The sequence below is a fragment of the Sinohyriopsis cumingii genome, unplaced genomic scaffold, assembly GCF_028554795.1.
Source record: "Sinohyriopsis cumingii isolate HCF-2022 unplaced genomic scaffold, ASM2855479v2 utg001994l, whole genome shotgun sequence".
In the NCBI taxonomy this organism is placed as follows: Eukaryota; Metazoa; Mollusca; class Bivalvia; order Unionida; family Unionidae; genus Sinohyriopsis; species Sinohyriopsis cumingii.
In genome coordinates this window covers 54,274-198,452 of record NW_028316099.1, presented here as the reverse complement: position 1 = coordinate 198,452, position 144,179 = coordinate 54,274, and the positions used below count along the sequence as shown (strand labels likewise).

General features: G+C 36.9%; 1 protein-coding gene across 1 annotated transcript; it reads left to right on the top strand.

Annotated features, from left to right (window-relative positions):
• The first annotated feature begins 38,453 nt into the window (after window positions 1–38,453).
• Window positions 38,454–86,934, top strand: LOC149771286 (limbic system-associated membrane protein-like). Its single transcript, XM_089948666.1, has 8 exons — window positions 38,454–38,584; window positions 43,672–43,748; window positions 45,887–45,987; window positions 71,457–71,661; window positions 77,011–77,154; window positions 82,413–82,538; window positions 83,123–83,437; window positions 86,664–86,934. The coding sequence occupies exons 2-8, from the start codon at window positions 43,706–43,708 to the stop codon at window positions 86,708–86,710; spliced, it is 981 nt and encodes a 326-aa protein (XP_089804792.1). The 5' UTR covers window positions 38,454–38,584; window positions 43,672–43,705; the 3' UTR covers window positions 86,711–86,934.
• The last annotated feature ends 57,245 nt before the right edge of the window (window positions 86,935–144,179 follow it).

Genomic DNA, 144,179 nt, shown 5'->3' with positions numbered 1-144,179 from the left:
CTTTCTACCGCATACAGAACATTTTCCACCATACGCTATTTTTTTATTTTTTTTTGTAACCGTAGCTAAATCCGTAGTTGGAGTTTTAACTCTACAGCGTAAACAATATAAATTCATGTTATAAAATACATGGATATAATTGATTTCTCAGCAACTCGGCGACGAGAGCCAGTTAAACACCACCCTGCGTTATCAAATTCCATCAGAATGAGTATTATAGGATCATCTGGATCGGGTAAGACGCAATTATTACTTAATTTGATAATGAGATGGTTGAAATGGGATGAATTATATTTGGTAGCACCATCCGTTGATGATCAGAGGTGTTATGATGTGCTTAAAGATTTCAATGAAAACGCAAGATTACTGGACGAAGATAATGATGTTATAGAGTTTATAACCGATATTGATGAAGCGCCGAGCGTTGATGTTTTAGACGGATTTATTAATAATTTAGTTGTGTATGATGATGTGATGCTAGATAAACAAACAAATCCAGCCAGGATATTTTCTCGCGGCAGACATAAAAATACAGATGTGATCTATGTTACTCAACGGTATACACAAATACCAAAAGTGATCAGAGACAATTGCAATATTTTAGTTGTTTTTAATGGCGTAGATACACACACGATGAGAAATATTCATCAAACCTGGTGCAGCGGTAACATGGATATAATTAAATTTAAAACTTCTTTTCACGAGCGCAAGTTACTCCGCATGTATTTATAACAATAAATTTACATGATCCAAGAACAAGATATCGTGTAGGTCTTGATAAAATCTTTTAACGTTTCTGATTTTTAAAAAAAAATAAAATTAATAGCAGCAGAGAGGGCGCCGACCAATGTTGGTCGTCAAACAAAATAAACAAAAAATAAATAAACGCGTAGAGTACTTTATTTTTCAGCTACCATTTGGAACTAAGGTTTTATTAATATAATCGGCCATTACAGAAATAAAACATCTCAAGGAAGCGTTTATTTGTAAAAATCTGGACCTTTCTGCGGATTAGATTTCCATGAAGGTTTTATTTTTTTGTCGGAATTCTTTGGTCTGTTCACCCTCTCTGCTGCTATATATGTACGTATGCTGTACTGTATGTATATATGTACGTATGCTATACTGTATGTATGTATGTACGTATGGTATACTGTATGTATGTATGTATGTATGTATGCATGTATGTATGTATGCTGTAATGATATTAGAAAGAAGTACTTAATTCCAGAGTATAATTATAATCTATTGAACACATGAATAATAGTTATGACATTGAAATAAAATGTATTGCACTGACCGAAATAACAATATCAGACGTGTTTGTACATTTGAATAAATGTAAAGAATAACTGAATACAGAAAAACTGAATGATATGATACGATTAAAATGTATTTAACACATTATTAATATTTCCGTTGAGATGACTGGACCTTAGGGGAACCAAGTACGGATGATAGCTTTGGGGTAGATATCTCTGGATGTCACTCTATGCGAAGACGATCCCTGCATTAGTGTCTTATGCTGCGCCATTCTGGAAAATATATGATGCAATTAAAATCTATTTAACACAGTATTAATATGAATAATGCACTGACCCCGAATAATACAAAATATCGAACAGATATACAATGGTATAGATGAAGATATGACACAATTAAAATGTATTCAAAAATGTTACAATTAAAATGTATTGAACACAGTATTAATATATATAAGATTTACAAATGAATATTGCACTAACCCCGAATAATACAACATATCGAACATATATACAATGTTATAGATGAAGATTTGATACAATTAAAATGTATTTAAAGATATGATACAAGTAAAATGTATTTAACACATTGATATGTATACGATTTTCAAGATCTAACAGTTACGAAACTAATTAACATCAACCAAAGACAGTAGGCTCTTTATAAAGCAAGGATAGCTTGCCTTGGAATAGTTAGATTAGAACATGTAAAACAATGCCTCGCTTGCATGCAGTCGTGTTTCTCGTAAGATTCGAGCACTGGGAGATAGGGTTTTGAGATAATGAGAGTGATATATGGAGTTTTATTGATTTACACGATTTAAATGGAGGATACATTTAAAGGGCCAACATGAACCGACATGTTGAAGGGCTTCCCCGATCGCTAGGTTCGGATAACAGTATGCATATACTGGCTAACTGCCTCAACTTTATAAGATAAATACAGCACACCGAGGGGATGGGAGACTGTCGGCCGATCTGAATTAAACTTCTAAAAGCTGCCCGGTTCACGCTACGAAGATTCGAGCACTGGGAATGCCATTCGATTACAGTTAATTAAAGCACCTAGCAAACGTAAAGCTGAAGACAGTAACTCCATAGCGAACCACCTAAGTTTTACATTTTACGTGTTTCTCGTAAGATTTGACAACTGGGAGATAGGGTTTTCAGATACTGATAGTGATATATGGAGCTTTATTGATTTACAAGATTGAAATATAGGATAAATGGATTTTCAATGGATGTGCCTTGTTAAATTCTGGACATTTCAAGAGGCAAGGCTATTTGCTTGTTCCTGAGAGACAGGAACATGCAATGTTTACAAATGCGAGTCCTTGATTTAGTGTTAATACAATAATATATTCCATAAATAGAAAACAAGGGCCCTTTTAAGGGCCTACATGAACCTACATGTTGAGGGGCGTCCCCGGTCTCTAGGTTTGGATAACAGTACGCATATACTGGCTAACTGCCTCAACTTTATAAGATAAATACAGAACACCGAGGGGATGGGAGACTGTCAGCCGTTCTGAATTAAACTTCTGAACTTTGCTCGGTTCACGCTACGAGGAAGCCGTCTCCATAGTGAACCACCTATCTAAGTTTAACATTTTCATTTTGGTCCTATCTAAGTGAAAGATGGATATATTTGATCTGATTAATCAGGCCACAAGGACGTATCAAAGATATCCATGTAAACAAACTTTTTTACTTAGCTTCCCTTAGTTTGGTCCTTCGAGAAGTTATGGCACGTACAGTTTTTATTGCAGTCTTTGTAATATTTTGCGCCGTTAAACTCAAAGAACATCATGAAGTGGTTTATATCGTTTGGAAACAAGCTTTACCGCTTCAGTCCTTACGAATGCGATATCACATCGCCGTAGTAATGGCACACTACCTCTCCTTTCTTGATCGCCTCCTTGACAAAAACTCCTTTTCTGATTTGTGGGTAATCTGCACATCGAACGATTCCCTTTTTTCATTTTTGTTGTTTGATGCATTTTATTCAATCCTTCTCCAAGTCGACCTGGCCTTGGTTTGTCGTACCTCGGCGATCTGAAGGAGTCCACTGTCTGAGAATGTCAGACAGTGTGCGTTTCAGGTACCAACCGTTACTTTCAGGAAATCAGTCAGCTGCTGTTCGGTAGGAGACACACGAGGGAAGAAGGCAATGCCCTCAGCAACTCGTAACACATTACGATGGTATTTAAACCGGTCGCCTAATTCTTTATGGTTGGCTTGTCCAATGCTATACCAGGATTGTTTGTCGTTGTAAAACGTCGAATTTGAGCGAATGTGGGTAAGTCGTCGTCATGTGAGATATTAAATTTATCAACAATCGAATTATAAAACGCATCTAAACAGATACGGGAAGATGATTCCTGTACATTAAGTTTTTTCTTCTTTTGAGTTTTAGCGAGTTGGCCTGTAATGGAGTTACTGTCTTCAGCTTTACGTTTGCTAGGTGCTTTAATTAACTGTAATCGAATGGATGCCAGGGTATCGCGGATACCAATCAAATCTGAAAGGATGGACGCTTTAACGAAATGTCAGGTGTCTGTTCACAAAATTTTAAAAACCTTTGTATGGTTTTTACATAATTCAATTTGCTGCTGGACGTCATTTCCATTGGTAGCTGTGCGAAAAACATGGACAGTTTGTTAGTGTCGCAAATAGATTCCACTTTTTCGCAGGTGGGATGGAGAAAGTAAAGGACTTTATTTACATTCGATACTAGAGTTTTAATATAGAACCTCTGTTCAGGTCTTAATAGTTCTGACACGTGTTGTTTAAATCTCATCAGACTGACACAATATTCTAGCTTAAATTTATAATAAAGGCCAGTTTCGTTCATTTGTTTTCTGATTGAGTTGTTAAAATGTTTCAAATGAACTGAATCCATAGTTTTCTTCAAACTTGCTAGCGGCATATCGTCGGACGGCGACGAATTATTAGGCTGCACTAGCGGCGTTGATATATCGTCATCCCATGACTGGTTTCCGTCGCCTTCTAAGTCCAAACTGTATTGCAAGGGTAGTGACGATGGTAAAGGATCAGCTGGAATTGGAGAAGTTTGCGTGGAGCGTTCATGTTGCGAAGGTGGCGCTAGTGTTAAGATAGAGGGAGTGGCTACATCGCAATTAACTAACACACCGCACTTATCTAATAATTTAATCAAATATTTAATATATTCAGTACCTTTGTATACCTGATATGACTTATATAATTCAGATTCTCTGACTACTGCTACTTTATGTGCATGACGTCTTCGGGCGAGGTCATTCAGTATTGCCTTACGCTCGTCCGATGTATAGCCCTTGGCATAGGACATGCAATGGCGTTGCAAATGCAGAGTGAGGCGAGACACGGGTTCGAAACATATCAGACACGCTCTTAAATACTTCCGTGACTCCAATGTGAAATCTATATTATTAACTGCAGAAGATTCCTCATCTTCAGATGCATCGCTCTTCGCTTTCGGAATGCTAGCTAATACGTGTGAGTGGTCTGGTTCAGATTCAACAGGGATAATATACTTATCCAACCAATCATTGATTAATGTCAAATTCAAAGGTGGAGTTGTTGAAGGGTCAACAGGCTCTGGTATTTTTTCAAGGCGCTGGGCCAAAGAGTCCATCGAGCCCTTGTCAGACGGGGGCGATTTATATTGATTTTCAACAGAAGGCTCTAGTAGCCAGCTAATAATTTCATCAATATGTCTGGTTGATAAACTGTTTTCTGCTGGAATGGGATTATTGGAGCTTGAAGGCATGTTAGACATGACAAGTTTGGTGGGCGAACAAATGGCAGGTACCTTGATAGGAGATGGACCAGAACTAGACGAGCTCGAAATGGAAATAACGGTGGTGCGAGAGCGGATTGAAGAACTGGAGGAAGAAGATAATCGTTTATTTTTTTTTGGTTGGAAGATGTTTCTGTGGCTGGTACTTTAATGCTGTTAATTGGTTTTTCAGCATTTCTATTGCTTAGATTATGGCTGATATATTTGCTTGTCTTACGGCCTTCTATATAACTGGTCTTAACTTTACCCCTGGAATGATTATTTTTAACAACGGAGTGCCGATCACTTGTGATAGATCTGGTTCTTTTCAAGTCGGAAACGACGGGAAGAGAGAATAGTTGAGCAGATATTGCATCAACTTCTGCATCCATCCTCGGCGTTTCGGGTAACTTCGTTGGCGAAACCTGCAACAACCACAACAGGTATTTTAAGGTATAACGCCACATATTATATCGAAGTGAACATACTACATAGGAACTCTTATTCAGCGTATGATGATTTATAATATAGAATATGTATCAACTAATCAGAAACTAGTATATGTATAACATAGTTATTAAATATGGCGTGAACTAATATCAAAGTTAAGTAATATTATTAACATTAGTCCAATAAATTAATAGAGAAAAGGATTACATAAGCAATACAGTGAATGAAAAGGATATACCTCTTCACTAGATGTTCATGAATCATCCTTCCTGGTTAAAGGTACATCAGATGAAACTTGCTTACAACGGAGAGTGACATTTCTTCTGGCACGTGGCCCTTTCCTTCCGGTGGAGGTTTTGGCAACACGTTTTTCCATCTTCGTGGTTTCACTGTTTCTACATTGGTCATAAATGTATTTACACCATTTTAAAACTAAGCTAATATTGTGTAAACATTACATATAAATAAATATTAATAAATAGCGATGCATGCATATACTTTGTGGACATAAACTAACTGATATTTAGCCACCCCAATTAGACAGGTAATGTCGGAGAAACATCAGTTGCCAGGACTTATGGAGACTCAGTATAAAATGTAAACTTTAACAATTGACATTTTAATTAAAAATTGATATACGCAGATTTAATTGGAAGTATCAAAAACATCTGTTCACTTATGCATAAAAATCGGTTGATTTTTTAAAAAGAAATATGCGATTTACTGATTTAGATTGGAAAGGTATTAAAATAAAATCGGTAACTTCGCAAAATTAGTATCAGAATGCATAGGTCGGACGGACAGACAAATGATGATGTATTTAATAACATACCTAGACATATTAGATAATATTATGTAGCATGAATTCTATAAATAAATGCGACACATTCAACAAGACGGTCAGTACTATACACATAATACATCCGTGAATTTTAGAAAACGAGAAATTGAATTTTAATAAAACACATTCTTAAATACAATCTTAAGCAAGAAAAGGAAGGAACAGAAAAATGCACTTGAGAAAAATAGATAAACATTATTCCATATTTACTATATATTATAATTCCTTAATAATGAGAGTATAGATTTGAATAGCAGAGAACTCGCCCCGTGGAGAACTCGCCCTGGGAGAACTCGACCCATGTGTCAGAAGTCGCCCCATGGTGGTCGGAGAAGTCGCCCCACTTCGTCTAGAGAAGTCGCCCCACTTCGCCTGGAGAAGTCACCCCAAGAATAATATATAGTAATTCTGATATGTCGCCACATGGCTTTATTTATTGTTGTTTTTCTTCAACTTAACAACTTATTAAATCTATAAAATGTGAACATTTTCCATTTGATCAACTCCGCTTCTGTACTTAACGAAAAATAAGTGTTATCTGTCCCTTTTGCTCTGCTCTTCAAATCATTAGATGCATTTTATTTGGAAAAATAGAGAGGGTGTAAGCATGATGTGATGCCTGAAGTTTTCTATATAAAATGGTTCCAACCTAATAACCTAAGTCATCCTGAGATGACTCTATGGCATTGACTTCTATAACCCGAAATCGACTGAATTGGCGCTGACCGTCAGTAAGCCAAAGAGTTATGTTATTATCTCTCTAAATGAACAATGTAATCTGATTTTTCATCGAGATTTGATAACCATTGACAAATGATGCTTGAACTCAATTAAAAGCATAATGTATGCATACTCAAGAAATGCAGTCGCTAATGAGTTCATCATCATGGGTAATGCGCATAATTCGGACGGTTTTTGAAAGATCACTTGTACTACATCATTTAGTTCGTAATTATATTATTTCTCAATAATAACAAACTATTTCAAGTTGAACGAGAAGTTTAAAAAATATTTCACTACTAAATTACCGATGCAAAATAAACAAGATACGTTATTTTGTAATATATAATAACACCATGACCACGCGTACTAGACCCAAATTCACCAATGAGGCACAAATCAATGTCGCTGACAAGTTAACTCATTATATATGTTTCTTTCCTTAATACATAAATTTTTGCTATATCAATAGACGTCTATCATTCCAAAACATTCAATGTAAACAATAAATAAAACTTGGATTTGAAAATATTGCAACCTAAATGGTGTATGTCATACTTTCGTTACTGTCGCCAGTGTAATTACGAGCTGGTTCTGTCAGATAAAGATGAAAACTAAAACTGAATATTGAATTAAAAAGTCTCTAAATTAATCGTGTATAATCCTTGAGAAATCTAAAAGCAAATTTTAAATAATTATATCCTGAACATTCATTCACGAGGCTTCATAATATAGGTCGCTAAGGTCATGATACATACGTAACACTTTTTATGCACGGCGTTTTTCGGTGTGTAAAACAAGGGTTTTGGGGAGTATAAAAGGCGTTCAAAATTTACTTGTACGTTTTATTATTTAAAAAAACCCAACCAAATAAATGGTCATTGTTGATGCATATCATTTTTTAAAGTGCCATATGTTGTGATGTTCATGGGTTATAATGCAAAATGGGAAGGAAGAGTTTATTATACAACGAGTGGAAAACAGTCTTGTACGTAAGTTTAGAACAAAAACGCATATTCATCCGAAAGGTGCATAAAAAAATTGATGTTGGAAACACTGAATGCAAAAAGCGTAAACAGGTCTTTAATGGTATTTCATTTGGAATTATTTGATTATAATTAAAAGATGGAGATACAAAAAAGTGCCCAAGAATTGAGGATTGTTCCAGTACCCATATTAATATAATTTTACATTTTGCTATGATGACATTCTTACCATTACGTTTGCATGACAAACATTATAAAATATCATTAGCATATAGGTACAGCATATAATCCGGCACATTTATTAAACAATGCATTGACACTTAGTTCATCATTTTGGAACATATCCCACAAATGAAAGATTCTTCCTTGTTTTACTTTAGTGCACCTCTTTGATGTAGTATATTGTAATTGTGATCTTTCCTCCGTGAACAATATATAAACCATTATATTATGTCTGTAATGTAGTTCAACGGGTGCAGTTCTTAACAAACGTTAATTAGGGCTTTCTCAAATGTTTAAAGCCTGAATAATTCGGCGGGGTGCTGATGTACGTGAACAGACTGACTAAATCCATCAGATAATCAAGACGTATTTTAGTGAAACCATTTCAGTATTTTTAACTCCGGTTTGTTTCTATTAAAATAGATATAATTTAGATATTGCTAAAATAAGAGGCCAAAATTAAATTCCATTGAAAATATTGAAACCAACGGTTACAATGAACGGTCTGTTCTTTGATTGATGGAGATAAAACCTATGAGGGAAAATGGAGAACGACGTGTGTGGGATGGGAAATTTTGTGCAAATAATTTCGCATTTAATTTGTGCTTCTTCAGGCACGTAATGTTTTAAAAGAAACGGATAACATCTTTTATTTTAAGGCAACAATTACATCATTACGAAACAATAAAATAATAAAATAAAAGACACAGTCATACAGATAATTATACTGTTATAAAGAATATTCAATTTATAAATTAAAAAACAAAATTATACAATTTTATATAGTGCATTGGTATTAAGGCCATTAGGATACACAGTATCTAACTTATAAATCCATAAAGTTTAATTTTTGAGTCTATTCATGTCACGATGCACAATATCTATTGGCATGAAAGACAATTCGCTTAGAGAGTGATTATTGGTTTAAACTGTTGAAATATTATCTCTATAATTTTATATATGAAAGCGATGATTATTCATATGAGTAGTTTCTCTTATGTTTGCACATCGAAAGCACCGGTGTATGTTACATTTAGATGACGAAAATGTTTTTCTTTTTCTTTTTCTTTTTTGTCTGTTTAGTACTAATTTAAAAAATCTTGCAAATTCTTGGGTCTTCTTTAAGTGATGATTGATTTATTTTTGTAAAGTGCTTTTACGCTGGTTTTATTTAATAAGAGACTATAAAATTTATTAATTATACGACGTAGATTAGATAATGGATGATTCGATTGTATTGTAAAAGGAATTCCATCTCTCTCTATTTTACATTCTGCTGTGTTTAAAACCCCTTGTTGAGTAATATTACGGGCTTTGTTCAGCGCAGAATCAATTTATATGTGTAGGATAATTTCTATTTTGTAAATATGTTTGTAATTTATTCAACGAATTTTGTCATTGACAATCATCTGAAATAATGCATCTGTATCATTTCGACTAGCTATATGATATACCGTTTTTACATGACATGGGATTACATGAATAATATTCCACTTATTTGTGGATATTAATTTCCTTGATATGAATATTTTTAGAGATAGTGTAATAAATATTTTATATCATATTTACAACTAAAAATGAAACATGCGCACTAGATGCAGTATAAGTAAATTTAATTGTCGGATGAAAGTGATTTAGGCGATCAATACATTTTTTTTCAGTTCTTCGATTGACTGCTTCCAGGTATAAATATGTCATCGAAAAATCTGAACCAAACAGATGGATTAAACTTTTCGTTTTGAAGAAAATCCTTTTCTAATTAACCAATGAAAAGGGAAGCATATGAAGGAGCCATATTCATACCCATCATTTGTGTGTAATTTGTATTATTAAATTGAAAATAATTATTTTCCAAGATAAGTTTTTATTATTTTACAAATATCTTCACTAGATAGTGTGCTATTATTAGGATTGTTATCAAGAAAATATTTACAAGCTTCAATGCCATCTGCATGCTGAATGTTGGTATATAGTGATGTTACATCTAATAATACCAGGATTGAAATTAACAGATAGCTGTGGAATAGACTTAAACTTTTTAATGAAAGTTGTTGTATCTTTAATGTATGATTTCATTATGAGTTTAGGGTAATATGTAGAATTAAGGTGTATGCATGTTAAGAGGGAAAGTATCAAATTCCTCATATACGGAATTTTTTTGTTTTAGCCATCTCATTAATGCAATATTGATTTTTTTAAAAATTTCTTTTGACGGATCTTCGACAATATGTTTGTAGTAGTTTTCATCATTTAATTGACGTTCAGCTTCTTGAACATAATCTTCTTGATTCATAATAATACTAGTGTTTGACTAATGATCCTTTTTAATCACTATACTGTCGTCATTCATAAGATTATATATAAACTTAATTCCGTCTTAGAAATATTACTATGACATTGCTTTTCATGATTACCAGTTAATATATCTTTCGTGATCGTGTATAAATAAAAATCTAAATATGAATCACGTAAAAGATGCTTTAATTTTGTTATAAAAAAGTTATCTGGGTTTTGGGGCGACTTCTCCAGACGAAGTGGGGCGACTTCTCCAACCACTCTGGGCCGACTTCTCCAGATACGTTGGGGCGAGTTCTCCCAGGGCGAGTTCTCCATTCGGCGATTTCTCCCAGCGCGAGTTCTCCATGGGGCGAGTTCTCTGCATATCTTTTTGCCTATTTTTTTACTGGATCTAGCCAGCAGGGATCATTATTACTGTTATTATTAATAGTAGTAGTAGTAGAAGTGATATTAGTGGTGGTAGTAGTAGTATCAGTAGAGCAAACTAAAATGATTGAACATGTTAAAAAGGCAATAGCAAATATGAATATATGCAACCAATAAATCAATAAAATAATTCTTATTAGTAGCAACATTTACAAGAATATTACAAAGTAGATAATTCTGACTTACCGATCTGATGCTAGAAAATTGCTTGTTCGGAGAATTGACTCGAAAGCTGGGTGAAATTCGTCTTTTGGAAAATACTTTTACAGATTCCGGAATGACAATAGGTAGCAATGAAATATAATGTTACTAGGACACGCTTTGGATGATATATAGCAATGTAGTTTTCCAAAGAAAATACGATTGAAGAATTGGAAAGAGCAACATGTTACGTGGGGTTTTATATTCATCAAGCGCGTGATTAAAATATTACATTGCAATAGGATTTCTCAGCAACTAACCAATGGCAGGAATATTAAATGTAGTTAACACCCATAGTCATATAATTATACTCGGGTAGGAAACCATGCATAAGGCGTGTTTGTTTTACAATCAGGCTGAACAGTAAACATATGACCATATCCGGTGTGACAACTCTTTACCTAATCCTCACGTATCAGGTTAATTGTGGCATGTATGTATGTATGTATGTATGTATGTATGTATGTATGTAAGCTCTAAATAAAATTTCCCAGTAACTAATTTAAATATTATAAGGTTAACACCCATAGTCATATATTAAACTCGGATAGGAAACCATGCGTGTTTGTTTTACAATCTTTCTTTTTTCCCTTCTTTTTTAGGGAGCCACCAGACAGATGCCCCCCCCCCCCCCCCCGCCAAACTTAAAAGTGTTTCTGTGTTTTTGTAACCCAAAGGTGTGTTGTTTGTTTTAATTTTAGAAAAGGGTTTTGAGATTTTTGATTTATTTAGAAATATTATAGATTGGGTATTTCTAAAGTCCCTAGTGTTTCTATGGGGTTGTTCATCTAAGCTAGGTTTCTCTCGCCTACCTAGAATCCCATCCCCAAGGATTGTGACCTTTGCTAGAAGTCGCCTACGTCCCAAGCAGCAGAGAGGGCGAACAGACCACTTTGTAGGAGCGTCCAAAACCGAAAATAAACCCTTTTATCTTTTATATTATATCTTAAGCAAATATATTTGAAACAAATATATTAACCAACTCGAGGAAGCCTCGAATTGGTTAAATAAATTGTTTTTATAATTTTATCCGATGATATCATTTGTTGATAGCGATCATATTACAAAAAATCGACTCAACTTGAGGTCGCGCCCTCTCTGCTGCTATTAATTTATCCAAATATTTTATCAAGACCCACACGATATCGGGATCTAGAATCGTGTAAATTTATTGTCATAAATCCGTGCGGAGTAGCTTGCGCTCGTGAAAAGAAATTTCTAAATTTATTTATATCCATATCTCCGCTACACCAAGTTTAATGAATATTTCGCAACTTATGTGTGTCTACGCCATTAAACACAACTAAAATATTACAGCTGTCTCTAATTACTTTTGGTATTTGTGTGAACCGTTGAGTAACATATATCACATCAGTGTTTTTATGTCTACCTCGAGAAAATATTCTAGCTGGATTTGATTGTTTGTCCAGCATCACATCATCGTACACAACTAAATTATTAATAAATCCGTCTATGGAATCTACGGACGGTGCTTCATCAATATCGGTTATAAATTTAATGATATCGTTATCTTCGTCCAGTAATCGCGCGTTTTCATTAAAATCTTTAAGCACATCGTAGCATCGTTGATCATCAACTGATGGCGCTACCAAATACAACTTATCCCATTTCAACCATCTCATTATCAGATTAAGTAACAATTGCGTCTTACCCGATCCAGATGGTCCTATTATTATCATTCTGATCGAATTTGGCAACGCAGGATGGTATTTAACTGGCTCTTGTTTTCGAGTCGCTGAGAAATCAATTATATCCATATTATATAAATACATGAATCTATATTCTTTACGCTGTAGAACTAAAACCCCAACTAATGATCTATCCACGGTTACAACAAAAAATGCGAGAATAGCATATGGTGGAAGATGTGCAGTATGTAACAGAAAAAAGTTTTCTTTTTTACCTATAAAAGATGGTGGTGATATTGCTAGATTAATGTCAAAGTTCCAAGGAACTCCCTGGGCTAAATACCCTGGAAAAAAACATCTACCAGGATATAATTATTGTGGTCCTGGTACTCGACTTGATATCAGGCTTGACAATCAGGATCAACCAAAACCAGGTGAGTATCCAATAAACGCTATTGATAAAGCGTGTCATGTTCATGATGTAGCGTATAAAAGTGAAAATCTACAAGACAGACATATTGCAGATGTGAAATTAATTCATGCGTTAAATTCTATAAAAAATAAAAATATAAGAGAATCATTAGCTAATTGGTTAGTAAGATCCGCGATGAAAGGTAAATTAGCGCTAGGTGCTGGTAATTAATTATAAATGGAATCGATTTATTATTCCCCAAAAGGATACTGGAAAGGTAACGCAGCGATTAGTAAACTCGCCCAGGCAACAAAAGTTACACGTGTTACTGCTAAAAAATGGTTATCCAAACAGGCAATATGGCAAATTTACCTACCACCACCGAAACAAATTCAGTACGCGTATTTCGATGTTAGTGTTCCTAATGAAGTTCATCTAGCAGATATCTTATTTTTACTACATGATACTGTACGTAGAAAAACGTACAAATAATCGCTAACTGTCGTTGATGTTGCAGGTAGATATAAAGAAGCAGAACCAGTATTGACAAAGACAGCTGCTGAAGTAGCTTCTGCGTTTAAACGAATTTATCAACGAGGACCCTTGCAATGGCCACAGCTGCTACAGTTTGATCCTGGCAAAGAATTTCTGGGTCCAGTATCATCGTTGATGAAGCAACATAATGTCACCATCAGACAAGGACATACCGCAATTCATCGTGATCAGGCAATTGTTGAACGATTTAATCGAACACTCGCTGAGCGGTTATTTGGATATCAATACGCGAAGGAATTTATTCAGGATAAAAGATCTCGCGAATGGGTTGCAAGATTACCAAGTGTGATAACTGCGTTAAATAATGAGATTACTCGAACGACCAACATGAAACCTATTAATGCAATTACTTAAAAAATATACCAATACAACGACGTGATTTTTCAACGCAACCAGTATTAGGTAATGTTACTGTAAGGTATTTATATGAACCCGATAAACTCGAAGGTGGTGAAAAAAAGAGCGACTGATCCTATTTGGAGTGTTACCACACATAAGATATCTAACATAACAAGATCCTCAGGTAGACCCGCAATCTAAAGATTAGATTCAGCTGCTCCTCAACGTGGATTTACACGTGAACAATTACAAGTAATTCCTGAGGATACGCAATTACCACCGCGATCACTTAACTAGCACCTCTACGTCGATTACACTCAAGACAGGTCAACATGGTTTTTTCTCGTGTATGACCGCGACTGTTATCTTTTCTATCCAAGGTAAATTGTCTTGGATTATTATTTGAATATCTCCATAACATCACACAATTACAACTTGTACAATGATTATTCTGTTGTTGCTTCAACGTACTGATAAATTCAACCTCGACATCAAAATCGCGTTTATTTTTTTATCAGATTGTTTATAACCAGCTAATTTTTTTCTTATTATATCATTGTCAATATCATCACTAGTCACTGACTCGTCCAAGACAATTCTCCGCAACTGAGATATTCTTATGACTCGAGACACTGCGAGATGAACTAGGTTTGACCACTCGATACGAACATCTATAATCCAAACAACTGTATCAGAAATAGTTAATCCCTGAGGTGAGTGAATCGTCATTGCATATCCTAGTGTCCACGGAGATTTGTTCAACGATAATGCATCTTCAACAGTGTTGATATCAACTGTGATAATATCATTTAATACTAAATTCTGTTTCTCGGTCTGTCCGGTATATCAACGTCAATATTTTGCCGCCGTGTATCAGCTGGTCGATAACATAACGGAACTGGCAATGTTGTAAATTTTTCTTTATGTAACTGAAACAATTCCCGTTGAAGTCTATCACGAACTATTTTTCTACTTGCCACTATCAAATCATTTAGTCGCCATGTTTGTAGAAAGTCGTTCATTGAAGTTTCTGAAATTATTCCACGCATTACTTCATATTGAATTTTATTCGGCTGTAGTCTGATTAATTTTTTAAACTGTTTTAATTCTGCATCAAGTGCTCTATGATCATCATTTATTTCTTCGTAATAATCAACGAAATTTTTTAACCAATTATGTGGAGATAGTCCAACAAACTGTGGTGGTTGACCATGATTGCCGAACATTATCACAGCAGTATTTCTTGTGAACAACCAATCAAGAAATGTTTTTAATGTTTATAACGGTACTGTACATATTTCATCCCAAATGATGATCCTTGGAATGTATTTCTCGCCCATCCTTAAAGATGTCCATATATCACCTTTCCATCGGAAGAAGCTGTGATAGGTACATGATTGTACTTCTCGTTGTTTCATCTCTCGCGCGAGTCTGTGTGTGGGTGTCAGCTTGATCATATCTCATTTCTGAAACAGTTCGATCGCTCGAGTGGTTTTAGCAGAACCTCCAGGTCCGTTTAGATAAACTGTTTTATTTCTAGTTAATGGATCATATACCGATGGTGCAGATGATATATTTGATCGTTGATTTTTACATTAATCATCCTTGATCGTAACATCTGCTGATTCAGAATAATCAAGTATATTTTCGTTCTTTATTCTCCATGAACCCCACCGTGCTTCATCGTCCGTAAAATCATCCAACAACGTTGCATATTTCTTATCGATGTAGAACGAATCCGTTGCAACCCTAACTGCGGTATCAGGAAATTTATTTATCATAGATAGTAAATTTATGCTCACGTAGGCCAACAATGATGATCTTAAATGCGTATACTGAGGCGATTCTCCATCCATATACTTACAATCGTACCTAATCGTGTTCCATTTGATAAATAAACATCTTCGCGGTTTATAAATATATTTCTCGCTGCTGCATCAGCAACTATAAAATCGTATTCGGTATCATCCAGTATTAATCGTGCATGACGTTGTTTATGATCATATGCTCCACCTTGAGTAAGTTTTCCTATTATTTGTCTTCCAAGATCCTTTGCTGTTTTTCGTTATTATTGAGTTTAATCTCGAGGATTCTAGGAGCTTCTTTGATGATATCATCCTTGAAAGCATCAGGACATTTTTCTCTAAATTCTTTAATGACCTCATCGAGACTGATATTTTCCCTCGGTGGTAACCAAACCTCGGTTTGTTTCTTATATGATATACTTGCCTCACTAACCACCAACGATACCAATATCGCACAATTGAGCACATATCGTAATAAAACTATTGGTGCCCAGCGTTTTTCTGAGAAATGTCTACCAAACCAAACATAACATATCGTATGAAGATCCATAGAAAACTCGAATGATTCAACACAAGCAGATCCAGTTAGTCAAAATCCGGCAATGGTCCATTTATCGATACTCGCGTCATTTCATGTGTTGGATGACCGAACCTTGCAAAATACTTAGAACAATCTCCGTATCCGAGAAAACTTCCTGGATAACATGCAACCATATCAACATATATCATATCGTTGTAATTATATTTGGTATTCCACAATCCGCCGTGGCCATGATCGACACAACTTGATTGTATATCCGAAAGAAATTCATTTCGGGTTGGTTTCCACGAATTTTTTTTTCTAGCAACATGAGATGCAACAGATGGAACAGTAAAACAGTTGCTGAGCTACTCATCAATATTTTCTGAATATTTTTGAGCAAGATTTTTCATTTCTTCATGAAGGGATTCCTTACGATATATTTGACCGTTAGGTCGCACAAATTAATCATATTTTTCATCATCTGAGCTCTTAAATAACCACAGTGACACAGGATCGTTTTTAATTATTTTGTTAATAAAATCAAACATGTTATCATCATAAAATTTAACAGTTCGATTTCGTGGAAATATTGTTACTGCGCTAGTCCACGCGTGCGCGTTATGATCAATAATTTCGATCGTAGCTACTTTTGATTTATATTTTGATTCATATAATATTTCTCCTGTTATTGTTCTTACGGTTATTGGGAATTTTAATTTTTTTCCTAACACAGTGACATCTTTGATAGACGCCCCGGTATCTTTAACCATCTCGCCCCACTCGTTTATTAATTTACGTCTTTTATCTGTTAAACCGTTTCCACGGGCCGCGTTTGTAAAATGTTCTATTACTCGTTCAGCCACAAAGTTCATTTTTGAAAATTTCATCGGTTTCAGATTATCAACGCTAGGTTTCTCATTTATCGAATAGATTCCATAAATAACTGCTGTTACAGGAGACGCTCGCTCATAATACGGTTTGTCAATACCGATGAATAGACCTGGTTTGGAATTTCTACTCAGTATGACAGTTTCTTTTATTATTATTGTGGACAGGATCATATTTGTCACGGATAATCCAATTATCTGTTTCTTTTAATACGACAAATTTTATTCTGAAAAGATAAATTCTATCATCAAGCTGTTTAATAATAGCTGCTGCTTTTTCGTCATTCATCGTAGCGTCGATGATATCTTTGTCGCGTATAATTTTGAACGTTGACCATACATGAGATGCACCATCTGCGTGAAATTCTTTCTTGGCGTCGTGAATTTTATTGATCAAACTTTTATTTTTCGGATCAACCAGATCTCGTATTGGTAAATCAGAAGATATCCTGTCGAGGTTAATTTATTTGTTTTCCAAGGCTTGATTCTGGATAATCTCTCAAACTCATCCATATTATATTTCAGACACGTATTTAAATTGAAATATTATATATACAATGTCTCAACAGAACAAGTGCAAATGGTTGATGATCGGATCATTAACTCCCTGCAATAAACCCTGCAGGAAGGAATTCTGCGGGATTCACTTGCAGTCCGTTCGCAGCGGAAGTCTAGGACCGATACCGTTCCAGCGATATGGTGTTGGAGTACGAGATAAAACAGGATTATGTGCAAATAGCGGTGGTAAAAAATATCGCGAACTTAAAAGATATTATTGATAAAAAATATAATGTCAGTGACGGAGCTATAAAATCCGTGGAGGACTATTTAACTAAGTTTTCAGACAAATTATGATTTAAACAAATGATATTATTGTATAATGGATCAAAATGAATTTGTCACAAATCCTATAATAACAAACTACGAATCAAATCTTGATGGTGTGATGAGAAATTGTCAGAAGAAAGTACCAGTTGTTTATATTAATAATGCTGGTTATCTAATGTTTGGTACTGGGAAGAAAAAGTATTACTGTCATCGATTTGTGTATGAATGTCACAAGGGGTTGATCAAAGACGGTCTTGTGATCGATCATATTGACGGGAATCCTCAAAATAATAATGTATCCAACCTTCAAGCTATTACACAGAGCGAGAACTCTGCACGTGGTAAGACTGGTGAACATGAAAAAATTGCAAGATCAATTAAATCTACAAACATAGAAACTGGCGAAGAAATTATATTTCAATCAATAAATTCTGCTGCGAGATATTTTGATATTCACCCATATTCAGTACAAAATGTCGCAGAAAATATAATTAAATCTACTTTTTCCAAGAAATATAAACAGAAAATCATGTTCCAATATCAATAATGGAGATAAACTATCATCACTATCAAGTAATTACGTAGAATTAAATTTATTAACCATTTATTTAATTTTCATTTTGGGTCCCAACATTCTCCACTCGTATACTACTTATTTTTTCGACTTGAGCGAAAGGGAGATAATTCTGTAAATATATATTCCTCCGTAGATTTCTGATTTTTATGGTCGTAATTAGTCAATTAACCATCTACGTCGTAATTAGTACCAGTAATTATACTCGTATTAAGATATTTATGGTTTTTAGCTCACAAAATAGAAGAATGAACGTATTTTACATCGTACAATGTAGCGAGTTATTTTTAAATGTTACGAGAAATCGAGGCAGAACACGCTGTTAGTGCAGATATTTACACTCTGTTCAGAAACCGCTGTTATAATGCAGGAATATTTAAACCGATATGTAGGTAATAAAACGTTTGAAGGTGCAGTGGTAGGAGATGTACATATATTTTATCAAGGCAGAACACGCTGTTTGAGTGCAGATATTTACGATCTGTTACGAGAAATCGAGACTGAACACGCTGTTACATTTATATATTTACAATCTATTCAGAAACCGCTGTTTTAATGCAGAAATACGTATAACTTACAATCTATTCAGAAACCGTAGCTATATAATAATTTCTGAAACGTATAATTGTTAGATGATTCGATAGCTCAGTTGATAACGTATCGGACCGTGATACTCGAGGCCCGGCGATCGAGTCCCATGACTGACAACTGTCGGTGGTTACGCTTATTAGCGATTTTTATAATTAATTGGGGCCCCGCCAGCCCTCAAAACTCAACAGAAAAAAACACCCTCCCACCACGTCACCGGTGGTGGATAGATGTTTTGTATCACCCACGGGCTGATTATGTGGGGTGGGTGTCAAAATCTGTTGAGCGTAGAGAATGGCCCCATATATGTTTGTGCCGTCCTTAATTAAGATTTATGTTTGTACTGTTATTCATTCATTGTATATATTTCATATATGTTTGTACTGTCATTCATTCATTGTATATATTTCATATACCCCCTGAACTTGCTAAAACACTCGAATAGAGGTTCATGTGGGGATTGTCATTCATTGTATATATTTGTGCCGTCCTTAATTAAGATTTATGTTTGTACTGTCATTCATTCATTGTATATATTCCATATACCCCCTGAACTTGCTAAAACACTCGATTAGAGGTTCATGTGGGGATTGTCATTCATTGTATATATTCCATATACCCCTGAACTCGCTAGAACACTCGATTAGGGGTTCATGTGGGGATTATCATTCATTGCATATGTTGTGCTGTCCTTGAAACATCGTCCCTAACACTCGATTAGGGGTTCACATGGAGATATATTTGTTTGATATATATATTTTGAAATTTTACAAGAACGTAAGAACCAAGGAACACACACACTATCATCTGAATACAGGTTCATAAAACGAATTCAGGCGGCGATGTTTCAGTCGCTAGCTACTATAGAAGATGATCAAGTGAAGGAATTCGTTCCCCTCTCTGCTGCAGTAGAAAAAATTCGATCGGAATTATGCCGCGAGTACGAAGCAAAGAAAATAATTAGTACTCGTATAAGACAATTAAGAAAAATTATGTCAGATCATGAAACGACCGAACACTTGTAATATTTTATTTTATCAGAAATATTTTATTTTATTTTTTCTGAAATATTTTTATTTTTCTGAAATATTTTTATTTTTTCTTTTCTGAAATATTTTTATTTTTTCTTTTATTTTTTCTGAAATATTTATTTTTTCTGAAATATTTTTTTCCAACTATTTTAGTCGATTTTGTCAATGAAAATTCATCAAATTACAACTTTTCGTCAGGTCAAACCTCAAGCGGTTCTCTAATTGATTTATCGATAAATCGTTAAAAATCCTCATTTTTTTCGAAAATCACCAGAAAAATGAACAAAAATCACATGAAAATACTCATTTTTTGACCTAATTTTACTGAATTTTGGCGATTTATCGATAAATCAATTAGAGAACCGCTTGAGGTTTGACCTGACGAAAAATTGTAATTTGATGAATTTTCCTTGACAAAATAATCTAAAATAGCTGAACAAAATAACAAATTTGACTAAAAATGACGGAATATTTCTGAAAAAATAAAATAAAATATTTCAGAAAAAATAAAATATTTCAGAAAAAATAAAATAAAATATTAAGATCAAAGATCTATGATCAAAAATCATTACGATACAAATCTTTAAGACAGAAATCTTAAGATAAAGATCTACGATCTTACATGTAGATTTACAATTAATTCCTCCCCACGCAGGTCAATTAATCGCCCTATGTGGTCGGTGAGTTTGAAATTGATTCGTGACAAATACTGATTATATGTACGTAGATAAATAGGATTGGTTGGCTCTTGTACGATCAAACTCCCAGGAGATACTTGTGGAGTGAATGTGTATAAAATATATCCTTGTTGAGCCTGATTTGACTTTCCAAGATCTATTTAATAGCTGCCATCGATTACGTCACAAACAAGATTGACTGCAATCGTTGATGTTATATTAACGATTCCCGGTGAAATATGTCTACCACCTCCGTACGGGTCGTTATTATGTTTGAGGATAGGCTCGGGTGGAGCTATTTTTCTCCACGCATCGAGTATTTTAGGAAAGTTTTCGTTGATAATATCGTTGAGTGTTCTTATTAATTCGCCAGTTTCAAATCCTGGTAGCATAAAATTTAATAAATCTGCTTCAGTTATTTTATAATGATTGATGTATATCTGTTTGATGGTTGTTATTTTATCTTTTTTACTTCCTATATCATAAGTACTAGCATTTATTACCTCAACAATAGTCTGATTAGCGTATTTAAGGTCTGAAATAATTTGATTTAAGTGTGGTATCGTTGCAATGATGTTTTAGATCGATATTGGGATACTCCAGGATATAATTTTTAAATAAACGTACTAATGTCGTTAATGTAGTTGTGCACTCAGTTTTAATTTCGTTAGCCCTTGATCTGAAACTTCTTTCATAAATAATTTCAGTTGAAGTTTTTTTATCAACATCAATCAAGGGAAACGGCACCACGGGATATCTTTTACCATCTTCCGAAATATAATAATTATACTTGTTAGTCCATGGATACAAATTTCGATATTCTGGAATTGTTATAAATTGGGCTTCGTCCGTGATAAATTCAATTAACTTTGGTTCTGGTGGTTCACGATGCTCTGGAGGGATTTCAGGAAAACCCAGTACGGATCTTATCGATGACTGATAAATATCAACGGCGTAATCAGGTGAATGTATTTCAATCGTTACTGATAAAGTTGGCTCATGAACGTTAATTGATATTTTTTATTCTTTTCCGGTTATTGATTTTATTCTATGTTGAAATTCTTCATTGATTTCCTCGACCTCATAACTGCCAGTTGGTATTCCAACAACGACCCAATCACGTGTTCCATCTGGTTTGTTCTTGCTAGCAAATACAAGCGAATTTTTTGCTGGTGTTCCATTAAATGATTTTGATCTGATATTTAGCCAACTATAATATACTCGTATTTGTGCTAACGCGATTTCATTTGCACTAATCGCAGTTCGAAAATTAACACTAATTCAGGATTAGTCGAGCTTACCGAGATGATTGTTGCTTTTGGTGGAGCTGTGTTTGTCACGATCTGCTGGAGTAGCTCTGCTGATGTCTTTATTAATACTCGTACCTTTAACAGCACTGTTATATATTTTAATCATTTCTGAAAACTCAGAATCAGAAATTATTCCATCGCTGAGGCTTGCTGATAACAGCGAAGATAACTTCGTGTATGCGACCGTCGCTGTGTGTAATTTTATTATGTAATCAGATAATGTTTCCTTCATGCAGGTGCATATTTTCTTTGCTATGATATTAAAAACATCTGCAATAGTTGTTGTTGCTGAAATACAGATTGTTACGGCTACTGGTGCCATCATTGTCATTGTTGACAATATAACACCTGTTCCAGCAACAACAGCGGATACTGAAACTGAATAAACAATCACGTCGACGATAACCAGTCATCGTCGATATTTTTTTATTTTCACCGTATATTATTCGATGATATCTTTTAATTTTACTTGCCATTCACGCGCTTGATTGTACCTATTATGAGATGCATCGTCGATTGAGGTACTCGTTATATTTTATGCAGTAACCAATTGAGGTGTTTCAGCTACAAATTATCTACATCACCAGTAAGATGTTGCGGTTAATTTCTTATCAGCTGCTTCCAGAATAAATGTTTCTTCGGTTCCCTTGTTTAATATGATAGTTACAACTCCAGAAAACTTATCAGTTGAATGACGCCATGGATACGTTGTAAATATCTCAAATTTTTCAGCACTGAACACAGATAACCTATACACGCCAGTGACTGTTGCGGTATATTTAATAGTTTTATTCTGCGTTGACTGTGTTGCAAATCCGGATGATACTGTGTATGCAATGTTGGTAATATGCCCGGGAGTTATTCCAGGTGGAATTTTAATCAAACTAATTTTGTTAACAATCTCAGGAATCCCCGCTACGATGTCTTCGAGTGTTCGTTTGATCGCGTCGATGTTAGTTTTGATATCAGATAGTTTTGCGTCAACGGTCTACGGAGATTTGTGAACGCGTTTACGTGAACATCATACTCGGCCCGCAACGTGGATAATTTACCATCTATGGTGTTATAGTTGGTGTCGACGTATTTTTTTTGTTGTTGCGTCTTCGTCGGATGTTGGATGTCTCAAAACTACTATCTTATTCCCGTTCATGCTGAGTTCTTCCGTCATTGTGTCACCGGTATTTTTCACGCGATTAGCAACGCTTCTTGCAATTTCATCTCTGATGGTTGTAAACGACATACTTGAGTCTCTGATTTTTCCGCTGTCAGTAAACACAGGGATGTTATCCGTGACCGCACCGAGTACTCGTCGAACTATGTCATTCCATTTGATGTTACTCGTTTTTAAAACACCATATCGGTCCTGTAAAACAACAACTTCATCTCGGTCAACTCCAGCAAGATTCATAATATCGGCAAGTTCATGTTTAGTCGCGTATTTTGACAAATCGATGTCATCGGATTTTTTCTTACTTTTTTTACTTGTAGAGAAAGATCTTTCGTAAATATCAACCATGATATAAGATCCTTGATCTGTTTAAAACACCTTGCGCGCAACGAAGCGGTTACTTGTATAATCATGCACAACTTTATGTGGCGGTTTGGATGATTTTGATATGGCGTTAAGTACATTAATTGCTTCACGGCCGCATATTGGCGGATCTGTCATTGTTTGTGTTGGTAGCGTTGAATACCAAACTTTTTTATGAAGTGGCTCGACATGCTTGATAAATTCAACGGATGGAGCTATCCCGTACGAATCGAAATAAACAATTCCACGTGGATCAACCGCATATGATACCCAATGAGTACCGGGTCCTGAATTCGAGTCGAGATTAATAATACCCGTTTCAACGCTGTTTGGTCGTTGTGGTAATTGATCTCGCATGAAAACACCTCTAAAGACAGATATTTTTAGTTGTTTAGTAGCATTAAGTAAATCAAAATTTGATGCTGGAACGTCTAACGTGTTCCTGGAAGCCTCAGACCTCTTCCCCAACGAGATAACGGCAGTCTTAGGCCGCGCCCTTTTTTGTATCCCTTTCCTTTTGTTTTCTTTAGAGCCATTCCAGCAGCTGTTCCAACAGCACCTAATGCGGCTGCTTTTGCTACGGCTGGAGCAGCAGCAGCAGCTATTAATGCCGGAATGGCCACGAGAAGTGGAATAATACCACCTGTTTTAAACATGTCCTTGATGGCGCTCGGAGAAAGATGAAAATGAACTCCGGTTTTTTATTATAGCGCTTTATTGAGATGTTTAATCTGGCTATTTGTCAACGATAATTTGTTTGGACCGCCACTAGAAATCTGATCTCGCTTTAGTGATATTTTTGTTCCGCATTTGTTGGCGTTTTTTGATTGAAGTTTCTTCACCTGACCGGGAGTCAGAGCGACATTAACATGACTGTACGACATTTTATGATAAATACTTACCACGCTCCAAATAATGATTAAAGATTTTCCACTGATGCATCAATGGCTCTCATTCGACCGCTACCACCTTCAAGTAACATGGCTTTATCGCTGAGTATGACCGCGATTGCTCTATAATCAACACCACCACCTGTATTTAATGTTGCTTTAAGATGTATATCAACGACAGATTGTTTTGATAGATCAAGATGCTCCAGCGAAAAATAATAGATAGGATATAAAGTTCTAAAATCATGTTGTGATATTTGCAAACCGGTATCCACATTTTGATCACGTCCCTTGAATGACATTAAACGATGATATACACGTCCCATATGATTTTGTTCATAATTAAGTTGTATATTCTCTGTTGGTGCTTGTTGTCCGTTTATCCGTAAAGAAATATCTGGGATACCTAGTTTGTCAAATATCATATGAATATGTTCTTGATTATTTAAACGATCATAGTTCTGAAACGCAATAAAAATATGCCGCAGTGCAGAAACACCTTGTTGTGATGCTATATGCCATGTAAACTGACCGTTAGTGTTACTTTGTATACTATCCGTGCTTGTTGTTAACCATGACAACAGGGATTTGCCACCTGTATCCATGAAAGAAAGCAATTTTTGGTCTTCTGCGATCGTTGGAGTCATTACCGGCATCCACAAGGAAAATTTTGTTAATACTACTTTACCAGCATCACCAGCAGGTCTCCACAGAGCATCGTTATCATCACCGTTTCTTACAAAAACAACCGTGTGTCTAGCTCCAAAAATAACTTTTCTAACATTCCTACAAAATCTAAAAATATGCGATAGTGGAATTGTACATGAAAAACTTCTATTGGCTCCTAGCAACATATTTTTACGTGTTGCAAATCCCAAGTTGAAATTTGGGTTAGCACCATGAACTACTGGCGTCACATCAGCATCAGCGTTTCCGTCAAAATTTCTTGGTCGTCTTATATTATACGGATCGCTTTCAGGGTGACCCGTATTATCCTTTACAAACATCATCGTGGGATCTGCTGATCTTGTATAATCATCAGAATATCTTGCTAATCCTATTATTGTTGTTGTAGCAACGTCGACATCTTTCTGAATCGATTCAATATTTTTTCCATCAATCATATATGTGGCGCTATCAAACAGTGCCATAATACCATTGTTGACAAAATCAACTTTTACTGCATCTCCGTAATTAGTATCATCCGTTTTTACAATTGTACCCTCTACCTCAATAAAAGCCTCAGCGGGTAAAAAGTATCTACTTGTATCATGAACTTGTAGTTCAATTCTTCCACGTTGATCTGGTAATCGTGCGTCATAAGAATAAAACTGATAATCGCGTACAGATTCATCTTTAAGGACAGGTGCTTCCATGTCAAACGCTGTGTCCGACATGCGCTTGAACATTTTATTGTAATTATTTTCGTCTAACACGTTGATTACCGCATTCGGGAAATTCCACTTCCTGATATTAAACTTGAAATATTATTCCCTGGTTCACCTAATCCCTGATCTGCTAGTTCTGCTAGTTTTTTATTTGCAGCTTGATTTATTATTTTACTGACATCTGCGGGCATCACTTCAGTACTTGGTAATTCTACTGGTTGTCGTTTTCGTCGTATTAATCGTGCTAGTCTATCTTTGATCGCCGAGAACGCCTCACCAGCAACATTGATAATTGCACCAGGAGCTTTTTCACGAACAACATCGATAGCTTTCATCGATAATTGTTTTGCAACAGGTGCTACTTTTGGGGCTAATCTTCTAAATAATCCCTGAATAACATCACCAAGTCCATCTCCGTAAATTGCTCCGTAGACTGGTAGTCGTGAGTTCACTACTCTGACCGGTACAGGTCTACGATAATTATTGTGTATGATCATCTTATCTTATTTATCATTTATCTAATCGCGGTGACTAATCATCAACAAGTTCATCGATAAGTTCCCGGTAAACACCGCTATCCATAATGCCGCCGTGAAATAATCGCTGACAAATATCAGCTGCTTCATTAATTATTTCTGGTGAATTATTTTCGGCACGTTTTCCTCCTATGAGAACTTCTAACCGTGACACGTCATCGAGGATATTGTCAGGACAAACAAAATTGTTTCCTCCTGATGTAGTCAGGAGACCACTCCCTACGGCGCCGGGAGGATCATCATCATCATTTCCTGCCAACATCTGTTCCCTTTCTCTTTTAAACTCCTCAATTGGCTTCCTCAATGTAGTAAGTCGTCGGGTTTTTGCTCGTTGCAGGGATGAAGGTTTTTGCTGCGGTGGAGGAAGTTGTTCTATTTGTTGTCTTTCTATTTGTTGTAAAGGTGGAGGAAATCGATATTGTTGTTCTATTTGTTCTAGTCCCCCTCCATCAAGTCTTTTTATTCCTTTAACAAGTGCATCGTATTTATAATCATAACGTTTTACTTGATTTTTGTTGTAATATATACGATATACCCACTTAATACAATTTTCATTGCTTGTTTTTTCATAGCCGGGTTTTAATTTTTTAGATTTATTATATATACCAAATAATATTTTTTCGGGTAAATCATTTTCTTCAGTATTTCTAATATCTTCGATAAACTCCTCTCTAAATTTTTTAATCAGTTCAACATTTCCTCTTTCTGTTTTAGATTTAGGTGCAAGTTTTTTTTTCCACATCGGCGACCTGAGTACGAATTTTACCAATACCTTCAAATATTTCTTCATCGACGGGTGGAGGTTGAGCCGCAGCTATATCAACTGGAAGATCTCGTAAAATCTTTTTTGTTTGTTTAGTTCTTCTTGCTATTTTTTCAGTTTGTTCTGCAGTTTGTTTTGATACCGGAAGAAGATCTTCTTTGATGACAGTTGTAACTTTCTCAGTAGCTGCAGTGACGGGTTTAAATAACTTTTTAGTGTCTTCCTCGTACTCAACTTGTGCTTCCTGCTGCGCTCGTAAGTTTTCTCTAAATGAGTCTCTAACAGGAAGAAATTTCTTAATTGCTTCTAATCGTTCTCGGGCTATTCTTGCAGTATAAGATTCCGGATGTACCATTTTATTATATCAATAATTGTTTTAATTAATAGCAGCAGAGAGGGCGCGACCTCAAGTTGAGTCGATTTTGTGTAATATGATCGCTATCAACAATGATACCATCGGATAAAATTATAAAAACAATTTATTTAACCAATTCGAGGCTTCCTCGATTTGGTTAATATTTTTGTTTCAAATATATTTGCTTACGATATAATATAAAAGATAAAAGGGTTTATTTTCGGTTTTGGACGCTCCTACAAAGTGGTCTGTTCGCCCTCTCTGCTGCATCCCGAGTGTGCTATATGCATATGCTATATTTCTGTTTGCTATATATGTCTTCATGTAGGGACATCATTTAGATATCAATTCTTCAACCCAGTTGTCTTGTCATTATTTCATTGGTTATAATCCCATTGATTTATATTTTATTATAGTTTTTGAATTTGGGCGAGAGAAGCGGTGTACTAATTGCTACTAAAACAAGAACCTTAGTGGATTATGTGTGTATTAAAAGTGTGTCGCTTCCTCGCATTATTTGTCTATGAGATAGACTGTGCTCCAGGTGGGGTTCGTACTTTCTTTATTTGCAGGTACTTTTCCCATCTCGAGCAGGTATTCTCTTATTTGTTAAAGCCAAATTGCCAAAATCAAAATAAAAAAGTATGTATATAATGTTCGGGGAGATGTATATGAAAAAGGAGTAGAGTGTTAGAAATGTAAGTGATTAAAGACTTTGTGTTTATGTGTGTATGTTAAGTGTTTTCCATTCTCTTCCATGGGCCCGTCAGTCGCGAATAATAGTAATTACTTGTCCACAGTCTTTCATGGTCTCTACTATAAAGTTCGTTATTTGGTACAGGATTTCCCCCCCCCCCTCCATAGTTGCCGTCTAAATATAATATTGCTTGCGTTTTATAAATTTCCTTCTTCTTTATTTCCGTTATTATCTGTGATCTTTGGGTTTTTCGATTTTTCACAGTGTGTCATGGTATGTGCTTTAGTAAAAGTCGTCTTTTTGCACTATGGGCATAGAGGCGGTACGCCGACCATATTCCGCCTTACTGTTACCTTTCCAGTCAACCATGCATCGTGCATGTATCTGAAGCAGAGGCTTTGTATTTTGAGTGATCTTAGCTCAATCCAGTTTCCCCACGCTCTTTTCCAATTTATATGTGTATTTTCCTTTTCCATAACTCTTTTTTATCTCTATATTTAACTAATACGTCCTTAATACTCCGAAACTGCCTGTGTGTTTCTAGTAATTTAGTTAAGTTGTTTTTGTGATATATTTCTTTTTTGTGCTTCATTGAAAACCCGAACCAATAAATATAAAGTTCCTCCAACTGTATTTTTCGCTCGGCATTTAATTGTTTAAACCTGTCAATTATATTAGTACATTTAATCACTATTGGACTAGGTATAGCTACCCCTTCCCATGGCTCTATATGTTGTGTTTCGGAAGGCAAGACGTTTTATGACCAAGTGTTGCATTTTAATGTTATGCCTGTAAATTCACAAGTAAGTAAATCCGTGATAGATTCAACAACAACGAAATATTTCTTGACCTGAATGGACACATTAGGAGGTTACGTCAGTCAGTCGAGGAGTGCGGGCGTGCTTTTTGTGCGCTCTCAAGAAGGCAAGATTTCTACTGTTCCTAACTAGGTATGCTTGAATATGAGAATTTCAAGTCCATCGGTGGAAAAGCACCTAGGAAGCAATTGGCAACCAAGGCAGCTCGTAAGAGCTAAATTCACGTCGCTCTTATGAGTAGCCGATAAATAATTTGGACCACAGCCATGATCCATTATACCAATTAATCCTTTTGCAATTTTCTTTTAATTGTGTAGTATAGAGAATTGTGCCTTTTCTACTACAGTGTGTTAGATTTGAAAACATTTTGGGAATTATTTCTCCAGATAGAATTATGGCCCAGGGACATAAAACTATGTATAAAGGGGCAAGACTTGATCAGTACTTTGCAGTTAAAATAGAGAATGGAGATGGGAGAGATATTTTAATAGCCTCTCATCCCCAAAGGATGCCAACTGCTAGATTTCAGGGACGTTGCAGATTGCCCCCGACAATCAGACATAATGACCGCTTTCAAATTGAAAGTATTACTCATAGATGAGATTGAGGGAATACAAAATGGAGGGGAAAATAGATTTATTATCTACCCCAAAGACTACGACACCCCCTTATTAGACATGGGGCAAATAGACATTAAGGGAATGACAGCAAATGTGTCAGAAGCCCTCCAAATCACCAGAGGGTTAGAGCCCAGAACAAGAGACGTAATGGTCTCGGGGCTCCCCTTGGAAGTTGATAACGAAGCTCTGATAGACAAAATAAAAAGAAATTCCATATCAACTTTAAAAATGAAAAAATGGCAAGTGTGTGGGGGTACCAGAAAATAAAAACCGGGATAAGAAACATTACAGTTGCCAAAGAGGACGCAGCCAAGCTCCCAACATTTTTCTATGTTTTGGGTTTCCTGCTAAAAACGTGGTGCAAGGGATGCTAGTACGAGCGTCCCTGTACACGATGCAGGAAAATTGGGCATGCGCCCAGAGACTGTACAAATCCGTTAGCCCCAAGCACATACGCAAGTGCGGCGGCTACAAATACAACAAAAACTGTTGATATGGAAATAAATGGCCAAAATTGATTGATTTCGCAAATACGGATATAATTAATCAGACAACCTCATACCTAGATGACACAACAACCACACCTTATGGAAACACTCAGACACCCACAATAAATACGACCAGCAAAGATCTAGAGTGGGAAGACTTTGTCACCCCCCAAAAAGACATGCCGTCCAGGAACCCCCAAATACGAGGATGAAATATTGGGGAAAACCCCGTATTTTCTAAAACAACTTGAGGATGAGATTATCCAAGAGAGTGAGGGGAAACCAGAAGAGCTACCTGTAGACATATTGGGAACCAAACCCATGACATCAACATCAACACCAGCGCAGAAGCGCAAACACGCCACGTCGTCGCATGGCTCCTCTCCTGAAGGGGAGTTGAGTTATGTGTACCAAATACTAAAGAAAACCAAACAAACAGTAATCCCACCCGTAAGGGCTAAAATCTTGAGAAAAAAAAGAAAGACAAGGACCTTGAAACCACGACAGAACAAACAAAAAAACGACAATGAAACTGACACGGAAAACGAAAGCGAATACGAATCAGACATGGAAACCATAAACGACTCACAGCTTACAGAAAACAGCAACCAATCAAACGAGGCTCTGGGACAAATCCAGAGCCCCACAGGAATACAAACATAATATAAATAACAAAACAAAAATGAATATAAAAACTTTAACTAAATACATACAATTAAATTCGATATAAAAGTAATGCGGCACCTGGAAGTGAAGCAAAAATGGAAGAAACAAACTTCCGAATCGCTACTATCAACAGTAATGGGATAGACAAAGCGAAAGCAGACAAATTAGCCAAAGAAACAAACTTTGATGTAATAATGATACAAGAAATACACAAGGGAATTTACGTCAGAATTCAAATTTTTATTAGAAGACAAACTTAACGCAATAGTGATATGCAACAATTTTACAAATAATGATATTAGATGTGTGGGGGTTAGCAGCAATAATAACTTTTAAAAAAAACAGGGAGTAAGCTGGGAAAGGTTTGAGGAGGGGGAAATTTTTAAGGGACGATTGCTACATGTTAAAATCTTAAATTGGCATATAATAAATGTGTACATGCCAGCTAATAGAAATAAGAAACTAAATTTTATAGAAAACTTATCTAACTACCTACAACAATATTCGATGGAAAATCTAATCATGGGGGCGATTTCAATTCGGTAGGGGACGAAATTGACAGAACGACTGACCTAACAACGAGTGACAAAAAATACCGAACCGAAATGATAAATTTATCAAAATAAACACAATTTACATGACATTTCTAGAAAACTGAACATATTAAGAAGAGAATTTACCTTTAACTATAAACAAAAACAGTCTAGCAGGATTGATAAATTTTACGGGAATTTTTTTATGATCCATTAATATATATATTAATACTACAATAACCAGCCAAAACTATCAGATCATTTTATGGTCACTATGGACCTAAAAATGAAAAAAAAAAGAGACAAAGGTGGCCAGGACTATGGAAACTATATAATAAGATTTTAAATGACAAAGAATATATAGAAGTAATATTTAAAAAAAGAAATTGAAACCTTCAAAAATGAAGAAAATATTAATATAATAAATGATTGGGATGTTTTAAAAAAACATAATAAGAAGAATATATATTCGGTACTTAAATAGAAGGGCGGAAAAACATAAAGAAAAGACAAACACGAACTCAAATTAGAACTAAGCAAAACAACAACCGATGATGAAAAGAAACGACTGACAGACAAAATTAAAATCATTGAAGAAGACGAAAATCAGGGGAATAAAATAAGGACGGGAAAATTTACAGAGATCTACAACAAGGCAAAAAACTTATATAACCGAGAAGAATTTAGAAAAGGGGGTGATACAATTTTAAATAAAATCAAAATAAACAATGTAACCCATACTGTAAAAGAAGATATCCTAAATAATATTTCCCAATATTATAAGGAACTATACACCACACAGAACATAGACTTCAGCACAATCGACAGCTACTTAAAAAATGTCGACTGTGAGATGACATCAACAGTACATAGAGACCAATGTGATGACGTCATCTCAGATGAAGAAATCACAAAGAGTATAACTACACTCACTAAAAGAAATCACCAGGGAAAGATGGACTCACCGTGGAATTCTACCAAAAGTTCCACGGTGAACTAACGCCGATCTTAAACGCTTTGTATAATAATATATTTTTAAGTATAAATAAAATGACTAAATCTATGCGGGAGGGGGTTATCACAATTATATACAAAGGGAAATTGGATAGAGACGAGATTAAAAACTGGAGGCCCATATCACTTTTAAACACGGACTATACGATTTTAAGTAGGGTTTTAACAAATAGAGTAAAGGGTTGGATAAACAAAATAATTAATGTAAATCAAACCTGTGGGGGAAAAGGGAGGGATATACAAAACAATATTTTAAACATTAAAACTATAATTGACTACATAAATGAAACTGGTACAAAGGGTGCTATGGTACTCTTCAACCAAGAGAAAGCTTTCAACCGATTAGAACGAAACTATTTACAGAATGTATTATAAAAAAATTTAGTTTCGGACCCAACTTCCGGAAATGGACCGAAATCCTATACACTGGGATAACTTCATGTGTACAGGTAAACGGGAAATGCACGAAATAATTTGAAATACAACGATCAGTGAGACAAGGATGTCCACTATCAATGCTATTATACGTCCTTTGTCATTTTGGTGTCGTCTGTCGCGCTTTTGTATTCCGTTCCAGTTTCGAACCCATCATTGTCATTATCGCTGTCATCATCATTTTCATCATTCCCATCACTTTCATCCGTTTCGTTCCTTCATTTTGTTCGATCTTCTTTATTTTCATCTGTATTTTCCTTTCTTTTCTTTTGGAGGGTGGTTTCTCCGGTTGATCTTTACAGACCAGTTGGAGAGGCCCTCCTGCCCTACTTGTAAGTGTTTGCTATAGTGTAATGTTTATACAATGGTAGTGGTTTGCTGTATTTATTGGTTTATTATATATTTAATATAGTTTATTAAACTTGCAAGTGTTTGTTCCCTTTGTGTGGTTTTTTGTGTTTTAAACAAAATGTCAATGTTTGTTTTTTGGTGGTTTTTTCTAATCTAAAAGTTCATCTAATGCTAAGAAATATTTTTCTGTTTTATGGTGGATTTTTTTCTAATCTAAAAATTCATCTAATGCTAAGAAATATTTTTCTGTTTTTTGGTGGATTTTTTTCTAATCTAAAAATTCATCTAATGCTAAGAAATATTTTTCTGTTTTTTGGTGGGGTTTTTTCTAATCTAAAAATTCATCTAATGCTAAGAAATATTTTTCTGCCTCTTCTTGATCCCTTTCTTGTCTTCTCAATTCTTTTCTTCTTTTTCTATCTCTTTCCTTTCTTTGTACTGGAGTTTCTGCAGCTGGTATTGACATTGGAGGCTTGGGTAACTGATTTCCTTGTGGCGTCGAGATTACTGGTGTTTGGATTGTAAAGTTTTTCCTCGTTGTTCCAGTTGGTACTGGTGACATTGTTGCTTGGTTTCCTGTTGACTTTGTTGCTGTTGTTGTTGTTGTACTATTTGTCTTAGATTTGTACCTAATTTGTCTTGTTGATCATCTTGTTGTTGGTTTTGTTGCTGTTGTTTCTGTTTTGTATTAATTGCTATGTCTTTGTCCTCTTTAAGTTCCAAACTCCTCAATTGATGATGACTTCCCCATTCTCAAAGAAGAGGTGGAGTCAGCAATAAGAGCACTGAAGAATGGGAAGGCAGCTGGAGTAGACAACATCCCAGCTAAACTTATCAAGAATGGGGGAGAATCAGTGAAAGAGCTACTAACAAAAATCTGCAACAAGATCTGGCAGACAGGTTAATGGCCAACACAATGGACACAGTCAATGATTATAACACTTCCCACAAAAGGCAATCTCCAGCTGTGCCAAAATTACAGAACTATCAGTTTGATCAGCCATGCTAGTAAGGTAATGCTGAAGATCATCTTGAACAGACTGAAACCCCAAGCAGAAGAAATAATCGCTGAAGAACAGGCCGGGTTCATGAGTGGAAGAAGCACAACAGAACAAATATTCAGTCTCAGAGTTCTGTGCGAAAAATACTCGCAACACCAACAAGACATCTATCATGTGTTCATAGATTTCAAAAAGGCCTTTGACAGAGTGTGGCATGAGGCATTGTGGGCCACATTGAAGATGTATAACATGGGTCAAAAGTTAACCAATACTATCAAGCAGCTGTACGCCAAGGCTACCAGTGCAGTAATTGCCCAAGGTGCTGTGGGGGACTGGTTCCAGACAAAAGTGGGAGAGCGTCAAGGCTGTCTCCAGTTACCCACGCTTTTCAACATCTACTTAGAGCGCATCATGAACGAAGCCCTGGAAAACCACTGTGGGACAGTCAGCATTGGAGGGCGTAACATCAACAACCTCCGCTTTGCAGACGACATTGATGGGCTGGCAGGCAGTGAAGACGAGCTAGCCACCTTAGTAAAGAACCTGGATGAAACATCTTCCAGATTTGACATGGAGATAAGCGCTGAGAAGACAAAACTGATGACAAATAGTTGCAAACAAATCTCAGCCAAGATTAAAGTCAGAGGACATGAACTGGAAACAGTGAGCGAGTTCAAATATCTTGGTTCCATAATCACTGAAGAGGGATCAAGAGCAGAAATTTTGTCAAGAGCAGCACAAACAATGGCAGCTATGTCAAAGCTAAGACCCATCTGGAGAGACAATAATATCTGTCTGAAAACTAAAATCAGACTATTGCGAGCTCTAGTCATCTCAGTCTTTTTGTACTCATGTGAGGCATGGACCCTGACAGCAGAATTACAACGAAGAATCCAGTCACTTGAAATGAGATGCTACAGAACCATCCTTGGCATCTCTTACATGGACCACATCACAAATGAAGAAGTGCGTAACACCATCAGGCGCGAAGTAGGCCAATATGAGGACCTCCTCACCACCGTCAAAAAGAGAAAGCTGAAATGGTATGGCCATGTCACTAGAGCCAACAATCTATCCACAACAGTCCTGCAGGGCAGCGTCCAGGGTGGCAGAAGGAGAGGTAGACAGAGAAAAAAGTGGACTGACAACATCACAGAATGGACCAGGAAAAGTTTTGCGGAGACACAGGCATTGGCACATGATCGAGACAAGTGGAGGAAACTGGTCAGATGTTCAGCAGCACAGTGCCTCAACGACCACACTAGGTCATGAGACTGATGATGATGATGATGATTCTCTTATCATGGACTAATACTTCATTACACTATCAACTTACTCTTATCATGGACTAGTTGTCTTCACTTCATTACACTATCAACTTACTCTTATCATGGACTAGTGGTCTTCACTTCATTACACTATCAACTTACTCTTATCATGGACTGGTAGACCACTTCATTACACCATCAACTTACTCTTATCATGGACTGGTAGACCACTTCATTACACCATCAACTTACTCTTATCATGGACTGGTAGACCACTTCATTACACTATCAACTTACTCTTATCATGGACTGGTAGACCACTTCATTACACCATCAACTTACTCTTATCATGGACTGGTAGTCTTCACTTCATTACACCATCAACGTACTCTTATCATGGACTGGTAGACTACTTCATCACACTATCAACTTACTCTTATCATGGACTGGTAGTATCACTTCATTATCACTTCATTACACTATCAACTTGCACTTATAATGGACTAGTAGTATTCAGTTCATTACATTATCAAAATACTCTTATCATGGGCTGGTAGTCTTCGTTACACTATCAACTTACTCTTATCATGGACTAGTAGTTTTCACTTCATTACACTATCAACTTACTCTTATCATGGACTGGTACTCTTCACTTCATTACACTATCAACTTACTCTTATCATGGACCAGCAGTATTCACTTCATTACACTATCAACTTACTCTTATCATGGACTAGCAGTATTCACTTCATTACACTATCAACTTACTCATAGCATGGACTGGTTGTCTTCACTTCATTACACTATCAACTTACTCTTATCATGGACTGGTAGTCTTCACTTCATTACACTATCAACTTACTCTTATCATGGACTGGTAGACCACTTCATTACACTATCAATTTACTCTTATCATGGACTGGTAGACCACTTCATTACACCACCAACTTACTCTTATCATGAACTGGTAGTCTTCACGTCATTACACTTTCAACTTGCTCTTATAATGGACTAGTAGTATTCACTTCATTGCATTATCAACCTACTCTTATCATGGACTAGTTGTCTTCCCTTCAGTACCCAGTACTCTACATATTCTCGGCTGTTTATAAATATCGAACCCAAAGAAAATGTACCCAGTAATCTACACATTATTGGCTGTTGATAAATATCGACGCAAGGAAAAAGTACCTCGTACTCTACACATTGTTGGCTGTTGGTAAATATCGACCCAAGGAAAATGTACCCAGTACTCTACACTTCATTGGCTGTTGATAAATACTGACCCAAGGAAAATGTACTCAGTACTCTATACATCTTTTGCTGGTGATACATATCGACCCAAGGAAAATGTACCCAGTACTCTACACATTTTTGGCTGCTGATAAATATCGAACGTAAGGAAAATGTACCCAGTACTCTACACATTATTGGCTGTTGATAAAAATTGAACGAGGGGAGAAGTACCTTGTACTCTATACATTTTTGGATGTTGATTAATATCGACCCAAGTAAAATGTACCCAGTACTCTACACATTTTTGGCTGTTGATACATATCGAACCCAAAGAAAATGTACCCAGTACTCTACACATTATTGGCTGTTGATAAATATCGACCCAAGGAAAAAGTACCTTGTACTCAACACATTTTTGGCTGGTGATACATATCGACCCAAGGAAAATGTACCCAGTACTCTACACATTTTTGGCTGTTGATAAATATCGAACGAAGGGAGAAGTACCTTGTACTCTACACATTTTTGGATGTTGATTAATATCGACCCAAGTAAAATGTACCCAGTACTCTACACATTTTTGGCTGTTGATAAATATCGAACCCAAAGAAAATGTACCCAGTACTCTACACATTTTTGGCTGGTGATACATATCGACCCCAGAGGAAATGTACCCAATACTCTTCACGTTCTTAAATACAAGTAAATCTTGTATAAAATATTATTGGCAGTCAAATTGTAAAATACATTTTGGTTCACATACTTTGTGTTCTGTACAACTGAACGTATAAATGTATTCCAATAAGATGAATGTAAGCAATAACGCATGTATGTGACGAGAGGGAGGAGACTAGTCTAGTGTACACATACACACACACACACACATATGTGTGTGTGTGTGTGTGTGATTTAGATTTTTAACGAAATTTAAACAATTTTCCAGTCATATCGCTACGATGTCTGCATTGTTGCAGTTTATAGATATGTCTAGCACCCAGTCACATTATCCTGACACCAGGTCAACCAGACCTAACACTAACCTCTTAATGCTTAGCGCCTAGCGAGGCCGCTGTTAGCGTCATTTATAGAAGTGACTCGGCTGGGGTTCGAACCTACGACCTCCAGGGCTGACACTGTAACCACTAGGCCACCGGAGCGGTGTATGTATGTACCACGACCTCCGGGGCGGACACCCTTTCTGTATGTAATTAATATATTTCACATGTGAGTATAAAGACATTGCAAGCTGTAGAACGATGTATGGAAAGGATATGTGAAAACTGACAGGCATTTACCAACTTTAATATTTGCCTAAAATTGGTTTTCTTCAATGCGGTTGAAAGTAAGAATTGTTTGCATAATCTTGTTGTCACCGTGAATTTAGTTACTAGAATTACTTAAAAAGAATTCCTATATTATTTATCGAGGTTTTATGAAACTGGACATTGTAAATTCAGAATGTTTACTGCTGAAAGTCCTGTTCCTATGGTGCGAGTTTTAAAACAAGTACTACACTTTAAGGATTAACCAGCTAGGTCAATGAGAAACTTCCTTCCATTGTTTATCACATTGTGTACACATTCCTGTTTTGTTTCTGAAAAAGAACAACGAACGCCATATGTTAAAGCGGTAAGTCTGGACCAATGTTTTATGTATCGTAAACTATTTTAATATTGATGTCTGAAATGAGGTTGTTAGATATATGCTTGCAGACTTAGGCTGAGTGTAAATTTCGACGAGAAAATTTGTAAATACCCTATTCCATACAAATTTGTAAATACCATATTCCACCGAAGGACATCTTGAAAATCAATGTTGTAAAAAGAGTCCGGCGGAGTTTTTGTTTAGCTTGGCATGTTTTCCAGCCATGTCATAATCTAGAAACTTGTGGGTATGTATGTATTGACATTGTAATGGGTGTCAATACAAGCATGTGTGTGTGTGTCCTCGTTACAGAAGTCTGTGTATCTTCTTTTATGGAACAATTAATATATTTTCTTTCTTGTGTTTGCGTGTACCATCGAATTGGGTGCTATTACAAATGTCGTTGTAACCGTTTTATGTCCCTGTCTGTCAAATAACGAATTTATATTTGTTTTTAGCATCCTCGTTCTATATTGCTTATATGCTCACTGTTGACACCTCTGACACCGTTTTCACGTTTTTCATCTCATCAACTTTATTGTCTATTTTGTAACTGTCAGTATATGGTTTCTCTCTATTTCCCAAGAGCAATTTGCAATTACTGAAGTAGCTGGAATACGTAATTGTTTGATGGGTGATGATGTTGCGCCACTTTCTTCTTACTGGCATAGTTTTATATTTATCCAACGACATGCCCATGTTATAAAGTAGTTACACGCAGCCTATCTTACTGTTTACATATGATTTATTAATATTTTTCGTTATTGTCTGAATATCCACTGTTAGATCATATACTCATTCTGAACTGTGTTGACATGTTTGTTGTTAAATAGGTAAATTAGCTCAGGATATGTTTCGACCTAATCTTAGTAACTGTTAGGTCCTCATACGAAGTCGAATTTGAAAATCAAACTTTGCGATTGTAAATAAAAGATCTGAATACATTGTGTTAATTAGCACTGGTCAGTTTTCTTGAAGTTTTATATTGAATGCCTGGCGGCATGCGAAAATTAAGCGCGGCGCACTTTATTTTGTCTCTCGGATTAAAGGGGCTAATTTCAAGGTTGATAATTGTGACACATTATTCCTTACTTATAAGATACAAACGATAGCTCTAGAACATCGGCGTGTTTGTCATTTTTGCTGAAAACATGCACGTTTTTTCATCCGAATAAAACGCGTACGATTGCACAATAAACATGCCCCGTCTGCCGAATGCTGTTTGATTGTCGTGCTATACACATCATTCCGTTTTAACACGACGACAGTGCAATATTTTGTCCGTGTAATTGAAAGGCAGAATCCGATTACATCACCTGCAATAGCAGCCTGTTATCGTTTAGGATAAGATAAAGGTCATGTGTTAATTAGGTGTTAATTAGGTATTAATATAATTAATCATAGCGTAAAAAAACACTTTGCATGTTCCCAGGCGTCGATACTGCTACGATCTTAGTAGGGTGGCATTAATTAATGCTAATCTATTTTCGACAGATCAGCCGCAGCCGCAGTGTGCGTGTGTGTGTGTGTGTGTGCGTGTGTGTAAAAACGAAAGAATACATTAACGAAGAAAATATATATCGACGACTGTACCCAGATTTGCTATACATACATACGTACATTCATACACACACACACACACACACACACAACCAGAATTCGGCACTTATAATTATAATAATTCGGCACTGGTAATTATAAAACTCGTATAAAAACCAGATGATCTAGCCTTAGTTACTGTCCCTTAATTATATGTATGTAACTTAGTAAAGATTATCTGGTTCTACGTACAAACCATCTGTTTCTTTAAAGTTATCAGTTATGCACTACTACTTTTGTTTTCTTTAGTTTTAGGTGATAATTAAGTATGATCCATGGCTGCTGGCACACAGCTACTACAGATTCTGAATCGAACAAGCATCTATCCATAACTTTTATTGTTGTTATTTCATTGAAAATGACCAATGTTCAAAGGTATCGGATTACCGAAACGTGAATGGTAATGACATTCACCGTAACAAACCTAAAATACAGATAAAAAAACTAGAAAAAAAAACTATGAAAATAACAATTGTTTCATCATATTATCTTACATGGGTTAAATATGAGTGTAAACTTTTTATTTGCAACGAGGACTAACTAACAAACTGTACATATTATATATGAATAATTACGAACCGCAGCAATCTTGGGGCAATGGAAAATATTCACCGGGCAGCTAGAGAAATCTGATGGGCATCCATATTTTCAAAGCAGGTTGCTCAGGAAAACCAACGGATTTTCAAACTTTTCTACCCCTGTTGATATCCATCCATCCATCCATTCACACACACACACACACACACACACACGTTTTGACAGCTGGTCAAGGACAGTAGTGAATAGTTACAACATATAAAGGATTCACAAAATAGGTTATAATGATGATGATCCACAAAATAGGTTATAATGATGATGATCCACAAAATAGGTTATAATGATGAGGATCCACAAAATAGGTTATAATGATGATGATTCACAAAATAGGTTATAATGACGATGGTCCACAAAATAGGTTATAATGATGAGGATCCACGAAAAAGGTTATAATGATGAGGATCCACAAAATAGGCTATATGGCTGAGGATCCACAAAATAGGCTATAAAAATCATAATCCACAAAATAGGTTATACTGATGAGGATCCACAAATAGGTCATACTGACGAGGATCCACAATATAGGTTATAATGATGGGGATCCACAAAATAGGTTGTAATGATGAGGACGTATTATATTTATAGGTTACTACATTTGTATGGGAAAATAGGAACGAGTTTTCGGAATGAATACTGCACGAACTTGTGAGTGCAGTATATCCTTCCGACAAAACGAGTTCATATTTTCCCATACAAATGCAGTAACCATTTTATTATATGCTCATTTTTTTTATTCTACCTAAGGTTTAATTATATAAACAAAATACACTACAAGAAACAACGTAAATGAATGAATGCCGTATTCCAAACTAAATACACAAGCGCAGATTTGACATTACAAAATGACATCATTATTAATGCGCACATATCTCCGCCCAGATAAATTTGAACTTAGTCGCGCGCTCGACATAACTTTCGAAAGAAAATGGCGTGTCTAGTTAAAATTGAAATTTGCAGTCATATTGTGAATGAATGCGCATTGCAACGACTTTTCCATTTGATCTGGAGTGAATATATTTTGGTATTTTGTTTCGATTCGACGAAAGTTTGTGATTTTGGACTGGATTCATCTGTGCAAATTATACATGAAATACATTGGATTGAAGTGGCGCGGGAGAAGCGTGTTTACGTCTGCAAATGTGTTTCTGTTTCTGTCATTGAATGTTTGAAATCATAACGTGGGAAAATATGAAGTCTTTCAATTGCAATTTTCAAAAAGACGCTATGGAATTTAATGTGTATTTCATTTTGAGTGCAGTAAGGAGGATGCAATTGCACTTATCATCGAAATTACAGCACACTTTCGAAATGTGTAATCCAGATTGAAAAGCTATGACATGGCTCGTGTAATTCGGATTTGCAGAATTAAGAAAAAACATTTTGAAGAAATTCAGGATGTAAAACTGTAAGTGTATTTTATTTTGCCATTCTTATCACCAGATAAAGAATACAGTATATTCCTTGTCAGTTGCATCTTATTTGTAAGGACATAATCGTCCGTCTTTTATATAATGTAGCTAGCCTAAATCCGTAACATTGTATCAACGCAGAATGTGCCAAAACAGCTTTTTTTTTTTTTTTTTTTTTTTTGCAGTCCACGAAACTTGTTTTAGTTCATTCAGAAACAAATTTAAATAACCACAACGTAGAGAGCCTCTTACGCGAGTGTATATGATTTGTTTACAAATCAAAAGTGCTTTTGTCTGCGTCATTGTTTGTTTACAATAAAAAGTAGTTCCTTTATTCACGTGAATGCTATATGTGTATTGTCGCGCGCGTTCAGTATCGGGGAATACTGAACGATTCCGACAATGTAAAGTTAACGGGGAAAAAAATGAGCATATAATAATGTCACTTTCAGCTTTGGTAACTCCAGAATTATCTACTGGATTTACGTTAAGCTTAAAAAAATAAACCTGCAAAATTTTCCAAGTTTTGTATGATTAGTAGAACTGTTTCTATGCAGTTGAGGCCGAGTGGAGCTTTTATTATAATAACCCAGTTTATTTTATTTGTTAGAATCAGTTAATTTATATTTAATATTGTTAAGTGTTCCAAATCTGGTTGCTTCAAGATTAGCATAGCCCGGCTTGAGATTGGTCATTGATGCTCTTTTGCCTCTTATCCCTAAAAATGATTATCCCTTAGCACTGAAAGTTTTCATCCTCGCTATTCTTTAGCCCTGAACATTTTTATCATCATTACCCCTTATCCTTGAAATAATTCATCTTCATTATCCCTTACAGGTGAAAATTTTCATCTTTGCTATCGCTTATTCCCGAAAATCTTAATCTTCAATATTCCTCATCCTGGATAAATTTTTGCTATCTTCGTGTTCTTGTTGACAAATAATATAAGCCTCATTCAAATATTCCTAAAATATGAACTTTGTTCCGCTTTCCTACGAATGTATTCCAGTGTATCCAACGCTCTGATCGAGATAATGTAGTGATCCACTAGAGTTTATAATAAGAGATAGGCGAATGTTGTCATTCATACGTAAAATCTGTGTAACTAACCCTCTCCACCTCTTCACTCCTCTACCAGCTCAGAAACATGTCAGGATCTATAATCTTTGCAGCGTTCTGACAAATCGAGATGTAACAGCTGCATCAAATATTTCGCTTTGAACCATCATTATGTGCAGTGAATCTTATCCGGAATAACAACTGAAGTAGAATCTAGCAAATTAAATAGAAAATAGTAAATTAAATAGAAAATAGCAAATTAAATAGAAAATAGATCAAAATCTGACCTATCACGTGGTAAGCTATATGTAAACTTCAATCATCTGAGTTTGTATTTTTAAATCACAAATAATTAATTTTGATTCTGTATACATTTTTAAGATGACTGTTTTCCATGTGTTTATATAGATAGTATGCGTTATAAGGAAGGAGGGAAGCTGAAATGAATTTTATACAGACGATAATCATCGCTTGCTTCCTAATCGGTGAGTAAACGGATGAGATAACAATTCGACTGATTTTATTTGTTTTCCTTCAGACAGAAACTGTCCAGTTATATCATTGATATACTCTCTCTCTCTCTCTCTCTCTCTCTCTCTCTCTCTCTCTCTCTCTCACACACACACACACACACCAGTTCTAAGTTTATAGTAATTCCTTTGAAAGGGCAATTTGCTCGGCATTTATCTGTTAAACATCTTAGTGACAAATATAATCCTGAAATGGCTATTTTTATGTTATTTTTTAAAATTTGTATTATGAAAAAGTATTATAACATTTACATTCCATATTTGTTTTGAATTTTATATTTTTTAATTAGTCAAACGGTAACAGTGTTTCAAGCTGCTCAACTGAACTGGGGTGATATAGTAACAGTGTTGCAGTTGACATTAATAGAGATATATATGGGAAATCATTTGTTTAATTTGTTCATAGGGTTAACATGGAAATAGGTGTGTGGGGCTTAAGGGTTAATGGGACAGAAGGGTTTATGGGGCAAAAGAGTTTCTAGAGAAAATAGTGTTTATGGGACAAACGCGAAGGGTAATGGTATACAATCCAATACCAAATTTTTTGTATATTGCCCTTACACCTACTCTCATACAAAAAGGGACGGGTTGAAACCGATGAAATCGAACAAATATACTGTCCATCACACCGTCTGCACTGCCAATGCACACACACACACACACACACACACACACACACACACACAAAATACCTAAATGCCTTGTATAGTCTCCACATACCAAGCATCAGACTAAACAGGTAAAGCGTCAAACCAGGGAGATGTAATCTAACAAACGTACTATCCATCACACCATCTGTAATGTTCATCAATCCATTCAAACACAATCTAAAACGCCTTGTACAATCTCCACATAGCAACTATGAGACTAAACGGGGAAGGGTTCAAACAACCTACATCTAATGCAACAAACATACAATCACACCATTTATATCATCCAACAATGTCCTTTGGCTATTGATGCACGCTACGCTTCATAGCTAAACACAAAAGATAACCATAATGTTCATAAAACCATCTTTCTCCTTTGTCATCGTTTCTAGCATGCGCACAATCAAAATAGGTCAATAAATGTTGAGATATCCCAGACTGCATTGATGAAAAAAATATAGACAACAATGCCCACACACCATGGAATCTGCTCCTTTTTATATCACACTATTGAGTCGAGTCGATTCGGCATTTCTTATCATACAGTCAATAATGTCGGCTTCCAAAGAATGTGATCCATAAGAATCAAAATAGTCCGCTCTCTGATCGCTGGGGAAAACAATGGCTACCCGTTGGGTTCCTGGTTGACGACTGTCATCTGTGTTGATGACATATGCTTGCATGTCTTTAGTGGTTGATGACTGTCGTCTGTGTTGATGACATATGCTTGCATGTCTTTAGTGGTTGATGGCTGTCGTCTGTGTTGATGACATATGCTTGCATGTCTTTAGTGGTTGATGACTGTCGTCTCTGTTGATGACATATGCTTGCATGTCTTTAGGTGTGCAATGAAGACGTTCATCCTAAGCACATTCCACATGATTCCAAGAAACAGTGTACTAGTTGTTGTTGTTGTTGTTGGGTTTAACGCCATTTTTCAACACAAGATAGGCTATACATGGCGGCCAGTATTAATGGTGAAGGAAGAACCCGGGAAAACCCCGGAAAGAACCACCGACCCACGAGAAGCTACTGGCAAGCTTTCTCACATAGCCACATTGGCCGAATCCGAGACTCGAACCCACGCAGACAAGAGTTGAGATGGCAGTGATCCGTAACGGAGAGCGCTTTAGATCACTCGGCAACTCGGGGCCCCCGAAGCAGTGTACTAAGAGAGTTGTTCATAAATAATATGGAATAATGAGGTAATAAAGAGCTATCTGTCTCAAGAAAGCTTCTATGTGTTGGATCTCCAGATAACTCTTGGAGTGTATGGAACTTTACGCACTTGTTTATTCGACTTTGTAAACAATGTATTTTACTTCATGTATTTTTATTATTTATTTGGAAAAAGAAAAATATGGAAACATACATGATTGATTAATCATTTAAGGCACTGGAATAAGTTTCATAGACAATATGAAATGAAGATGTATGTTTCAGGAACAATCTTGAGTGATGTTCCAGGAGTGACGGTGTTCACTGTCAGAGAAAAGGGAGACGCCATATTACCCTGTACTGTGCCCAATCAAGACAATAATGCGGTAAATTGTTTTGCTGTTATTATTTTTATGTCATTATTCTCTTTAACCAACCATTCTATGAAAATATAAGAACATAATGAAAGAGAATGTCATATCAATGATAATATGTGATGATTACTTTGAGATATGGTTTTCCGCTGTATAAAAAAAAAATCATGTGATATGTGATGGTTCTTCATGTCGAATGGTAATTCTTGTTATCACATAGTTGGTACACTTGAATACAGTGTTTGCAATTTAATATTTTTGATATATGAACTCATTAATATATCACTTTCTGTGAATCTGATTGGTTGATATATGCACATAAAATCCTGTATTGTCATTACTGACTGACCGCGAACTTAAGGATATTTATTGCCCCCCCCCCCTTCCTGGAACCCTTTCCTTTTTATGCTATTAATATCAACAATATGGCGGCCAGCAGCAGAGAGGGTGAACAGACCACTTAAGGGAAGGGTCACCCTTGTGTTTAGACCAAAAAAAATAGTGACCCTTCATAGAGGTCAATACCACGTCTACGATTATTGTTTGTCCCAAACAAAATTGTAGACGAACCCTCTCTGCTGCTATCAATCTTGGGAATGATCATCTGAATCATGGGAATCTTCATCTGAATCATGGGAATTTGTTCTATGTTTCAAGTAATATTCAAGTTCTGATGGTGGTTTTTCTACTTTTGGATTTATGTTCTTTCTTTTTCTGTAATAGTTCATCAAACTTCTGTATCGATCTCCACCGCAATTTTTACAAATCTGATATAATCCTCTAACGCCGTTGTTACATCCAACACAACTTCGTGGACCAGCATGAGGATTTTTCTTTATAAGATAATTATGTTTTTTGCAATATTCTCCACGGCATTTTTTATCACATTTGTTAGAGGTTCCTTGACGCAGCCACGCACAGTTGTTCATTATATGAATGATATCTTTTTAATTAAATTTACACCTCTTCTGCTGATATCAATTAAAAAATTGTTATATTTAAAATAATGGTGCATCCAGAATCTCATACTGCAAGAATGGCACGAGAACGATTAGAAGCAATTAAAAAATTTCTCCCTGTCAGAGACTCACTTAGAAAAAATCTACAAGCGCAGCAAGAAGCACAAGTTGAGTACGAAGAAGAAACTAAAAAACTGTTTAAGTCCGTCACTGCAGCTACTGAGAAAGTTACCACAGTCATCAAAGAGGATCTTCTTCCGGTATCAAAACAAACAGCGGAACAAACCGCAAAAATAGCAAGAAGAACTAAACAAACAAAGAAGATTTTACGAGATCTTCCACCTGGCATAGCCAGGGAAATAGCTGCGGCTCAACCTCCACCTGTTGGTGAGGAAATACTTGAAGAAATTGGAAAACTTCGTACTGAAGTCGCCGACGTGCAAAAAGAGCATGCACGTAAACCCGAAGTAGAAGTAAACGCGGAATTGATTACAAAATTTAGGGAAGGAGTTATTGAAGAAATTAGAAATACTAAAGAAGAACAATTACCCGAGGTAATATTAAATAGTATATTTAATAAATCTAGTATTTTAAAACCCCGTCATGAAAAAGTAAATGATGATAATCTTATTAAATATATATATCGCGTATATTACAACAAAAAACAAGCTAGAGGTCGAGAATATAAAATTATCAATGAAGAAGTAAAAAGACTTAGAGGGGTACTAAGGCAACAAGAACAACTCTCCCAGTATCAGCTTCCTCCACCTCTGCAACAAATAGAACAACAACAATCTTCTTCGCCGCAGCAGAGGTTGAAGCCGGAACTTAAAAGGTCTAAAGAGCTACCTGGAAAATCAGCAGAGGAAAGATCACCCTTAAGACTATTTAAGAAAACAGCAGAAGAAGGAGCAACGGGAAGTGGTCTGGGAGATAATTTTGTTTGTCCTGATAATATCATTAATGATGTGTCACGGTTAGAGGTTCTCATAGGAGGAAAACGTGCCGGAAATAATTCACCAGAAATAATTAATGAAGCATCTGATATTTGTCGGCGATTATTTCAAGGTGGTATCATGGATATCGGAGTTTACCGAGAACTTATCGATGAACTTGTTGATGACTAGTTGTTAGATAAATGGTAAATAAAAAATAAGATGATCATACATAATAATCATCGCAAACCTGTACAGGTCAGAGCGGTAAACTCACGATTACCAATCTACAGAGCTACTTACGGAGATGGACTTGGTGATGTCATTCGGGGATTATTTACGAGAATAGCCCCAAAGGTAGCACCCGTTGCAAAGCAATTATCGATGAAAGCTATCGATATTGTTCGTGATAAAGCGCCTGGTGCAATTGTCAATGTTGCTGGTAAGGCGTTCTCGGCGATCAAAGAAAGACTAGCACGATTATTGCGACGAAAATCACAACCACCGGTGAAACTGGCAAGTACTGAAATTATGCCAGCAGATGTCAGCAGAATAATAAATCAGGCTGCAAATCAAAAACTAGCGGCGATATCTGAAGAAGCAGAAAAAAATATAACAGCAAATTTAATAGCAGGAAGCGGTCTTCGTCGACGATGATCATCATTTGAAAAATGGTAACTATAATAAAAATGTTCAAGCGCGAATCAGACCCAGCATTTGATATGGAGGCACCTGTCCTTAAGTATGAATCTATACGTGATTATCAGTTTTATTCTTATGACGCAAGACAACCAAATCAGCGGGGGAGAATCGAATTACAGATTCATGATACAAGTAGATATTTCTTGCCCGCTGAGGCGTTTATTGAAGTAGAAGGTAGACTTGTAACGAATGTTGTAGCTAATACGCCATATGGTATCAATTTGCGTGTTGGTTTTGTCAACAACGGGATTATGGCGTTGTTTGATAGCGCCACATACATAATTGATGGAAAAAATATTGAATCAATTCAGAAGGATGTTGATGTTGCTACAACAATAATTGGTCTAGCGAGATATTCTGACGATTTTACAAGATCGGCTGGTCCAACAATGATGTTTGCTAAGGATATTACCAACAACGCTGATCATGTTCAGTATACTAAATTACTGACACCACAAAATACTGCAGTTAATCCACAACCAGTTGATTTTGAACACGCAGACAGACCAGGTGCTGATTTTGATATTGTAAAAAATGCTAATGCTACTTACAACCTAGGATTTGCAACACGCCGAGCAGCGCTGTCGGGAGATAGTAGAAATTTTTCGTGTGCAATTCCACTGTCTCACATCTTTGGATTTTGCAGAAATGTTAGAAAGGTCATCTTTGGAGCTAAACACACAATTGTGCTCGTAAGAAAGGGTGATGATAATGATGCAATCTGGCGAGGTGCTGGTGTTGCTGATGGTAAAGTAAATATATCAAAACTTTCATTGTGGATGCCAGTAATGACTCCATCTATTACTGAAGAACAAAAATTACTCTCTTTTATGGATCAAGGCGGTAAATCATTGCTATCATGGTTAACAGTAACCACAGATGCTATTCAAAGTTCTGTTGTTGGTTTATTTACATGGCATATAGCATCACAGCAAGGTGTTTCTGCACCACGACATATTTTTATTGCGCTGCAAGATAATGCTAGGATAAATAATCAAGAACGTTCACATATGATATTTGACAAACTTGAAGTTAATGAAGTTTCCTTACGGATAAATGGACATCAAGAACCAGCTGAAGATATATTGTTAAATTTTGATCAAAATCATGTAGCGCGTGCATATCATCATTTAATGTCATTCATGGGAGGTGATCAAAACGTCGATACTGGTTTGCAAATATCACAACTAGATTTTACAACATTATATCCGATTTATTATTTTTCGCTAGAACATCTTGATTTATCCAAACAATCTGTCGTTGATATACACTTTCGAGCTCGTGTTAATGCCCTGCCACAAATCGCGGTTGGTCCACCGGTTGTTCATGGTTCTTGTAGAGCAATCGCGGTCATACTTAGCGATAAAGCCATGTTACTTGAAGGCGGTAGTGGTCGAATGAGGGTCGTTGATGCACCAGTGGAAAATATTTAATCGTGTTATTCAGAAAAATATTATTTATATAAAATTGTCGTATGGTCATGTTAATGTTACTCTGACTCCTGGTCAGGTAAAAAAACTTCAATCAAAAACCGCCAACAAATGCGGAACTAAAATATCATTAAAACGAGATCAAATTGGTGGTGGTTCAAACAAATTATCGTTGACAAATAATCAGATTAAACATTTCAATAAAGCCCTGGAATCAAAAACTGGAGTTCAATTTCATCTTTCCCCGAGCGCCATCAAAGACATGGTTAAAACCGGTGGTATATTTCCACTTCTTGCGGCTATACCAGCATTAATAGCTGCTGCTGCTCCAGCCGTAGCAAAAGCAGCCGCGTTAGGTGCTGTTGGAACAGCTGCTGGAATGGCTCTAAAGAAAGCAACAGGAAAGGGGTACAAAAAAAAGGGACGCGGTCTAAGATTACCCGGATCTCGCTGGGGAAGAGGTCTGAGGCTTCCACGTTAGATACTCCAGCATCAAATTTTGATTTACTTGATGCCGCTAAAAAATGAAAAATATCTGCCTTTAGAGGTGTTTTTATGCGAGATCAATTACCGAAACAACCAAACAAACTCGAAACAGGTATTATTAATCTCGATGAACGTTCTGGACCCGGTACTCATTGGGTATCATACGCGGTTGATCCACGTGGAATTGTTTATTTTGATTCGTACGGGTTAGCTCCACCCGTTGAATTTATCAAGTATGTCGCACCACTTCACGCAACAACCTCTGGTTGTAAAGTTTGGTATTCAACGCTACCCACACAAACAATGACAGATCCGCCAATATGTGGCCGTGAAGTAATTAATGTACTCGACGCCATATCAAAATCATCCAAACCACCACATAAAGTCGTGCATGATTATACAAGTAACCGATTCGTTTCGCGTAAAGCGTTTTAAACAACAGGTCTTATTATAATGGTTGATATTTACGGAAGATCTTCTTCTACCAGTAAGAAAATAAAATCCGACGTTGATCTGTCGAAGTACGCAACTAAAGATGAACTTGCTGATATCATGAACCTGGCTGGAGTTGACCCAGATGAAGTTGTCATTTTTCAAGATCGATATGGTAAACTAAAAACGAGCAATATTAAATGGAATGATATAGTTCGACGAGTACTCGGTGCAGTTACAGATACTATTCCTGTGTTTACTAACGGCGGCAGAATCAGGGATTCAAGTATGTCGTTTGCAACCATCAGAGATGAAATTACAAGAAGCGTTGCTAATCGTGTGAGAAACACCGGAGACACAATGACGGGTGAACTCAGCATGAACGGAAACAAAAAAGTAGTTTTAAGAGATACAACATCCGATGAAGATGCTGCAACGAAAAAGTATGTTGACATTAGCTATGGAACCGTAGATAATAAATTATCCACGTTACGGGCTGAGTATGATGTTCACGTGGGCGCTTTTGCAAGATTTCGCAGAAACCATCAAAGAACCGCTGAAGATTTGTTTGGTTCTCCGCACTCCGTTGACATAAAACTCGTTGATGTCAAAACCAACATTGACACGATCAAACAAGCACAGCAAGATATCAAGACCAACATTGACACGATCAAACAAACACAGCAAGACATCGTAGCGGGGATTCCTGAGATCGTTAATAAAACCGGTCTGATTAAAATTCCAACCGGAATAAATCCCGGACATATCACAAACATCGTATACACAGTATCATCGGGATTTGCAACATGGTCGCAGCAAAATAATACAATCAAATATACCGCAACAGTCACTGGCGTGTACAGGTTGTCCGTGTTTAGTGCAGCGCGATTTGAGATATTTACAACGTTTCCATGGCGTCATTGCACCGACAGGTTTTCCGGGGTTGTATCTGTTATATTAAATAGCGGAACCGAAGAAACATTTATTCTGGAAGCAGCTGATAAGAAATTAACCGCAACATCTTACTGGTGGTGTTTGGAATTTGTAGCTGAAACACTTCAATTGGTTACTGCATAAAAATATATGGACGGTGCACAATACAGGTACAATCAAGCGCGTGAATGGCAGGCGGCGCTAAAAGATCAAGTCGAACAATATACAGTAAAAGTAAAAAAATATCGACGACGATTAGTTATCGTCGACGTGATTGTTTATTCAGTATCCGCTGCTGTTGCTGGAACGGGTGTTATATTATCAGCGGTGACAATGATGGCACCAGTAGCCGTGACTATTTGTATTTCAGCGGCAACAACTATTGCAGGTGTGCTCAATATCATCGCAAAAAAAATATGTACTTGCACGAACGAAAAATTATCCGATTACATAATAAAATTACACACAGCGACGGTCGCATACTCGAAGTTATCCTCGTTGTTATGAGCGAGTCTCAGTGATGGAATTATATCTGATTTCGAGTTTTCAATGATGACTAAAATATACGACGAAGGTATCGGTATTAAAGATACAAATATTAATAATGACAGAATTACTGCAGCAGATCGTGACTAACACAACTCCGCCAAAGATAACGATGATCTCGGTAAGTTCATCTAATCCTGAATTTAGTATTAATTTTCCTACTGCAATTCCAGTAAAAGTAATAGCGTTAGCTCAATTACGGGTATATTACAGCTGGCCAAATATCAGATCAAAATCATTTCATGGTACACCAGCAAATAATTCGCTCGTATTTGCTAACAAGAACAAGCCAGATGGTACTCCTGACTGGATAGATGTTGGAATACCTACTGGTAGTTATGAGATTGAAGATATCAATGAGGAATTTCAACGTAGAATAAAATCAATAACCGGAAAAAAGCAAAAATATCAATTAACGTTCATGAAGCGACGCTATCTTCGACGGTTGAGATACATTCTCCCGATTACGTCGTTGATATTTATCAATCCACGATAAGATCCGTACTAGGTTGGCCGGATGTTCCCCCGGTGTATGAAGCACCACCAGAACCAAAAAAATCTGATTTTACATCATCGAAAAGTTTTCATCATAATATTAAAATGAATTATACAAGTTTCTGGTGGAACATAGAAAAACGTTTATGGGATAAACGGGATCAATTTCGTGTCGATAAAACCGGTGAGTACTACTGGATCTTACACAACGTTGATGGCGGTAATTCGTTTTACGATTTGAATATCAATAATGTCATTCATATCGTAAATTCAGATCATGAGGAACAACTGGTTGATTTACGTATCCTTTTTCATGAATATTTGTCCGATGTGACATCTACGCGTGAAGAAATTATTAAACGAGTAGAAATTTTAAATAATATAGCTGATACTATTGAATATTTTCATAATAGAATCATAAACCTGGTTTTTGAATCATCGGGCGATCATAGAAGATTTTTCGCAACTAAGTACAAAATATCCGAAGCTGACATTGTAACGTTTAAGTTCCCTGATTATAATCCGGATAAATTAAGAAAATCTGTCAATGATGTCATTGATGAGTTTTATCCTAAAATACTCGACGCATGGAAAAAACTAGCACCATTAGCAACTGTTCTTAGACATGATAACGATCCACATGGCGGCGGCAGAGACGTATCTCCAGGAATCGTTAATATAACCAGCACGATCGTGGTCAATCTGGTTTGTGACGTAGTCGATGGCAGCTATCAAATAGATCTCGGAAGATCAAATCAGGCTCAACAAGGATATATTTTATATACATTTACACCACAAGTTTCCCCCGGAAGTTTAATTGTGCAAGAACCAACTAATCCTGTTTATCTTCGGTGTCACAATAATATGTTAACACGAATAAATTTTAAGCTGACAGACCACCTCAATCGCTTAATTGACATACGTGGAGAAGAACTTGTGATAAATCTGTATGTGAAATCTTAATTAATCAAGTAAATATTATATAATGTACCAGCACGTGAGGGTTTTTATACACGACAAAGAAGTACTTGAAAACGCCATCAGAACAGCGTTTTCACAAAACATGGAGCAATTTAACGTTAATTTAGTTATTGATGAATACGGAGGTGAGGATTTCTTATTAACACAAGAACAGTTAGATGAGCTCCGTCAAAAACATATTATCGAGATCATTTGTAGCAGAGATCAGATTCTAAATTATGCACATTCCTGCATTAAAGTCGATCAACTTAAAAAAATAATATCCCAGAATGAATAAAATAAGGAGCGGATTAAGAAATATTTTATTTTATTTTATTTTATTTTATTTTATTTTATTTTATCAGAAATATTTGTTTTTTCTGAATTTCGGTGAAAAATCAACAAATTTCGTGTTTTTGAGGGGTATTTTACCCATTTGGGGTGATTTTGTCCATTAGATCGTCGGGGTAAGTTGCTTGATTCTCTAATTGATTTCAATTGAATAAAATATCAAAACCAGTAAAAACCAGTAAATCAGTAAAAAAATTACATATTTTTTGAGATAATTTTACTGATATTTGAGCTAATTTTACTGATATTTGAGTGATTTTACTGATTTTTTGTAATTTTTACTGGTTTTGATATTTTATTCAATTGAAATCAATTAGAGAATCAAGCAACTTACCCCATCTGATGGATAATTCAGAAAATAAAATAAATAATAAATCTGAGTACCAACTAACCCAAATTTGATCATTTTACATAAATCTGAGTACCAACTAACCCATCAATTTCAGAAAAAAATATAATCTCAGAATAAATAAAATATTTCAGAATAAATATAATCTGAGAATAAATATAATATCTCAGAATATAATCTCAGAAAAAATAAAATAATTCAGAAATAAATATAATATCACAGAATAAATATAATCTCAGAATAAATATAATATTTCAGAATAAATATAATCTCAGAATAAATATAATCTCAGAATAAATATAATATTTCAGAATATAATCTCAGAATAAATATAATCTCAGAATAAATATAATATTTCAGAATAAATAAATAATAATTCAGAAATAAATAAAATATTTCAGAATAAATATAATCCCAGAATAAATAAATAACAATTCAGACAGAGTTGCTTTGGTCGTTACCCGCTGACATAATTTTTCTTAAGTATCTTATGCGGGTACTGATTGTCTTTTTCGTTTGATACTCGCTTGATAATCCCGATCTAACCTTTTCCACTGCGACAGAAAGAGGAACAAATTTATTTACTTGATCATCGCTCACCATAGCCAGTGACTGAAACATAGCTGCCTGAATCCGCTTTATGAACTTATATTGAGATGATAGAACGTACTTATTTTCATTCTTAAGCTCTTCTAACGTTTCAAAATCAGATATTATTTTTTCAGGATTTAGTTCATTAGATATATTAATTCCGTTTTCTTCTAGTTTTTTGATAGCAGAAATAATATTTTCGATATTTTCATGGTTCATTATATAATATATAAATCTTTAAAATAAAAAAAATTATCCCCACAGAACCCCTATCGAGTCTTTAGCGAGTTCGTCGGGATGTTTCAAGGACGGCACAGCCAAGAACTCGCAGATTGCCATCGCATTCTACCAAGTTCACCAGGCACACAGAACATTTAATGAATGAAGAGCCCCTATCGAGTCTTTAGCGAGCTCAGATTATGCAAGGACGGCACAAACATATATTATGAAATGGAACCTCTATTCGAGTCTTTTAGCGGTTTAAGTATGCAATGAATGACGGCACAAACATATATTATGAAATGGAACCTCTATTCGAGTCTTTAAGCAGGTTTAAGTATGTAATGAGATGTAATGAATGAATGAATGAAATGAGATGTAATGAATGAAATTAGGCCATTTTCTCCGCTCAACAAAACACCCACCCACCAAATAATCAACTTGTGGGAAATACAAAAACATGTATCTAAAACGTTTGACATGGTAGGGTGGTGTTCTGACAGCGGAGAGGGGCTGGCGGAGCCCCAATTAATTATAAAAATCGCAATTATGCGTACACCACCGACAAGTTCTCAGCCATGGGGATTCGATCCTGGACCGCGAGCGTCACAGTCCAATACGATACTGATTGAGCTATTGAATCTTGTTAGAAACATATATTTCGGAAGTTAATATATAACTAAGGAACTAATTTCAAATATATTTACACTGAAATAGCGGTTTCTGAATAATAACGGTTTCTGAATTATAACAGCGGTTTCTGAATATATCTGTATTATGCAGACTATAAATACCTGCGAAATCAATAACGGATTGTGAAATACACCTGTACACTAACAACGGTTTCTAAGCTGATTGTAAATGCAGCATTTACAGCTACCTGCGGATCAATAACAACGGTTGTAAAATTGCCCTGATTTCTTGTAATGTTGTATGATGGGAAATATTTAAAAACCATCAATATGCTTCTACGAGTAATTAATTACGACGTAATTAGTTAAACTGACTAATTACGATCATAAAAAAATCAAAAATCTACGAAGAAAACTATATATTACAAAGTAATCTCCCCTTTATATAATCAAAAATTCAGTAGTGTATGGAGGACATACAGTACTGGGTCTCCTCAAATAATAATGTAATTCAATGTGGTGATGATAATTATTGATACTGAAAGATGATTTTCTGCTTATATTTTTTCGAGAAAGCGGTTTTATATATATTTTCTGCTACTTTTTGTACTGAATGCGGGTGAATATCAAAATATTTCGCAGCAGAACATATCGAACGAAATATAATTACTTTGCCAGTTTCTGTGTTTGTGGAATTTACCGCCCTCTTTCCGATTGTTTTACATCTTCCAGTATTACCACATGCCGAGTTCACGCTTTGCGTGACAACACGAAGGTTGGATAAACTATTATTTTGAGAATCTCCGTCAACATGATCAATAACAAGACCGTCATTGATCACTCCGAAGAAACATTCGTACGTAAATCTATGACACAGATAATGTTTCTTCCCAACAGTGAACATTAGATAACCATGATTATTAATATGACCAACTGGTTTTTTTAACCTGCAATTTCTAATCATGCCATTACGATCTGATTCGTAATTTGTTATTGTGGGATGTGGGACAAATATATTTTGCTCCATTATAATAACATTATTTGTTTAAATCATTGTTTGTCTGAAATCTTGATATATAATCCTCCACGGATTTTATAGCGTTTTCACCATTATTATTTTTTTGTCATAATATCTTTTAAGCTCTCTGAACCGTTTCCCCCCGCACTTTCCACATAATTTTGTTTTTCCTCGCACTCCAATACCACACCGCAGACACAGTATTGGTCCTAGACTTCCTCGCCGTATGCCCTGTAAGTGCATCCAACAAAATTCACCTCTACAGGATTTGTTGCATCGATTTATTGAACCGATCATCAACCATCTGCATTGAGACATTGTATATATAATATTTCTTATTTAAATATTTGTTTTAATTATATGAACGAGTTTGAGAAATTATCCCAAGCTAGGCCTGTTAAATATAAATTCAACCTCGACAGATTATCTTCTGACTTGCCAGTACGAGATCTGGTTGATCCGAAAAATAAAAGTCTGATCTCGAAAATTCACGACGCCAAGAAGGAATTTTACACAGATGGTGCATCTCACACATGGTCAACGTTCAAGATTATTCGCAATACTGTCAAGGACGCCACAATGAATGACAAGCGAGCGGCAACTATCATTAACTACATCACCGAATACGAGGGCAATCAAAAATATTTCTTCAAAGTAAAATTTATTGTATTAACAGAAACAGGTAGTTGGATTATCCGTGACAAATATGATCCTGTCCTTGGTAATAATAAAACTGTCATATTAAGTAAAAATTCCAGACCGGGCCTATTGACGGGTATTGACAAACCATATTATGAGCGAGCGTATCCTGTAACAGCGGTTATTTATGGAATTTATGAGATAAATAAAAAACCCAACGTTGATAAACTGGCACCCATGAAATTTTCAAGGTTAAATTGTGTAGCCGAACGAGTAATAGAACACTTTACAAACGCGATGCGTGGAAATGGATTAACTGATTTAAGAAGTAAAAAAATAAACTCGTGGGCTGATTCAGTTAAGGATACCGGTGCTACAATAAAAGATGTTGCTGAACTAGGAAAAATATTAAAATTTCCAATAACAGTATCAACATTAACGGGAGAGGTACTGTACGAATCGAAATATAAATCGAAAGGAGCTTCAATAAATATTATTGATCAAAACGCACACACATGGACCAGCGCAGTAACAATATTTCCACGTGATCGAACTGTTAGATTTTACCCCTCAGATATGGGGGCAGACATGTTTGATTTTATCAACGAAATAAGTAAAAACGATCCTGTATCGGTATGGTTATTTAAAAGTGATGAGGAATGTGAATTTGATCAGTTTGTTAGACCAAATGGTGAAATATATCGAACAGAATTCCTCCATGACGAGATGAAAAATCTCGCGGAAAAGTTTTTAGAGTGCAAACACGCGGAAAATACTGACAAATTACTAACTAATTGTTTTACCGTTCCATCTGTTGCGGCGCATTTCGCTAGAGAACGAAATTCATGGAAACCAACACGATTTGATTTACTTGAAGATGTACGCGCAAGTTGCGTCGAATACGGACATGGCGGATTGTGGAATACCAAATATAATTACAACGATGTTATTTCGGTTGATATGGTTGCATGTTATCCGGGAAGTTTTCTAGGATACGGAGATTGTTCTGTGTACTTTAAAAGATTCGGTCACCCTACAAACGAGATGACGCGAGTGGCAACTAATGGACCATTACCTGATTTTGATCTGACTGGATTTGCTTGTATTGAATCATTCGAGTTTAACGAAAATCTTCACAAGATTTGTTATGTTTGGTTTGGCAGACATTTTTGTGAAAAACTTTGGGCACCTATAGTTTTATTACGATATATGCTAGATTGTGCGATACTGACATCGTTGGTGGTCAGTGAGGCAATTATATCATATCACGCGCAGACCGAAGTTTGGTTGCCCATGCCAGATTATATCAACGCCGATGAAGTTATTAACGAGTTTAAGGAAAAATGTCCTGATGTTTCCGAAGATGATATTATCAAAGAAGCTCCTAAAATTCTCGAGATTAAACTTAAAACCGCAAAAGATCTAGGTAGAAAAATTATAGGTAAATTTACTCAAGGTGGTGCATATGATCATAAAAGACATCACGCACGATTAATTTTAGATGATGCCGAGTACGATTTTATAATCGCTGATACAACAGCGAGAAATATATTTGTAAATCGAGAAGGTGTTTATTTATCCGACGGAACAAAATTGGGCACGATCGTTAGTTACATAAATGACGTCTCCCCACAGTATACTCATCTAAGATCTTCCATGTTGGCTTATGTTTCTATAAATTTATTATCGATGATTAATAGATTTCCCAAGACCGCAGTCAGAGTCGCAACAGATTCGTTTTATATTTCGAGTAAATATTTAAAATCTGTTATGAAATTTACAAGTAATGATGAACGATGGGGTTCGTGGAGAATAAAAAAAGAAATATTACACAATTACACAGAATCAGCAGATGTTCCAATGAGAGATTTTTATCGTGAGGGTAATAAAATATCAGAAATGTCGAAAGCGCCGCCGGTGAGTGATCCAATAACCAGATATAAGACAGTATATCTCAATGGACCTGGTGGATGCGGCAAAACGACTCGAGCAATTCATGTTTTTAGAAAGTCGGGTATGATCGTGCTGACACCCACACATAGACTTGCACGCGAGATGAAACAACGGCAAGTACAATCGTGCACGTATCATAGTTTCTTTCGGTGGCGCGGGGATACATGGACTCCTGAACGAATAGGAGAAAAATATATACCTAAAATAATTATTTGGGATGAGATATGTACGGTGTCATTAGATACATTAAAAACGTTTCTTGATTGGTTGTTGACGAAAAATACCGCTATAATAATGTGTGGCGATCATGGTCAACCGCCGCCTTTTGTTGGACCATCTCCACATGATTGGTTAAAAAAATTTCGTTGATTATTACGAAGAAATAGATGATGATCATAGAGCTCTCGATGCAAATTTAAAGGAGTTTAAAAAATTAATCAGATTACAATCAAACAAAATTCAGTGTGAAATAATACGCGGAGTAATCTCAGAGACCTCAATGAGCGATTTTTTTAATTTATGGAGACCAAGCGATCTGATAGTAGCAAGCAGAAAAATAATCAGAGACGCTTTACAACAGCAGTTATTTCAACTACATAAAGAAAAATATTCAGAATTAACCGTACCGTTGTGTTATAAACTATCAGATACACGAAAACAAAATATTAATGTTGATATTCCAGAACCCTTGACAGAGTCAAGGAAACAGAATCTCGTATTAAATGATATTGTCCCCGTTGATATCAGTGTAGTCGAAGATGCACTACACGCTGACAAATCTCCATGGGTGTTGGGATACGCTATGACGATCCACTCGTCTCAGGGATTAACTATTTCTGACGCACGAGTCTGGATTGTAGACGATCACATCGAGTGGTCAAATTTAGTTTATTTAGCTGTATCAAGGGTGAGAAAGATATCTCAATTACGTAGAATTATAATTCCTGAAATCGTTGATAAATTTAACATCATCGATGATGATATAATAAGAAAAAAATTAATCGGATATAAACAATCTGATAAAAAAAATAAACGCGACTTTGATCTTGATGTTGAATTTATTATTGAGTTAAAACAGCAGCTGAATAATCATTGTGCAAGTTGCAATTGTATAATGTTATGGCGGTATTCGAGTAATGATTCAAGACAATTTACCGTAGATAGAAAAGAAAATAGTCGCGGTCATACACGAGAAAATACCATGTTGACCTGTCTCGAATGTAATCGACGTAGAGGCGTCAGCGCCTTGGGTGCTAGTTAAGTGATCGCGGTGGTAATTGTGTATCCGTGGGGATTATTTGTAGTTGTTCACGTGTAAATCCACGTTGAGGAGCAGCCGAATCTAATCTGTAGATTGCAGGTCTACCTGAGGATCTTGTCACGGTGGATAATTTGTATGTGGTATCACTCCAAATAGGATCAGTCGCTCTCGCGCTACCACCTTCAAGTTCCCCAGGCTCATATAAATATCTAACTGTGACATCACCCAATATTTTCTGTTTTTCAACATCTTTTCATTGTGTTGGTATATTTTTTTTTGTGACCGCGCTAATGGGTTTCATGTTGGTTGTTCGTGTAATCTCATTATTTAATGCAGCTATCACGCTTGGTAATCTTGCAACCCATTCGCGAGATCTTTTATCCTGAATAAATTCCCTCGCGTATTGATATCCAAATAACCGATCAGCGAGTGTTCGATTAAATCGCTTAACAATTGCCTGATCACGGAGAAATTGCAGTATGACCTCGTCGTATTTTCGTATTATGTTGTTTCATCAACGATGATACTGGACCAAGAAATTCCTTACCAGGATCAACCTATAGTAGCTGTGGCCATCGCAGACCACCTCGTTGATAAATTCGTTCAAACGCATCGGCTACTTCAGATGATGTTTTCGTCGATAACGGTTCTGTTTCTTTATATTTACTTGCAACATCAACTACGGTTAACGCGTACTTGTACGTTTTTCCACGCACAGTATCATGCGGTAAAAACAGAATATCAGCTTGATGAACTTCATTAGGAACACTGACATCGAAATACGCGTAATGAATTCGTTTAGGACGTGGTAGATAAATTGGCCATATTGCTTGTTTAGATAACCACGTTTTAGCAGTAGAATGTTTAACCGCTGCTGCATCAGCAAGTTTACCAATTGCTGCTTTGCCTCTCCAGTATCCTCTTGGTGAATAATAAATCGATTCCATTTATATATTACCAGCCCCAAGCGCTAATTTACTTTTCATCGCGGATCTTACTAACCAATTAGCTAATTTTTCTTTGATATTTTTATTTTTTATAGAATCTAGCGCGTGAATTAATTTCACATCCGCAATATGTCTATCTTGTAGATTTTTACTTTTATACGCAACATCATGAGCGTGACAAGCTCGATCAATAGCGTTTATTGGTTCCTCGCCTGGTTTTGGTTGATCTTGATTATCGAGCCTGATATCAAGTCTGGTACCGGGACCGCAATAATTATATCCTGGTAGATGTTTTTCTCCGCTGTATTTAGCCCATGGAGTACCTGGAAACTTTGACATCAAATTAGCAATATCACCACCGCGCCTATTAGGTAAAAACGAAAATTTCTTCCTACCGCACACAGAACATTTTCCACCATACGCTATTTTTTTTTTTTATTGTAACCGTAGCTAAATCAACAGTTGGAGTTTTAACTCTACAGCGTAAACAATATAAAGTCATGATATAATATATATGGATATAATTGATTTCTCAGCAACAAGAAAACGAGAACCTGTTAAGCATCATCCTGCGCTACCGAACTCCATCATAATGATTATCATAGGACCATCTGGATCGGGTAAGACGCAGTTATTACTTAATTTGATAATGAGATGGTTGAAATGGGATAAATTGTATTTAGTAGCACCATCCGCTGATGATCAACGATGTTATGATGTACTTAAAGATTTCAGTGAAAACGCGCGATTACTGGACGAGGGTAATGATGTTATAGAGTTTATAACCGATATTGATGAAGCACCATCCGTAGATGTTTTAGACGGATTTATTAATAATTTAGTTGTATACGACGATGTGATGCTAGATAAACAATCAAATCCAGCCAGAATATTTTCCCGAGGTAGACATAAAATTACAGATGTGATCTATATTACTCAACGATATACACAAATTCCGAAGTTGATTAGAGACAACTGCAACATTTTAGTTGTGTTTAATGGCGTAGACACACACACGCTGCGAAATATTCATCAAACTTGGTGTGGTGGTGACATGGATATAATTAAATTCAGAAATTTCTTCTCACGAGCGCAAGCTACTCCGCATGGATTTATAACAATAAATTTACATGATCCAAGAACAAGATATCGTGTGGGTCTTGATAAAATCTTTTAATTAATATCAGCAGAAAAGGTGTAAATTTAATTAAAAAGATATCATTCATATAATGAACAACTGTGCGTGGCTGCGTCAAGGAACCTCTAACAAATGTGATAAAAAAATGCCGTGGAGAATATTGCAAAAAACATAATTATCTTATAAAGAAAAATCCTCATGCTGGTCCACGAAGTTGTGTTGGATGTAACAACGGCGTTAGAGGATTATATCAGATTTGTAAAAATTGCGGTGGAGATCGATACAGAAGTTTGATGAACTATTACAGAAAAAGAAAGAACATAAATCCAAAAGTAGAAAAACCACCATCAGAACTTGAATATTACTTGAAACATAGAACAAATTCCCATGATTCAGATGAAGATTCCCATGATTCAGATGATGATTCCCAAGATTGATAGCAGCAGAGAGGGTTCGTCTACAATTTTGTTTGGGACAAACAATAATCGTAGACGTGGTATTGACCTCTATGAAGGGTCACTATATTTTTTGGTCTAAACACAAGGGTGACCCTTCCCTTAAGTGGTCTGTTCACCCTCTCTTCTGCTCGGCCGCTGGAGCGAAAAATCGGGACTATAAAAAAATGCACAGTTATGGTTACGTATGTCAAATATGGCCAAATTACCCTACATGACTAATTTTTTGATACTCCTTAAATAAGGTCACTCTTATAAAATAAGCAAAGAAAACTTAAATACATCCAAAGATTTAAATGGCAAGGAAAAAGTAGATAATATAAATTAAAGAAATATTGAAAATGGGCGGATGGTGATGTCTAATTGTTGCTCTTAGTTCCAGAGGGGATGAGCTTCTTTTGATACAATGTTTCAATGTATCAGTCAACAACGGTCCGTGTAAATAGTTAAACAGAACTTGTAAATATTTTCTTTATCTTTTGTTTCAGTTGTATTATCCCTTTAACAAAACAGAGTGATTAATATACTTATTTTAAGTACATAATAAAAGCTTTTTCATCAAGTATCACAAATTATTAAGTCTTCGTTCATGTGGCGTAGTGAGCTTGAGCATCTCGTACCACGTGATCTTGGGTTCAACGTTTTTTTCAATACTCAATCACCTATGCATATTTACCAAAAGCAGGTTCTATACACGTACAGTATTATATGATTCATATTAGAGATGGTTTCACACAGCGTCACTGGATGTACGATATTTGTTCACAATTGCAATTGCAGTACTTGGTACAGGAAAGTAAAATTTCCATTGGTCACAATGTTACCACGTGATCAAAATGAATTGCGTTTATTTCTGTATGAACTGTAAGGAGAACTACTTTTTCACTTCTATAAATAGAGTCATGTGTACAGCATAAGATAAATACTGCCAGTGAAGGCAGACACGAAGTAAGCATTAAAGGAAAACAACATTCTTAAATATTTTTTATTAAAAAAAAAAAAGAATAAATTTGGCATCCATTGGTTAAAGAACTGGTATTATGATCACCTTATTACGATCAAGCAGGACAATCCCAAGTGCTATATATAGCTACGTAACAGAAAAACTCCAAACATGTATTACTACGCTCAAATAAGATTTATATTCTTAATTGATGCCAAAAAATAACATAACGAATAATTGAAATTTCAGTTATAAGAGTTTAACGTTTTTTTTTCTGAGTTTATCGTTGTATAAACTGTCAGTTGCCGACTCACACAGCTGACATAACGCCCATCGGACGTTATTTGCTGTGTGAATTGGCAACTGACAGTTTATACCACGATAAACTCAGAAAAAAACAACGTTAAACTCTTACATGTCTCGTGGACCTTCGTCATTACAAATGTTCACGTCATTGGCTGTTGATTTGTCACATTCAGTTCTGAGCGTAATGCAGTTTAAATTAATGATTGTTTCATCTCGTGCTTTAACGAAAACGTAGTGGAGGATAATTTTCTATATAAAATTGCACAACTCCCATGTCAACTTTATGAAATTGCATTTTCTTTTCTTCTCTAAAATCACGGAAGAAAACAACTACATAGCTTCGTTCACATGAACAAGAAGCTTGTATGAACCAGCAAACCTATCAGACTTCCGTTCGCGTTGGCCAGTATGAGAATTTGGGATAAGAAAACTTTATTTTCACCTCAACAAAAGCCCAAAATAGTATAATAATGCACACATTATATCAGTCTATGACATGATAAAAACTATTCTGTCTGTGTGGGTTCGAGTCTCGGAGTCGACCCATGTGGGTATATGAGAAAGCTTGCCAGTAGCTTTTCGTGGGTCGGTGGTTCTTTCTGGCGTTTTCCCGGGTTCTTCCTCTACCATTAATACTGGCCGCAATGTATAGCCTATCGTGTGCTGAAAAAATGGCGATAAACCCTACAAGAACAACAACAACAACCACAAAAACTTTTAAACTGTATCATATTTCACGCGTTATATTAGTCTATGACATGATAATAAATACCGTAAAACTACATAATATTGCAAGAATATATATTACTCGATCACATAATTATAGGTTACTGCATTTGTATGGGAAAATATGAAATAGTTTTTGGGATGGAATACTGCACGACCTTAGGAGTTAAATATATCCTTCCGACAAAACGAGTTCATATTTTCCCATACAAATGCAGTAACCTTTTTATTATATGCTCATTTTTGTATTCTACCTAAGGCTTAATTATATAAACAAAGTATACTACAAGAAACAACGTAAATGAATGTATGCCGTATTCCAAACTAAATATACAAGCGCATTACACAACAACTTTATTACTGCGCACATAACTCCGCACAGATAAATTTAAACTTGGTCGCGCGCTCGACATAACTTTCGAAAGAAAAAGGTGTGTCTAGTTAAAATTGAAATTTGGAGTCATATTGTGAATGAATGTGCATTGGAACAAGTTTTCCATTTGAGCTGGAATGAATAGATTTTGGTATTTTTCTCAAATCCAGGAAAATTCGTAATTATGGACTGGATTTGTATGTGACAATTCCACATAAAATACATTGGATTGAAGAAGCTAGGGAGAAGCGTGTCGACCTCTGCAAATGTGTTTCTGTTTCTGTCATTTAATGTTTGAAATAATAATGTGGGAAAATATGAAGTCTTTAAATTGCAATTATCAAAAAGACGTTATGGAATTTAATGCTTATTGAACTTTGAGTGCAGTAAGGAGGATGTAATTGCACTTATCATCGAAACTTCAGTACAATCTCAAAATGTGTAATCCAGATTGAAAACCTATGACATGGCTCATGTAATTCGGATTTGCAGAACTAAAAAAGTTCATTTTGAGGAAATTCAGAATGTAAAACTAAGTATATTTTTTGCCATTCTTATCACCAGCTAAAGAAGACATATAATGCAGCTAGCCTAAATCCGAAACATTGTATCAACGCGGAATGTACCAAAGCAGCTGGTATGTGGAAGTCCACGAAACATCTATTTGAGTTCATTCAGAAACAAATTTAAAGAACCACAACGTAAATCGCCTCTACGCGAGTGTACATGATTCGTTTTACAAATCAAAAGTGCTGGCGTCTGCGTCCATTGTTTGTTTACAGTAGAAAGTAGTTCCTGTATGCACGTAAATGCTATATGTGTATTGGCGCGCGAGTTCAATATCGGGTAATATTGCACGATTCTCACAAAGTAAAGTTAACGGGAAAAACAATGAGCACATGATAATAACAAATATCATAAAACTGTATGATATTGCACGTGGTATATCAGTCTATAGCAGGATTATACATACCATAAAGCCACATAAAGTATAGAGCATTTTGTTCCGGCTATCAAAAGGTATATCAGTAGCAGTTTATGACAGGGGAGAAACCAAATAGATATGGATTAAGTGAAAACACCAAGCATAATGTACGCAGATGAAAAGAAACATTGTGACATGAACTATGCTAGTCTCAAAACTCTCACATACAAAATAATGCGAAAATGAAATGGATAAAAGATATAGTAATAATAAAAATAAAAAATAAAAACACGTATACGGTAATAATGCACTGTCTTACACACCATGGCAATAATTCAAAAGATAAAACTAGATTCTCTTTTAAAGACATACAAAATAATTATTCACCAAAGGCACAATTAATAAATTTTATATACTGTGAATATCTTACAAAAATGTGTGGTTCATTTAACTATATGCACTGACAATCCAAAATCCACAGTTCAAGATTTAATTTCATAGTTCGAAATTCACATCCTTTGAATGAACTCTTTAGACCCTCCGTCCCCTTTCCGGTTACGCCGCTGGTTTGCTGTACTGTCAAGTACTTTGCTTTGCTGCCGAATTTGTTGTTTCCAACAATGTTGTCCTGTTAGCAGTTAAGTTGCTTCGTTTTTGACAAAGTTGCCCTTTTGCCAGCTACACTACTAAACTAAATTAATTGCATGTTTCACCTGGTTAACTCTTTCAATATAATGGTACTCCTATAATTCATTTAAATCCCATGAGCACTAATATTAAAATTTAGCTCATTCATTTTTTTTTTCTCTTAACTTTGTAACGGCCGTAATATCTAATCTGAAGAAGGTCTGGAAGAATGATCAAGAGAGACAAAACTCCATTATCACAAAACTCAAAAGTTCTCTCCATATTGGTTCTGTCAAACCATTAATGCACTTCTGACTCGAAATGCTGAATGCCAAATTCAAGCACAATAGGCTGGAAAGTTGCAGACCTATAATTTGACCCTTGACCCAGTTTGGTAGAGTTAGAATGGCCAAACTGAGTAAAACATTTTATCAATGCTTTTACTATTATTTTAGATTTTATATTCTTCAAGGGAATTGCCTCTGGAAACGTTGATGCGCACATAATGGTCAACAGGTATTGATTACCTGACTTGGTCTTAGGTAAGAGACCAACACCATCTACCCAAATTATACTGAGTGGTTCGTCAGAGGCAGGAATAGGTTGTAGATGGGCCTTGGGAATTTTTTGATTTAGTTTTCCTACCATTTGATAGGTATGACAAGATCTACATTATTTACCAACATCACTTTTTAATTTTGGCCAATGTATGTGAGTTAAGATCTTGCGATAAGTTTTATTGATCCCTAAATGATCAGCCAATGGAGTTTCATGGGCCAAGCTAAGTATTTCCTGTCTGTAAGGTTTTGGAACTACAATCAATTTGAGCATTCGTCATCAGCAGGTACATTAAATGGTCTCCATTTTCTCATAAGAATTGCATTTTTAATGAAATAATAGACAGGGATTTCAGTAGCTTCAGTTTCACTAACGGTCCTTTCAAACAGGAGATCTCAGGATCTTTTTCGTGTTCGACGACAAGTGATTGTCGTTACTCACCCTGATTAGAATAAAGAGAATGAGTAGCTAAAAGAGGATAACTGTGATCAATATCTTCTGACGGATCCCAACAAGAAGTAAAAGTGACCTCATCAAAAGCCTAACCGATACATGTGTCAGCTAAAGGAATAGTGCCCTTATCAACATCATTCTCAAGAGCTTCCTTTGCCATAGCACATTGTTCCGACTGTCAAGGGTCTTGATACTAAGTCTGATGACAAATGTACACAATGGACAGGAACATCAACAAAGCCGCACTCTTCCTGAATAAGAGCATTCTCATTAGAAGAAGACTTCGTAGAAGAAGGCAACGTACCCGACAATAAAAGACCCTGAAAAGCTACTGTGTCATTTAAAATTATAATAGGGATAGGATTGGCCGAATCACCCAAGAGTAATATAGTACCCTTCGATATGAATGGTTCATAATTCTCCATAATCAAATCAGACAAGGGTTTGTTAGACCCAACAAATGTATTGCTTTCCATACATGACTGTGACCTCGACCTCTTAGAAATAAGAGCATTTAAAACAGGTCTGTCTTGAATCTGATGCAGTTTTTTCAATTTGTAGCAATCAGAAATAACGTGTCCTTTTTCTTGCAATAGTTACACGTAGGAAGAGACAAGGATCTTGAAACAAGCTTATCCGAAGTTTGATTTTTATAAGTTGTGCCAGTTTTAGGTTTAGAAGGGCTTGCATTAGGCTGAAATACTTTTCTGCCAAAAGACTGATGTATAGAAGTCTTGTTTACAAAAGAAACATTATGAGCTAAAGCATAATTGTCAGCGGCATGAGAGGCATTTTCCAACGTCTCGATCGTCAAGATAGATAATAATGTCAGTTCTTAAACTCTTCTACCAATATAAGATGTCTGAGACTCTCGTAAACTTTATTAATCTTTCTAGAAGTGCATCATTTACCAAATTACCGTGCCTTTTCCCATGAAAATTCGACATAGGCCTGGTCAACTTCTTTTTTATAGTTTCCGAATTTTTGCCGAAAGTCATCATGGACTAACTCGTAACCTCTTTGGGTGCATTCTTTAACCACATAATAGTCACCACTTTGGTGAACTGATAGTGAATTATACATATCACTAGCCTTACCAGTGAGTACACATTGTAATAACCGAGTCCAGTGCTCCTTTGGCCATTTCAAATTTTCAGCAACCTTTTCAAAACGAATAAAATATTTGTCTACTTCTCTTTCTCTGAAAGGGGGCACAAACCTAATATTCTTTGAATTTGAACTATGCATGTGTATTTTCAATTGCCAGTTCCATTTGTGTCATTTTACATTGATTTTCCCTACTTCATTCTCTCTCTCCTTATTTATGTGTTTTTCTTGTAACTGTATTTGCATATGTTAAATATAATTCCATTTCTCTCTCTCTCTCTCTCTCTCTCTCTCTCTCTCTCTCTCTCTCTCTCTGTCTCTCTCTCTCCCCTCTTTCTCATATTGTAACTATATATTTTTCTTGTAAGAACATTTGCTCTTTTTCTTTCTCCAACTTCATTTGTTCTTTCTCTTTTTCCAATTTCGTTTGTTCTTTCTCTTTCTCCAATTTCATCATTCTCTTATCCAAATGTAACTGCATTTGCATTTGTTTTTCTCTTTCTTCTTCCTGAAGTTCGATCTTCCTCAACTCTATTTCCATATTGTATTTTAATTCTAATTCCTATATTTTTGTGTCAAAGTCTGATACAGACGTACTGACTGAAACCAAAGCACTTTTATCCAAAACATTCTTTTCTTCCAAGTACTGAACCAAACTATTTCTTATTTCCTGTTTCATTAAAGAAGCCTTTACCTCAGAAAGATCGTATTTTCTGGAAAGTTGAATCTAATCATCATTTTTTAAAAGATCTAACTGTTCCTGGGTAGGATTTGAAATAAAGATTTCTACTTTTGATGCCATTTTAGAAAACGCTTGTCGATCTCACTAAAGATTTCAAAATCTAAGGGAATTCAAATTTTAAAAAAACAAAGTTTTCTGAAATATTTTAGCCAAAATTCAAATATTCCGGACCAACCCCCAATTTATATGTTACGTGTTTAGGATCGAATAAACAGTAACACAGAAAGAGTGAAAACAACAAGCTTTTTTTTAAAATTTAACAAATGATTTATTTTCCTGGAAAAATTCTGTAAAAAAAAAGAACTTACAGTTTCAAGAATCAAATTCACAAGTAATCTAAGAATGATCCACGAATTATTTTGCAAAAGTCCTAGTAATAAATGTTCTAATAATTTCAAGTTCGAATCCTGATCGAAAATCCAAGATGGATGACGATGACGTATGCTGTAGTCAGTACTGTGCTAATCTAATGTTCCTTGTATAAATACAAATAATGGCACTCCGGTGTTGCAAATCCAAATTAAATTTGTAAGGAATGTCTTTGCCAAACTTCTGTATGAGCACTCCTCAAAATATTTCCAGAGAAAAAAGTATTAATCCTTTTGAAATCCAGATGATCTGAAGAAAATCATAGCTCAAAATCTGACTACAACAAACTACCTTGACATTAGTGTAAAAAGCCCCGAAACTAAGAGAGATCTCTCTAAAACAAAGGCTATATTTTATTATAAGAGGCAGTTTCGAAATTCCACCAAGTTGCGAAATAGGGGGCGGGATGGGGTCACGTGATCGTGTTTATCTCATGTACACAGAATATGGCCTTGATTAGACCAATAATTTTATTCCCAGAATTAAAAAAAAGTGTTTACTTCTTAACCCACGTAGTCCCATCATGACCTTGACAACAACCAATCATTTTAAAGTAAAATAGAAGCTTGTTTACAAATTTTAAATTAAGGTCAGCATCAAGGCCAACACCTGGTGTTATGAAATGAATGATTCAGGTCAACCAATTTACTGAACACATATCATCTCCAGTGCATAAATTTACATTGCAATAGCATGTAAGAAAAGAAAAACAAATAAAACTGGCAAACAAACAATTAAATGAAAATAAATATATAATATATATTAAATCAGATATACGTAACTATATATATATATATATATATATATATATATATATATATATATATATATATATATATATATATATATATATATATATATATATATCCTAAAAGATCTGAAAGCGTATGTAAAATCTTCTTTGTAATTCCTATTATTTAGCAGGTGAGATGGTACAAGTACCCAGATTACTTAATAAGCGTGAAAAAACGTGTTCACCCCCCTTACAACACGCGGATGAGCGTGGACAATCCATACAATAGCGAGTGGAACCTCAAGATTAAATATGTGACCCATGAAGACGCCGGGAACTACACATGTAGGGTTGGTGAGGAAGTAATTGTGAATGGTGAACTCATTGTGGAATGTAAGTATACCATCAGTGTGTGTGTGTGTGTGTGTGTGTGTGTGTGTGTGTATGTGTGCAGAGCTTGCATAGGAAGGTAATACCAGTGTTTAGGTCTTGCCAAAGATAGATCGTTTCTTGAAAAAGTGAATTTGTTCCTTTTCGTGCGTGATTGTGCCATGTTTCGTAGTATCAAACGTGTACACAGTCCATACGTCTCTTTATTATACACCTTTTAATTTTTCACAAGTCCGAAAACGATACCCCGGTTTCCGATCCTGTATCATCATCCGTTTAAACGAAACTGGATCTACTATTTTCTCTGTTTCCCGGCAAGCGTAAACAACTTTGCCGTATCCTCGCTTGGCATGAAAAATGAGGGAAGAAAAAAAACACTTTTTGCAAACAAATATTTGGCATCAAGTTCCAAAAACACTTCCAATCCTTTTGTAAATAACTGTCAAAATTATCATGTAATTCCTATGTCAAGTATTCATTTGGCCCACCACCCCCGGCCTCAATAACCTAGCATCTGTCAGAAGCTTTCATTCGTTCAGCTGTTGAAACCTTCCGTGATGCAAAAAAGTAGAATTGCATAATAATTTCAAATTACAATGTATGAGTCTGCTGTCCATCATTCGCCTAAGAATTCGTGCTGTTAACAGTAATCATACTGAAAATGAGTAACTGTTGCACATGCGCGTCATTCATTAACTATGACATTTATGCGTATACCAGTTTATCAATATGTAATTAGTTTCATGATTTAGGGTAAAGATCGTATTAAAAGGTTTGAAATGTTAAGGAATTTATTTTGTTCTTCGGTTAAGGAAAGTAATGTTCATAAATTTTCTTAGCTATTGTAGGTATATGACAAAAAATATTATTCTCATACGAATCATAACCTCAGCACATAGTGCATCGAAATGTATCCATATCTACTAATAACGCAACGTGACCACGCGATAAAGATCACATTACTATGAGAATAACACAACAACTCTCTCTTTCTCTCTCTCTCTCTCTCTCTCTCTCTCTCTCACCCACACACACACACACTGCAAATCATATGGCGAATAAGAGTCCTTTCAAGCCCACTGGATTCAGTAACGGATTACGTGTGTCAGGGATTGATTAAGATAAATGCAACGAACTGACAACGAACAGTGCAAAACTAGCTGAGCGCTTTGGACCCTTAATGAGTCTTTTTCAAAGACAAATGCAAAACATGGACAGGAAAACAAATTAAACATAAAAGCCGTTGTGCTTGCAGAACTTTACAGAGATGTTTCTATATGAATTAAACCTTTACATTTATTGTGTTTTAACTAGTTTATTTCAACTTGTTGCGGATGGTGGAAAACATTTTTATCGACCTAGAAATCGATGAGCCATAACAACATATGTGGTTTTATGTAAATTTATGTAAGCGCAATTATATCCCGTAATATTCATTGTTATAGTAGTAATTATAACATATTAAGCACATTTATAGATTTATTTAAACGAAATGTGTCGGCTGCAAAAGACATTTTTCAACATGACGGAAACTTACGCTCCTTGTTGAGAAGTGCAGTGAGTTTTAGCAATGGCGCGAACAAAGCAAACAGTTTAGAGGTCCTGGGACACCCAGCAGGAATATCTTTACTGTCCACTACGTGAAATAGATGCACTGATTCCAGATCTCAACAAGGACTTAATATACACATATACAAAATATACAAATATAAAGAAAATATACCATGGAAAGTCAAGCAGGCGAGACCAGAGCACGTGAAACACGAGGCAATATGGCGGTCAGAAGAGAAGTGAAACAACTAGAGAAATTCTTTAAGCTGAAAAGGATAGATACGCATGAAGGAAGCTACCTGCAATGCACATATAGAGAAGGTACACAAGAGATAGATATGAGGCACATACAAACGGATAAAATACCTAGTATTACTTCGGTAATGATAGCAATGAAGATAGCACATCCAGAATGTATAAACAGAGTGTACTCCATAAACCTTAAAGGATACAAAGGTTACATCGTAAGACCGAAAGGGATGACACCGATTTTGCCATATGGAGAGATGATTATTGGGAAAGAAAAAGTGATAGTAAAAGAACCAGCACCCCTGCTAAGAGAAATAAAAAAACGAACAGGAGAACTACATGTGACCGACATCCCACTTGAAATTTGACTAGATGAAATAGTAAAACGGTTTGAGGAAAATTTCATATTCCAGTAATCTCAGCACAGAATAGAACTATAGAGACAACATCAATACTAGACGGCACATGAATACTGGAAATCGAAAAAAGTGATATGAGAAAGATCAAGAGAGCGTTCTACATGTTCGGTTTCCTAGCCAAGTCTTGGTATAAAGGATTCATATATGACCGTACATGCAATAGATGTGAAAAAATAGGTCACACCCCATTTAAATGTCCCCAAAATCAAGAAATGACAGCGGAAAGAGTACCAACAACGACAACAACAACAACAACAAACACATCCAGCAGACAAATGGCAACAGAAAAGATGCAGCAACAACAACAACAAATATCACAAGATGGGAACGGAAAAGAACATTATAAGCAGCTACAGCAACAACAGCAACAGCTACAAGTACAGGAAGCAGTAGAAAACAACCAACAAGATACCAAGCAACAAAAAGAACGACAACAAATACAAGAACAGAAAGTACCGATACAAGCAGCAAAAAAACAAAGGATAGATCAAATACAACCACAACAATAACAAGGAAATATAGAGCAACAAGAAAGACAAAAGTCACTACAGAAAGAAACTACAAAAACAAAACAAGGGCATAAAATTCAACAACAACAACAACACCAACAGACTCGAGCCCAGATTCCATTGGAAAATGGACAACAAGAATATAAACAACAGCAACAACAAATACAGATACAAGCAGGAAATAAAGACGTACAGACGACAATAGATCCAAGGAAGCAACAACAACAGAAACAACTAGTCCAAATACAAGAAGAAAAAAAAGTCAACAACAAAAAAACACCAAGCCAACAAGTTATTGAAACCAGACAACAACAACAACAACAACAACAACAAAGGACAATAAAAGCACAACAGCAACTAGGAAGTAAGAACCAACAACAAGAACAGCAAACTTTACAAAGCCTGCAAGGAAAAGAGATTAGACCAATACAATCACAACAACAACATGAAACCAAGTTTATTACAGCAAAAACTGCAAAAACAACTGCAAGATGAGCACCCTTACATAAAGAGTCTAAGAGAAGTTTCATTACAGGAAGAGATTACAACCTTCCAATTACAACAAATCCAGAAAACTCAAGTACTCAAATATCAGAAATAACAAAAAAGCACCAAGTCCCCGCAGCAAGGAAACATAAATCCACATGAACATCCATATACGAGGAGGATACGAGAGGAAGAAGAAAGGAAACAGAGAGTGGAATCGCGACAGATAGAAAATACAAATACAAAACAAATGCAGGAAGAAGCATCACAAATAAGAAAAACCACTAAAGCTGAGCAACGAAAAACAAGCCCAGAAGTACGGAAAGCGCTCAGAGAAATGACGAAAACAAACAGAAAAGAAAAAAGAAGACAACAAGAAGAGGAGGAGAAAAAAAGAATGGAAGAAGAAATTTGGTTTAGCACAGATGAATACATTGACAAAAATATGAATACATAAAATCCTATAACAAGTAAAAGATATTTTTTTTTTCATTTTTCTTAAAACAATAACACAATAGCAAAACACACAAAATGACAATCAAAAACATGTAGGGCAGGAGGGCCTCCCTAAATGGTCTGCGAAGATCAAAAAGGAGAGAGAACCCTCCAAAACAAAAAAAGATCATTTTATTTGTGCACAATAATATATATAGTGAAGACAACACACTTTGCAAAATTTAAAAGAAATGTATTTACCTAGAAAAAAACAATGTAAAAATATACAACAGAACTTACGGTTTTAAGAATCAAACCAAAATTAATCCAAGAGTTTAAAATTAGAAATCCTAATAATAAAAGGTTCTAATGAATTTCAGTCCCGACGAGAAATCCAAAAATGGAAGGCGATGACGCATAAAATAGACAATGTAGTATTGATGTGTCTACATTTCTTTGTTGTACCACGGAAAAAATATTCAAGTGATTGAATTCCGAATGAAATTTCAATAAATGTCTTTGTCCAAGAATTATGTATGGCACTTCAATATTCTCCAGGGAAAAGAATTAATCTTTTAGAATCCATATAGTTTGAAGAAAAATTAAAGTGTAACTCCAACTAGTATCAACAGAAAAAACACAATGAAAACACAATGATATCTAAGTGTTTAAAAGCCGAACACAGATTATTTCTCAAAACATCGGTATTAAATCTAGATACTGCGCAAAACAGATTCATGTATGAGGGTCACGTGATCAATTTCCATAACAAGGTATAATCTTTACATCACGTACTCCGAGGACAGCCACATATTAAGAATGAATTACAAAACGGAAGTTGTTTACTACAGTTGTTAATAATTATGTATCAAGGTATGGAACTATGTCAGCATCAATAAACACAGTTATATATTTACTAAAAAAAAGTCAGGTCAAACTAATTTGTGGAAAATGTCAACAAAATTAAATTAGTATAACATGTAATCGGAACAAAACAAAACAATTTTAAAACTAACAAACAAACAATTAAGCTAATAAAATATTAATTAAATTATATATATATATATATATATATATATATATATATATATATATATATATATATATATATATATATATATATATATATATATATATATATGTATATATATATATATGATATTATTATTTGTATTAAAATATTAATTCTGCCTACTATTATCAAGCTTTCTTTTATAGAATCCAGGATAGCACTTTCCGTTCTGTCTGGTGAATATTTATAATTCTCTATAATTTATTGTATATAGATTGCTTGCTTTCATAGGAATCCGGAATGACTGTGTAAATATATGAAAATTAATTACTAGGTCGTCATGCGAGTGTGTCTGCTACGCACGAATGCATATAACACCGACTGAGTAGTATCATTTTTAGATGATGTGTGTGTGTAGTCACGAGGGTATATGGGCTCGTGTGCGCAGGCAAGGCAATAGGTGCTGTTTTCCCCAGGACTCGGGTTAGAATCTCCGCAGAGTTCTAATTAAAAATTATCTAACCTGTATGATAGATAGATAGATAGATAGATAGATAGATCAGAAATATAGACATACCGTATGCATCACAAATACAACTATTTCCATTCACAAAGTGATAAGCACACTAAACCCATACAAAATTTCACTCAACTAGATGACTTTTTGTTAATTCTTTTTTTTATCATGCAGCTCCACCAAAAATACAGGATACACAGAATATGACTTTTGACGAGGGAGACACGGGCACTATATGGTGTAACGCAACTGGTTCCCCGACTCCAACAGTACACTGGTACTGGAAACCGCCACACCAAACTGACGGAATAGGGCAAGGTGGGTATTACCTTGCTGAATAGACCCATAGTACACTACAGTACTTCGCCAATACAAGTCTTATTAAGTAAATAATTGTAGAAAAGTATACGCACAGACAAGAAAATTAGTTCGTTATAATAACTTAATATTGAGTGTTCTCGTCGTAAGAAAGACATTGGCGCTGTCTTAAAGTTACACAAACTGCAATTTTCGTTCAAAAGAAGAGACAAGAATTGTTTGAGTTGCATTAGTTGTCTGCTCTCTGATTGTTTTGGGTACCTTTTAGAATCATTAAAATCATTAAATGATATATTTTTAAAAAACCTCTTATAATAAAAAGTAAGTTTTAAAGAGGTTAAAGGGTATTCACTTTGTTTCAAAACGTTAGTGTATGACCGAAAAAATATGATTTTCCTCTCGATAAGTCTCGAATACATCCGACGTTGTGAGATGTATGATCGTGCTTTGTACCACCACGAATCTCCGAAGGCGACCTCTTGAAATAGAGAGAGAGAGAGAGAGAGATGGGGTGGGGTAATATCTTTTTGTACGCGTTATGTTTCGATACAAAATGTCGATACAAAAGCTCTGGTCGTCCAAGTACCCGTGCCTGACTATTCATGTCAAAGAACATTTGTATGTCTCCAAAGTACTGCCAAAGCTAAGGAAATGAACCGAACCACACGTGCCCGCAGCAATACACTAGGTATCCATCAACCCCACGACTGACTTCCTGACATAGTACAGCATCTAAACCATGCCACATCCTCCATACAGTCCCGATTGAGCTCCGGGTGATTTTTGGTTGAGTCCCGTTATCAAAGATTTGTTGAGGTCAGACGATTGGAAAGCTGTCATACGGTTTGGAGTACAGTTTTCCAGCGTATGAACATCAGACAAAATAGTGAATATTAACTGGCATTTAATAGTTGGATAATCAGGCAGATGAAATACATTGAGGTGCATGGAGAGTAAATTACAGGGATAGACTGACATACTGTTACCTAATAAATAATACAGTACACTAATATTCAGACCTTTTTAACAACACTTTTACTATTACACTCTTCACTAAACGTTTCAAGAAGTATGTACGCTTGTCTTGTACACTGCATATCCGTATTCTGTATAAATGTGTACTTTATACGTTTGTTCTGTATAGTGCATATCCATATATTATGATGAGTTCTATGTACGCTTGTCTTGTAAAGTACATATCCGTATTTTGTATATATAGGTACTATGTACACTTGTCTTGTATAGTGCATATCCGTACTTTGTATAAATGGGTATTAGGTACGTTACGTACATACACTGCCCGTAAGGAGGCCTGGGCCGAACAATACTTTTAAGTTTATAAAAGTAAGTTTTGATCGAACAAGAACTATGAGATGAACACGGAGAAGCAGATTGATCAAACAGATTATCTCTTCGGATTTTAGTCACTAAAATGTCTTACATGAGATATGTATCAACTGCAAGATTCTTCACTGAATATTTTCAAACAATATTAATAGATTTTCTAAGATACATCATGGACTTCAGAGAGAAAGAGAGAGAGAGAGAGAGATGATGATGATGATGATGATGATGATGATTATATTCTTTTATTCCTCCATTTTCTGAAGATTTTAAGACCAAAAAAAATGCATTTAAATACATAGAATCACACAAATAGTGGATTCGTTACTTATTGAACTATTTCCAATAGCAAACGAATAAATAAATTAAAATCATTACTAAACTATATATATATATATATATATATATATATATATATATATATATATATATATATATATATATACACGACAGAACATTTGAAAATGTATCCTCACAACAAAAACAGTTAGTTTCCTAATCGCTTTGCAATCCAGTACAAGTATTTCTTTCCTTATATTCTGAGTGAGTTCTCTATTGAATCGAATATATAATATCCTTTATCTTAATCAAATACTTGGTAGATAGTCTGATCATATTTATCCATGCCTCAAATTCTAAACGTTCTGATATATCATTTAAACCACCAAGTAGTATAATCAGTATAACATCATCGATCTGATCACAGAAATCACGGTAAATCACTGGAGGCATATACGAAAATAGACTTTCCATCAAGTGGTTTCTGTCGTCTGAGGTTAAGGCACAATTCATCGAAATGTGCAAAATACGGTCATGACTCATTTTGCCACATAGGGGACACAGTCCAGGTATTGCTTGCATTCCTCCAATACGAATTAATGTCCCATATTCCATTTTTCTGCTTGAGTCAGTATAAGCTATTTTCGATTGATCGATCGATCGATCTATTGAGAGAGAGAGATGAAAGGTGAAGTCGTTTGCATTTGCAACATGCAAAATGGAGAAATGTTGGCGTACCTCTATGCTACTTTCATGTACTCTGGTCTAAATTTCTTTTGGATATTGTACTTGTGGAAATTGTATATGATCTGAACACACTGCCAACCAAAATGACTGCTTCCATATTCTTGAAAATCGGCCTCAGTTAGTCTAAGGTACACTATCATTAGCAGCTATTAAACGAGGTAAAACTAGTTTTGCGCGTCAAGACTTCTGATTGAATAACCAAATATATACAATGTAAAAGATTTATCTGCTTTTTTATAATTTACATCTGACGTTCCACTCTGCGCTATAGTCACTAGATACGCGACTCTGCAATCTAACAATTTGCTATCCAGTTTTGGATATTATCCCGATCATATATGAGGTCACGTCTGTGTGTTAAGAGCAACAAATTAGTTCCAGACGCGTGGCCCTAATACTGTGTTAATTTTCATGACATAAGGAAGTCAATCTAATACATCGCTTGGACGTAATTTTAAACTAAGCACGATTCTTTCAAAACAGTGCATCAATGTGTTTTTGCAAAACGTATACTTGACGATGTGCTTAGTTTTGTACGATGTAAAGCTCTTCAGTTTCTGTTGTAAGCAAATATAGCTTGTAGTTCCCAATCCCATAATGTCTGCATACAAGTGATCAAAGTAAACCAGAAATTGTGAAGTTTGTTGAAGTCCAGGAATTGAAAATGACCGAGCGGAACCAGCAGGGTTTTTTTTTAAATTACATTTTATAGATGCACATCTGAAGTAAGGGTACGCTGTATACTCTATGACCCATATTACACCCATTAATAATAAAAATAATAATAATGAGGACTTTGTATGGCGCCTAAATTTTAGAAGCTCTAAGCGCTTTACAACATTAGACAACACATATAAGATAATAAAAAATCATATATAATGATATGATTACAAAAACAACCACCATGAAATTAGAAAACATAAAATAAACATGCTGAAGATATTAAAGGTAGCAAATATTATCAGGTCTTTAAGTTTGTTCTTGCAGTCGAAATATGTGAGATTTAAGAGCACTCTTGAATAGGATAACTGTGTCTTTGTGTTTAAGTTCAGTGGGCAATTCATTCCACGTTGCTGGGCCCTGGTATGCAAAAGAACGTTGTCCATATGACTTCGTTTTCATAGTGGGAATAATGAGTATACGATTGTCAGAAGAGGAGCGTAAGTATCTTGCTGGTGTGTACACATGGGTGAGGTCGGATAGGTATGTTGGACTAGAGTCCGACACTGAAACGTAGCACAGAGAACAAATTTTGTATTTGATTCTGGATTGAATGGATAGCCAATGTAGGGTACAGAGCAGCGGGGAGGTGTGCTCTGATCGTGGTACTCTAAGCATGATCCGTGCAGCTGTGTTTTGAACTTTTTGAAGTTTCTGGAGTACATATCGAGATGAACCAAACAGGACTGAGTTACAATAGTCCAGTCTTGAAAGTACTAATGAACACACAAGTGTTTTAGTGGCCTACACTGAAAGATATTTGCGAATGGAGCTGACGCGTCTCAGCTCAAGATATGCAGCTTGTATATGTTAATCACATATTTGTGCAATGTGAGAGTACTGTCCAGAATAACACCTAGGTTTCGTACTGATTGTGTGAATTTAATGTTGATGTTGCAGATATTTATTGTTTGAGGTAAAGGATGTGAATGAGAAAGTATTTGTGTTGTGATCAGAATGGCCTCAGTTTTATCATCCTTCATCTGCAGCTTGTTACATGTCAGCCATGATTTCACATGAAATGCACCTCTCTACACCTTGGATGGTGGTATCAACTTCAGTTGGGTGGCTAGATTTGTATAGTTGGGTATCATCAGCGTACAATTGGTGAGACACTGGATGATGATATATGACACTTGAGAGCGACTGAGCGTATAGAATGAAGAGAACATGTCCAAGAACAGACCCCTGTGGAACACCACAACATAGATCAACTGGGCTGGAGTGTATTCTATTTGCAGACACAATTTTTGTCCTGTTGATCAAGTAGGACTTGAACCACAGTAAGGCTGTATCATGAATGCCAAATACATGCTGGAGACGGTGACGTAATATATCATGGTCTATTGTGTCAAATGCTGCAGGCAAATAAAAGAGGGTGAGGACTGTAATCTTTCCGCTATAAAAAGCAGAGGGAATGTCATTAACTTCTTTTTAGAAGTGTAGTTTCAGTACTGTGGCAAGGGCGAAATGCAGATTGTACATTGCTAAAAAGACTTTTTGAATTCAGATGAGATACAAGCTGGGATAGAACAACCTTTTAGAAGATATTTTATAAAATGTGAGATTAGAAACTGGGCGGTAGTTCTTTAAATCGTTATGGTCTAGTGTTGGTTTCTTTAGCAGAGGCTTTACAATGGCAGTTTTGAAAAATGATGTGAATTCCCCTGATGAGAAAGAGGTATTAATAACATCAGTTAGTGAAGGCAATACTGGACCTAAGCACTCAAGCAGCGGTGATGTTGGAATTGGATCAAGTTCACATGACTTTGGTGCACTCTTCAGCAGGATTGTACGTACAATATCCACAGAGACAGGTTCAAATGCTGTAGAGCGTCACCGATGTGATGGAAGTTTTGCAAAGCATACCCATCACATAAATCGACATCCATAAGCCTATGGATATATATTTTAAATTATTTTCGTAAGAAGTCAGAAGACAGTAGTGGAACTTCCTCGCAAATGAAGAGCAACCAATGTTTTAGATAAACAAGAATGTCTCGCATATAAACAAAAAGACAAGAATTTCACGGCCAGTTTTATCACGGCATCGATTCTTTCTAAGAAGGTCATCATCCTTCTGTGTGACGTTCTGTTTAAATGTCAATCTGAAATCTATGACATACATACATTTGTATTTAGTTTTTTCAAGTTTAATTGTTTTTCAGACAGTCAAGCGGAAGGAAACAGACTTGTGCTGCATAATATGAGCCGTTACTATGACAACATATATGTTTGCTTGGCCAAGAATAGCGTTGACGAAGAAAGAAGAGAGATCCGAATCCGTGTCAAGTGTACTTCCCCTTCCCTCCGACCCTCCCCCCCCCCTCTCTCTCTCTCTCTCTCTCTCTCTCGGGACTTGTTTCTTTAAATCTTATTATTATTAAACCAAATTGAAATTATTCATTATATAGCTGCATAACTCCTAGTGGCACTTCTGTGGTTGTCAAACGGATATTGTTAACAAATTTACATTTTTTTAAAATTAAAACTTGAAATGTTTTGTGTTCAATGTTCAATATTAAGTATAACTGTAAGGATTTAAAACTAAAATGTTGAGTTCCGTTCTTGTAGGAATTTCTGACTGCTATTTCGCATATATAGACTGAGTTATGGTTTCAACGTGTGTGTGTGTGTCTTGAGACGGAAAAACAAAGGTTCAGTCTATTACATTGGGAAATAGAGAAAAGATTATTTCTTTTAAAGAGAATGGGTTTGTAATCAAGTATCTCCTCGACATTTCATACAAGCTGAGAATCAGTCATAAGCCATGCACAAGGCATATTATTAATGCCGTTGTTTGTTAAATTCATATAAGAGCGTCTGTTTTGCGTCTGAAGTAGCCGATACAATTCTATTTGTTTCTTCTTTTAATCAGTTGGACCGGAAGTTATAGTTTTTCAGAATACAATAATTGCCACAAAAGGACAGGAAGTGACGTTGCACTGCGCGGTAGAGGCGTTTCCTATGGAAGGGGAGTTGGAATGGGCATTTGAAAATAGCAGTGTACCGGTCCGTACAGGCTGGAAGTACGATGTGCGACCAGATAAAGATTTGGTGGATGAATTCAATACTTTTATCCTCTCGATGACGATCCGGAAAGAACTTCTGGAAGACAGTGACTATGGCAAATATGTCTGTAGAACTATTAACTTCAGCAGGGGATACAGAGAGAACGCTGTGGTTATACAAAGTAAGTAGAACAATTGTTACGAAAAAATGAATGTTCAGGTTTTGTTTTCTTTCGGCAGCAACTGATTATCTGTGATGCGTCCTCTAAATAATTATGTTCTTTTTTTTTTGTCTTGTAAATTAGTATTGTTCTCTTTCTTCATCGTTTACTTCTGTTGTTTCTTACATACTTCTTCAGCATTTTGATAGTTTTATAGTTTCTGCTGCAGTTTGTCTGGAAAAGTCTTTTTATGTTTATATATATGACTCCTTTGAATAATTATTGTAAGAGAGAGGATCACCGATATAGTTTCGTGCAACCCAATGTTTTTATTATGTAAATGAAGGCAGCTAAATATGCGAAATAAGTTCTGAAAAATGTTGTTTGTTTTTTTTAAAGTGTCGCCAATTGTGTGTGTATGTGTATATATATATATATATATATATATATATATATATATATATATATATATATATATATATATATATGCATATAAACAACAAACATAAACAGTGCAAACCCTCTTTTTAGAAGTTCTCTTGATAGAAACTATTAACCATCACATAACTTTGTCCAATAAATTAAGACGATGTATATAGTAGGGCATTGGTCAGTGCATGAAACACTACTTAGTCGTCTAGCCATTTTTAAAAATTAGTTATGTCAGAGTTCAATGTTCTTAAAAAAATGTATACAGTGTTGGATTCGGGGTTATGATGACGGTAATACTTTACCATTTTAAACAAAGTTTGACCCATGAACATTGACCTTTAGCTCTGTGTGCACGACTTAGGAAGTATCATCAAGTACATGATTATGCTGAACACATGTTGTATTTTATTTTCAAACGGTAACAAAAGATCGGTTGTACCTCTTGCAATCTTATATATTGGTTTACACAAAAGAAGTTACCAAAAAAAAAAAAAAAAACAGTAATCATTTTCCAAGAAAGAAAAAAGATTTAGCGTGAGAAGTTAAATACAATACAGAAAAAGAGGGGCTCCGAATGGACTTTTGAACTTGATACTTCTGATTTATTTTCGCTTCACTTTTTCTACTGAGTGAATATAAGTTACAGTATGTAAAATTCCATAGAGCTATATCGGAGCCAATCTAAACACAAGGTACAGTATGGAAAATTCGATATATCAACATAAGATCCAATCTAAACACAAGGTGCAGTATAGAAACTTCCATATATCAACATAAGAGCCAGTCTAAATACAAGGTACATTATGGAAAACTCCATCTATCGACATAAGAGCCAATCTAAACACAAGGTACAGTATGGAAAATCCCATAGAGCTATATAAGAGCCAATCTAAACACAAGGTACAGTATGGAAAACTCCATCTGTCGACATAAAAGCCAATCTAAACACAAGGTACAGTATGGAAAATCCCATAGAGCTATATAAGAGCCAATCTAAACACAAGGTACAGTATGGAAAACTCCATCTATCGACATAAAAGCCAATCTAAACACAAGGTACAGTATGGAAAACTCCATCTATCGACATAAAAGCCAATCTAAACACAAGGTACAGTATGGTACATACTATTTAACAAAGATTGCGTTGTTATGAACAAAATACAAAACCGTCTTATATATACATTTCCCGTGTATGAAAAAGTCAGCAAAAAAAAAGACCTACATTCGATAAGTTGTATAGACAGATCAGCTAGACGAATTCCAAAGATCTTTCTGGGTCAGTAAATGAGCTGATCTTGCAGAATTACCTACGTAATAACGTGCATAGACCCAGATGATAATCTGTAAGAGACTACGAATCCTCGCCTTGAAATTCTGGCGAACACAAGAGCTAGAAACATGTGAATATTTTGCTTTGACTTAAGAAACTAATATAAAAAGCCCAAGGGGACTCCAGTTTGTTAGCCAGAAACTCAATAGGGCTTCTGTCTTTACAGGTAAGATTATCGTCTATGTACAATTTTTCTTATAGTATCAAGATTTTTAGTGTTGTAAGAATTTTTAGTGTTAAGATGTTAATCTAACATCAGTATGTTTTAACATTAGATTATTTCAATGTTTCTTTACTATTCTTTAATATAATTTATTGGAAAGTTTAATTGTTTGAAGAACCTATATTTACTTGTATTGATTATAGTAAAAAGCAACGTTCACTACCAACTTCATACTCAGTAATAGTTAATTTAGAAATAAAATACTCTTTAAATAATAGAGTTTAATATGTTGACATTTTAGAATAAATCCAGTAACATATATTTCAATTACGGTATTAGTCTGAAATACTGAATTTTAGATTATTTTTTTTTTTTGCTATCGTGAATTTCTTCCATATTTAATTATCTGTATTATATTCTAAAAGGCAGAAATTATACAATGTATGATGTTGGTAAGTGAAAGAATATTGTAGTGTTATATCTATATCTTATATCCGTAATTTAAGCTTATGTAGTTTGATATTGGAATATAATTTTGTATGCTGAGTGTTTCAATAAACGTTTGTTCGCTAGAAATTCAAACAGGCTTCTGTCTTTACAGCATACCAGTACCTCTCGCAAGCCAATTCCCCACATGTAGCCACATCTTCATCGTCAAGTTACACCTCTTTCATGAGGATTCGTCTTCGTCTTTCCTTCTCTCTCACCCTTTCTCTCTCTCTCTCCGTTGGGTTTTGAAAACAGTTTGACCTAGAGTTTATGAGACAATTCATCTCATAAAAAATGTATAACAGAGTGTGATAAATACTGAAACACATAACGTTCATCCTCATGGGAAAAGAAGACGTGAAACAGGACTAAAGACTGAGGGCAGATAGCCTTCTTAAATAGAAAGTAGTCCCAAATTTGATCTTGCCGCTGTGGCAATAAAAGTGGTATCGCAGCTTTGGCGATATCATTTTTCTCCCACTGATATATTTCAAAATGGGACAAGTGCCAGTTATTGGGTTGAACATTCAGTCTCTCTTGGGTTGAACCGCGGTGGCTCGGTGGTTAGCGTGCCTGACTCAGGACCGAAATTGTACAGCTTCGAATCCTACCTCAGACAAGCCTGGGTCAACTACTGTTATGTGTCTTTGGGCAAGGTAATTGTTTCGGCACTAAATAAACTACTTGTGTTAATGTGCTGAAACGTACCAAACCGAATCAGTCCATTGAGTGCCAATTATTGGCTTGAACATCAAGCCTGGACACATATAAATTAAGCCCAGCCTTGATCTTTAGTTTTTGTATTGACCATGCCCTCGTTTTCTGTCTTTCAGAGCCAGCAGAAGACAAGGAGTATGCGGATGACATCACAAATGTGTGAGGTTTGAAAAGAACGTTGTATGCATAGACGTGATTTTATGTGCACACGATGAGAACAATATTGGTGGTGTATTTACATGTGTTTTGTTGATGGCAACATCAAAATCTTCAAATATAATGTTTCGCGTGACTCTAGAAACCTCGTATCACGTATTTTTTTATTTTTAATTGTTAAAAAAACGCATTATGATATATGTTGATGCATTAAACCACTCAGTCAACTTCGTTTTTTCGTTTGTGTTGTATTCTATCCCAATTAAGATGTATTGTTATTTAACAGATAATTGCAATTAACGTTCATTGTTTCGGACCATTTTATAAAGTCAGATATATTAAATAAAGCTTCAAAATGGATGATGTTTCTTTGTTAATCTTGCTCATTATCTCTTATACTTGTCCTAAACATTATGTCATTTTAACGAACTCTCATCCATGAAACAGAAGCGGCCTTAGCAAACGCTGCCTCCGATTTGGATCATTTTGGCCCCATGATTTACGCGTTTTATATGATGTTGCCCTTACAATTTCTTCCCATCGCTTTACAATTATTTTCTTTCTATAGATATACTTTTTCTTTTAAATGACTAACGCATGGGGCTCAATTTGGGCCTTATCGGTCTAGTCGGCCTAAGGCCGACCCTGCCATTAAAGATATGTATCCATTTAAAGGACACATACAGGCCCAGCCCTAGGCCAAGTCGAACGAGGCAACCGCATTGGTACCCGCGCTTTCGGGCAATGCATTTTTGTGTGCTTTTGACCCTGCGCTCATCGCTTGCTGCTTTGGGCGCCACATGCTGCCTTGGGCCCCGCACACCCTAGAGCCGAGCCTGGACACATTCAGTGAACAAAATCATGGATAGAGAGAAATTTCAACTCTCTCAAAATTATAATTGTAAATGTAACACTTTCCCCATAACATATTCAATAATTATATTTTTTTTCGCCCATTTTTTTGGTTAAACTGTCTATTTTAGCAATTGATAACCTAGGACTGTATCAATCATTGTAAGGGTAAATATACCAAAACTGTCTATATTCCAATGTTTTCTCTTTTAAAAGACATTGGTCTTCATTTATATCATGTAGATTATTGTACGATCAGTAGTATTTGTTAAAAAATGTATTATCTTGCCTTCATGTTCGATACCACGCCGAATCTGAATTTAACATAATCGCATACAGATATTTACATAGAATTTGAATCATTATTCTGACATGGACTGTGTAATATAGAAAAGTAACCGCATGCATCTTCTCTTTACCTACACAGCGGTTTTCATATCAGGAATTTTGATTTTCTTATGATGTGAAAAGATCTCAGATTTATACAGCAAAGATTTTTGCAATAAAATAAATGAAAATAATATTTTACCAATCATATGATATTGTCCTTTTCGTATCAGTCGTGTCATCTTATCCTATCAAATAATCGTATATTTGTAATTGATTCTGAAATTAGACTTTAATAAATATTTTACTTAACTGTGTAATATTAAAAATATTTAATTTAAATCTTTATAATGTTTTTTATGGTACCAATCATTCAACGGCTTAATCATGAAACATTTGTTTGAAACATTTACTAACATTATATCATTGCGATGATGATGATGATGATGATGATGATGATTATGATGATGATTATCATTGCCGAATGTTATAAATATTAAATGAATTATGCAAATGACGACAGTGTTTAAACCGGTACTTAAAAATGAGAAGATTGTGCTGAAATACCTTCACGTGATCTTGAACAAGAAAATGAATACTCTTTTATCGTCGTAACTCCAATGTAATTAATTAAAATAATTATAATTATAATTTGGATTAACGAGTTTTGCATCATCTATTAACGACAAGAATCACAATTAAGTATGGAAGAACGATAAAGAAATTATTTGTGTAATCTTTATTTCATATAAGTAGTATAGCTATTGAAACCTTTTGCCTTAAAAGACAACATTAAGTTATTTGTTTAGACCTTGTATTGCAATAGAAATGAAAAGATACATGCCTTGATTCAATTTAAAGAACACTCAATATAACTGTCACTTACGTTTATGCCAACATAAATTATATGTATGAGGTCATATTGTGGCAAACAAAGATTTATTGGCAAGGAAAACAAAACTGAAATAAAGAGGAGTACTAAAACGCAAGATTAAGGACGTGGTGGACTCAATTATTTGGTGTCGCTACAATTCGTATCCAGGGAAAATTACTGACTTAGATTCCCACTGAATCGTTCTTTTCTGTTATACAGGAACTCTGTTAGGACCAAGTATCGTGATTCTTGAAAATACTTTTATCACAGATTCATTCACCGGATGTTACCATTACAATATGAACGGTATGGCATCCCCTATCTATAATGTAACTGAAAAGCCACTGTAGATTGTTTTGTTCCTATTTTATTGAATTGCTTTTATTTTGCATTTTTAACGTGAAGGAATCTATCAAGTTGTCGGTTTTTCCTGCAGAGACTGATTATACTGAAATTATAGACTGGTTGCAAGTTTCTACACAAGACAGTGTAACACGAAATTTATTCGTGAGAGTTTGGCATATTTCAGCGTTGCATCTGATCATACCTTCAATGCAGCACATTTGAGTCACCTATTTTGGATGTTCCGTTTATGAATAAATTTGTTCAAATATTTAACATTTAATTCAGGGACAAAATCTATTAATGACGTCAATGATGGGATAAAATATGATTAGATAATCTTCATTTATATCGGTTCCATGTTGTCTGTTCCTGTGGAATCTCCTAACAAAAAAAAAAGCATGACTTCAAGCTATTTTTAAGATTGGAATACTATTGCTAAACTGTAAAACTTATTAAGAATATAAATATCCTCGTTGCAACCTTGTACAGCTCTTTGTGATAACATCTAATTTCTAGCGAACCTCACAAATGATGTTGTTGTTGTTGTGGTGTTTAACGCCATTTTTCAGCACACATGGCGGCCAGTATTAATGGTGGAGGAAGAACCCGGGAAAACTTCGGAAAGAACCACCGACCCACGAGAAGCTACTGGCAAGCTTTCTCACATGCCCACATTGGCTGAATCTGAGACTCGAACCTGCCAGACAGAGATGAGATGGCAGTGATCCGTAACGGAGAGCGCTTTAGACCACTCGGCCACTCGGGGCCCCCCTCACAATTGAATTAAACGATTTAATATCCTTTCGACATATATTTAATATATCGGCATTTTACCAGCCCTTTAAGGACGGTTACTTTTACTAAGAGGTAAGTATATAACCCCTACATCTATGGCTTCAGACAGCAGGGAAAGCGAACAGAACATTTTGAGGAGGGTTCATTCATGAAAAATAAAGATTTCTATGAAAATAAAAAATACAAGGTCAATAAAGCTAAACCGAAGCCTCTAACCTGATATTTTCTCTAAGTTGGTTAGCTCATTTTCTTTATTTTCTTCGCTCGTGTTTTTCAAATTTGTAATTGTGCTCGTTTACACGTCGGACACTCACTGTTGGTCGCGCCCTCCCTGCTGCTGTCTCTCAACCAAAATATTCGTCACGACATACACGATATTGCGACCGATGATCTTGTAAATGTATCGTGATAAATCCATGTGGGGTAGCATGTGCTTTTGAAAAATAAATTTAAACTTAATCATATCCATATGCCCTGAACATCACGTTTGATAAACATTTCTCAGAGTATGTGTATCAACTCTATTAAAGAAAACTTAAATAATGCAGTTATCTCTGATCGCTTTAGGTATTTGTGTATATCGCTGAGAAACATAAATTAAGTCTGTGTTTTTGTGCCTGCATCGAGAAAATAATAATAATAATAATAATAATAATAATGAGGACTTTGTATAGCGCCTAATCTTTAGAAGCTCTAAGCGCTTTACAACATTAGACAAAGCCTGTAAGATAAAAAAACATATATAATGATATGATTACAAAAACAAACACCGTGAAATTAGAAAACATTTTTAACAAACATGCTGAAAATATTTAAGGTAGGAAACATTATTAGGTCTTTAAGTTTGTTCTTGCAGTCGAAATAAGTGAGTTTTGAGAGCACTCTTGAATTTGATCACTGTGCCTGTGTGTCTACGTTCAGTCGGCAATTCATTCCACGTAGTTGGGCCCTGGTATGCAAAAGAACACTGTCCATATGACTTTGTTTTCATAGTAGGAATAATGAGTATACGATTGTCAGAAGAGGAGCGTAAGTATCTTGCTGGTGTGTACACATGGGTGAGGTCGGATAGGTACGTTGGACTAGAGTCCGACAGTGAAACGTAGCAAGAGAACACATTTGGTGTTTGATTCTGGATCGAGGTTACATTATTTATCTCACCACGAGGTCGAACCTCGTGAGGAGACAACTAACATAACCCCTAAACTGTGATGTCTCGGTTCAAACCTAAAGATAGATTCTCACCCACAGAACAGAGCTATTTTGTTTTTTGCTAAGCTTACTTTTCGTTTATCAGTCTGGTCGTCGCAGACATGTCTCGATCATGGTGTCCTAGCACGAGGAACTACATTATCAAGGGACACAACCATTGTTGTCTTCTGTTTGGCTCGAAGGAGTTGTTTTCAAATTTTAACTGTCAAAAGCATTATAATACTTTCAATGGGAATTGCAACAAACGTTTCGTCCAAGAAAGTTCTCGAGTGAGTTCATACGTGAAAAAACGAGACTTGTGAATGCTTCAGCTAATATTCCATTCAAGTGGCTTAATAAGAATGTTATGATGGTATGTCATGCGCACTGACCGTATTCTATCAAAACAAAAGATATACATGTATGTGCAACAACAGCTGCTATAGTAAGTATATCTTTGAGAGCCTTTTCCGTCGATTGGGCTGACTTCCTTTGGTAGGATAACACCATTATATAACCTGAAAAAGCACGAGCTGTAAGAACATCCATCGACACGAGACAATAATTTAGCACCTCGCTTATATGTCAATGTGTTATTCTGTGCAATCATGGTGTCCTTTCTTTTTTACACTTAGGGTAAATAAACCTCACGAATGGATGAAATAATTTCCGAGAAAAATATTATTATGTGTCTTCTGCCTGATAAAAATAAATCGGAGTGAGCGAAATTGAGAATGTTTACTAGCTGAAGTCATTCCTTTCCTAGCACAGAGGTTGGACTAATTAGTAATGATCTCATGATTAAGCGATTTTTGTAATAATTTCCATCTTGATACATTGTAGGTTCATCGTTGCTGTGTTGCTCAAGCAAAACAAAGAGATAAGCTTAAGTTTATTTACATTTTTGGTATTTAAAATGTTGAAGAGTTGTTATTAGTGTCTACGTTATGGTAGCATGCTTTATAATGTTATCAAAAAAGAGGTATAAAACTAACCTTAAACACCGCCTAGCGACTAGCAATAGCTGTTCGTGTAATTAACTTGGAAGGAAATCTTTAACGAAAGCTGTTATCTTTTCACATAAAATGTTCCTTTCTCATTTAAATTCAACGTTCAAAGAGAAGAAACTAAGTTCGGCTTAATTTACGTGAAGAAAGTATTAAGTATTAGCTACACTAACATTTGTGAAAAAGTCATTTTCTTCACAAAATGGTGAAAGTAGTGAATAGGGATAGCATAGGGTCTATGGGACTTATCATTAAAAACACCCCTGGGACAATATAGGGTCTATGTAAATTTAACATGGAGAAAAATCGTGGGACAATATAGGGTCTATGGGAATTAACATGGCCAAAAACCCATGGGACTGTATAGGGTCTATGTAAATTTAACATGGCCAAAAAAACCCTGGGACTGTATAGGGTCTATGTAAAATTGAAACAGGGAGGGTCTCTACTTTTAAAAAAAAATAAAAAACAAAATAAAAAGGGGGTACGCAATGGAAAGGCTATCTCTTTTCGAGAAATATGGCTGGCCCTGAAAAGGGCCTTTGGGTTTATGTTAATGTATTCATTAACATAAAGGGCACCGCATTGGTCTTCTTCTTGTCCTTAGGCTGCGTCTCACTGTTGGCCCGTAAATTAGCACTCTTTTTAGGCATCCTTGTCTTTCGACGTAGATCCTACGTATCCACAGGCTGGTGTTTGTCCTGTGGACAACGGTCCACTTGGATCGGACATACATGAGCATGTCTGTCCTAAACATCATGGAAGACACAAGGGTGGATGACTCAACCGTGGTCCACATCTTGAAGCGACGAGAACAGGTGAATCAATGCACTGAACTGCGCTTATTTATAGGCAGAGGTAGGATTGAAACGGATTGAGTTCATTCACCAATCCGAACACGCGTTACAGAATTCAGTCAGCCCGCATCCAATCCGAAGAGAGCAGTCTGTGACGTCACGTAGTCTATATAGATTCGCTAGCGCTTGTGTGCAGTCAATCTATGCGACAGTGATTCAACATGACGGAAACTCAGAAAACGATTCAATGGGGTGCACCAGCAGGGGAGACCGCCCAAGGGAACCCGGACTTACTTTCAGAAGAGGTGAATTGGGATTTTGTGGATTTTCTCTCCTCGCAAGAATTTGTTCCGGAACCTTCGTTACCTTCTTCATTACCGCAAGTGGAGAATTTTAGACAGAGACAGAAAGAAGAATTGGAGAAATTTATACAACGACAAAAGGAAGCGGAACAGGCTTTTCTCCTACAGCAACAGCAACAAGAAGAAGAGGTAAGAAAAAAACAACAGCAACAACAGCAAGAAGAAGTAGCAGCAAAGAAACAAGAGGGTGAAAATACAACGGTCACGGTACTGTTGGACATTTTAGCGGAGTTAAGAAGTCTGAAACAAATGTATCAGACTTCTTTATCACGACCGAAGAGAATTCGACCTTCCCGAGCTAAACACGTCAACCCTGTGACTAAGCCTACCGTACCACCCTTAGTGATTTCAACCCAATCATTATCATCATCATCATCATCAACATTACGCAGTCCAGAAGTAGGCCTTGGCCGTGGCAAAGGCATAAGGCAGTTAAAGTTGATTGCTTAAACTCACCCCTACATCATAAAGAGAAAAAGGCCCTTTTCAGGGCCACGCACATTTCTCGAAAAGAAATACAATTTCAATTTGCCAATAACTCAAAAAAAACCCCACCCATTTTACCCTTATAGTACGTGTCTGTGTATGAGTGCGTGAGTGTACGTTCTTATTTTAAAATCAGAACTAAAAGACTCTTACCTTATATCATTCATTTATTCTTTTATCCATTTTTTACAATCCAATTCACAATTCACAACACAACACTTTAATAAAAAGTTCATTGACTTCTTCTTTCTCCTTGTTTAGTCTCTCTGTTTTTTGAATTTCTTCACCGTCTTTTCCTCATTTTCTTCCCTTCTTCTTTTCTTCTTCTCCTGTTTCTTTGCCTCTTGTAAATAGAATTGTCTTTTTTCTTCCTCTTCTTCCTCTGAAGAATCCCTCTCTTCTTCCGAAGAATCCCTCTCTTCTTCTGAAGAATCCTTCTTTTCTTCTGACTCCTCTTGTTTCTTTTTTGGGCAATCTGGAGACCAATGTCCTTTTTCTTTACAATAATAACAGGTATCTTGACTTATGTCTTTTTTAGTCCCTGTTTTTGTTCTTTTTTGACGGTCTGGACACTCTGAAGACCAATGCCCTTTCTTCTGACAGATATAGCAAGTATCTTGACTTTTATCTCGAAAGGAAGGAGAGTAGTCCGTAGGCTGGTCTGAAGAGAATTTTCTAATGACCCCTCGCAAAGCTCTGACGAAACGTTCCATCTGGTTAGTCTCTTCCATCGTTGTGCTCGGCTTGAGAGTGAAATGAATAGTGAAAGGATAAGACACACACCCTTTTATATACGCTGGTCTGCTATGACTATAAAGTAGCTCATGGTGTTTGAACTTGAGTCATTTGACTTTTTGCTTTCAAGATGAAACGATCCCATTCATTCGAGAAGAAAGAAGAAGAAGAAGAAAGTAAGAGGCAGAAACGTGATCTATCGCCTCGAACCAGGGCTGAAATCTTGGCACAAATTCATGCCAGTGATTTTGAAGAGGACATGAGTGAACCAGAATTTGAAACCTCTAAACCAAGTTCACCACCCTTAGTCAACCCTGAAAAATACTATTCCATTCGAGAGACGGAAAAGCGCTCCTCTAGAAAATTTAGAACCACGGCTTACAAATACACGGTGAAGTTTAAAGATTTCAAGTCCGAAGTACCGTTAGAGAAAGCAGAAGGGTTCATCACCGGAGTGTGGGATTCTCTGCTCACTGCACTCAAGCGACAATGTCAACCCAAAGAAGACGACCGCTTGAGACTTTCCATACAACACGACGGTTTGAAATCCCCTGTTTGGATCGAGTTTAGCATCCCTGCAGAATTGACCGCTTCCAAAGTCATGGACAAGATTCAACACGTGCAACAATCTAATGACCAGTTTGACATCACCGATGGAAAAGCCACATTGGACATGACCCACGTCTCTCCTCCTCAAGGGACCGGACGCAAAAAGATGTTATTGGTGAACGACCTTCGCAGCATTAAGCGTAGCCTTGTCCAAATTCACAATCCTCATGACCAGATGTGTTTAGCCCGTGCCATCGTGGTGGGACGAACCTATGCCAACAAGAACGACACGGCAGAATGGAAAAGAGACTGGGAGAACATTCGACAATCGGACCGAGCCAAACAACGAAGTGAAGCAGAACTCCTGTTACGACAAGCTGGCATGTCCAAAGACACACCCTGTGGCATTCCTGAGATGCAAAAATTGCAAGATGCCCTAGCTCCACGATACACCTTGAAAGTGCACCCTCAAGAAGTGCGCGGGTCTTTGTTGTTTCGAGGGCAAGATTTTAAGGACGGAAAATACATTCATGTTTATCATCACGATGAACATTTCGATACCATTACCAGTATCACCGGATTCCTGGGATACGGTTATTACTGTGAGAAATGTGACCATGGTTATAATAATCGAGAGCAACACAAGCATTGTGGATCGAAATGCTCAGGATGTTTGGCCTCTTCACCCTGTCTGAGCGAAGAACCGGTGCCTTGTTCAACTTGTCTGCGCACGTTTGTCAGCCCTACCTGTTACCAACAACATCTGAAAACGCAAGGTTCACAGAAGAAATGTGCTTGTCAACTCCTGAGATTGTGCCCTACGTGTGAACAAGTCATATGTACCAATGCTGCCAAGGCACACGTATGTCGAGGAAAGAAAAAATGTCACATTTGTCACCACATCGTGGACTTGGAACACCAATGTTACGTGCAAAAATACCAACCCCCACCAGAGAAAGAGGACGGTCACAAGAAGAAAGGCAATTTCATCTTTTTCGATTTCGAATGCATGCAAGAAACCGGCATTCACATCCCTAATTTTTGCGTGGCTCATCGAGCGTGCGAGAAGTGCATTCAAGAACCTATCTTCAGTCATTGCCCTCACTGCAGCAAGATTCCTGGAGGACGTGAAAAAATCTTTCGGGGGCCAAACACGTTAGCCGATTTTGCCCAATGGGTCTTAGACCCCGTCGACAAGACGTGGAGCCAAGAGGACATCGAACGTTACGGAGATTGTCATCGTCATGCCACAGTGATGGCTCACAATTTCTCCGGATACGATGGACAGTTTCTTTTGAGGTACTATACGGAACAAGGCACCGAGCGTCCTAAAGTGACTTTGAACGGAGCTAAAATCATTTTCATGCAAGTGGGACAAGTGCAGTTTAAAGATTCGATGAGCTATTTGGCCATACCTTTGAGTCGAATGCCTAAAACGTTTGGAATGACAGAAATGGCTAAAGGGTACTTTCCACACTTTTTCAATACGGAAGCCAATCAACACGCCGTTCTACCCCATTTGCCTGAGGCTCACTATTACGACCCCGACAACATGCGTACCGAACAACGAGAAGCTTTCTACGCTTGGTACCAGGCTCACGCCTCGGACCCTTTCGACTTTCAGGAAGAAATGCTAAAGTATTGTCGTTCCGACGTGGACATTTTACGGCGTTGCTGTGGAAAATTTCGAGAACTGTTCATGGAACACGGAGGGGTCGATCCTTTGAAAGAAGCTTGCACCATTGCCAAAGCGTGTTCCTTAGTGTATCGACAACGATTCATGCCTGAAAACACCGTGGCTGTCATCAGCCCTCAAACGACCCACTTTGTCAAACGTCAATACTCGGTCAAAGCCCTACGTTGGTTACATTACTTGTGCGACAAGGAAGACAAATGGATTCAGCATGCCCGCAACGGAGGGGGTGAAAAGACCATCGGAACGTATTCGGTCGATGGCTGGGACTTAGAAAACCCCAAGATCGTGTACGAGTTTAACGGTTGCTTATTTCACGGATGTCCCGTCTGTTACCCTGATCGTAGCACTAAAAATCAGTTTTTACAACGAACCATGGAAGACTTGTACCAGGACACTTGTCAGCGGCGCCTAAAGTTGGAACAAGAAGGATACCAAGTGGTGGAAATGTGGGAACACGAGTACGATCACCGTATGAAAACCGATCCCGAGTTTAAACGCCTCGTGGAAAGTTACCAGTTCATGGACCCGCTGAACCCGAGGGATAGTTTGTACGGAGGAAGGACCAATGCCACCTGTTTGCTGTACCAAGCCGACGAAGAGAAAGGAGAAGAAATCAAATACTTGGACGTGTGTTCGCTGTATCCCTACGTGTGCAAATATTGTCGCTTTCCTGTAGGGCACCCACAATTGTTCACGGAACACATCGACCTGAAAAACATTCGACAATACGAAGGCTTGATCAAGTGTAAAGTTTTACCTCCCACGAACCTCTACCATCCCGTCTTACCTCACCATTGTCAAGGCAAACTGACGTTTCCCTTGTGCCGTACTTGTGCCGAAACGTGCAACCAGGACCAACTTTGCCAGCACAGCCAGGAAGAACGGGCCTTGACGGGAACCTGGGTCAGCGTAGAATTGTTCAAAGCTTTGGACATGGGATACCAACTGTTAGAAGTGTACGAAATTTGTCACTTTCCCAAGACACAACAATACCACAAGGGTGATCCCAGTCAGAAAGGCATTTTCGCCGACTACGTGGATGCCTTTTTGAAACTGAAGCAAGAAGCCAGCGGCTATCCTTCCTGGTGTCACACTCCCGAAGACCAAATACAATTCAAAGAGAAATACTACGAACAAGAAGGCATCACTTTAGACCACATCGAGAAAAACGAAGGCAGGCGATCGTTTGCCAAAGTGATGTTAAATTGCTTGTGGGGTAAAATGGCACAACGACCGTGTTTACCCAAGACGGAATATTTGACAGAACCTTCCCGCTACTTCCAGATGATTCACGACAAAACCAAATACATGAAACACGTGGACGTCGTTCGAGAGAATTTGATCTTGGTCAATTACGAAGAAGATCTGGACTTTGTACAAGACGACCCTTTTGGAAATGTCATCATTGCGGCTTACGTGACAGCCCATGCTCGCTTAAAATTGTACGAAGCTTTAGAACTGTTAGAAGAACGCGTCCTGTACTTTGACACGGACAGTTGCATTTACATCCATCACCCGATTCAACATCACCCTAACATCGAAGGAGACCGTTTAGGAGCCTGGATAGACGAGCATCCCGACGACAAGATTCTAAGTTTCGTCAGTGGCGGTCCCAAAAATTACGGCTACGAATACCGTGACAAACAAGGAGAAATGCACACGACGTGCAAAGTGAAAGGACTGACTCTGAATTATCGTACCAGTCGAGTGGTCAATTTTGGGGTATTGAAAGAAGCCTTGCAATCGGGAGAGGATGGAAACTTTAAAGTGACCACCTATCAACCGAACAAGATTGTACGTTTACCCACTCATCACATCGTCAGTCGACCCTTGGAAAAAGTCTATCAAATTGTATACCAGAAGCGAGTTCGACTTCCCAATCATTTCACCTTACCGTACGGTCACGTCGGTATTGGTCTGTATATAAAAAAGGAACCCTAGGCAAGATCGATAGTTCATTGTGACTACCAAGACCGAGCGAACAGGATGAATACTTTGAAAAAGACATCGTTCCAGTTTGGGGATTGTAAAAAAGTTGTATCTTCCTCTAGTGTGACTAATATTGGATGGATAAGACCCAGACATTGCGACGGAAAATGTCCGGAAGGAAACTGCGATTGTCCATGTGGTTACCATTGTAATTGCGTAACGGAGTTTGCAGACGAGTGCGATTGTGAGCCTTGCGATGGATACGATGCTGTACCTTGTGACCTGAGCGATGCCGTAAAGCATCATGGGAACTTTGTTCTCACTGCCCCTATCATGGAAAGTGATGCTGTGCGTGTCAAACCTGAGGGATGCGAAAGCGATGCCGCTCGTCCTCTTAGACATTTTACCGGGTTTAAAGGGGAATGTCGACCTTCACGTTTACCTCCCTACGGATGTCATCCAGCCCTGAGCAAACTCCTGCCCATGTCACTCAACCCTCATCGAAACGAACCTGTGAAAGACGAATATTCGTTTCCTGTGCGTTTGTCGGAATACTGCGACTTTGAAAATCGTCTTCAATCGTTCAAAGGAAAATGGCCTAAGTATCTGGGAGGACCGACCCCCGAAGAATTAGCCAGAGCCGGATTTTTCTACTTGGGCGAAGGAGATAAAGTCAAGTGCTTCAGTTGCGGTGTGTCACTTCACCACTGGGAACCGCAAGATTCGGCCTACGTAGAACATGCTCGATGGTCACCGAATTGTCATTACTTACCCTTAGTGGGACCAAGACATTGAAGTAACTTACCATGTCGTTGACGAAGAAGAAACCAGATTGGTTAGGAGTCAAATGTTGGACATCACCGAGACCAGTATTTAAACTTCATTTCAAAAACGATATTGAATCATTACCTAAAGAACTACAAGAGAAGATTTACAAGGAAGTTTGGCAGGGGTTTGCCAGAGTGAAATCTCAATGGGTCACTGTAGAACTTTTGTGTCGAGAAATTCATAAGAGGAAAGTGAAAAAAGTCAACCAGTGTGTTAGATTTCTTTGGGTCAAGGGTGCATTCCTCCTATTGTATCGCTTTAGACCGTTTACATCAAAAGAGTTCAGTGACATAGTTCAGTGACATTCTTGGACGTTACCCTGAATGGCAGTGGTCAGAAATTACTCACTATGTGGATTACTTTTGTGAATTGTACGGACTGACCTATTCATGAATACTTTACAAGAGAACATTCGTGCTTTGCCTGTGGAGTTGAGAGAAAGGATTTACCGAGAGCTGGTCAAAATACAAGTGAAACGTAAAGAACAATTGCATCCGTTACGTCACCGGTGTTTGAACCACTGGTACCTGAAGGCTATACAAGGATTGATTCAATTGAAAGTGTTCCATCGGACAGACATTGATCAACGATCCTCTAGTTTTAAAAAGGATTGGTTTGGTATGGACGATTCTACCTACATCATTGTAAACGTACTGCATCGAATTCCAGAGGAAGAGTTAACGAATTACCAACATCTTGAACACAATGTCAACTTGGTGAAAGAGGAAACTTCTGAACGAATTGTAATGTGTAGATTAGTGACTCAACGATTTAAATTCGACACTGAAGTAAAACCATGTTTGTGCAAAGAGTACATTTCTTGTGTCAGACCAAAGAGGATTTAGTATGACCTATTCATGGATACTTTGCTAGAGAACATTCGTGCTTTGCCTGTGGAGTTGAGAGAACGCATTTACCGAGAACTGATCAAAATACAAGTGAAACGTAAAGAACAATTGCATCCGTTACGTCACCAGATCTTTAAGCACTGGTACCTGAATGGTATAAGAGAACTGATTCGTCAGAAATTGTTTCAGTGGTCAGACCTTGTTCAATACTTCCATGCCCCCGATGATCCACGTGTTGATCATTTTGGTTACTTCGAGATTCACCTAGAGCAACGCATTGAGGAAGACGAGGTAAAGGATTACCAACATATTTTCCGTGGAATCTACTTAGCGGAAGAGGAAACTTCTAATCGAACTCTGAAGTTCAGGTTACAGTATGCAAGATTTACATTCCCAACTGGAAAACGAACATCACTGGCTAGAAAGTACGTGTATTGCTTCCGAAACAAAGAGACTATAAAAACAGGCTGCTATGCCACGACTTATGTCGTATGTCATCCAACAGATTCCGTGGAAGGAACTCAATGACCATATTCAAACCGTGGATCATTACCATCGATTATTACAAGAACTGTATCCATTCAATTTGGGACGACAAGTGGTGTGTGTCTTAGTGACTTGTTTTTTGGGATTTCGTTTACCAGCCGATTCTTTGTGGACTCTTTACGATCAGTACTTACCACCTCCATGGCCTTAAATGGTCACGAAAAACTCCTTTTGCTCAAAGCCTTGCGTTTTCATCTGGATACTTCTCGACCTCAACAGGAAAAAAAGATTCGTCAACTTTTAGCTACCCAAGACGTGTATGACGATGTGTGTGTAGCTTGTGACTTACATCCCCATTGGACAGATGTCCGTGCCTGGAAAGAATGGGATTTTGAGGCTTGGACCCAAGAAGTGGCCCAGTATGCACGAGAGTTGTTCAAGGAAAAAAGTTACTTTTCAACCCGTGTTAGTGACGGTGCCAGAAGAACCCGTCACCCAGGACAGGACTGTCGTGGACAGACCTGAAAGACCCTTTCGGGAGGACACTTGTGTGACCTTACCCCCTACTATAGAACTGGTTAGAACTTTACCCAAAACATGTTGTACAGACACTTGTGTTTATTCCACGTTCATCGTTATCATGTGCCTTTCATCCTTGTACTTAAGCCTTTGGCTTTTATGTATTTTTGTCTTTCGTATTCATGTTTGAAAAAAACATTCAATAAACATGTTCTGAAAAAGTATATAAACTCTTGTCTTGTTTGTTTTCGTGTCACAAGTGACATTTCTCACACCATGGCTACCTCTGCTGTCTCTGCTCCCTCTTCCTCTACTGTCAAAGTCATCGACGAACACTTAGATCGTGCCAGTTGGGAGGCTTTGTATCTTCGCCATCCCTTTAACATGCTCATTGCTGGACCTAGCGGTTCAGGCAAAACCGAATTCGTCAAACGTTTGATCGAACATAAACATCATTTGATCGATCGGCCACCTCAACGGATCGTGTGGTGTTACAAAGAGTGGCAATCGGCGTACAGCGTCTTGCGAGAAAGTCAAGGCGATTCCATCGTGTTTGTGGAAGGCATTCCTAAAGAAGATGACGGCATCGTCTCTGACTCCCGTCAAACCCATTTGGTCATTTTCGACGACATGTTAGGAGAAGACGAAGAAGAAATTAAACTGTGGTTTACGCGCAAAGGGCATCACCGTAATGCCAGTGTCGTTTACATCACCCAAAATTTGTTTCAACAAAGTAAAGCCCATCGCACCATCAGTCTCAATGCGCATTACGTGGTCTTGTTTAAAAGCCCTCGAGATAAATCGCAAGTGCAAGTCTTAGCCAAACAGTTAGGAACGCCTTGGCTGACTCAGGCGTACGACGATGCCACTCAAACGCCACACGCCTATTTACTCGTCGATTTGAAACCTACGACTCCCGAGGATTTGCGATTTCGTACCCACTTGTTTCACCACTGGTGCCAAGACGGAGGGCCTGTCCTGTACACGTCTCCGTCCTCGACTTCATTTCACTCCCCATCAAAAAATCTATAAAAACCTCAGACCCTTTTTCGTCTGTCTCACACAGTGTGAACATGACGTCCCTTCAGTCGCATCTTCCCGTCAAATTGATTCGTGCCTTGTATGGCATCAGTCGAGAAAAAGATCCACAAGCACGAGCTCGTGATTTAGAAGCTAGTCTCAAAGAAGTCTTACGATGGTTCACGGTGACGGCACGTCAATTACTCCAAGGAATCATTCAGATTCCTCATCAAACCAAACGCTTTTTCGATCGAAACAAAGTCGCTTTGGTCCAACTGGCCGATCCCCGCATCGACACTCAAACCAAAAAACAAATCATTTTGAAACCTGGAGGGAGCGGTACTCTAGGAGGGGTCATCATTCGCTCACTCTTAAGATGGGATCCTAATGCCCCCAAAGTTATCCCCAAGACAAAAGTCCAACGAAGCCCCAAGAAGAAAAAGAAAAAGACCAGGTCCCCAAGAAGAATAACTTCTCCAGTGGCAGAATCCTCCTCTTACCAGACACCACCCCGGAAAAAGAAAAGAAGCCCCCAGAAAAAGAAACAGAAAAAAAGTCCCCAGAAAAAGAAAAGTCCACAGAAGAAAACTAGTCGCAAGAGAGGTACTTCGGCCAGGACGCAACCTTACACTCGCAAACCACGACCTGCCACAGCGGTGACTACGTCTCCGGCAGCCTCACGTTTGTCCACTTCTCCGTTAATGACACCCAGAACTGAAGAGTACTTGGAGACGTTGATCACACCAAGAACTTCTCCGTTGATGACCCCCAAAAGAACTTCCCCAGTGGCAGGACCCTCCAATTTAGCGGCAGTGGCTGCTGCTCACAAAGTACCTTCTCCCAAAATCAAAGTCCATGAAAGATCGGGTATGTTACAAAGTTTACTGGATTTGTCCAAGCAAGAACTGGCTCGATTTAGTCCGTTGCGTACTCCTGCACGACGTGTCATGCCTGTCCTCAAACTGATACGACGTAAAGACAATCAGTGGCGACGCGTACCAGTATAAAAAGACCTATGACCAAGTCGGGGTATCAGTGAACTTGTAAAAGATGTCACCTCCAAGAAGCCACAAAAGAAAGAGACAAAGGCAGACGCGTCATCCGACAAAGCGCTTAGCCAAGCATCGACGTTACCCTAAGAAAAGACACAGTCGTTCCAAGAAAAAGAGGCGTCAACAAAGGGGAGAATTCCTTGGCGATTTTGGGAAAAACATTGTCACCTTTATGACAAAGCGATAGTCCCAAAAAAAGGATAAAAGGGTGTGTGTTAAGTCATCGACGTTAGTGTCTGTTTGGTGAATGTCCCGGAACCCACAAGTAAAGATGTCACCCTCCAGAAAACCCCAAGGAAAGAAAAGGAAAGGACTACCACCACGTTTAGCCAAACATGGGGACATGTTATCTGTCCTGTCCAAAGCTTCTCCACCCCTACGAAAAAAACTCATTCAAACGGCCTCCAAAGAGGTCATCAATACCGTGTGCGAATGTTGTTTGAACGTTTTGAAAGGCACGATCCCTTTGTCCAAACACCAGAAACAATGCTTAGGCAAACATCGTCACGTTCTTCGGAAAATGGTTCAAAAGAAAATTCCCAAAGAAGATGTTGGTCCAACGTGGAGGCATTTTACCTCTCTTGTTAGGCCCCATACTGAAAGGAGTCTTGGGAACCATGTTGGGAGGATTGGTGGGAGCAAGATAAAAAGGCCCTCGGAAGTCCCAAGATCTCAGAATTCACCCCTGACAACCCCATGGAAGGACGAAAACTAGCTTTAGTGCCTTACAAACGATGGATGGAATACCATCGGTGGCAAGAACAACGCACCCCGCATTTACCTCCCAATCCCAATTTGAGCGAGATGTCCCAGTTACAACACGAATTGCAATCCTTGATGGATCGCCAAGATTTGTCCGAAACAGAAAAATCGCAAAAGTACGGTCAACTCTTGCAAAGACTGCAACTCTTTCACCAGAAAGCTTTAGACGAAACAGCTTTACCCACTCTAAAAGATTTTAAGACCTTGATGAAAAGTCCAGCACCATCATCATCATTACCACCACCACTACCATCCCCAACAGTCACCAGAGATGCTACCCCACAAAGACCTGAGGAAGAAGAGATACGCGAAGTGTTTCAAACACCGTCAGCAGCTCCCATTTCGAGTAAGATTGCAGCATCCTTGTTGACCCCGTCCCCCACACCCCAACGAGAAGAAATGAAAGCTTGGGTTAAAAAGATGATGTCCACGCCTCCTTCGACAGAAGTGAAAAAGAAAGAAGGGAAACCAGAAGCAAAAAAAGAAAAGAAAACCAAAGCCATTCCATTGCCACCTCCACCACCACCACTACCTTCGACTTCTACTCCCGTAGCCCATCGGACACGTAAATCCGTTTCCAAACCACCCTTTCGACCCACCCAAAGTAGCATCACCGAAGAGTGGGTGACTTATTAACACACCAACAAAATGGAAAAAGTCTTAGCTAGCATTTACTACGATCCCTCGCATCCTGCAGGTTACGCAGGAGTTCAAAAATTGTATCGTGCTGCCAAAACGCGACTGAAAAGTCTCCGTTTACCTCAAGTGCAACGATGGTTACAAGAACAAGCTACCTACACTTTACACAAACCCATTCGACGCAAGTTTGCCAGAAGTCGCACCCGAGTGGAAGGCATCGATCATCAATGGCAAGCCGATTTAGCCGATGTCTCTCATTTGGCCAGCTACAATCGTGGTTACAAATATTTGTTTTGTGTCATCGACGTCTTTTCCAAATTTGCCTGGGTCGTGCCCTTGACTTCCAAATCGAGCAGCGAGTTAGTGCGAGCCCTGCAACGGGTGTTGAAACAAAACGGTCGTCACCCTCTTCGATGGCAAACGGACAAAGGCACCGAATTTCTGAACCAAGCTTTCCAAAAAGAATTAAAGAAACGTGACATTCATTTTTTTACCCCCGAGAATCCCGAAACCAAAGCCAGCATCGTGGAACGTTTTCAACGCACTTTGAAAGAACGCATGTGGAAACATTTTACGCATCACCACACTCTGAAGTACATCGACATCTTACCGCACCTGGTGCAAGCGTACAACCAATCTTACCATCGAAGCATCGGACGTGCCCCGCAAGACGTGACTCCCGACAACGAAGTGCTGGTGTTTGAGCGCCTGTTTGGTACGTCCCCGACGAGGGCTGTCCCCAAGAAAAGTGGAGAGTTGGCCGTAGGAGATTGGGTGCGCATTGGCAAAACCAAACGCACTTTCGACAAAGGTTACTTACCTAACTGGACGACCGAATTGTTTCACGTCACTGGACGAGTGCATGGCCGTCATCCTGCCGTCTATAAATTGGAAGACATGAACGGAGAAGTACTCAAAGGAACGTTTTATTTGCCCGAGTTACAACGTGTCACCAAAAAAGAAGACGACGTGTACGACATCGAAAGCATTCTCGAACGCAGAACCCGTAAAGTGGGCAAACGACGTGTCAAAGAAGTCAAAGTACGTTGGAAATAATATCCACCCAGTTTCGATTCTTGGATCGACGCTTCGCAAGTCATCGACTATAAAAAGAAGTGACCATCATGCCCTTTCACACATCAGACGCAGCTACGTCGACCACTCCTTCTTCACCCAGTTCTTCTGTGCAAGATTTACAAAAACAACCCTTGTGGGTGTGGTGTGGAGAACGTGTGCCTAAAACGCAAATCGTCTTTTTCTGCCAAATCTTCGTGGTGTATTGTGTCATCGGGGCAGCCATCGCCAATCTGAGTTTGCAACAAGGAGACAAACAATTGTGGACCATTTTATTGAGCAGTTGCATCGGTTACCTGCTTCCCAATCCCTCCCTGAAATTCTCCTCGAACGGGAACGTTGTGTCCAGTGCCAGTGTCAGTACCAGTCACCAGTACAACCACAATCAGAACCCCATTTTGGGCGGAGACACGCCTCTGACGTCCACTAACCCCTCGGACAGCCACAGAACTCTGGAATTATGAGTCACGAAAACCAATTTTACTTAACTTTACCTAGTGACAGTTCCATGGAGGTGTTTCCCAATAACACGTTGTGCTGTTACACGGCCAAATTACCTCAAGCCATCCCCTTAGATCACGAAGCCCATTGGGAAGTGGCTTTGGTAGAAATGATTCACCCAACACAAATCCAAAACATCACTGAAACTCAAAACACTTTTGACGTCGAAATTCTGGACCCAGCACTGCAGCAAAAGATGACGGGCAGTCCTCAACATAACTCACATCTTGCAAAGGACCTATTACCCCGCAGCAGTGACTCTTCTCCTCCTCTTTTCGTTTATCGCTTTAAAATTAATTCAGGCCATTATTTTAGTGGTCAACATCTGGTGGAGGCGATCGCTGACAAATTCTATGCAACCTTTGACAAAGTTCTGACCAAAGAAGGTAAACGTGTCACCATTGAGTACCACAAACAGTCTCACCGTCTACTCATCAAATTTGAAAGTGAGGAAAGAAGTATACGTATTAAATTTTGCCCTGAATTGTATGACATTTTGGGTGGAGACCTCAATATGGTCACGGATAAGCAGACCAAAAAAATTAAAAGGGCAGACATTGACAACGACATGCATTTTGCAAGGTATTTTCGTTACCCGGTAGAACTGAACCAAGGACTGAATTTGATCTTCGTGTACTCCGATGTGGTGGAGTATAACGTGGTGGGACACACCTCCGTACCGTTACTGCGTGTCATTCCTTTCAAAGTAAATTCTGCCACGGCCACTGACGAGGAAGGTGGGAACACTTATCACGTCCACCGCGAATTTGTTCATCCTCACTATTTGCCTGTCAGCAAGTCGTATTTGGACACGGTCAACATTGCTATAAAAGGAGATTTGGGACAAAATATTCCATTCACCAAAGGAAAAGTCACGGTGAAACTCCATTTTCGAAAACGGTTCTCTCACGATTCGTAAGTAAGTCATGTATCCAGTGTACCGAGGGGTGGCTCGACAGCGAGGACACGGTTTAGGAGATATGTTAAAATCGGCCTTTCGTTCGGTGGCCCCGGTGTTGAAACCGATGGTGACACGCGGATTGCACGCCTTGAAAGATGCGGCACTGACGCAAGGCAAAGAATTTCTCCAAAATGTCATCATCGACAAACAAAACCCTAAAGAAGCCTTCATGAGGGCAGGCAAAAATGTCTTGCTGCAAACGGGCAAAGACATTTTAGGCTGACGAGACACACCTATAAATGCCCTGCACGCTACCGAGTCAGGCATTCAGCAAGGACAAGGCAGAAAGAGACGACGCAGAAAACACCCTTTCACCAGACTTCAAGCGAGAAAGGCCAAGAAAAGAAAAACCGTTCGAGACTTAGACGTTTTCGATTATTGAGAAAGAACAGAACAAAATGATGCACGAGAGTCTTGCGCTTGTTCCAAGACAGAACTGGATCTGTTTGCCATGCCCCCCACCATGATGACGATGCAAGAATCCCAGTGGGTGGAATTTAACCCCGTCTCCTCATTGGTCGATTCTGCTCCCATCGAGTTTGAAATCAAGGGACAGCCCGAAGATTACATCGATCTGAATAGCAGTTACTTGTACTTGAAAGTCAAAGTTCTAGATAAGGGAGGAGATTCTATAAGCGGCGAAGAGAAAGTAGCTCCCGTCAACAATTTCATGCATTCCTTGTTCAGCTCAGTGGACTTGTACTTGAACAACAAACTGGTCAGCAGCAGCATGGATACTTACCCTTACCGTGCCTACCTGGAAAATCTCTTGACGTACGGAATAGATGCCAAGGATACTCATCTCAATGCCTGTGTGTTGTGGGAACCTGACGAAGCGAACGAATTTGATAAAAAAGGTCTTGAAGCTGACCCCAAATTAAAAACAACCACCAATGAGGGATTTGTAGAACGAAGAAACAAAATCAAAGATGGAAAGAGTTTAGAACTAATGGATCGTTTGCATTTGGACATGTGGTTGCAAGAGAAATATTTGCTGAACGGGGTCAATGTCCGCTTGAGACTGAATCGCAGTAGTGCCGCTTTCCATTTGTTGGCTGATGATGATGCTACTACTGGTGGCAATCCCAAAAGCAAAATCGAGGAGGCAAAACTCTACGTACGACGCGTGGAAGTGTTACCCAAAGTGGGAAATGACATCAGCCAAACGTTGAGCAGAACGACCGCCAAGTATCCCATACGACGTGTGGAAGTGAAAACGTTCACCATTCCCAAGGGACAGCATTCTATGAGCGAAGATCATCTGTTTCAAGGACAGTTACCCAAGCGTTTAATCCTTGGTATGGTCGAGAATTCAGCCTTCAACGGAGCCTTCAAAGAAAATCCTTTCAACTTTCAACACTTTTTTGTGAAGAAAATCGAAGTCAGTCGCGATGGCAAGACCTTGTGTACCAGACCTTTCGAACCTGTCTTTAATGACGACGAGACTAAGATGAATTACTTGAGATCGTACTTGTCCTTGTACGAAGCCACCGGACAGTTAGGAACCAACACCAGTCACGGCATTACGTACGAAGATTACGCAGGAGGCTATGCTTTGTGGGCTTTCGATTTCACTCCAGACCAAGGCAGCGACGAGGGACATTTCCACCCTATAAAATCCGGACAGATTCGTGTGGAACTTCAGTTTGCAAAAGAACTACCAGAGACAGTGAACGTCATCCTGTATGCAGAATTCGATAATACCATAGAAATCAACAGTTTGAGAGAAGTCATTCTAGATTACTAGAAACCATGGAAGACTGTTATCCCTCTTTGCCTAGTGGAGAAACTTTAGAGATGGAATGTGAGGAGACCGTGGAAAAAGAAGAAGTGATCATGATGAAGTCCCGATGGCCAGAACAAGAAGCGCATTTAGTCTCCTGTTTTGCCAAACACTTGGTCGACAAAATGACGGAATTGATCAAGAAAAATTGTTATGGATGTCAAAACGATCATCCCAGTCAAATTCAACACGATAAATGCCTAATGTTAAGTCAAGAAGAAAAATTGGACGAGTATCTGGACGAAGCTTGGAGTCTCATCTCGAACAAAGACGTGTTGCACCAGTGGTATAAAGACTTGCGTGAACATTCTTGTCCACCATTAACCACTCAAGAGATCCATCGTATCGAAGCTCTCCTGAATCAGAGTGAGGAAACAGAACGAATAACCGTTTATTCGTCAGACATTTTCAAGCAAAAAGTCAGGATCGAATTGACAACTTATTATTACCTGTGAAGAAGAAAACAACACAAATCAATGGATACCTGGGAACTTTATTACCTTTTGAACCACAGTTCGTATACGTCTTCTTGGAATCCTGTCGTCTGTGCTAAAGATGAACTCCCTCATCGCAAACCTAAAGACCATCAAGCTTACGTGATCAACACGGACGACAGTCATCTCCCAAGAACCCACTGGGTAGCCGTCTACTTTCCTCAAGAAGGATGTGTGGAATATTTCGATTCGTACGGATTGCCCCCTTTGGAAGACGATATCATTGACTTTATGAGAAGAAATGCTCAAACCACCCGATTCAATAACGTGAAATTACAAGGCACAGATTCCTTGGTGTGTGGACAGTACTGTGTGTATTTTCTGCATCATCGCAGCCTGGGCTATTCCTTAGAACATTTAGTGACTCATTTCGATCCTCGTTCTTCTTCTAGAAACGACGTGAAAGTAGATCGATGGTTTTGTGACCATTATGCTTATCTTTTGTCTCAAGCTAGGAAACGTAGTGTCCATCAATGGCCTAATGATTTCCAACAGTGGAAATCACAATTTCATTCACAACGTTGTCAGCCCTGTTTAAAGTAGATTGTCCATTGAGAAAAATGTTTGTGATTTGAAAAAAATTGTTTGATGTTATAGTGTTGAATTATTGTTAAAAAATGTTAGAGTTGTTGTTGTTTAGTGTTAAGTGATTTTTGAATAAAAAATGTTGTGTTTTGAAAAAAATGCCTTTGTGGTTTGTTTAGCTATAAGAATGTTGGATTGATGCTCTTTCATTTCTTACTATCCCTCTCATGACACTCACTGAACGTTGCGACTCGAAAACCGTGTGGGGGATGTTTTCCTTCACGTCCGCGCGTTGACTTTAAGAACCGGGGGTTGTTTCCAGTCTAACCATCCATTGTCGACTCATCCTCCTACGAAGATGTGCTCCAAACTAGCTAAGCTCAACGAAGCCTACGTGAATTTGCATAGTGTCAGACACAGTCTGATACCGAAGCCAGAAGAAATAGAGAATGTGAGAATGTTAAAAATCACTGAAGACCTGATAGAAGAGCTCTTCAGAGAAGAAATGAACAGGGAAAAAGAAGAATGGACAGAGAAGTGCAGACTTCAGAGACAGCAGCAACAGCAGCAACAGCAGCAACAACAGCAGCAGCAACAACCTGAAGCTGACAGAGGCTTTGTCGATTGCCGTATCGACACCAAAGAGTTCTTCTTCTCTTTCCGAAGAAGCAGACCTATCGCCAGAAAGTCTATCCTCAGAGGACATCGCATTCTTAGAAACTAAAAAAAGAATGCCATAGCAAACAAAAAAACAGCCCTTTTCAGGGCTACCCAATACTCTAGAAAAGAAATACCTATTAATTTGCCAATGTGTGTAGGTAGAGTAGTGTGAAAATAAACACTAACTCTTTATTAATAGTGGAAGTGTATGTGTTTGTGTGTTTGTGTTTGTAAGTGCTCAAGTAAGTTGGTATGGATAGTAGATTAAAATGATGTTTGTTTTTTTGGCTGTTAGAGGTGTATATTTGGGGTTAGATTGGATTGCTTTGCGTATGTGGATAGTCTATTGAAGTGATTTATAAAAAATTTTAAAATAGTGATGGGTAGCATAAAAAAGTGAGTGAGTGCTTCTTTTAGGTCCGCGCGTTGTTGTTGTTTTTTGGTCATGATCTAGGTAAGATCAATTTTATGTTATTAGGGGATGTTTTCCATCACGTCCGCGCTTTCACTATAAATTGAAACTCGCTGGGGCAGTCTAGCTACCCTTGTTGATTGATCAACACAGCCAGAAAAATGAATAGCAGAATAGTGAAACTGTTAGAACTCCAGATGCACCTGGAATAAGCCAGGCGCATAGTAAATGAACTATCAGCGGAGGCTATCGTAGAAGAAGCAAGAATAAAGAACGAAGAGGAGAGAAGACAGAGGGAAGAGGAAGAAAAAAAACTAGAAGAGAGGATGTCATACAATATTCCCGAGACAGAGGATTGGGGTGCTGAAGCGAATCATCCCGCCTCTGCACTCTCAAGACAAAAAGTAAAAAGAGACTGGAGTCAAAGATGCGTGTGCGGCGCCAGGCCTGGAAGGTGCAACCATTAGATAGGTGCATCTGGAGTTTAAAAAAAAACCAACAGCCCTTTTAAGGGCTACCCAATACTCTAGAAAAGAAATAACGATCGATTTGCCAATGTGTGTAGGTAGAGTAGTGTGAATATAAACACTAACTCTTTATTCATAGTGAAAGTGTATGTGCTTGTGTGTTTGTGTTTGTAAATGCTGAAGTAAGTTTGTGTGAATAGTAGATTATGGATTTATTTATTGATTCTTAGCGTATGTAGAGAGTATAGTTGTGGTTATATTATATGAAATGAGAAAGTAGGGGATGTTTTCCTTTACGTCCGCGCTTTCACTATAAGAACCCACAGTGTTCGTTGTTCAAACCATTCTGCAAAGAATAAAAAGAAGATGGCGTCAAACCAAATGGACAAAATACAAACCTTGCAAGACGTTTTAGACAACTTAGGAATAATGGAACAGATGCTAATAAGACTGGTTGAAGACCATTATTCCTATAGTCCCCATCGTGTAAAGATGGAAATTAATAACTTAAAAAAGGTAAAGGACAAGATTAGTGGTGTCATGAAAGAGATAAAGGAGGAGAAGGAGGATGAAGAGGAAAGAATAAGAATAAGCAAATGGAGCGAAAAGATTGAAAAAGAAGAAGAAAATGAGAAGAGGAAGAAAGAAGAGGAGGAAGAGAAGAAGAAAGAAGAGGAGGAGAAGAAAAAAAAGAAAGGGAAGAAGAGTGTAGGAGATAAAATAAGAACTTGGTGGAGAAAAAGAAGAAATTAGAAGAAGAAGAAAACCCAAAGGCCCTTTTCAGGGCCCCCATATTTCTCGAAAAGAGATAGCCTTTCCATTGCCTACCCCTTTTTTTATTTTGTTTTTTATTTTTTTTTATTATTATTTTTTTTTTAAATAGAGACCCTCCCTGTTTCAATTTTACATAGACCCTATACAGTCCCAGGGGTTTTTTGGCCATGTTAAATTTACATAGACCCTATACAGTCCCATGGGTTTTTGGCCATGTTAATTCCCATAGACCCTATATTGTCCCACGATTTTTCTCCATGTTAAATTTACATAGACCCTATATTGTCCCAGGGGTGTTTTTAATGATAAGTCCCATAGACCCTATACTATCCCTATTCACTACTGGTGAATTTTAGCGCAAAATACATCTTTTTGCTGGAAAAAGTATCGCCTTTTTCGCGGAAATGATGCAACTATCAGACCCACTTAATGGGGCACGGATGTTGTATTTCTACCATAGTACTCGTTTACATCGGCAAGAAAGAAACGAACCTAAAATCCATTCACACATTTCAAACGATCACTATATTTTATCAATCAGTGGTTATTTGCTTTTGAATAATGTATGCAATTATACAATGACAAATTAACTTAAATATCTCTTTGTCTCATTGCATGGTTATCAATCTAATAATTATTTTTCCATCTGCCTATTTACCTCCCTGCTGCCCTATTATCATCCATCCATCCATCCATCCATACATACATACATACATACATACATACATACATACATACATACATACATACATACATACTTTATTGTCAACTAATTTCGTCATTTGTGCATTGTTAAAATATTTATCTCTACATCTTTCTTACGTTTTGTGTCTAAGAAACTAGAGCAGAGTTTCCCAAGATGACACCTGGATTTCTCATTTGTTTTCTGTCCGGTGAGTATGTTTGCACGTGGCTTTTATTTTCTCCTTATTTTCCTCTCTTGTTTTATTTTGCATATATGTTTTATGCTGTTGCTTGTTTTGGGGTTGGGATTTTGCTCTATTGAAAATAAAGAATAGTAATCTACCATAAAAAGCACGAAATTACATAACCCAGTTTTCCAAGAAGTACCTTAAATCATCGGTCTTCACAAAAATATGTAAGGGTATTGCATTATACGTTACTTCTTGTCGCTCCGAAAGTTGTGTCATTTAAACATTGACCCATTGACCGATTAATTATTTATTATCTTACAATTTAACCCATGAACTTGTTTGCCGTTTTTATGCAGTTTATTTATTTTATATTTTTTTAAAAACAACCAGAGAAACATAACAACAACAACAAATACAAATAGATACTGTCTTTTAACAAGCAAATAAAAATACAAATAGATACTGTCTCTTAATACTGTCATATTTGTAACAGAAGTACACATTTTCGTATTGGGGAACAAATAATGTAAGAAGGATATTCAGACGTATTTGGATTTCATTATGTTTATTTATTTATATTATTTATATTTATTTCAGGATCCCTCTTGAGTGATGTACAAGGTGTATTGGTCGATGTTGTGGTTGACAAGCCAGCCACTTTGTCATGCAAAGTAGAGAACGAAAGCTTCGATTCGGTCACGTTTCATTCCCGAACTTTTTTCCATTACTTTCTCTATTTACAGAAGGCTTTCTAGACAACAAAATATCTTTTAAAAAATATAAGATGGCGATAGGAACGCCAAGTCAATGACGCTAGTTGATAAATACGGGTTTCTACATTTTGTTTGTTTTGTTGTTTTATTTTTTCTCCTTTTTTGTTGTTCTTGTTTGGTCTTATTTGATTTGGAAGGGAGGGGCAATACTGCACGACGCTTGTACGTAGCTTGCGGGTAAAGCGATATCATATTTAAATGTGTTAACGTATTTATTAGATACCCATTTTTAATTATTTTGTTGGAGTGATTATAAAATGAAAGTTTTTCGTGTGCCTATTATACGCATGGAGAAGGAGAGCTATTAATCTTTCAAAATAGAAGTCTTTGTCTACCTTAGCTGTATCTTCGTAGTGAATTCGCAGCGATCAGAATGGGGACAAAACGGGAAGTTCTGCAACAAACGAGTATGTTTTGATTCGTCTCTTTCGAAAGTGTCGACATTATGGAGATTATCGCATATTAATGCCCGTAACGTCAAAAATATATTAGCTTGTATCTAACTAAATTTTATTTGACATACAAAATGTGTTCTTTCAAATAATTATGTAAGTTTGCAACACTCGCAGCGCCATCTTGCATACTGGGTGGCCTCGTTTTCGTTTCACTTTTCAATTAATTATCCAAGCGAACTAGATTTGTTTATTTAAATTTTCGAGGACTACACAACGTTATGCAAATAAACCGCGAGCAATTAAAATCTGAGTGTTCACGTGCGCCTAGCAGCATATTCTACACGTATATTGTAGTATGACGCACTGCAGTATGGTAAAATATTGTTCAGTTTCAATAATGCTGAACTAATTGAGAAAAAATGAATATTTTATAACAATAATGCATGTGTAGTATAACTTCGTTACGGCATATTTTCACGAGGCACATAAGGCGAGGTGTCTGTCTTCCCCATTCGGTTGTTCTTGCTATTTTCAATGAACACTGTTGTTTATTGATTAAAATACTGAGTATCATTCTGTAATCATTAGACAAATCGAAATTTCACAAAAGATAGCAATGAATTGTTCATAAATTTCGCTAGAACTGAACATTGGGGATAACGTAAGATTTTCTGCATTGTTCGTTTTCTTTTGATAGGTGCGATGGTTCAAAACCCAAACAGGCTCTTAAGCATGTCCCTGAACGTTCTGGGTCCCTACGTGAAACAAATGGTCGTCAAAAATCCATACCAGGGAGAATGGAACTTGGTCATAGAGCGCGTAAAGGTGTCAGATGCTGGAGGTAACACATGAAAAGTTGATGGTAACGTAATGGCGGCAATCGACCTTTTCGTACTAAGTAAATATACATCTCCCATGATGACTGTTTGCTTGCGTGTGTGGCATGTGAATAGTTGGGGGAGCGGTGGCCTGGAGCAAATGGTCAAGTATTATTCAATTGTGAAACTAAATACTTGTCCCGTCTACACGCACTCTCCTGTATGTGTGTTGCGTGCTAGCGTGTGTGTGTGCGTGCGTGCGTGTGTGTGCGTGTGTGTGTGTGTGTGTGTGTGTGTGTGTGTGTGTGCAGCGCGCGCGCGTCTAGAAAATTATGTCTTAATGACATAATGACATGCAAATTGAAATAAGAAACCACGGTGTACATACCAATACAACAAAACTGCAGTTTATTTCACTAACAGAGAGGCTAGGTAAAATCGTAAAACCATGCTCACTGGATATAAATATATGTATGTTTATTTTACCGCCAGCTCCACCCATGATACACCAGACATACGATATAACATTTGATGAGGGAGGTACAGCTAGTGTTTCGGTGTAACGCCACTGGTTTCCCGACTCCAAATATTAGCTGGTACTCAAAGCCACCTCACCAAGTGGGCGGAATAGGGCAAAGTAAGTAACATTTGTTTTTAAAAAAAATAGTACTGGACTTTTTAAGTGATATGTGAAACATAAACTATTTTTATTTAAACAAAATGAAATACAAATGCTGACCTGTTAGAATTCAGAATTTAGGATTGATGTACATTCTTAAATGTCTCCACCCCCATATGTTTCTAAAAGGATTTATAAAAGATAAATCCTATCCACCTTTCTAAAATATAATTTTCTTTTGTCCTAAAACGCGCATAAAAAGGGCAACCTCATCATAATTTAAGTAGTATGATAATGCGGTTGAGAACATGCTGGCCGATTCCAGCTCCAGGGTCCGCAACCCTTCATGTGTACAGGTAAACGGGAAATGCACGAAATAATTCGAAATACAACTATCAGTGAGACAAGGATGTCCACTATCAATGCTATTATACGTAATGGCAATAGAAATCCTAAGTCACAAGATAAGAAACAACCCAGAAATACAAGGCATACAAATACCAAACTTAAAATAAAGAATTAAAAATGCTCCAACATGCAGATGATTGCACCAGCTTTATAAAAGAGGGGAAATGCTATAAGAATCTGGTAGAAGAATTTGAAAAATTTGGTAAAGTGTCGGGTTCCAAAATAAACTGATACGTGACCGAAATCTTAAAAATAAGTAACTGGAGGAGCAACCACCCTGGGTTACCCCACCTACCGAGAGACACGGTAAAGGCTCTAAGGGTTTACTTTGGTAAAAAAGGAGATGTAGACAACTATAAACATATTAACAAAATAAGAGAAAATGTGAAAATCTGGGCCATGGCGCCATTATGTATCATGGAGCGGGCCCAAGTGGCTAAGACTTATTTGTACTCAAATATGAACTATATAATTAAATCCATAGATATGGATAATAAAATTGTAAGCAAAATAGACAATGAAATAATAGATTATATATGGAATCATTAAATGCATTATGTAAAAAGGTACATTATATAGGGCCAAAAGTAGATGGGGCCTGGGATTGCCGAGCCCCCTACTACTAATATTAACTATCATAATCAATAGATTTAAAAATTACAATCAGACCCGGCTACAGCGTGGGAAGCACTGTACATCTACTGGTTCGGCTTCACCTTGAGAAACCGACAAGAGATATACAAAAATAACAAATTAATTTAAAAAATTCGAAGTACCACGCATATTTCAACATATAAGAGAACTAATTTTAAAAATATAGGGACAAAACAGAATTAGGGAAAATAGAACTAAGCAAAAGTCACGCTTGGATTAGGGAGGAGGTAACCAAAAACATGAAATGCAGAATAGAGCAGGACAACTTGGGGTTAAATTGGACACAAACTTGGAGAAATTGGGACACAAAAAAATGATCTGTCAAAACACAAAGTATAATTTTTAAATACCTGCACAACGCCTGGCTAACAGGCGAAGAAGCAATCAAACGTCGTATGATCAGGATAATGCCAAAATGTCCTTTATGTAAAACAGCGAACTTCACCAAACTACATACGATTGCCCAATGTGATAAAACTAAACATAATAGGATAATGTTAATAATGGAAATTGCAAAAAATATAAGTATAACAAAAATAACATTTTATTCATATATGTAGACTACGAAAACTGAATCGTTCTAAAAATGATAGACTATATAGTAACTACGATGATATCCTGTGGACAGGTGATAAAGATTTTTTAATAAGATAAGTGGTACAAATAAGGATATTAACCATAATACGAACTCAATACGTCTTATGACGAACAGATACGTACCGTCAGTCTGATATAACGCAATATACATTGGAATTGGGGGAGATTGGGGGAGGGAGGAATCGGTATTACAGGGTCGAGTAGCGCAATTGCGAGCCGATGCCATAACCATACCCCTACCTCTCAACCCACAACAGCCATATTTCAAAGAAAAGTTTTTAATTATATTTCCAATATTTAAAAAAAAAACAAAAAAAAACATATAACCTTTTTTGTTAACGTTTTTTATCTTATTTTATTTTATTTTTTCTGAGAGAAAATTCTAAAGACATAGTAAGGGATACAGGGAAACTATATAGGAAGTAAAAGACGATGACATCATAGGGCTAACTCACATGGCGCTACGCGAAGTGGACAGGCTCATGAAAGAGTCTTTGAAAACACCCCAAGTAGAACATAAACAGATAAAACAGAGACACAAATAATTTCTGGATAACACTTAGTTTAAAACCCTACTAACTTCTTCTATATCTTAAAAACCATACAGCTCCCTCACTTTATGGTTGACCACTACACAATAATGTGGTCTCATAAACAGTTTTGGATCTTTCAATAAAGAATAATCAGATAAACTAAATATTATGAGGCCTAACTCGACCCAGGAGAAACACATAGAGAATAAAGAAGTGTGGACCTTGGATCGAACGTAACCTACCTATCAGCATCCTTAAAAACTATTACGAGGAACGACACATATTTTCACTCGAATAATACAGCAACAATATCTAAATAGTACACCGTTCCATCGTCAAAATTCGAAAACCATAAAACAAATGAAAAGATAAAATAAAACGTATCATTACGGATCTTAAATTCAAATTAGGAAGAAATACAACTGGGAAAGATATTTGATCTATACTTGCTGTCTCAAACATACAGAAAATATAGCATACACACAATATATCGCCACTACATATAGCAAATACTGAAACCTAGGCGACCTCTAGCAAAGGTCAAAAAATTTCAAGAGAAGGAACTTCGAGCAAGGTGAAGGAAACCAGGCTCGGACGAACAACCTTTTAGATAAAACTAAGGAAACACAAATAGCCCCATCCAAAATTTTCCTTTGGATAAACTATTAATTGCATTTGTGATTTCCTGTGTCGAGATGAAATCATCACACAAATTCTTATGTTCTGATGATATCATCTCGCATTTAATTCCTTCTAAGTAATTACCTATTGTTTCATTATCTATATCTTGGGACTGATAAAATTTAGTATAATAGTCTTTAATATGATTTAATATTTTATCTTTATCTATAGTTGTTTCATTATTCCCTAATTTTAGACTCTCTATAATTTTCTCCCCTCCCCTCCTCAGTTTTACCTTTTTATAAAGTCCATCCGCTTTTTCTTTTTTATAGATCTGGGTAAATTTCTCCGCTTTTATTTCCTTTCCTTCCCTATTATCTTATTTAATTTTTCTTTTAGAATTTTTTCTCTCTCAGGCGTCTGGTTTAGATCAAGAGAATATTTAATGGCTTCTTTTTTCCATTCTGATCCTATGAATCCTCATTTTAGAATAAATTATAGCTTTCGTTTTCAATTCCTGTTTTAAAACATCCCACTCTTCTATTATATCTTGGTTACCCTTTTGTATATTTTTTTAATATAGTCCTTAATTTCCATAACAAATTCCGGCTCATTCGATATTTTGCTATTTAATTTCCATTCACCGTACCCTCATTTGATCCTAGTTTGGATCTCTAATTCTAACTAAATAAAGTTATGGTGTGATATTTTAACATCCAAGATCCCTGCCTCTTTATATAGTTTTTTTTATACCAAAGTTTGTACCATAAAATTTATCTAATCTACTTCACTACTCTATTTTGTAATTTTCAGTGAACTCCCTTCTGGGTAAGTTTAGGTTTCTATATATATCCTTTAGTTTATGACTATTATTATTATTTCCATTCCAGGTTTAAAACTTATATCATTAGTCGTTAAAGGCCCTACCCTGTCAATATTGTCACCCACCCAGTTAAAGTCACCCCCTAAAATTAAGTCTTCCATGGTATATTTTTCTAGATATTTAGATAATTTATTTAGAAAGCCTCGTTTTTTATATGTATTAGCTGGGAAATAAACATTTACAAAATGTATACCTTCAATAACAATGTGCATTACTCTCTCCTTGAAAAAATCACCCTCCTCTTTCCTTTCCCACTTACCCCCTTTTTATATTATTTATCACTATAGCACCCTCTCCCCCCCCCCCCTCCGTAAGGGGCCCCGAGTGGCCGAGTGGTCTAAGGCGCTCTCCGTTACGGATCATTGCCATCTCACCTCTGTCTGCGTGGGTTCGAGTCTCCGATTCGGCCAATGTGGGTATGTGAGAAAGCTTGCCAGTAGCTTCTCGTGGGTACGTGGTTCTTTCCAGGGTTTTACCGGGTTTTTCCTCCATCATTAATACTGGCCGCCATGTATAGCCTATCGTGTGTTGAAAAATGGCATTAAACCCTTCTACAACAACAACAACACTACATAATCATTTAAAAGAACAATCCCATTCATTTTTTCCTCACATGGGGCTGTTAGTTCCTTTGTAAACCCATTATGTGTCTCTTGTATAAAGATAACGTCATAATTAGTTATTTTACTGAAATCCCTTATTTTTCCTTTGTTGATACTATTAACATTTATTGACAAAAGACGGAAGTTTCTTCCTTCCGTTTTTTGCCATTTCTCCAGGCTGCCGCTTATGGTTATTATAATTTCATATTTTAAATCATTTATACTACAAAGTATATAATTAATTATTGGAGCGTGGGGAAACTTGATCCCCCTGTTAAGCTTTCAGTTGGTGTTTTGAGACTATCGTCTTCTGTCTTGTCTGTCGGTTCGTAAGAGTATTCCGTTTCCATGTCCGTTGTCCTTTTGTTGTCGTCTGTCGTGCTGTCGTATTCCGTTTCCGTTTCGAACCCATCATTGTCATTATCGCTGTCATCGTCATTTTCATCATTCCCGTCACTTTCATCCGTTTCGTTCCCGTGTCGGTCCTGGCTATCAGTTCCTTCATTGTGTTCCATCTTCTATTTTGTAATTTGTATTTTCCTTCTGGCTTCTACTTTCCCTTCATTATGTGAGTTGTTTTACAATCCGGCTAAACAGGAAACATATGACCATACCTGATTGCAATGTAAGGTGTTAAGATCGTGGTAGATTGATATAAAAGCCAATGTAACAAGTTATTCTTTACACTTGAATATTCTGAGGAATACCTATTCCTTTACAACTTGTGTCTGAAATGGCACAGTTGCTAATCTTTGGACATAGTATAATTAAGATCCTAAACATCTTCGAGAAGGAATTTCAAATATTTGGGAACGCTTCAGGATCCAAAATAAACCATGTCAAAACGGAAATTTTAAAGATAGGAAACTGGTGGGGGAACTATCCTGATATAAAAAGTGAAATACTTCACAAAATTGATAGCGAAATCATCAACTACATATGGGACTTTAAAACACATTATGTTAATAAAGAAACTATGTATAGAGCAAGAGCAAGAGAGAGAGAGAGAGAGAGAGAGAGAGAGGCTAGCAATACCTAGCCCCATACTAATTAAATATGCAAACATACCAAACAGATTTAAAAGATTGAATGCAGAGCCGAAAATACTATGGGATAGGCTATACATTTTTTGGTTTGGGTTTTGCATGAAAAATAAGAAGGAAATTTATCACGACATTAGATTAACAAAACGATTAGAGGTACCTAGGAAATTCAGGAGTATCAAAGAACTTTTACAGAAATATAGGGACAAGTGATTATGGGACACAAACGAAAAACTAACCTATAATGGATGAGAGAGGTAAACCAGTAAAATTAAATGCAAGATAGAGCTAGAGAATATTCATGTAAACTAGGACAGAGCATGGGGGCATTGGGTCAAACTTAGCTCCCTAAAAATCCAAAGCCTTTGCTTCAAATACATGCACAATGCATGGTTGACAGAAAATGTTGCAGTGAGACGGCTTATGATCAGAGTAAAGCCACTATGTCCACTATGCAAAGAGGCCACTTTTAGTAAACACCATACAGTAATCCAATGTGAGAAAAGGAAATTATAAAGATTAAGAATAATAGCTGAAATAAGTAAAAAAGATACATATAAAATACAGAACATCTTGTATTTAGACGTCATATTTGACAAGAAAACAGTCCATTTGATCACAGATTATATAATTGAGACAATGAATGAATGCGGACAAATCATTGTGATTGGAAGAGACAGAGTGCTGAGTGCGAGAAGGGGGAGGGTAGGGGGACCAGGGTATACCACCCCTTAAGGATGGATACCGGAAACGGACCTTGGCACCCCAACTCACCGACCGGCTTAGACCTTAGTACTCGGAAATAAGAATCCAATCTCATAAAATGCCATAAGTAAATTCTATTAAGAATGATAACTATTAACAAAAATAAAGGAAAATATATATAAATAGATGGAAGGGACAGGGGAGCTATATGGGGAAAGTACGAGTCAAGACGCTACGCGAAGTGGACAGGCCCATGGAAGAGCTTGGAAGTACACCAGCTTCGTATACTCCTTCTTGAGAAGTACAGTCTGTTGTTTTTTCGTCTTTATAGGGGGGATTTTAATTGGATAGGTTATAATATAGACAGAGAGGGGAAATTAACATCAAATGATTTAAGGAATGGGGGGATTTTAATTGGATAGGTGATAATTTAGACAGAGAGCGGAAATTAACATCAAATGATTTAAGGAATAAACCAGGAATGGAAAATTTTATAAGAAAACATAAACTAGTAGATATTTACAGAAGATTAAACATTTCAAGAAAAGAATATACATATGAATACAAAATAAATAAAGGGAGTAGATTAGACAAATTTCTAGTTACAAATTTTGATGAGAAAATCTACAAAGAATCAGGGATATCGAATTTTAAAATTTCTAATCATAAGCTTTTTTTTGACAGTAGAAATTAAAAATAGAAAAAGATGGGGAAGTGGGAAATGGATGCTCAATAATTCAATTTTAAAAGATAATAATTTTGTTAATGAAATTAAAAATGAAATAAAAAATTTTAAACAAAAAGACAACAGTTATAATTACAGAATGGGAAATTTAAAAAAGAAATTTAAAGAAATAGCAATTAAATTCTCTAAAATAAAAAGTAAGAAAATTAAATTAGAAAAGGAATCCATTATTTTCCAACTTCAACAAACAAATAATAGGGACCTAGAAAACAAATTTTGAAAAAGACTAGACGAAATTACGGAAGAAGAAATAAGAGGAAATGAAATTAGGGCTGGTCAATTTATAAAAATGTATTTAAAAAAAGCAGAAGGTCTATGCAAAAGAGAGGAAAAAAGAAGGGGGGGGGAGGATTTTTTTAGATAAACTTAAAATAGCTGGAAAAAAACTAACAAATGATGAGCGGGAAATTATTAAATATATTAAAGACTTTTATTCTAACCTATATAAACCACAAAACATACCAGAACAAACAATTGATGAATATTTAGAAGGCATTCCTTGCGAGATGATCTCATCAGGACATAAAGACTTATGTGAAGATTTCATCTCGCAGGAAGAAATAAAAGAAAGTATCCTATCCGCGAACAAAGGGAAATCACCGGGAGGAGTTGGGCTCTCCGCAGATTTCTATATGAAATTCTGTGGAGAGCTGTCGCCTATACTTGAATGGTTATACAATAATATGCTACACAGAAATAATAAAATGACGGAAACGATGAGGGAGGGTATAATTATTTTAATATATAAAGGAAAAGGGGAGAGGGAGGATCTCAGAAAATGCAGTCCCATCTCCCTCCTAAACATGGATTATAAAATACTGAGTAAAATTTTATCAAACAGGATTAAAAAAGGAATGGATAAAATCATTAATATTGACCAAACTTGTGGACCCAAAAAGAGGGAAATACAAAACAATATATTAAATATTAAAGCAATTTTAGATTATTTATACGAAATAAGAAAAAAGCTACGTGGTACTTTTTGACCAAGAAAACGCCTTTGATAGATTAGAACATAACTATACCAAAAAGTTATAAAGAAATTTGGTTTCGGAGAAAATTTCCGAAAATGGACTAATATACTGTACAATGATATCACTTCTAGAGTACAGATTAATGGAACTATGACAGATAAATTTGAAATTAAACGATCAGTGAGGCAAGGGCGCCCACTATATATGCTATTATACGTAATAGCAATTGAAATGCTTAGCATCAGCATAAAACTCAACAAAGAAATAGTTGATATTAGAGTTCCAAATTTACAAGATGATGTTAAAATGCTGTAACATGCAGACGATTTTACAAACTTTATAGAAGATCCAAATTCCTTTCAACACTTCATAAAGGAATTCGAAAGATTTGGTCAAGCATCAGGATCACAAATAAATCACGATAAAACAAAATTTTAGAAATAGGCAACTGGAAAGGTAAATACTCTGTTCTACCACCACATTTGTTTAAAACGGAGTTAAAGATCTAGGTATATATTTTGGTTTTGATGAAGAAAAAGAAAACTGTAAGAGAATGGAAAATAAAATCAACAAAAATGTTGATATCTGGGCACAAACGTCACTCTGCATCACGGAACGAGCCCAAGTGGCAAAAACTTAAATGTATGCAATTTTGAATTACAATATGAAATCGATAAATATAAATAACTTTGTTTTAAATAATATTGATAACAAGATTATAAAGTATATATGGAATTTTAAATTACACTACGTGAAAAAAGAAACTTTGTATAGAGCAAAGGAAAAGGGGGGGGGGATAGGTTTACCAAGTCGACTACTTTTAAAAATAACAAACATTTTAAATAGATTTAAGAGAATAAATTCAGAACCAAAATTACCATGGTAGGGCTTTTATATATATATATATATATATATATATATATATATATATATATATATATATATATATATATATATATATATATATATATATATATATATATATATATGGTTTGGTTTTACCCTGAGAAATATAATATATATTTATAAAATTAATAAACTCAACAAACTTTTAGAAACACCTAGGAAATTTAAAGGGATAAGGGACCTGTTATTTACATATAGAGACAAAAATGGTTTTGGGGATATTGAGGAAAATCTAAGCTATAATTGGATACGGGAAGATATTACAGGGAGTATACCATGGAAGATAGAGAAAGAACACATGTACGTAAATTGGAAAAGAGCATGGGACACTGGTCTAAACTAGGATCCCTCAAAATACAAAGCCTCTGCTTCAAATACATGTATGATGCGTGGTTGACGGGAGAGGCTGCAGTGAGACGGCACATGGTCAGAGTACCGCCGAAATGTCCACTGTGTAAAATAGGCCTTTTAATAAATAGCATACTTTACTACAATGTACATATACTAAAGAAAATAGAGAAAACATTATAACTGAAATTAAAAAGAACAATATATATAACCACAGAATATCCTTTACCTCGACGGAAACTAAAATAAAAACACCCTATATCAAATAACTAACTTTAAAGTTTCAACCATTAAGGAATGTGGTCAGGTTATTATTATAGATAAAAAATGAAAATGTCCACCATGAGGAAAGTACAGATGAGGACGTCATGGGGCTACGTCACATGGCGCTACGCGAAGTGAACAGGCCCATGAAAGAGTCTGGAAAGGAAACCATCATGGACTAGACATTTCAAATATAACACTAAAATTCGATTAATTTTTTAATTTTTTATATATTTTTATTTTTATTTTTTTATCCTACTAACAACAGTACAGTTTCCATACTGTGCAAAATACCCCGAAAGTGAAGACCATTTACAGGTAGAATTTTTTTGGCTATTTGGCATAATATTCAAATAAAAGATGGACATGCTCGAGATGGGAGACATACACAAATAAAGAAAGTATAGACCCCATTTCGAGCATAGTCTCAATCTTATCCTATATGCAAGAGTGATAAATTTAGGTACACACACATAAACAATTAGGGTTTCAAATTAATATACAAAATAACACTCTTCGCCAAAATTCAAAATTTTAAATAAACACTCCCGATGTAAATATAAACACGGGAGAAGATAAGACAACTGGGTTTTGATAAATTTGGCATAGCTGCTGTCCCAACATGAAAGAACAAAAATAGCAATCAGAACATATAGCATACACACATAGCAAACATGGGACGTAGGTGACCCTAGCAAGGTGGACAAAATACTAGGGAAGGAAATCCGAGAGGATAATAGAAATAACTCTCGGAGAAACAACCCTATAGACACACTAGGGAAACTTAGAAATACCCTACTCCAAATTTCTAATAAAAAGTTTTTTAAAAATTATTTATATTTAACAAAACCAGCAACAACAACAACACAACACACCTTTGGGGGGAAACAAATACATATAAACCTTTCATAAGCTTTGGCTAAGATTGGGGGGAATCTGTCTAATGCCTACCCCCCCCCCCCCAAAAAAAATAAAATAAATAAATAAATAAAAAAGTCTGGACAAAGCAAGAAGTCGAATACCCTTTGTATTTTTTGACACTGCTTTTTTAATCATATTTGGATCTTCATTTTGTCTTCTGCGTGTATTAATCCGGGCTGGGATTAGCAAGCAGTCGACAAGACTGAGATATACTCATCGCCGTTTAAACAGTGGTTTAGACTTTTTGCTTAAATAACCTAACTTACACTTAGGAAACAGCAAATACTTCTTAAGAAAGCTATAAAATAGATCTTTTGTCAAAAGATTAGAAACATTGACCGCCTAAATTTCCCCAAAAAACCAAGGTTTCAGTAATATGAACATAGATATAGTAGTGTGCAACCTGTAATCTCTGAATACAAACTCAAGCACCTACCTGTGGAAAATGGAATCTGAAACAATGCCAGCAAGATCAGTGCCACGGGGATGGAGACTGAAACAATACTTTGAAACAATAGTTGAGGATAGAAGACTCATTGTTTGCCACCCAGAGGGATATCAGACGCTAGATTTTGGTGACACTCAATCCATGCCGAGGCGAGGGGAAGTGCTGATGGCGTTAAATACCCTAGGTATAGAAATAGGGAAAATTGACGCCCTACAAAATGGAGGAATCAACAAGTTGGTACTCTACCCCAAACAGAACACCAATTTAATTGAGACAGACACCATACAAATCAAAGAATGCAGGTCAAGGTTACAAAAACTCCGCCCTTTATCAGGGAAATCGAGCCCAGGGCAACCGAACTTCTCATTATGGGACTCCCAATGGAAGTAGAAAACAGCGAACTGGTTCAAAATATAAAAAAAAGTTTGGGGCAAATGTTATCACACATAAGATGGCAACTGTGTGGGGCTTTGCCCCCATTAAATCTGGGATTAGACTAATTTATGTGAATAGAGAAGATGCCAAGAAAAATACAAGTTTACTTTTATGTGCTTGGATTTAGGCTCAAATCCTGGTATAAGGGGTCTGAAAAGGACAGAATGTGCCCTAAATGTCACCAGACAGGACACGGCCCCAGAGACTGTCAGGGGACGGATATACCAGAAGCGGCAACTTATTCAAGCAAAGCTGCCGCAAACAAACCTCTGCAGCAACAACAACAACAACAACAAAAACAACAACAACAAACAGAGTACCCAGAACAAATTTTGGAACTAATCAGACAAATAAGAGAAGAGAAACAAACAGAACACGATGCGAACACTACCGGAAATTGATATAACAAACACAGAAGAAAGACAGAAAACCTCATAATGGGAGGAAATCCTAAGTCCAAATAAAACTGGAAAAGTTTCCACACCGGCAAAAGAGAGCAACATATGTACAAAGAAAAGATTTGAAGGATTGGAGATTGAATCAGCACAAGAAGAGGAGGAGAATGAAATCATGGGGATCCAACCACTAACGTCGACACCTTTACCTAGAAGGAATAGAGACAAAAGGAAAGCGGATTCATTATCACCGCAAGAAAAAAATCATATCACCAAGAAAAGAACCCACCCAACAAAGGAAAAGCAAACCCAAAAAGATATGAGAAGATGAAACAGATGAGGGAACTGACAAAGAGAGTGATAAAGGGAAAAATGAGGATGAAGAAGATGAGGAAATAACAGATGGAGACAGAGCCTGAAACAGAAACAGAATACAATATCAATGAAGACACAAAGGAAACCGTAATGACCGGAACAACGAGTGAACCTAACAGCACACTACAGGAAACAAACCCAACAACATCATTATCAGAAAATGAAACCACACCCAACTCCTTTGAGGGGAGTGGGGAAACCAGTGCCCCTATTTCATTGAATAAAACAAAATCCATAAATCACAATATTTATATAGAGGTATAATCATCAATGTGACACCCTGGGAAGAGGCAGAAAGGGAAGGAATGAACTTACAGCTCCTGTCCATAAATGTTAATAGAATAGACACAAATATATTACTCAAATTTCCAAAAGATATAAATTATGATATAATGTTTTTCCAAGAAACGCATAACGGTTTTAACAACGAAAATAAAGCACTATGTGAAAGCCATTTAAATGGTATTCTTTTAACTAATGACTATACAGGAGATGATATAAAGCGGGGAGTAGCCATTTTGATTTAAAATAAAAGAGATATTATTTGGGGAAAAATAAATGAAGATAAATGTTTTAAACGAAGTCTTTTACATATTATTATTGAAAAAAAAACTCATTTTATCAACCTATATATGCCAGCCAATACAGCCGATACAGTTTTCGCATTTCTCCTTATCTTCTGTAGTAATTTGCTTTTAATTACTATTTTCTATATAATTATTTATTATTTCCTTGTTAATATTTTGAGATTCATATATTTTTGTGTGGTATTGTTTCATATACTCTAAAATAAATGTTTCATTTTTGTGAATTATGTCGTTTTCTTGCATTGTATATATATCTTTATTTTCTCCCATTTTAATTTCCTTCTCTATAGCCCTCTCCCCTTTTTATATATAGGTAAAGGAGGAGAAACTTACGTTACCTGTACGTATCGAGACTCAGTATAAACTATAAACTTTTTAATTTGACATTTTAATCAAACATTGATTACGCAGATGTTTCCACCAGTATCCCAAACACGTGACCACATATCTTATTTATAGAAATCGGTTGATTTTTAAGAATTATGAGATTTATTGATTTGGATGGGAAATTTATAACTATTAAAAAAAACTGGTTTATAATAATATATGAACCTATCTTATTATGTAGTATACCATTGATTAGGACATTTCTATTTAAATAATACTGGAAATAATGATTACAATAACGTAAACAATTAATACAAGTAAGGCCGCTGGAATAAGACTAGTTATCAGTAAGACAAGCAAGCCATAATCCTTGCTGTTAAACTCACGATCATAATAATACACACAGTATAGCCGTAATTTGTTACAATAATAGTGCTTCTAACATTATATTGGTTAAAATGTAGCTGAAAATCTACTCTACTCATATCGGGAGACATGACCAGTATACAGAGGGGTAATAAAATCTACTCTACTCATCGGGAGACATGACCAGTATACAGAGGGGTAATAAAATCTACTCTACTCATATCGGGAGACATGACTAGTATACTAGTATACGATTATGACACCCAAATATACAAATCTAGCCACCCAACTGAAGTTGATGCTGCCATCCAAGGTGTAGAGAGGTGCATTTCTGATGTGAAATCATGGATAACTTGTAACAAGCTGCAGATGAATGATGATAAAAGTGAGGCCATTCTGATCACAACACATACTTTCTCATTCACATACTTTACCTCAAACAATAAATATCAGCAACACCAACATTAAATTCACAGAATCAGTACAAAACCTAGGTGTTACTCTGGACAGTACTCTCACATTGCACCAACATGTCATGAACATACGCAAGGCTGCATATCTTGAGCTGAGACGCATCAGCTCAATTCGCAAATATCTTTCAGTTGATGCCACTATAACACTTGTGTGTTCATTAGTACTTTCATGACTGGACTATTGTAACTCAATTCTGTCTGGTTCATCTCAATATCTACTCCAGAAACTTCAAAAAGTTCAAAACACAGCTGCTCGGATCATACTTAGAGTACCACGATCAGAGCACACCTCCCTGCTGCTCTGTACCCTACACTGGCTATCCATTCGATCTCTATGCTACGTTTCACTGTCGGACACTAGTCCAACATACCTATCTGACCTCACCTATCTGTACACACCAGCAAGATAAGATACTTACGCTCCTCTTCTGACAATTGTATACTCATTATTCCCACTATGAAAACAAAGTCATATGAACAGCGTTTTTTTAGCATACCAGGGCCCAGCAACGTGGAATGAATTGCCCACTAAACTTAGACACAAAGACACAGGGATCACATTCAAGAAGGCTCTCAAAACTCACTTATTTCGACTGCAAGAACAAACTTAAAGACCTAATAATGTTTCCTAGCTGAGATTCTCAGCATGTTTTTCATTTTTTAATGTTTTTCTAATTTCATGTTGTTTGTTTTTGTAATAATATTATTATGTTTCTTATCTTATAGGTGTTGTATAATGTTGTAAAGCGCTTAGAGGTTCTAAAGATTATGCGCTATACAAAGTCGTATGTATGTATGTATGTATGTATGTATGTATGTATGTATGTATGTATGCTATATGATATAATGATATTAAAAAAGAAGTATTTAATGCCAGTTTAGAATTATAATTTATTGAAGACATGAATAATACTTATGAGATTGAAATAAAATGTGTTGCACTGACCGAAATATTGCACAATATCAGACGTTTTTGTATATTTGAATACATGTAAACAATTACTGAATACAGAAAAACTGAATAATATGACACAATTAAAATGTATTTAACACATTAATATTTCCGTTGAGATGACTGGACATTCGGGGAAGCAAGTACGGATGATTGCTTTGGAGTAGATATATCTGGATGTCGCACTCTATGCGAAGACGATCCCTGCATGGGTGTCTTACGCTGCGCCATTCTGGAAAAGATATGATACAATTAAAATCTATTTAACACAGCATTAATATGAATATTGCACTGACCCCGAATAATACAACATATCGAACAGATATACAGTGTTATAAATGAAAATTTGATACAATTAAAATGTATTTAAAGATATGATACAAGTAAAATGTATTTAACACATTGATATGTACACGATTTTCAAGATCGAACAGTTACGAAACTAATTAACATCAACTAATGACAGTAGGTTCTTTATAAAGCAAGGATAGCTTGCCTTGGAATAGTTAGATTAGAACATGTAAAACAATGCCTCGCTTGCATGCAGTCGTGTTTCTCGTAAGATTCGAGAACTGGGAGATAGGGTTTTGAGATAATGAGAGTGATGTATGGAGTTTTATTGATTTACGCGATTTAAATGGAGGATACATTTAAAGGGCCAACATGAACCGACATGTTGAGGGGCGTCCCCGGTCGCTAAGTTCGGATAACAGTATACATATACTGGCTAACTGCCTCAACTTTTTAAGACAAATACAGCACACCGAGGGGATGGGAGACTTTCAGCCGTTCTGAATTAAACTTCTAAACGTTGCCCGGTTCACGCTACGAGGAAGCCGTCTCCATAGTGAACCACCTATCTAAGTTTTACATTTTAATTTTGGTCCTATCTAAGTGAAAGATGGATATTTTTGATCTGATTAATCAGGTGACAAGGACGTATCAAAGATATCCATGTAAAAAAAAAGTGGGTCATATGATATTAAAACGGCTTATGTAAGTTTTAATTTGTAGTTTTGTTCCTAAGTTACAAGTTAGATCATTTTAATTGAATATACGGACACGCATTATTGTATTAGCGCCACCTTCGCTGATTCATTCGATGCGAGCACCATAGTCGAAATAAATGTGTCCTCCTTTGAAGATGGTGTGGAGAGCCTCGAACAGTAAGTGCGGGCGGTTGTCAATCCAATAAATCCTAGGGATGACGTTAGCTGCCTGTATTGAATTTTGTATGCACCTTCATTTGATGCGACAGGACTGAAGTTGATGGCAAGAACATGGATTGTTACCATTTAAACAATAGTTGCAGTCGCGACATTGCCAAAAAAATGAAGTGTTGCCGATAATTGTGATATTGGCAGCTCTCTCACTTTAGAATTGCCTCCTCGTGGGTTAAGACGTCGGCGTGATATATAATTTCTGGTGATGTTGGCGTGGACGGTGATGGAACCCAATTTTTTTGCTACCATATCAATGATCGTCTTATTGTGCCATCCCTTCATTTGGAGATATTTAACTAAATCATCATTGGATGGTCTGAGGCGAGGGAAGCATGACACTTGTCTCCATCGCGCGTTTATGTATACGATCATATTCCAAGCGAGTTCGAATTCTTTTAAAATCTGTTTCATCAAACGATTCACAGATTGGTTTGCGCATTGCTATAATTTTTATATCTCATTTGGTTGGCAGTTCCATATCAATGTTGACAGGGAACAGTTCTTTAATATAATTGTATAATTCGTGCCTTACCTCTTTGACGTCTTTGACAACTTCAGGCTTTTCTACTGGAGCAGGATCGTTTGATGGAGCAGAAACGGTCGCTTGTACATGATCGTTCCCTGATTCATCAGCGGTTACGTTGGCGTCCTTGGTTAATACCGGCCTCCTGTTCTGCCATGAATCTAGATTTTGCAAGAGAGCCATTGCTGAAACCATGCCCTTGATGGTGTCCTCTGTGATGTCTACGTAGTTGACGTTGGCTGTTGAGACAATGTGGCCGAGATAGTTAGCAAGAGATGTACGCTCCAGAGGATGGAGCACCTGGGAGGATATAGTTTCATACGAATTGTGAGCTTTGGTGGAGGTTATGAAATGGAGACCGAGATCACTCTGCCGACTGCGTAGGTCATCTGACGGATTGTGTACTTTCAATCCATTCCTATTGAAAAATACGTTGGATGGACTAAGACTGGTGCCACATTTAACGCGTACATTCGCGATATATCTTTCGATTTCCTTATATTCAAATTCAGAAAATGATACGGTTGCCAATTGAGTCGATGCGGTTTATAATCTACGACTCCGACGCTAAGTTTGACATCACTGTTATCAGTGGTAGTCCTAACTGGTTTTTGAAATTCTTTCAACTGCATTTTCGAAAACAACCGTCTATGAGCGTTCTTTAAAGTGATGACTGCGTTGAAGTATGTGTTCAGAGACTTCAAGTTGTCATGCGATAGTCGTGTTTGACAATCAAGGTATTTGACACATTTCTGTTTCATGACTTCAACGCAGTTCAAAATGTCTTTAACAGTAATTCTTTTTTTCACCACGGAATGGTTAAGCCCATCTCTCTGCCATTCTACGACTTATCTTCTTGGACAAACTGGTCCATATGCTGGCAAGGCATTCACGAATAGAAGGTAATGCTTCGATTAACTAAACACAACGCTCACGGACTGACGTAGTTTGCGAACAGAATGAAAGAAACATACCTAATGACTTAATATAATTGACCTTACTGCTAGAAACTAACGATGCGGGCAACTGACTGCAGTAGGTCTTAATCGCTTCCGTATCCGCTAGAATATCGGGATGTTCAAATTGGGGATGTAGTCGATATAAAATGCGACTGACATTCGCAACAATCTGGTTACAGTAGAGAACCTTATTTACAAACATTGTAGAATCCAAATGGTGGTCAAATTTATGTAAGATGGGACATTTGTCAATATTAAATTATGGTACAGTCCTTATCTAGACATTTCAACATTGATCGGCTTAGTATATTTCTTACCTGTAGCAATGATGGTGGATGCAGATGATTCGAGTTGACATTCTTCAAGGGAAGTAGGAGAGGCATTTTTTTACTCCGATACTTGCATGCAGTCTCCTTTTCACCGGGAGTCTTGCCAGTGCAACCATCGGTTCGATTTCAGTTTCAACTTGGAGACATGTTTCTGCGGATAGGTTGATTTTTGTATCATCATGTGATAGGTCATTGGGGAAATCGAACGGTGATGCCAACTGTACTGACCTAATTGGTGTTGATGTCATCAGTGGCTTTGGTTCTGGTCTAATTTGTGTTGATGTCACCATTCCCCTTGGCTGCGTTGGTAATGTCCTGATTGGTGTTGATGTCACAATTCTGCCCTGCTGAATCGGCAGAGTTGCTGTTGATTCTGGCCTAATTGGTGTTAATGTCACCATTTCCAACTGCTGCGTTGGTTCTGACCTACTTAGGGCTGATGTTACCATTTCCCCATCCTGCGCTGGTGCTGGCCTAGTTGGTGTTGATGTCAGCATACCCCCTTGATGCATCAGCGGCGTCAGCATTACGTCATCCCACGTCGGGTTCGTGTCTTCTTCTAAGCTGTATGGAAAAGGCGATGGTAAAGTTCGATCCGAAACCGACCTTGTTTGCCAGAAGACCTCACCACGTTTGGAAGGTGGCGCTAATGGTAATACGGACGGAGTGGCCACACCGCGATTCACCAAGACACCACACTGATCGAATAAATTAATGATATATTTATTGTACTCAGTCCCTTTGTATTATTTATAGACGTCATATGATTCCAATTCTTCGACTACTGATAGATTTTGTATATGACGTCTTTGGGTGAGGTCGTTAAGCACGACATTATGTTCGTCCGAGGAATAGCCCTTGGCCTTGGACATGCAATGTCGCTGACTGAGGTTTAGTCACGGGTTCGAAACATATCGGCCACGCTAGTGAAAAGGCCCGTGACCAGTTACCTCTAGACTCGTCTGCATCTTGAACAGTATTGTACGTCGCTTTGGCACTGCTAGTAGTGGCTAATTATGATAGGGCTAGTTCGGACTCGGCAGGGATGATATACTTATCTAGCCAATCATTTACTAAATTTAAATGTTCAGTTGTTGAAGGGTCGACAGGCCTTTTTTATTTTATCAAGTCGCTTGGCCAAAGTGGCCAACGAGCTCTTGTCAGACAAGGATTTTGAATTTGCAATAGCAGGCTCTAGTAGCTAGTTCATGATTTCCTCAGTTGGTTGTTTTGGTACAGTCTCTGCTGGAGTTGTTTTTGGGACGTGAGGGGGACTATCGCTGCTAATGGAGGTAGCAATTGAGATGACCATGGTGCTAGAGCGCACTGAGGAACTTGAGGACGACGATGACAATCTTTCATTTCGGGATTCGGTGACTGGTACATGTATAACATTTTTAATTTTTCGTTTGTCTTATTTGTATGTGGCCTTGTAAAACAAAATGTGGTACCTTTCTTCGATATGTGGCCTTGTATTAAAACGGTATTACTGTGATATGTGGGATTACCTGTACCAGTGGTTGCTTCGCAATGGACGGGAGGATCGAATGTTGGTGCAGACATCGAAGTGGAAGTTCCACTCGCTACAACTTTTGCATTGGTCCTCTGCTTTTGGCTTACGATTGGTGAAGTCTGCAACAAGCACAACAGGTAGTTTAAGGTATAAGGCCACATATTAGACCGAAGTGAACATAATACACATGAGCTCTTAGTCAGCGCATGGTATTTTAGAATACATATAATTAATCAGGACAATTATTTTAAATACAAAGTGTAATAATACGACAGCTAAGTAATATTTTTAACATTACTCAAATACATTAACAGAGGAACGGATTACAAAAGCAATTAAATGGCTCGAAGTCCACGACTCATTTTGTCTGGAAAAGGTGATACGAGATGACTGGAGGGTGACATTGTCTGGCACGTGATCCTTTCCCTTTCCTTTAGTTCAATTGCTTGGTAGATTTATCCACCCTTGTTTTTACATTGGTAATACATGTAATTACACCATTGCGTAACAATTATATATAAATAAATATCAATACATGCATATATTTTATAGTCTTTAACTTGGTGGACATTAAAACAATCTGGCATACATGGTAACAATGAACTAATGTTAACATAAACTCACGGTTATTTGGCTCCCCACCCACCAGCCGGTAATTATCGAGACATGGGTATAAAATCGGGACTATTGTCATATTAGTTATAATTGACGTATACATTAATTCATGTTTTAAATTGGACCGTTTGGATATCCCACCGTGTGTTACAGCGTGTTAGGTAGAGGAAGATCAAAACAAATTGCACAGCAATAGCTTGTCAAAGACAGTTTGGTAGACCAGTTATCTTAGCACCAGCCATTTCATTTCAGACTGCCATATAGACAAGATGTCAATACCTAAGAGACTATTTCTGATACGACTGTTTCCAGGAAGGACAAAACGCCTGGAGAAAGAGCTCATACGATTTATTACAGAAAATAGTTGCCATATAGAATACTACAGCTTCGGATACATGACGATGATGTTTTTCTTGTCTAGAACACAAGCTAGACTGTTTCCACATTATTTAATAAGGAGTCGTGTATGTTTCATACAAGTAAGAACATTTACAACATGACAATCCCACCACGATGACGTAATATCAACAAAGTAAACCCTGACACAAACAAACTGACCCTTTAAAGGCTACATATATCTACCCTGGTTATTAAAAAATGACTAGATATCATCAATGACTGTTTTAGTAGGTAGGATTGTGGCATGCTAACAATCCATAATCCTATCTGTCAAACTGACGGTCAGTACCCAGAGTCATGTATTAAACTCACTCGGGTAGGAAACCATGCGTGTTTGTTTTATAATAAGGTTACGCATGAAACATATGACCAGACATGTACTATATTAAGAACGTGATCGATATATATCAAGGTCAATGTATAGTAACCGTAAACAAGGTGACATATACCTATTGTGCCGTGTTAGTATAGCACCCTGTTCCAGGAAAAATCATAATTGACATATAGTAGCAGTAGTAGTACTGATAGCATTGATTGAACATGCTAAAAAGGCAATAGTAAAATTATGAATACTATGATCAATAAATCGTATCTAAAAATTCCTGGCACGTGTCCGTTTCCGTACGATGGAAAAGTCTGCATTAGTATGTCGACATTAAAACAGTCTCGCATACATTTCGACGTGATAACAATGAACTATGTAACAAACTCAGTGATATTGAGCCACCCCAAGCAGTCAAGTAATGTCGGAGAAACATCAGTTACCAATACTTAGGGAGACTCGGTATAAAATGTAAGGTATAAATTTAAACGTTAACAATTGACAGTTTAATTGCAAATACATTAAGCTGTTGAGAAGCATCATATGCTAACATATTTTATGTATAAAGATTTTTAAGAAATATGCGATTTATTTGAATTGAATTGGAAAGGCATTAAATGAAGACATTAAATAATATACCCATCAATAAAAACATTCATAAACATAACCGTAAGCAAGAGAAATGCACATATAGCAGCTAAATGTAAAATAATATTACAAAGTAGATAATTGTGACTTACCGATCTGATACTAAAAACTGGCTTGTTCTGAGAATTAACTGGAAAGCTGGTTTAAATTGGTCTCTTTTTGAAAATCGCAGTTTGATCTTGAATGGATTACTTAAATGTCTCTGTCTTGTCTTGATTACACAATATCTTTGTGATCTCGAAATACTTGTGACGATTCCTGGTAGACTATGTCGCAATGCAATATAATGTCGCAAGGACACGCTTGGGAAGATATACAGAAATGTAGATTTCGGAAGAAAATATGACTGAAATATTGGAAAGAGCAATCTAATCTAATCTTTTTTAATTATAGAGATGTGTGCCCAATTGGGCATGCATCTCTGCTTTATTCCTACACGGTAGGATTATTAGCTGCTCCTGGGGGAAGGAATGAGAGCCACATCCTATCAGGCTTTTATGTGTTCACAGAACACTTGTTACTTCTAGTCTCAGATTGTAGGACAATTAGAGTCCCTAACAACCTGACTAAAAGGCCATTAAATGAGAGGGAATAGCACCACACACGTTTTCAAAAGTTTGATTTAGTTGCAATTGAACGCACCATATGCCTACCCAAGCAGTATGTAACGTCCGCTACGATTGGTCTGCAGCGATGACGTCACATTAGGATAACTGGTTTTGTGACGGGTGGAAATGGTCCCACATTCTGTCACTGGTTCCATGTCCGAGCTAGTTCAGGAGGAAAGGTGCTCGGCAAGCCAGCCATGGATGCTGTATACTCCCCAAAACGACATCCCGTACTTGTATTTCAAATCGAGTCCAGTTTTGCTAAGGGACAATTAAATAAACTAATAATGTGTTAACCACCTGTGCAATTAGATTAAATCCAGCGAGTCTAAAAAAATTCCTACTTCATTATACTTAAAAATGCCCTAGAAGTTACCATCTAACTAATATGTCTATGCGATATTTAAAAAGGTGCGTCACTGTTAGGTCATTAGGTTTTTTAAAGTTTTGTTGTGGTAGTCCAATAGATCAAATTTGTGTAAATATAGTTTTTCCGAGGAGGGATACCAAGCCAAAATGGTTCCCAATAGATAAAAGGCAACTTGTAGCCCTGAGAAGGTTTTTTTTAGCGACACTATGTTGTTGGAGGATGCACTGTGATAAACTCAGCAGGTGGAACACGTGTCCTCCGTTTGTCGCTCTTTAATCGGATCAGGCTCAATCAGGTCCACTAGCATCCGATTGTTAAAACCTGAAGGGTAGCGTACTGCCGGTCCGGGAAGTTGATGGTGATGTTTTAAAAAGGTCTCAATCATGACGGGCAGCTTTACTAGGCAATCCAGAAGCATGTCTACTTTCTTCTTGACGTTTGCTATTGATTTTTGAGCTTTTTAAGCCTTGATTTACTAGGTATGATGCGATCCTCTGGAGGTTCAATCCATCTAATGTTAATGAGGGCACTCATGTCATCTACATGGGTTTGTGTGGCTGCTGGTTCGCTCCACAAATTCTCCAGACCGTAGTCTTGAGAATATCCTAATGCGATGTGATTGTTTTTCTGATACGCGAGACCTTGGAGCGCACTTGGATCTGTTGGCTTTCGTGGATATATTGCTCAAGTTCCAGGTTGGTCAGAATGGAATATTGGGGGTCTAGTGGTGGTGGTTGTGACGGTGTTAATGCTGCTTACTTATTATAGCAACGGGTTCCCGTTTAGTTAGAGTGGTCCGCTTTTCCTGTGTAGCTTTAGCCCCTTGCAGTTGAATCGTTGCTTCCATAATTTGTTTCGTCTGAGGTGGAGTAATTGTCCTGGGTGTTAATGGTGTAGACGTTGGAAAGTGCTGGGCTGTTTATGTATTTGCAGTGGTGGCTGTAGTGCTAGTAGACCGTTCATAAGGCTGGTGCACATTTCTTCCATATTCCCATACATTTTTCTTAGTTTTTCCCATATCAGAAGTAAAGTTGTCCTTTTGTCCTGAGCTTTCAAGCTCCAACCTGATGCTATAGAAAGACATAGGCCTTTCAGTGCATTCATGGCTTGAGAGTGAATCATTTCCATCGCTATCGTCATTTTTTGTGTGGATGTTACTCCATTCTTTTTTATCTTTTCAGACCAGTTAGGGAGGCTCTTCTGCCCTGCATGTTAATGCTATCTTGTATGTGTTATAATTGTTTTCTTCCATATTTTTATATATACATTTGTTTTTTGTATTTAATTAATTGACGTTGTAATTTTAATTTTTTTTATTTTTTGCATTCGAAAGATTCATCAGTGTCAAACCAGCATTATTCTATCATTCTCTTCTGTTCTTTTATTTGTCTTTTTTTCTCTCCTCCTTTCTCTGTTTGCTTCTCGTATTTCTGGATTTGTTGTTACTGACAGATGCTCGTTTCTTTCAGTGGTATCTTGTTTTTCCTTTTCTCCAGTGTTTATTTTAGCTTCTTGGTTCTCTTGTGCGGTTTGTTTTTCCTATCGTTTCTGCTTTGTTAGTCAGTGGGTTTGTTAATTTTGCCGTTTCTAGGATCATTGTTGGTCGTATTGGCAGGATTTGTTCTGGTTTTCCTGTTGTTATTTGTGGTAGTTGTGTTGTCTGTTGGGTCTGGTGATGTTCTTGTTTCTGTTGAAGCCGAGTTCTGAGCGTTTGTTTGGAAATTGGATTTTCTTGCTGCTGAGATCGCCTTTCTTTCGTGTTTTTATATTTTTTGTTGCTTCAGTGGCTTTGCTAATTTTGCTAGGATCATTGTTGGACGTATTTGGAGCGTTTGTTTTAGTGTTTTTTTTTTGTTGCTTCTTTATTCTCTTTTAGTTGTGGTATCGGTTCTATGATCATTGTTTTGACATTGTTTCTGCTTTGTTAATCGGTGGGTTAATTTTTTCGGTTCTAGGATCATTATTGGTCGTATTGGGAGCGTTCGTTCTGTTTTCCCTATTATTTGTGATAGTTGTCTGTTAGATCTGGTGATGTTCTTGTTGTTGCTGTGGGTTTCTGAGCGTTTCTTTGGAAATTGGAGTTTCTTGCTGCAGAGATCTTACTTTGGTGGTGTTTTTTTTTTTTTTTTTTTTGCTTTTATATTCTCTTTTAGCTGTGTTGTTGGTTCTATAATAGGTATTCGAGGCATCGATTATGTCCTTTGTCCAGTTGGATGCATTTCTTTTGTTGGTTTTTGCACCAGTTCTTTTTTGTTGTTGCTGCTGTTGTTGAGTTCCCTTCGGTTATTTTTTAGTTGTCTTTTCATGCTGTAATGACTAAGTACCTTCTTGTATTTCTTGTTGCTGTTGTTGCTTTGGTCCTTGTTGCTGTTGATTTCTCTGTTTTGGGCCTTGCTGTGGAGATTGCCTATTCTCAGTTACTTGTTGGTTGTGTTGTTGCTGGTTCCTCTCTTGTACGTCTCTTTTATGCTTGTCTCTGTACCAGTGTTTTCTGGTGATGTTGGTCTTGTTGTTGCTGTTGGTTTCTCTGCATTTGTTTTGGGGCTGGAGTCCCTTGGTGCTGGCTATTCTCAATTGTTTATTTGGTTGATTTTGTTTTTGTTGTCGTCGTTGGTTCCCTCTGTTTTCGGTTTGTGTCTGGTTTGTTGAACATTTAAAGGGTGTATGCCCTGTCGTTTCGCATCTGTTGCATTTGCGGTCGAAAATGTATCCTTTGATCCAGGTTTTTGCTACAAAACCAAAAATGTAGAATACTGTATTTCCTTCAATTTTCTTTTTTCAATGTCCGTGTCCCGTCATATATTGGTGTTAAAGGGGTCGTTCCCAGTCTCGATGATATTACTGGAATCTGGAATTTTTCTTCAAAGCGTTTCACTACTTCTAGTGGGATTTCAAGGGGAATATCAGTCACATGCAATTTCTTTTTCCTTAAAATGGGCGTTGCCTCCTTTACCATAACTTTTTCTTTCCCTATGTATCTCTCCACGTGGTAATACAGGTGTTTTCTCGTTTTGGTCTTATGATATACCCTTTGTATCCATTTGGATTTATTGAGTCAACTATTTATGCAGTCCGGATTTGAGACTTTCAGTGCAATCACAGTTATTATACCAGGTATTTTTATCTAGGTATATGCGAGTTCTGGTCGCCATGTTTCCACGTGCTCTGCTTTCATTTGGTTGACAGTCGATTTCTCCTGTTTCCATAGGAAATTGAGTGTGTTTCCTTTTTTGTGTGTAGATTCTTGTATTAAGTCATTAATTTCGTTGTTGTGACTCTGGCAGTCTTAAAACGGTCACACTTACTCACCGACTAAGCACCGGTCCAGTGGGGGCATCCAAATCTGTTTAGTTTGCTTGGTACGTGTCATACTAACGAAGACTGTACTGCTCAACTTGCTTGCTAGCGTTATTATTATTATTGTTGTTGCATTCTCATTTTTGCTTTTTCTTTTTGTCGTATTTTCCTCCAAAATGGGTGTGTCTAGTCTGGTTTCCATGACGATTCTTGTTGGTTTTGCTGTGTTAATTTGGGATCTGTACTTTCTTGCTGTATTGGCTTGGTGCCTTGTTGTAGTTGTATAGGTTCTTGTTGCTGTTGACTAATTCCTAATGGACGTTGTTGTGTCTTTTGGTCCATTTTTTGTGTCTGTACTTGTTGTCTTACTGGAATCTGTACTTGCATATGTTGTGGTTGTTTTTGATCTTGTTGTTTTCTGCAGTTGTTTTGGATTTGTGATTTCTTATATTTGTTTCGTGTTTGTAGTTTCTTTCATAAGTGGCTTTTGTCTTGTTGCTCTATTATTTCCTTGTTGTTGTTGAAGTTGTATTTGATCCATCTTTTTGTGTGTGTGCTGCTTGTATAGGTACTAACTGTTCTTGTATTTGTTGTCGTTCTTCTTGTTGTTTGGTACCTTGTTGTATGTTTTCTACTGCTTCTCCTACTCGTTTCTGTACGTGTAGTTGTTGCAGTTGTTGATGTTGCTGCTCATGATGTTCTTGTCCGTTCACATCTTGTGATATTTGTTGTTGTTGCTGCGTCTTTTCTGTTATTTGTCCGCTGGATGTGTTTGCTGCTGTTGACGTAGGTACTCTTTCAGCTGTCGTGTCTTGATTTTTGGGACATTTAATAAAAGGTGCATGGCCTATTTTTCCACATTTACTGCATATACGATCGTCTAGTATTGTTGTTGTTTCGATAGTTCTATTCCGCGCTGAGATATACTGGGATATGAAATTTTTCCTCAAATCGTTTTACTATTTCGTCTAGTGGAATTTCGAGTGGGATGTCGGTCACATGTAATTCTCCTATTTGTTTTTTATTCTCTTAGCAAGGGTGCTGGTTCTTTTACTGTCACTTTCTTTTCCAATAGTCATCTCTCCATATGGCAAAATCGGTGTCTTCCCTTTCGGTCTTACGATGTAACCTTTGTATCCGTTAAGGTTTATGGAGTACACTCTCTTTATACATTCTGGGTGCGCTATCTTCATTGATATCATTATCGAAGTAATACTAGGTATTTTTTCCCTTTGTATGTGCCTCATATATATCTCTTGTGTACCTTCTCCATATGTGCACTGCAGGTAGTTCCTGTATTGCGTGTCGATTCATTTTAGCTTGAAAAATTTACTCAGTTGATTTATTTCTGCTCTCGTCGCCATGTTTCCTCGTGCGTTCCGTGCATTGGTTCGATTGAGTTGACATTCTATTTGTTGATTTTCCATACCGTTTGTTTATGTAGATATTTTTGTGATTTTATATCCTTTTCGTAATGGCAGTCTGTAATGGACAGAAATGATAGTCCTGTCGGGGGTCCCAGAACTGTTTGCTTTGTCCTTGCCATTTCAGACGTTAAACAACAGACTAATTCTCAAGAAGGAGTATAAGAATCACTTGCTTCCCACTTGCTTGCTTAGGCGGCATTGTACTGTGCTGTACTGTACTACTGAGGCTAGCGTTATTACTGCTGATATACTGCTTGTTGCTCCGTTCACTGTAGACTGGAAAGAGCGACATGTTACATGCGGCTTTATATTCATCAAGCACGTGATTGATTAAAAAGAGTACCTCAGCATGTAGCCAATGGCAGGAGCATTAAAAAAAACTTGAACATCAACATTTATGTTAGCCTTGCTGGCTAACGTCGTCGCAATCCAAACAATTAAAGATGGCCAAAAAGCCTTGCTGTCTTATATAGGTCTGATTTGAACATAGTATCAGTAAACTATATGACTTATACTCACGTGCCGTGTTATTATAGCAACATGTTGCAGGTATAAAAAAACAACAATTAGACAGGTAATGGAGGAGAAACATACGATACATTTACTAATCAAGACTCAGTAAAAAAAATTTAAACTTTCATTTTACATTTTAATTAAAAATTGATTACGCAAATGTTTACATCAGTATCCAAAATATATGACCACACATCTTATTTATAACAACTGGTTGACTTTTAAGAGATTTATCAATTTCAGTTGGAAATGTATAAATGTAATTATCAGTAAACCGTGAGTTATAGTAATATTTTCCTTCTTTTGTCTAGTCTGAATTTGCATATAGTACACATGAATTTTGTGACGTATACTCAACGATATTGTGCCGTGTTATTATATTATGTTTCAGGTAAATACCAACCGAATTAGATAGGCAATGGAAGAGAAACGTCCGTTACCTGCACTTATCGAAACTAAGTATAAAATGTTAACTTTTTGTTTGACAATTTAATTAAAAGTTAAATACGCAGATGTTTCAATCAGCATCCAAAATATATCACCACATATCTTATTTATAGAAATCGGTTGATGCACCAACTGTAGGGACCCACACCAAACCAAATCCCCTAAATGCCCATTTACTATAAGGGAAAGCCAAATATTTGACTTCATGAATAAACAAATGCAACAACATGCTGCCAAAAAAGCTAGTACTTAACAATAAAAACCAGTATAGTACTAGGAGCCACAATAAACAGACTAAAGAACCAAAACAAAACAAAAACCCACAAAAAACTAAAAGCCTAACAAACTCCATCAATAAAACTAATCAAGCATACAACCTTCTCCCAAAGAATGAAATTAATAACACCAACCCACCTCCAACAACAAACTATTTCTATGCGAATTATTGATGTTGAATTCACCATATTCCTCATTTAAAACTTCAAATACAA

Bases quoted from the DNA above. Each gene is read 5' to 3' on its own strand.
- LOC149771286 (XM_089948666.1), top strand. From the start codon at position 43,706: ATGAATTTTATACAGACGATAATCATCGCTTGCTTCCTAATCG. The intron at 71,662-77,010 runs GTAAGTATACCA...TTTATCATGCAG, and splicing joins TGGTGAACTCATTGTGGAAT to CTCCACCAAAAATACAGGAT. The intron at 77,155-82,412 runs GTGGGTATTACC...ATTGTTTTTCAG, and splicing joins AACTGACGGAATAGGGCAAG to ACAGTCAAGCGGAAGGAAAC.